The sequence below is a fragment of the Staurois parvus genome, unplaced genomic scaffold (assembly GCF_062004578.1).
Source record: "Staurois parvus isolate SC_StPar_1 unplaced genomic scaffold, SC_StPar_1.0 ptg000198l, whole genome shotgun sequence".
NCBI lineage: Eukaryota > Metazoa > Chordata > Amphibia > Anura > Ranidae > Staurois > Staurois parvus.
The window spans coordinates 9337955-9482133 of NW_028317994.1; the positions used below are offsets into that span (position 1 = coordinate 9337955).

General features: G+C 42.4%; 1 protein-coding gene across 1 annotated transcript; it reads right to left on the reverse strand.

Annotated features, from left to right (window-relative positions):
• Positions 1-8530: 8530 nt before the first annotated feature.
• On the reverse strand, positions 8531-103104 carry LOC149461580 (uncharacterized). The gene is made up of 6 exons (XM_089678096.1): positions 102894-103104; positions 73148-73300; positions 63760-64080; positions 34393-34510; positions 15669-15776; positions 8531-15162 (listed from the first exon to the last, which is right to left on the reverse strand). Exons 1-6 carry the CDS (start codon positions 102955-102957, stop codon positions 15048-15050), a joined length of 879 nt encoding a protein of 292 aa, XP_089534222.1. The 5' UTR covers positions 102958-103104; the 3' UTR covers positions 8531-15047.
• Between the last annotated feature and the right edge of the window lie 41075 nt (positions 103105-144179).

The following is a 144179-nucleotide window of genomic DNA, read 5'->3' on the forward strand; positions in this document are numbered from 1 at the left end:
GTATATATATATATATATATATATATATATATATTATATAATTTATTTACTTACTTACATTGATCTGTGTCAGCTTGGGGAATAGCTGTGCCATTACAAGATCACTATGTTTGTCAGGACAAATTTGAGTTTATCAGGTGTGTAGCATACATGAGAAGTTTGCATAAAAAACTGTGACTGTAATCTTTTGATTTACATATATATGGTTATACTGGTTTGCTATATATCTGTCTAGTGCACTGTTATATTTCCATTCTCTCATGAAGAAGTAGATTTTATCCATGAAATGCACTGAAACAGAGAGGACTCTTTTCCAAGGGCCTCAGTCAATATTGTGTATAAAATTTCTATAAAAAGGTTATTATAGAGATAGAGGCCATTTGTTAAGCAAATAGGTGCATTCTCATGGGAACAGTTATAATTTGTCATTTTTTAAGGTTTGATCTATACAATTTTAGGATCTCATATGGTCCAGACTCTCTTAACATATATGTGGAATTTAATTTATATTGTTTTAAACTATTGTTGTATATATCTGTATGTACCTGTGAACTCCAACTACTAATAAAATAATATTTGAGAATTTCACATTTACAAATGTGGTACTGTACTAGTGTGGCCCTTGTTTAGAATACGTAGATTTAAAATGAATTATAACCCACTTTCTAAATGAAATAGGCTGGGATATTCTATCTTGGAAGAATATTTTATGGGCATGTCCAGGAGAATAAATATTCTAAAGATTAATGTTCTTCAAATAATTATTGTTCTATATCATATGTTACCTATATCATTCCCTCTCTTCTTTCAATCATCAGACAATATTTCCAGATGATTTGTTTGGAATTCCAAACATTCTAGAATCTCTCCTTCTATATTAATTTGAGTAAAAGGAGATGGGAGTTTGGCTGACTTTATAAGATATTATATTGCTACACTACTGGTAAGACTTACAGACTGGACACTGGATGACAAAACATTCTCTAATGCTTCCCCGCTTACAGTTTTCATGTTATGTCAATAGGATTTGCTTCATAAGCGACTCAACTAGAATTATACGCAGGAAATGTTGGTTCTTAGACAACAGGCAGAGGTCATACATGACTCTGTGCACTGCCGTGCTTCATCTCTTATGTTTCAAAAAAGCATACATTTCTTACACTGGACTACAATCATTTACTATACTATAGACTCTGCATACAGGCCAACAAATACCATCTTGATACTACATAGTCAATTACATCTTATGTAGGTGAAAAACACAGGGTGCAGTAAAGAAGGCTTATGATGCCTTTAAGTTTACATGATATGTAAGATGAGATGAAAATAAGATATTAGTAATTAGTGGCAAAACTTCTGCTTCTTACCCAACTTTCTATAAAGATTTTAGAGTATCTATAAAAAATTTACAATATCTAACTAGTCAATTAGGGCACATTTTTGAGAGCTCTTTTTTGTTCCTATATATAGTTAATATATATTATTTACTATATATTAGAGTTAAAATACAGTATAATATAAATGCATATACTTAGGTAAAGGTCGGAAAGAATATGACTCATGGGAATTGATTTACTAAAGGCAAGTAGACTGTGCAGTTACACCAGAGCTTAGTAAATGAGCAGAAGCTCTGCTGATTTCAATCATCTAGTCACCTGCAAGCAAAAATGCTGTTTTTAGAATACCTCACAGTTGACTCACACTTGATTCATATTCAGGGGAACCTGAGTTATGGTAGGAAGACAACAGGTTGGAGATACATTTTTTTTAAAAAAGAATCACTTAGGATTCCAGACTAATAATCTTTTGATGTCTGAGTGAACTTCAATGGAAGAGGAAATGGATATATTTTCTAAAATGGACATAATAAAAAACTACCTCTGTGACTTATCTTCTCTACTGTCTGTATGCCATTCCCCTTCAGCAGAAATGTAATGACTGTAAAACTTCAGATTTTATTTTCTGATTCTAAGGTGTGAAGATGAATTACTTCATAGTACATGCAGCAAGAGAGCTTGTTTTAAAGATATTTTACTGCTTTTTAAAGTTATGTAAAACTTTAACCCCCTTCGTGCCTTAGGGTAAAATAAATCTTAATGCCTAAGCACAATTTTGCAGTTTTGACATGTGTTAACAAAACTGTATATATCACCACAACTACTTTGTGCATCCAGGTGGATTACCCCACTTCTTTTAAGAACAAATTGGGCTTTCATTTGGTGGTAAATGGTAATGGATATCTCCTGATTTTTTTTATTACCACAGGAAAAAACAGGCCCAAAATAGTAAAAAAAAGCAAAAAAAATTTTGTAAAAATTTAGCTGCATATTTCTTGCTACTACCATAACCTACCACCAAAGAAAAACAAAAAATAATTTCTACTGCTTCTGACGAGTGCAGCGATACCACATGTGTGTATGTTAGTTGTTGTCTGTACTCGTTGTACAGCCCAGAAACAATAGTGTGCAATTTGCTTTTTCTTATCCTGCCACTAACTGACACTGATACTAATAACAATATTGGGAAAAAAACTCTGACCTTTGACCCTGACATTGACCTTTGACCCTGGCCTTGACCCAAACACTAACCCTGCACAAATCTAGATCAAACCTTGGTCTAGGTATTTTTGTTTATTTTTAAATTTTTTAATATTATTATTATTTTTATTTATTTATTTTTTACACATACTTGTTTTTTTTTCTCTCTGAAAGGACAGAGAGAGATACAATGTATCTCTCTCCTCCATTCAGAGAGAGAAAACAAGGGGGCAGACTTCACAGTGACTGATCACTTCACAGCCAATCAGAGGCTATCACAGTGATCAGGTGACCTGGAATCGGGAGTTCCGGACTCCGATCTTTAGAATGGGGGCTCTCAGTGTTTGTGCTGGGAGCATGCCATGCGGTGCACTCCCAGCACAAAGACAGGTTAGCGGCCCCTCGAAAAAAGCCAAGTTCTGTGAGGCGTACAGTCAGCGTCCAGGGGTTAAAGCACAATTCTATCCAAAATAACCTGTCAATTAAAAGATAAATAACAAAACAAACCTTTGCTGTGACATTTAACTTCAGTCCAGAGATTTACCCTGCAGTACTTTTTTCTGCTGCTAGATGTCTTCCTATGAGCCTAGGTCATACCTGCCCCAGCCTACTACTGGACAGTGAAAGAGAAGCAGCATAGCAATGAGCTAATTTTTCTGGAATTCTGTCTTCTCTTCCTATCAGCATGTCTCTTGTGAGCTGATAAACCAAATGGTTCCTTGTGGTGCTTCTTACTCTCATATACCAGCCCTTATATAAAGGGATTGTGAAAGACTGATACCCAGTCAAATTCAGGTTCTTACGCTGATTGCATCAAAAAATGCATGGAATTCTTCCCTTGTGATAAGCTGTTATTGGCCAAGGTGGAAGTATGTGCTGTTGGTCATGAAGAGATTCTGTTAAATATTGGCCTCAAATTGATTGTGCAGCTATTTCATCAGCTTAATCTTCAAAGAAGTGCCTCACCCTCATACCCTGTGTCTTCGTTTGGCCAATTTTCTCTTGTGGTCTTGTTAGTGGAGCTTAGTAATCCTTTAAATTACATGTTTGGCAGATGCTTTTAAGCTGTATGTGGTGTTATGAAATAGTACAAACAGCATCAGCTACAATTGTTTCTGGCATCAAATATTTTGGATTGGATTATGGATCATTTCTTGGCTTAGAACAGCAGCAGTACCCCAACATGTTTCATTACAATTTAAAAACTGTTTTTTCAGGTAGTTTTGTTCACAACACCTGATTTTTATTCAGTGGTAATAGGCCTAAATTGGACAGTGGAAGTAGCAGCCACAAAAGATCTAAAAGCTATAGGAAAATGTACACTTAAAAAATAAAGATGAGAACAAGTGCCTCTTCCCCACAATCCTTGCCCGTTGGTTGTGGTGGTCTGCTAGTGGGGGCTTATCAGAATCTGGAAAACAAAGTCGTAACCTAGAAATAAAGAAAACCAAATGTTTGACATGTCCTTAAAAAAAGAAAAATTCAAAAAGGCCCTTGTAAATCCATCATAAATCATGATGGCCACTACCCACTGATTCACCAATAAATAAATAAATAAACCCGATGACTTGAAGAACATGACCTATTCAGATGCTAACACTAGCTGAATGACAGCTCCCTGAGCTGTCACCAGCTATATAAGGGAAGGGACAGGGATAGCGGTGATATCAATGACCAAATATGGCCATGGCTTGTTTAGAAGGGGTGAAGATCCCCCCTAATATCAGTAGTTCCTAGGCAAGCTGCTGGTACAAGCACCCGCAGTTCCCTTAGGAACCAATAACAGTAGGAAGCTGCCATGCTTAAAAGCTGTAGAAATACCACTTCTATAAAAGATGCAGTTTCCATGGTCTAAACCTAGGTTTGAACTGAACTATCAGCTCATCCCAAGGTGAAAGGCCAGGCAATGTGGCAGGAACCGGTAATGGTGGAACATACATTTTTTTTTTTTTGGTTGACAAAGAAAAATTTTGTTGGTAGCATTATTATATTATACAGTATTTATGCATTAGAGGATTCTTGAAATAATTTCTGATTTAGGACTGGTTCATTTTTATGAATGTGAGTCAGTAAGTTTGAGTGGACAGGCAGATTCCTGAGGGCCCTCTCAGGCAGCACACTGTCTGCAGAGCAAGCCTAAGTACCAGCATATACTGTGCAATCTCTGGCCAGTGGTCTAGCCTGGACACCCATTATTTCAGTGGGTGCTCACAGAAAATGTTGGCAACAGCCCTGGACCTCAAGTAGTCTGTAATCATATGGTTGAGTTGTAAGTGATGCCTGCAGCTGGGCCTGTCTCCTGTAGTTGAAAAAACATCCTAAATGCATTGCTGAGGCAACCACTGCCACTGCTGCTACTTCACTCAGGGATCTGAGGATCATGGCACATTGGACATGACAGGGGAAGTTGCAGCACCTCCACTAAGTGGCACATTTTGTGCTCACTTTGGGATAGTAGAATAAGATCTGCTATTTTCCTCCTGTATCAGGACTCAAAAGGATGGCCACTCAACAATGGTCCTAAGAATTTCAGCCATAAATTTGCTGTCACAGAGATTCCCAGTTCTCAGTGTTGCTGAGGACAACAATGTCCTCAACTATCTCACCCTACCCACAAACAACTCCCTGGGTTTGGAAGGGGTAAATCATTCCCCTGAACGTTTGCCTATTTTATCTTCCTCCTTTTCTGCCAACCAGTATCATTAAGGTGGTGTTCCACCTAGTTTTGTGATACAGATTCATGTGTGTGAAACCCACACGGCTGGCGGATCCTGCGGGGATCGTCGGCATGCAACCTATACGGGGTGACACCGGACCCGCTCCAAGAAAAGGTACATTGTAAAGAAAACCGACGATCCCCGCAGGATGGATCGGATCTGCGGATTGAACATAATGGATCGGAGTCTGATCCATTATTGTCACGTACTTGGATAGTGAGCCTGACGTGAAGAGGCCGGCCTCCCTTACAACTCCGGCTCAAGGACCGCTGATGGTGGGACAGCGGTTGCAGAGGCACATTGGGGTATGAGTGCCTGTGATCAGTCCAGTAATAGCTGATGAGTTGTAGGCAGGGAGCAGGGTTCTGATGTAGCCGTGCTGGATGGATGGATACTCAAGAGCAGCGTGCTGAGGACGCAGGGTCAGACAAGCTGGGTTCGATATCGGTCAGGCAGATCAGGCTTAAAGCAGCAGGAGGAAGAGTAGTCAGGTCACAGGCCAGGTCAGCAATGGAGGATCAATCAGACAGGAGCAGAGACAGAAGAAATATCCAAGGCAAGCCAGAGGTCAGGGCAGGAATCTATCAAGTGGAGATCAGGAACAGGCTGGTTCGGTATCAGGAGACAATCACAGTAATCAGGGAACACAAGCAAGGAAAAGACCGTGCGGCAATGTGACAACTACTGCAGCCAGTTTCAATAGCCCTTTTGGCACCAGCATTAGTGACAGGCGCGCGCCCGTATGCGCGAGTGCGCAAGGACTCTGCGAATGCGCATATTTGTGCGCCGTGGAACTTCACCTGCACTATGGGCAGGCCTTTCCTGACAATTATGTTCAATCCACAGATCTGATCCATTCTGCGGGGATCATCGGAGGGGGTGTCACCAAGTGTTACCGCACTGGGTGACACCAACCCTAGGGATGCCACTGGTTAAACTGTATCATTTTTTTCTTTCTAATTGTCACTTTTGCTGTAGCACATCCTAAAGCAAAGAGTGGTGGCATCCTCTTGCACCCATGTCATCATCAACTTTCTCATTGCTGGAGCACACTTGGCAGTAAGCTGCAGCAGCAGGAACATCACTGCTTCCTTTTGCTCCCTGCCTGGTGTCTCCTCCCTCTATGTTACTGACACTTTCTTTCTCATCCGTAATATCAGATATAAGGAAATGTTGTGCATTCTTCTGCAGCAAGTTAATGATGCTGTGCTGAAATAATTCCACTAACTCATCCATGACTGTTTGTGGGGCAATGATGGGATTATCAATAGAAGAAGAGGAAGAAGAACGTGCTTTTACTGAAGTTCCAGACACCTGGCTGCTCTGTGCCTAGGAGGAGGAAGAATTGGAATACGTTGTTGGCTACTCAACTACCTCCTGTGTATGCTCTGGGCTGTATTAGCCACTCTCACATAGAAAATGCATATGGCCTTGCCTCTCACAATCACCACTTTCTCCTACTGCTTCCACATTCAGAACCTCTGCCTTTCCCTTTAGGTTTGCCTAACTTTTTGAATAAAAGTGATTGCTTTGTCACTGGCAGCTATTGCAACAGAGGGAATAAAGATGTAATGTATTGGTGCCTTAAAGATGTAATGATTTGGTGCAGCAAACAAAGGGGTGCATTGCCTGTTTCTGTAACAAGTTCAAGCTGTGGACTCTGAAGTAAAAACAAAAAAGTGAGATAAAATATAATGCCCCCCCCCAAAAAAAAAATTAAATGTGATTTCTTTTTTCTAGCAAAAAAAAAAAGGAACAAAAATGAAAGTAAAAACATAAGAAATCCCTGTTTTTTGGATCCTTACAAACTATCTGACCACAGTTCAAAAAGCTTTGAAATACATTATCGGAAGTTGGATGCTATAGCAGTGAGCAGCTGCATTTAAGTTATTCAAATGCATTCGCAGTTCACGGAAACAGCGCACTAACCTATGCTTGACCTAAACCACATCAATAGCTGTCATATTTTATTCACAAATAAGAAAGTATTGTGGTTAATATTTTGACATACCTTGTGACATCTCATGATTGCTAGATCCATAGATAGATGACAGTCCTTAAGCTATTTTTGAGTCCCACTGGACCCACTGAGAGATAGTTCTATGTAACACATGTAATGTGTTCATTGTCTCTGGGTAATTTCAAACATCCTGCGTATTATGCTTTTTTATTAGTTAGGCTAGAAGAAAATATAATCCCAAAAGTCAGATTTTTCTCAAATGGCCATTTTTTTTCAGTTTAGGCCTCATGCACACAGGGCATTTTTGCAGCCAATTTAGGGGCGTCAGGTGTTTTTTTTTTACTGCTTCCAAATGACCGTCCATGTTATTCTACGTGTCCATGCTCACATAGACTTTTAGAAGCTTTTAGTAGCAGTAGCGTTTACCAGCAGAAAAAGAAACCCAGGGCCAGTGCGACCAGGAGCAGCAGAGTTTTGGTAAAAAAACACTGGATGTGTCTAAACACGTCTAAATGTGTCTAAACGCACCTAAATTCATGTTATTGCTAGGCGCATTTAGCGCTTGAGCATTAACCACTTCAATATCCTTCCTGCCCAGGCCAATTATTTATTCTTTGCTAAATTAACAAAAAAAGACTGAAATTTTGAAAAAAAAAAACATTTCTTTGTTTCTGTTAGCCCAGCTTGTGCATGCGATCACTGTGATCATTCACAGCTAGACACACTTGTATACAATGGATGGCATGAAAGGAAGCCATCCATTGTATACAACTGTCATGTGACCTGCTGTGATTGCTCACAGCAGGTCACATGGTACTGGCAATGGTGCCGGTACACAGATCTGTCATCGGCCGTGTCCGAGGTACACGGCCGGTGACAGATCTTGCCACAGGGCAGCCCCGCGGTCACGTGTAATGCGCACTCCGGGAAAGACAAGCTGTTCGCTCGGCCGTTATTTGACTATAGGCTGGGCGGCAAGTGGTTAATTAATTTCAATGGATAAAATAAATTATAATTATTAATATAATTATTAAATATTTATCTGGCCAATTAAATGATTTAATGCCCAAGCGCTTGATGTTTGTAAATGCACCTAAATGCTTGTAAACGCGTTAGACACTTAGACAAGCATCAGGCATTTTTCTGCCGAAAATGCTACTGCCAAGAAAAGGAGCATTTTTAATGCATCCTGTATGCATGAGGCCTAAAAGTCACACCATTGATGTGTTGATAGTGTATGCACTTAAGGGCCTACCATGTATACAACAATATTTACAGAATACAATGTCAAAAGAAAACATTAGGAACAGAGTACATTAGATTTTATAATGTTTTCCAGTTTTATTTTAATTAATCACAAAACTATAAAGGGTTACATTGTTAACTAAAGTTAGATATTTCACAGCATCTACAGAAGAAAAAGCACACATCAGAAAATGACAAGCAGCTTTTGGTTTAGCATTTCAAAATGTATCAGACCTAACTATGAACATTAGATATCTATACAGTAGATGCACTATTAAAGTAAATGTCTTCAATGAAAAAGTCTTTTGTAAAGCTTTTTTCATCTTTCAATCTTGTCATGGGAAGATTCTGAAGCTATTGGCTACATCCACTCTATTAATGGTCTTAGTCAACTGGCGGTTGTTTCATGTTCTCTGCCCTGAAGTGTGGCTTTGTAAGTGAAAAATGATGTTTCCTGAGAGTATAATTATTTATCTGTTGAATATATTTAAGACTTGATACATAATGATATGTTTACTATAGGTGTCATGCCCTCCAAGCACTTCTGAAGAAGAGATTACTATTGGTCTCGAAACGCATCAAGTGCAAATGAATGCATGATTTATCCTCCTCCATGTACTTATTGTAAAATCATGTTTGATGTTACTGCCATATTTTGTAACTACATGTCTTTTTAACTTTGTATAAATAAAAGAAGGTTCATTAAATTGTTATCTTTTACAATATTATTGGTTTGACTTGTGCCTTTAAAAATCCCACTAAAAAGAGGATGTTTTCATTGTATTGTTATAGGGATGATGGCACTCCTTGTATCACACCCATTCCCTGTCTAAACCTAGTGATGATGTCATCATATCTAAAAAAAATGTAAAGAAAATGAGCAGGTTTTATATAAAATTTCTTGGCATTTTCAGGAAGCAAAATATAAGCAAAATAAACATCAGCTTTTGTAAGTAACCAGCATGGAATGTTTGATACTGTGTAGTAGCTTGTGAGTATTTACATTAGATTAAAATGAAAACTGTGCATGTCTGAATACATTTTAAATGATTCATAAATAAAAATTGTCTTTAAAACGTCTTCTATTTATCTGGTATAAAGGTATATTGCTTTGATTTAATAATTTCACTGTCTTAAAAAGCATAATGCTTTGATGCTGCAAACTCTAAGTCATACCTATTGTAACTTATGTAAGAAATTACTGTTACTGTCAGCAGTTTTGCTGAGCTTTGTAGACTGTTTTAGGAGACTATAGGTGTGAACAGTGTCATTGTGATGTTGTAACAGAAATTGAAAAGGAGAATGCAATATACAGGTCCAATTCTACAGCATAGAGTAACAAGCACTTATTAAAGATAATGTAAACTGAAAGGTTATATACACTGCTCACAAAAATTAAAGGAACACTTTTTAATCAGATTATAACATCAAGTCAATTAAATTCCTGGGATATTGATCTGTTCAGTTAAGTAGCAGAGGGGGTTGTTTCAGCTTCTTTGTTGTTAATGAAATTAACAACAGGTGCACTAGAAGGGCAACAATGAGATGACCCCCAAAACAGGAATGGTTTTACAGGTGGAGGCCACTGACATTTTTCCCTATTCACCTCTTCTGACTGTTTTTCATTAGTTTAGCATTTGGCTAGGGTCAGTTTCACTACTGCTAGCATGAGGCGATACCTGGACCCTACAGAAGTTACACAGGCAGTCCAACTCCTCCAGGATAGCACATCAATACATGCCATTGCCAGAAGGCCAGAAGGTTTTCTGTGTCTCCCAGCACAGTCTCAAGAGCATGGAGCAGATTCCAGAAGACTGGCAGTTACTCTAGGAGAGCTGGATAGGGCTGTAGAAGGTCTTTAACCAATCAGCAGGACCGGTATCTGCTTCTTTGTGCAAGGAGGAACAGGATGAGCACTGCCAGAGCCCTACAAAATGACCACCAGCAGGCCACTGGTGTGAATGTCTCTGACCAAACAATCAGAAACAGACTTCATGAGGGTGGCCTGAGGGCTCGATGTCCTCTAGTAGGCCCTGTGCTCACTGCCTGGCACCATAGAGCTCGATTGGCATTTGTCACTGAACACCAGAATCGGCAGGTCCACCACTGGCGCCCTGTGCTTTAAACAGACGAGAGCAGGTTTACCCTGAGCACATGTGACAGACATGAAAGGGTCTGGAGAAGCCATAGAGAATGTTATGCTGCCTGTATCATCATTTAGCATGACCGTTTGGTGGTGGGTCAGTGATTTTAATGGTTGAACTGGATGAACTTTTGTCTTTTTTCAGCCAGACTAACTATGTAAGTATGTAACTATGGTCTGGGGAGGCATGTCGATGGAGGGAAACACAGACCTCTACAGGCTAGACAATGGGACCCTGACTGCCATTAGTTATTGGGATGAAATCCTTGGACCCATTGTCAGACCCTACGCTGGTGCCGTGGGTCCTGGGTTCCTCCTGGTGCATGGCAATGCCCGGCCTCATGTGACGAGAGTATGCAGGCAGTTCCTGGAGGATGAAGGAATTGATACCATTGAATGGCCCCCACACTCACCTAAATCCAATAGAACACCTCTGGGATATCATGTTTCAGTCCATCCGACGCCACCAGGTTGCACCTCACACTGTCCAGGAGCTCAGTGATGCCCTGGTCCAGATCTGGGAGGAAATACCCCAGGACACCATCCATCGTTTCATTAGGAACATGCCTCGACATTGTCAGTCATGCTTAGCACATGGGGGCCATACAAACTACCATTTTGAGTTGCTACAATGAAATTTCAGTGAAATGGACTAGCCTGCTGCATAATTTTTTCGCTTTGATTTTTGTTTTCATCATGGGGCATCCTTACGTTCCTAACACATTACCCAGTCCATATCAATATAGATATCCAGTAGGAAATCTAATGTGTTTTCAAAGTGTTCCTTTAATTTACTTGAGCAGTATAGTTTGCATAGAACTGTGTCATATTAACAATCCTGAAAAAACAAAAAGCCATCTCTTTCAGTGTTCCCAAACCTACTGCAATGCTTGTTTACTCAGAAAATTTGTCATACCTGTACATTTTTATAGTCTCCAGTTAATATGAGACTTCTTTATGGCATTTTTAATCTTTTTTCAATATATTTAGTGGTGAACTACAGTTAATTTTTTTTATATATTGAGAAAAACTTTGAATCTGTCAGGTTTTTATTGCTACAAACACATTCCACAAAGAAAACATGTTCTACTGCGGATTACCTGGGAGACTGGGGATTGGAGCCTCAGACCAAATGCCTTTGAAATGTAGCAATAATCCTCTGCTATGAGTAGGGCTTTGGCTAAAACGTATTAGCATATTAGCATGTTACTGCTGTATCCTGCTATGTAGTCAATATAGGATTGTTCCAATGGATGTCAATGAATAGCCAGCTTCATTGTATCAGAAGTTTTTATTGTTGCCCATGTGCCTTCCTTACAACACTGAACTTAATAAATCTGGGTGCCATAGTGAAGGACCTGTAAAGCATTGAACCCATGATCTGCTGATGTCATGCCACGGTCCTGCAGGCTGTCTGTGTATCTGTATGACCATACCTCTGATACTGGCAGGCAGTTACACCCTGATAGGGTCAATGAACTACCTAGAGCCACCAACAGCACACTGGTGGTTCATTGAAAAACTACAAGCCTACAGCCACAAAGGCTGTTGGGACTTGTAGTCTTCCCATTCACAGAACACTGTGAATAAATGACGTGGTTGGGTGGGTGAAGTTTGTGACAGCAAGTGGAGGGAGAAGATCCCCCGCTAACTTTCAAAACAAGGACTCGGGGGGGGGGGGGTGTATTTGTAACATGTTACATGTTATACCCTGAATATTGGTGTAACATGTAACATGTTTCAAAAAGTGAACTTACCTTTTAAAATACACCTATCCTACAGAATTTGAGTTTTTCGTTGCTGTATAATAGTTTTTCATTTTCATTTTCTTTTACAATGTCAGTCACAGACAGTGAACCAATCAGGAGAGGGAGGAGGTGGGGCTGAGCCACAGCTCTGAGTGTGAATGGATACGCAGAGCCACAGCTCAGGAGTGTGCCTGCTTGGGTGCCCCATAGCAAGCCGCTTGCTGTGGGGAGACCCAACAGGAGGGAGGGGACAGGTGCGACGGCAGGGGACCCGAGAAGAGGAGGATCCGGGCTGTCCTCTGTAAAACCACAGAGCAGGAGAGTAGGATGTGTTTGTAATTTTTAAAAAAAGAAAAAAGACAAGACTTTAGTATCACTTTAATTAAATAGCATTTTTGGTTTGAGTTTCTCAGATGCAGTGTAGTTCTATTTTAAGACAAACAATTTAACATTTACTGGTGTGCTTACAATGGTTGGCTTTTCTATATAAGCATTTTTAACAAAAGGAAAAAAAAGTTTACTGACAAGTTTTACTTATTGTGACATTCATTTTAGTTTTAGCATTTTGGAAATTAATACATTAGTGTCCATTTTAGCTTTGTTATCTGCAGCTGCTGTTCAATAATCCTTCTTATTAATTTTCAAAGCAGCACAATATTAAAAAACCTGTGTTTATGACATTGATGACACTGTTTTGTAAGTTAACATGCTAATGAAGCCTTTAAAGTAGATCTGAAACTTTTTTTTTTATAGTTTTGGATAGAGTAAGGAAGGATTAGACCCCCTGTCTTCTGCTTGTGAAAGTCTCCTTTCGCTGCAAGGAAATGCATCTCCATGGCTCGAACCAGTCCCTATCTCTCCTACTCTCCTAGCCCTGTTGAGACATCTGTGATGTGCTTAGAATACCTGTATATAGCTTGGATTTGGAGTCTCCAATGGATTTATTTTTGGCAGATGGGTGAAATATATTTCCACATAAACTTGTTTTAATTCATGTGGAAACCTACATCTACAGTAAAATTGTTGATGTTGATAGTGACAATGTGACATTGTCATCTATTAAGTTTGAACTTTTAATTAACTCTTGAATTCTGATCTGAAACCTAGCCATGAAGGAGTGCTATTTCAAAGAAAGGCAAAAAATTGGAAATAGTACTTATGATACACTAGATCAGGGATGTCAAACTGGTGGCCCTCCAGCTGTTTCGAAACTACAAGTCCCATCATGCCTCTGCCTTTGGGAGTCCTGCTTGTAACTGTCAATCTTGCAATGTCTCAAGGGACTTGTAGTTTGGCAACAGCTGGAGGGCCACCAGTTTAACACCCGTGCACTAGATGGTCTCCAGTCAAAGAAATGTTTGATTGTTTGTTTTTTTTCTCTGCTTTGTACTGTATGGACTTTGGGCTAGGTTTCTCTAAGTTTGCAATATAGTTCCAGCATGACTTTGAAGCTTTTAGTACCTCTCATATGATTGAGACTTTGCTCTGTAGGAGAATATTCTATTCAGCTGTGTCCCAATGCTTGCTAAATAAGCCAGCTCAATACTCAACATGAATAAGTGTGAACATATTTGAAGAACTGCATAGTCCAGGTTAATGGAGATTCAAGGTTTCCCTGTGGACTGTGACATAGCTTGTATGGCCTTATAGCACTATTTCTCTACATACTTGTGTTATTCATGCTCACCACCATTCTCTAAGAACGTTTATTACAAGTTCCTTGTGATAATCTCCTAGATTGTAAGCTCTAACGAGCAGGGCCCTCTGTCTCCTCTTGTACCAAATTGTATTATAACTGTAATGTCTACCGTCATTTTGTAAAGCGCTGACAAACTGTTGGTGCTATATAAATCCTGTATTATAATAATAATATGGTAGTGACATAGGCAATGGATATATGCCATATTTTATCTGGGATACTTGAATAGGCTGCTTAAAGAAAGCTTGTTGCTTCACCACTATGAAGCATAGTCTGAGATATAAGCGATTGGGCTTGACAAGTGTAATTATTTTTAACATTTTCCCCCAGAAAATACCTGGTACAATATCTCCTAATGATGAAAGTTGTTTCTTTTTTGTAGGTGGGTTTATTCATTTAGTGATTTGTTTGTGAACACCACCCAACATTTTTCACATTTATTCAAAACCCTTATATTTCTATTTTGAAGCCAGTATGTCTCACCTTTTTTTTTGAGATGCATTAACAGGGGAACTTTATGATGGACCACAATGCCTTCCCTCTTGTATAAACTTTTATTGCTGTCTGTGTCCTTACTAGATAGTTCAACCTCTCTATATATCCATTGTCACTGGAACAAAACATGATGACTAATCCAAAATCTTACAGGTGTAAGCGGAGGAAGAGGTGTCTTAAATATTTCAGTAGGGACATCTATTCTGGTAACAACTGACTAGGAGGGGAATTCTCTTCTCACAATATGCTTCTGGGACAGGAATAAAGAACAATCTCCCCAAAGGGAAATAAACTGACAGGTGTTTTACCCTTCCCTACTCTATCCCCCCCCCAAAAAAAAAATTGTTATACATTCAATTTAACTCGATCATATAGATACAGGAAAAATAATAATACTAAGTGATTGCAGGTGAACATAAATTAACAATATAAAAAAAAAAAAAGAAGTGCAACTAAATGTATTGTTTTTTTGTATGGTTAATCATATACTGCTATATTTATTTTTAAACACTTGTGGATTTATTGTCTGACATCCTGCCTGGCATGTCCCCTCTTTGTTGATGAGCTTCCTGATGCTCGCTGGGTCTGTTGCAGTCCCCTGCATTTTGACTAAGTGATCTACAAAAAAAAAAAATGTATTTACTGTTTCTATCAATAATAAAACGCACTGATATAATTTTAGGCTTTACACAGATTAAGTCAAAAGTGATATTTTATAACATAAAATTAATTTAATGTGTTGGTAAAACCATGAGGCCACAAAGAGAGGCATACATTTAGAGAGCAGCAGATTCCTGCTTGCTTCATTAGGTTATTACATTTTTTCCATGGAAAAAATGGAGAAAAAACATTAAAGAACTGAAACAGCCATAAAGTACAGGGGTCAAAGGACACTGGTGACATTCACCAGTGGAGGAAATGGATAGAGCTTTATTTGATCATTCTCTTTTTTTTTACCTTTTCACCGTTATCTAGAGATTTTAAGAAATAAAATGGCAAGAGGTGGCATACGAGAGTGAGAAAGAGAGAAGGAAACAGAGGTAGAGAAAGAGCCAAGAGAGAGAATTTAGCTTATTAAATCTAAACAACAAAACGTGTTATGTAATATGTTGTTAACTACTTACCCACTAATTGTTCCTTCTACCCCTGTTATTGTATTGTCATTGGATTCCACATTAATTGTTTCACCAGCTTCACTGTCTTGCTCACAGCTCTTGACTATTACAACTCTCCTATAATGAAATTAAGGTCAGTTACATGTTGTAAATTAGCTACTACGCACAAAATATGCAATGTTAACTATGAACATGAATATCAATTTCATGTTTATTTATCATGCCTGTCTCATAACCAATCAGATTCTTGTTTTTGCTACTCAAGCAATGAGATGGTGCATTGTCTGTGTTGGGATTGATGGGGAATTGATCTCCTGACTAATGGTGCCTGTATAGATCTGGCACTGGTGTTGATAGAAGGAGCCAACAGAATGGGACTAGTGGTACATTTCCTCTCATTTTCCAGGTCTGTAGTGGTCTTTCAAATAACCAGCAATGTATGTGGATATTCTTCTTCATATCTCCCATTGATGTAATGGCCATTATAGCCATTATGGGACATCTTTCCACTGACTACTAATGTAATAAGGCATTCTTCCAATGACCATCAAGGGGCATTCTTTCTTGCTATGACCATCAATGTAAGAGTGCATTGCTAAGCTAGCTAACTACCAATACAATAAGGCATTTTTCCTCCTGCTAACCAACAATGAAATAGAGCATTTTATTTCTTGCTACCAGTGTATATCATTCACTACCACCAGTGTACAAGGGAACTCCTTTCACTGATCTCCAAAGTAAGGGGTGGGGGCAATATACTGACCAACAGTGTAATGAGATACTGCACTTAGCATCCGTGTAAAGGGTACTTCTCCACATAAAATGTTAATGTTCAAAAATGTTATTATTCATTTAATTTCATGATTATTACAGAACATCATTTTTGCTGTTTCTGTTACAGAACAGAAGGATGTCCTGGGTGCAATATTAATTCATATTCTACTATTGCTGTTCATCTGGCAAATTACAGAGCTATACAAATAATTTTTTATGCCATGGTGGCCAAATGTGCATTTGGATCTACATTACTAGTTGCACAGATTCAGTAAAACATGCTTTTCTTTTCTATTTCTATAGATTATGTACAGTACCACCCAAAGAGTTGTCAAGTCACTGCCAGGGGTGGACTGACAACTCAGTGGGCCCCCGGCAATAGGGGATCATGGGGCCCATGTGTCCTTGCCCAAACTCAAAAAAGCCTATAAAAAAGGTACCAGGGGCATCTCATGGGCCCCCTACTGACCCCGGGCCCTCGGGCAGTGCCCGAGTTTCCAAATGGTCAGTCCGCCCCTGGTCACTGCTGTTTATGATTAAACACTTGTAGGTGCAAAATGTGTCAAAGCTTTGGCTGACAGTCATTTATTATGTCTTATTTGCCTAAATTTACTGACTGACAGTCAGTTAGTGAGCTGTGTTCTTGGGTCTGAAGAAAGACATTCTGTGGCTTGACAACTCTGTGCGTGGAACATCATCTAGTGGTTAGCCATATATACCTGGGTTCAGTTCGGGGCAGGTTCAGTGAATTTTACTAAAGTTTGGGTGTCAAATCTGAACCCCATTGAAGTCTTTGAAGCCAAATGTTAAAAATCAGTAATAGCCATTTTCTAGGCTAATAGGTAAGGGATTATCAAAAGAATGGTGTGGGGACTGGGCACTGCTCTGTAGAAGGAAAAAAGGTAGATATTTTAAAAATGCTTAAAGTGTTACTAAACCCAGGACCCTGTATTCACTATATCTGGTCACCCAGAGTACACAGAAAATGGAAGTGCAATTATTTTAGTAAATATAACCTGCTAAATACCCTTTCCCCTCAGCAGCTGAGCACTGGTTAAAGCTTGTAGGAGGAGTTTTCATTTTGCTCTAGGATGATGCAGAACCCCTGATCTCTGTCTGGGCAGTGCTGACTGGCCCTGTGCTGATAACATGCACCCTCCCAAGAAAAAAAAATACTCTCTAGCAAGACACACCAAACTGAGCATGTGCAATGTGACTCCACATGATATGTCTTATCAGGACATAAGAGGGAGACACTGGAAGAAGGGGAGGATCAGAAAAGTCAGGATCAAACAGCCATTTTACACAGTGCAGAGGATTATCCCCTTAGGTTCCACAGTGAGAATATCAAGCATGCTTTACTGCAAACACAGACTGATTTTACTGTTGTGGGTTTAGTAACACATTAAAGGAAACATTAAAAATGCTAAATAATTTGAAAGAACATGTTTGAGTAATGCTCTGGCACTGTCTGTGAAGTGGTGCATCTATGAAATGTGTACAACCTACCACAGTAAAACTGACACATACAAGAAAAAAATATGCTTACATTACCTGCAAAATGACAGCTCTCAGTTGCTTCATTCTGTTTGTAAACAGAGCAGTCGGAGATTCCATTTATCTACACCAGACCCTATCCTAGATGAAGGTCTGATATAGATGTTAATGAGGGACTCCCACAGAAAAAAATGGCATGGGGTGCTCCCCAAATTACTGTTTACAATAATTTGCTGTGTTTTAAAGCTTTTGATTCAGAAATATAAAATCATGAAGAGCACTGGGGCTCAGTGATTAGCACTGCTATCTTGCGGCATAGTATGAATAGTTTTAATTTGTGTATACTCTGCAAAAAAACCTATGGAATATCAGGCTATGATCTCTTTAGAATTTGTATAATAATTTTGCTTCTTACGGGTTTTCTATCACAGTTCATGGACACAAGATATTCATAGACATAAGTTGATAGCCACCAGGTTTGACCAGGTTGGATGGTTTCCAAGCTGACCATTAACTTTCTGTTTTGAAAAGGAGTCAAACAGGCCGGGTGGAAAACCCATCCTAGTCACTATTGCTTCCCCTCCCTTTCTCTCTCCATAGAAGATATACCTTGAGAGCTTGCCTTAAAGGCTGGATAATGCTGTGATCTAGAACCCTTTCATGTCTACTGACAGCTTTAAAATTTGCCTAAACTCAACTCTCAGATGTTTACTGGTAAATTTAAAGGTGATATCTAACTTTTGACTAGAATTCCCTTTGAAAGATAATGTTACAATTCCTATACCTAGGCACTCCTGTTCTGTAGCCTCAAAGCTGACAACCTTCAGTGTCAGGTCTAAGGCATGATCTAAAATTGTAACTGCTAGTTACGAGATTTGGGGTGACCTTTGAAGATGTTACTATTGTGCTGCCTGCAGCTACCGTATATGTCCAGCAAGGAGAACAGTAAATGGGGGCCTGCAGACAGGCATCCTACTGCTTCTGCTTCATTCATTGTGTGTATCTGTGCTTTTTAAGCCTGTGCTGATGCTGCATGATGTCATTGACATGAGAAACAAATATACGCAGTGCAAAACAAGGCATGGTAATTCAATATTTGGAAAAAAGCTTAGCCACGGGGAGACCATGGGCAATACAGGTAATTACTCCTTTGCATTTTGTAGGCCCAACTTCCACGGTTTAGGTCCTCTTTTCAACAAATATTTAGCAACTAAGCAGTTACTAGTGATGGGCAGAACACCCCCGTGTTCAGTTCGCGGTCAAACAGTCGAACCTAATGAATGTTCGACCGCCAACTTCGAACTCAGTGCAAGTCTATAGGACTCAAACTTGTATATTCAAAAATGCCCATTTTGAAGGCTTATATGCAAGTTATTGGCCATAAAGGGAAATGAGGACCTAGGTACTGCAATGAGGGACATGAATCAGTGAAATTTGTTTTTCAAAAAGTACCGTCTTTAAAGGGGCAGTCATTTTTTATTGCTTAACCACTTACATGCTGCCTATAGCAGAAATACTACTAAAGGGCAGCACAGGTGCACAAAATCACCAGATCCCGACTGTCAATCACCAGATCCAGGCCAGTGATTACTCACCAGCACACGGTGATCGCCAAGTATCTCTGATGGGGGAGAGACCTGTGTATAAACAACACAGCTCTCTCCCCTGTCAGCTCCTGCACACTGCTTTGTATGGCTCTGCATAGCAGAGCCATACAAAACAGTGTTCTTACAATGAAGCACACACACAGCCCACATAGTGAAACAGCACACAGTTAACCCTTTGATCGCCCCAGATGTTAACCTCTTTCTGCCCAGTGCCATTAGTACAGTGACAGTGCTTTTTACTAGCACTGATCACTGTACTGGTGTCACTGGGGATGTCAGTGACACCAAGTCAGTTCCCCCCAGTGTCAGAATGCCCGCCGCAGTCCCGCTATAAGTCACTGATCACCGCCATTACTAGTAAAAAAAAATTTCAGTATATATACCTCCATTTGTAAAGCTATAACTTTCACTTAAACCAATTAATTTACATGAATTGGGATTTTTTCTTTAGCAAAGACGTAGCAGAATATATTTTGGCCTAAATTTATGATGAAATTTGATTTTTAAAATTTTTTTACTGCACATGTTTAATAGCAAAAAGTCAAAAATATTGTTTTTTCCTCAAAATTGTCGGGCTTTTTTGTTTATAGCGCAAAAAAATAAAAACCCACAGGCAATCAAATACCACCAAAAGAAAGCTCTATTTGTGGGGAAAAAAACTACGTAAATTTTATTTGGGTGCAGCGTTGCATGACCGTGCAATTGTCAGTTAAAGTAACTTAGTGCCCTATCGCAAAAAATGGCCTGGTCAGGAAAGGGGGTAAATCCTCTGGAGGGCAAGTAGTTAAAGTAAAATAAAATTAAAAAATCGATTAAATATCATGTCTGGGGTCCCCTTAAACTACCTGAAAAGTTGCACATCTGTACAATGTATAGAACCTGCTGGATTGACATTTTAAAAAAAAAAAGACATTTAAAAAAACAAACAAACAAACAAATAAAAAACAGCGTGGGGTCCCCCCCAATCCTTACCAAACCCTTTAGATCTGGTAGGAAGGTTAGGAGGTAACCCACAATACATTTTTTTTTAAAGTGCGTGGGGTTCCCCCTAAAAACCATACCAGGCCCTTTAGGCCTTGAAGGACTTTTAAGGAGAACCCCACTCCCAAAAATGGGGGGAAAAAAGCATGTGGTCCCCCTTAAATTCCTAGACCTTTGATCTGAGCACAGGCCTGGCAGGGCAGGAAAGGGGGGGAATGAATGAACGCCTCCCTCCCTGTGGCTTACTAGCCCATGTGCCTTTTCCCCACAAGGGCCTCTTACCCGCAACCCTGACCCAGTGGTTGTGGGGGTTGTGGGGGTCTGTGGACAGGGGAGCTCATTTGCATCAGGGTACCCCTTTAAATAAGGGGGCACCTTGATGCTTCCCCCCCTCTTGTGAATTAGTAAGGGGTATTTGAACCACTACCCATTCACTAAAGGTGAATGGGTAGTTAAATTGAGTAAAAAATAAAGATGCCAGATTTCTGAAAAACTCCTTTATTGAACAAAAAACAAAATAACAGTTTTTGACCAGTCCTTTCTTTTAAAAAAAAGCCCCAAAAAATGGTTCCATCGTTGTGATCCATCGTCAGTCACGGCGTCCAGCGCTGTCACGCCACCGCTGACTTGCGCAAATAAAAAAAAGCTGACGCCTGCTTACCTGTCTGCACCCGCCGAGCACTCGCCCGAATCTGAAATTTGCTGGTCAGTTGTAAACAATTGGGCGGAGCAATGTTCCCTCATGAGTTACACAATGTAAATTAATATTTTCAGCTCCCTAATTACATTATAAACCATAAGCACTAGTAACCGAAACGTGCAGTTTTAAAAATTAATATATATATATTTTGGAAAAAAATACACTTTGATTAAAAAAACAAAAAAAAATACAATATATACTCCAATTTTTTGGGAAAATATGAAAGAGGATGTTACAGCGAATAAATAGAGACTCAACATATCACGCTTTAAAATTGCACACGCTCGTGGAATGGCGTGAAACTGTGGTAATTAAAAATCTCCATGGGTGATGCTTTAAAAATTTCTACAGGTTAGTAGTGTAAAGTTGCAGAGGAGGTCTAGTGCGAGAATTATTGCTCTTGCTGGACATTCATGGCGATACCTCACGTGTGTGGTTTGAACACCGTTTACATATGTGGGCATGGCATACATATGCGTTCATCACTACGTGCGAGCACGGGGGGATGGGGGCACTTTAAACTTTTCTTTTTTATTTATTTAATGTTTTTTTTTTGTTTTTTGCACTGTCCCTTTAAAAAAAATTTAAGCACTTTTATTCTTATCACATGGAATGCATGCATCCCTTGTGATAGAAATAATTAGTGACAGGTCCTCTTTATGGAGAGATGTGGGGTCAATAAGACTCCAAATGACTCCTCTGCAATCTAAAGCATTAGATCAAAAAAAGCATTGATCTAAAAACGAAAAACAAAATGGGCGAAACTGGAAGTGACATCGCTCTGGTCCTCCAAGGGCATAAAGATGAGTGGAGGCCATCTTTCCTTTACTAATCTCTGTGCCCAGCGCCGGGATTGCTGGTTTCTCAGGTAAGGCTGAGAACTACCGAGCGTCAGCCGTTGGCACCAGCGGCAGGCGGACAGCAACTAGGGGCGGCGGCAGTGAGTGAGGGGGGCGGCAGTGGCGGGTGGGTGGTGGTGAGGGCGAGGTTTTTTTGGCACCTGTATCAGTGCTTTTTTTTAATATCGACCGATGGGCGAAAGGGGTGCTTTCAACCGAAACTTTTCGGTTACCGAAATTTCGGTGCATACCTAGTAAACACATCTGTCACCGCTAGCTCGACCCAATTGTGCTGTGATTGGCCAGAGCATTGCACCTGACCTGTAGCCTGGTGCATTGCTTTAGCCAATCACAATGCAGTGTAAGGAGCGGCAGGCAAATACCCTGTCGAACGCCCTTACCGTTTGTGTTATGCAGACCTTCACACTACAAAGTTGCTTAACTATGTTGACTTTTACACATCCAAAACTACTGTATGTGGCCAAATATACTAACTGAATAATTGGCTTACGGTAAGACTGACTGTAGCATATGAGTATTTATACATTTTTGTTTAGTGGGGATCTTAGAGAATACATTTTAAAGCAGTAAAATTAACAATAATTGATTAATAATGGCTGATGCTGAAAAGAGCAATGAGACACATTGGTGCTGTATATACAGTTGTGACCAAAATTATTCAACCCCCAATGCTGTAAAGGGGTTTAGGGACTATAGTGTACATTTGGAATTGTATTCAGAATCAAATCCTACAAGGACGTTGTAACTACCCAAATGCAACTAAAATGACATCAATTGTTTATGTAATACAGTAGTAAATGGTTCTTATGTGGTTTCTTCATTGCCACAATTATTCAACCCCTTAAAGACTACCACTCTGAAGAACAGAGGTTCATACAGGTGCTTTCCATCAGGTATTGAAAACACCTGTGGATGTCACCGAGCAGCAATCAAGCATAATAAGCACCAATTAGGCAGCTTTAAAATGACTGTGATACTCAGCTCCTTCTAGACATTTACTGGTGTGGTTACAAACATGGTGAAGGCAAGAGAATGGTCCAGGAAGACAAGAGAAGAGGTGATTTCTCTTCACAGGAAGGGCAATGGCTATAAGAAGATTGCAAAGATGTTAAACATACCAAGAGACACCTTAGGAAGCATCATTCGCAAATTCAAGGCAAAGGGCACTGTTGAAACGCTACCTGGTCGTGGCAGAAAGAAGATGCTGACTTCGACTGCTGTGCGCTACCTGAAGCGTAGAGTGGAGAGAAGTCCCCGTGTGACTGCTGAGGAACTGAGAAAAGATTTGTCAGATGTGGGTACAGAAGTTTCAGCCCAGACAATAAGACGCACACTGCGTAATGAAGGCCTCCGTGCCAGAACTCCCAGGCGTACCCCCTTGCTGTCTCCAAAGAATAAGAAGAGTCGACTGCAGTATGCCAAAAGCCATGTGGACAAACCACAAAAGTTGTGGGATAGTGTTCTGTGGACTGATGAAACAAAATTAGAACTGTTTGGGCCCATGGATCAACGCTATGTTTGGAGGAGGAAGAACAAGGCCTATGATGAAAAGAACACCTTGCCTACTGTGAAGCATGGTGGAGGGTCAATCATGCTTTGGGGCTGTTTTGCTTCTGCAGGTACAGGGAAGCTTCAGCGTGTGCAAGGTACCATGAATTCTCTTCAGTACCAGGAGATATTGGATGGAAACGTGATGCAGTCCGTCACACACCTGAGGCTTGGGAGACGTTGGACCTTTCAACAGGACAATGATCCCAAGCATACCTCCAAGTCCACTAGAGCATGGTTGCAGAGGAAAGGCTGGAACATTTTGGAGTGGCCATCGCAGTCACCAGACTTAAATCCGATTGAGAACCTCTGGTGGGACTTAAAGAAAGCAGTTGCAGTGCGCAAGCCTAAGAATGTGACTGAACTGGAGGCCTTTGCCCATGAAGAATGGGCGAAGATACCCGTAGATCGCTGCAAGACACTTGTGTCAAGCTATGCTTCACGTTTAAAAGCTGTTATAACTGTAAAAGGATGCTGTACTAAGTACTAAGATTGAATGTCACTTGGGGGTTGAATAAAACTGATAATGCTGTGAGCACAGAAAAGACATTTGTGGTTATTTCATTATAACTGTTATGTTATATTTGTCTGACCTACAAGTGCCTCTTTAATGTAAATGTAAGCAAGATGACTGAATGATCAAAAGCAATGTCAAACTGGCCAAAACACTCAATTTCAGTGGGGGTTGAATAATTTTGGTCACAACTGTACCAGGGGCGGACTGACCATTTAGCCACTCGGGCACTGCCCGAGGGCCTGGGGTCAGTAGGGGGCCCCATGAGATGCCCCTGGTACCTTTCATAGGTTTTTTTTGCATGTGGTTTGAGTGTGGGCGAGGACACAGGAACCCCATGATTTCCTATTGCCCGGGGGCCCCATGAGTTGTCAGTCCACCCCTGCTATATACTGTATATTATTGTCAGTCACAAGCCACAGAATTGTAAGTGTATATGTATTAGTATATTTTTTCTTAAATAATGCAAAGGTTATTATCTTTATAGACTTGTACATTTTTATCTCAGTTCACCAAACCTGGAGTTTTGTACCTATTTTATTTTGCTGCTTGAAAAAAAAAAATATAAACTAGGGACTTCTAATAATTTTAATGTTAAAATTCCACCACACTTTGTAAACAAATTGCCCTTCTGGCTTTGTCATAGACATATATACCCATAGATAACCTGAAGTGTAATACAGCGATGTTCCCCCATGAGTTACACAATGTAAATGAATACTTTCAGCTTCTTAATTACCTTATAAACCATAACAGATGTAAGCACATCTGTCAAATAATCCTTAGTGGGAGTACCCACAGACACCACTGCTCATTAAATAGCAAATGTAATCCATCATATCTAATAAGGTTAAAAGCTTGAGATTAAGGTTACAAGCACTGAACAGAGAAAACCTAAATAGCTAAATACTTGTTAATAGTGTAAAATAAAACATAATACAGCTTAAATAATTCAAGTTATTTGGTACCTTTAAGTGTATGTAAACCCTAACAAAAAAAATTTAATTTTTGCTCCATTTTAGCCAGTGAAATATGTTACTGAAATCAGTGCTATATCATAGTTTTTAATGCAACGTTCTTTACAGCCATAGACAAAATACACAATGTCTGTAATGATAGGACACTCTACTCAGGTGTAATGACTCCCTAAAGTGGAATTTCAATCAAATTCTGACTAAGCTTAAGGCTAGGTTCACACCTATGCAGGCTGCGTTTCAGTCTTTTCTGCATTGCGTTTTGCATTTTTGCACCTTTGTTTTCTATGCCTTTTTGATGCGGTTTTTACATTTTTCTTGTTGCTAGGTAGATTTAAAACGCATAACAAATGCATAAAAAAACGCAGCTAAAACACAATACATGCTTTTCTGCAGCTTTTCCATTGACATCTATAGAACCAAAAACACAACTTTTTGCATTCAAAAAGGTCCCTGACCCTTTCCAAAAAACACACCGGATGAAAATGTGAACATGTCCCATAGGAAATCATGTTAAATGGACTGTACTGCGTTTCTTCAAAACGCTGCAGAAAACACTTAGGTGTGAACCTAGGGTAAGTGCAGATTCACACTTGTGCGTTCCAGATTACAGACTGATTTCAGTGTGGATTGCAATCTACTTGTTCAGCAGTTCAGGACCGGTTTTTGTAACACAGCTGCGGATTGTACTATTCACAGGTTCAGGACTGGTGTGGATGCGGTTTTGCAAGGCTTTTTTGGTGTTGCTGAGGTGGAGAGGAGAGGGAGGGGAGCAAACTGTTTGAAAAGCTGATCTGGAACATAAAATCCTGAACTGAAGACCTATTCACAACTGATGACACTTGCGATTCAGAAGCAGTTCCATTAGAAGTCAATATCCTGTAATCTGCACCTGAACCGGACTGCACTGCTCAGAAATCAGACAGGACTCTTTTTCAATTTGCACTGAATCCACACTGCCAGTGCACTGGCTATATGTGAACAGGCACCATAGAAAGCAATGTTATTTCACGATATACGGATTGGATGCGGTTCAAACTGCATCCAATCTGCATATATGTTAACCTGCACTAAATATACTCCTATCCCCATTCTAAGCATATTCTATATACCCTGTAAAAGGGAGAAGTGATTCATTTGATATTGATAATATAAGAGTTTCTTTTGCTTGCCATTGTTTAACATAGGACTGGCAATTCTGGACTAAATTGACTGCTTTTGGAATTACTATAAGTTGGAAAAGAATTAAAGTAGAATTCCAGTCAAATTCTAACTAAGCCTAAAGCTACTTTTACCCCCATTCTAAGACTATTCTAACTAATCTGTAAAAGAAAAGATGTCTATACATACCTATTCTGAGGTTTCTCTGGCCCAGTCACATGACTGGCTCCCAGTAACAGCTTCAGTGTAGAGGACGGACAGCTGACTGGATAAATGGAATCACATATGGAATTATGTACAGCCCTTATATGTGTGCTGTAATGCCTGTAAGGATGTCTATGTGCCCATGTATGTAGAACTTAGCGGTCAGCGATCTTTGATGGCTCAGTTCTCTGTCTTAGAGATGGCAAGGGACAGATGCAGCATGGGGATGTTGCTGCATCCACCTAGGTGAGTAAAAATGTAAGGCATGACATGTGTCCTTGTGATTGTAATACCTTACTCACTTTTCAATAAGTAAACTGCTTCACTTTGGGTGTTAAAATATTTTAACATTTATCATATTTCTTATATAAAGGTTTTCCCTCACCATATCAGAAATACCTTCAAATTCTCTCTTTCCTTAAAACTGTTCCACGCCATGCTGCTTCCCATTCCTCAACAAAGAGCAACTGAAAGAAGATGGGGCTCTGCTTATTGCTAAAATACCCCTTTCATGGATTGGGAGCTTGCCCACAGGATAATGTTTAAATTTACAACTAATGCAGGCCATAGATAGTTTTGAAAATCGGCCGATTTTTCAGCCGAAAACAAAATCGGCCGATTTTCGGATCGTTAGTGGGCTAAATGGTCGGCCGTTTTTCGGTATTTTGGCAGATTTTTTTTATCAGTAAAGTTGGAAAAAAATCGGCCGATTTTCGCAGCAATGATGGGCAAATCGGCCGATATTTTACCGATAAATAAATCTGCGCATGAGCAGTGACCTGCAAGAGGGAGACAAAAAGAAGAAAAAAGAAGAGGATGAAGAAGAGGAAGAAGAAGAGGATGAAGAAGAGGAAGAAGAAGAAGACGAAGAGGATGAAGAAGAGGTTGAAGAAGAGGATGAAGAAGAAGAGGATGAAGAAGAGGTTGAAGAAGAGGATGAAGAAGAAGAGGATGAAGAAGAAGAGGATGAAGAAGAGGATGAAGAAGAAGAGGATGAAGAAGAAGAAGTAGAAGAGGATGAAGAAGAAGAAGAGGATGAAGAAGAGGATGAAGAAGATGAAGAAGAAGAAGAAGAGGATGAAGAAGAAGAGGATGAAGAAGAAGAAGAAGAGGATGAAGAAGAGGATGAAGAAGAAGAAGTAGAAGAAGAAGAGGATGAAGAAGAAGAAGATGAAGAAGAAGAAGAGGATGAAGAAGCAGAAGTAGAAGAAGAAGAGGATGAAGAAGAAGAAGAGGATGAAGAAGAAGAAGAGGATGAAGAAGAGGATGAAGAAGATGATGAAGAAGAAGAAGAAGAGGATGAAGAAGAAGAAGAGGATAAAGAAGAAGACGATGAAGAAGAAGAAGTAAAAGAAGAAGAGGATGAAGAAGAAGAGGATGAAGAAGAAAAGGAAGATGAAGAAGAGAAAGATGAAGAAGAGGATGAAGAATAAGAGGAAGAAGAATAAGAGGAAGATGAAGAAGAGGATGAAAAAGAAGAAGAAGAAGAGGATGAAGAAGAAGAAGATGAAAAAGAAGAAGAAGAAGAGGGTGAAGAAGAAGAAGAAGAGGATGAAGAGGAAGAGGATGAAGAAGAAGAAGAGGATGAAGAAGAAGAAGAGGATGAAGAAGAGGATGAAGAAGATGAAGAAGACGAAGAAGAAGAGGATGAAGAAGAAGAAGAGGATAAAGAAGAAGACGATGAAGAAGAAGAAGTAGAAGAAGAAGAGGATGAAGAAGAAGAGGATGAAGAAGAAAAGGAAGATGAAGAAGAGAAAGATGAAGAAGAGGATGAAGAATAAGAGGAAGAAGAATAAGAGGAAGATGAAGAAGAGGATGAAAAAGAAGAAGAAGAAGAGGATGAAGAAGAAGAAGATGAAAAAGAAGAAGAAGAAGAGGGTGAAAAAGAAGAAGAAGAGGATGAAGAGGAAGGTGAAGAAGAGGAAGATGAAGAAGATGAAGAAGAAGAAGAAGAAGAAGAGGATGAAGAAGAAGAGGAATTCCAGTCCAGCAAAAAGTGTCCCTGCAGAGAGCTCCGCTATTTCTTCTGACAGTTCCTTGACATTTATAGCGGTAGCAACAATGTATTTATTTGTTTCTGAATAAAAACATCTGTATCCTAAATGGATACAAACAGATACATTGGTGCAGCCGCTATAAATGTCAAGGAACTGTCAGAAGAAATAGCAGAGCTCTCTGCAGGGACACTTTTTGCCGTCTGTAGACGGGATGAAAATCGGCCGATTTTTTTTACCGTTGCTGGTAACGTCGGCCACTTGAACGACCGATTTTTCGTTTTTTTAAAGAAAAATCGGCCGATTTTCGACCCGTCTATGGCCGGCCTAAGGTTAAAGTATAACTAAGGACACCTGTTCCATTCCTCTCTTTCTCTGTTTTTTTTTGGACTTTGTAAGCTAGCAAACTAGAACATGAAATTATCTTAGTTTTGATTTCACATTGTCATGTCTGATTCTACAGGACTGAACCCTCACAAAACTCCAGTAGCAGTACACAAAACTAATGTGACTCCCCCAGATTCTTTTCACAGGTCTGCCAGCCCCTCTAACTAAGAGACAAAGATCAAAGATACTGGTAAGCAGTGTCCCTTGCACAGGAATCCACATCCTCTTCTAAAATGCAGACACTTCAGAGTTTTCAAAATCTAACTTTGCCAAGGATTGTATTGTCAGAGTAAAATGCACAGAATGTAACAGCTCATATCACAACATAGCTTTACTACCTGGGCTAGCCCCATGGACTTTGCAAAGCACACATATCACTAGTGAGCACAGCTGGGAAGAAGGACATACTGCTACAACTACACCAGAGATCACTTCACAATGCACAGAAGTCTGCAAATGAATCATAGGTGGAAGGTCCTGTTCCAAAATCTATCTAGTCATAGTTTACCCAGCAGGCCAAAGGAACAAAGCCATTATTCTTTATGCAGTTCTTGATGAGCAAAGTAATGTAAGATACAAGTAAAGTCTTTAGCCAGATTAATCTTCTTTGACATAGTTGGCATTAAAGGTTCCATCATTCCCTACTCTTAAAGAACTTGTGCAGGAATAGTGGAGACAGAGGGGAGGAGAGCATCTGGCTACCTAGTCAAGTCTATTGATGGACAAACATGCCTGTCTTTACCAACCCTTATTGAAAACAATCAGATCCCTGCTTACAGATCTGAAATTCCTAAACAGATGTAATGGTTCATCACCTACGCTTGAAACACATAGTGCACTTGGTACTAGAACTTGATCCTCAGGTTTAGATAATCCTACTCCTTGAGAGAGATATCTTACGAGTCCATTAAGCAAAAGCTCAAATTAGTGGTCCCTACAGTGCTCCCTATCTGCAGATGTTAGACCTAGGATGGGTTATTATAGGAGATTTATGTGTAGGAAACATGCACAAATCTCTCTCTGTTAACAGCTTGCATATTATATAAACAGATGTCCCTCCCTTTTCCAGCCATGCCACAACCATTTCCTCAGAAATTAATTGCCATACACTACCCACTTGCCTTTTCCCTTCATATGCCCCTCTAGTTACAACCTTGCCTGTGACAGTGACCAAGACCATTTAGTGTACACAGTCTTTCAAAGAACAAACAAGGACAATCAGGTGGCCATGTCTATTGAGGACAAATTCTTCTTGGAAATAATTGAGCAGGGATTAGTCAAAGATGACAAAAACAGCTGGCTCACCCCTTCAGACCACAGAGGTGACACCTTCCTTATAACAGAGAACAAGCACAAAGGTGTTTCTCTTCTCTTCAATGTAAGTTTCAAAGAAAGCCAGAGATAAGAGACCACTTCTTTTCTTTCATGAAGAAAATCTTTGAGAACGGTCATGCAGAAATAGCTCCCGTTCCTAAAGACTCTGAGGAGTGCTGATACCTAACGATATTTGGAGTATACCACCCTAGGAAGCCAGGTCAGATCACAGTAGTATTGACTCTATTGCCAAATTTGAGAATGTCTCCCTAAATTAGATCCTCTTGACAGGTCCAGACCTCAATAACAAACGTCTGGGGATGCTCCTAAGCTTTCACAGAGACTCAGTTGCTTTCATAGCTGACATCGAACAGATGTTCCATTGCTTCCTTGTCAGAGAGAAAGACAGAAACTTCTTGAGATTTCTTCGGTTTAGAGAAAGTTACCCCTCCAAAGAAATCATTGAGTACCGCATGACAGTACACATCTTTGCAACAACCCTTCTCCTACAGATGCTATCTATGGACTCAGACATTCTGCTCTGGAGGGTGAACCTGGGTGAAGTATGGCTCAGATGCTAGACAATTCGTAGAAAACGATTTTTACTTGGATGACTGTTTAAAATCTCTATCTTTCAATGAGTCTGCAATTAGTCTTCTAAAAACAGCACAGCAAATGTTAGCTTGCTTCAATCTCAGGCGTCTCAAGGTTGCTTCCAACAGTAAAGAAGCAATGGAAGCTTTCTCTTCCTAAGATCACTCTAATGATCTAAGAGACTTAGATTTGGGGACAGACTCTTTACCTTTACAGTGTCATCTCAGTCTGTTATAGGGCTTGAAAATGGATTCCTTTACCCTCCAAATAAACACAGATGAAAAGCCTTTCTCTCCCAGAGGTGTCTTGTCCATGAATAATAGCCTGTATGATCAATTAGGATTTGTAGTCCTTGTCTCCAAGTTAATGCACTGCATAAAGACTTAACTTGCGAAACATCTGACTGGGATGCCCCACTGCCCCTTGATAAAAGAAACTCTTGAGCAGAGTGGAGAAATTCTCAGACAACTTTATCTGATCTGTGTGTTTCAATCCCAAATGCTCCTGTACCCTCTACATAAGTACAAAGCCAAAAACCTTGCATATACTCTGATGCTTCTGTCAAAGCAATAGCTGCTGTTGCCTACTTAAAAACTGTAGATGTTGCAGCATAGCAACGCATACAAAATTGGCTCCACACTATGAGTACACCATACCTAGACTGGGACTTTGTGCTTCAGTATTAGCTGTTGAGCTAACCAAACATACTGGACATTGACCTTAAACATGCCATTTTCTACACTGACAGCAAGGTAGTGTTAGGTTAGATCTATAATGAGAGTAGATGATTGTATGTTTATGTCGACAACAGAGTGCTAAGGGTTAGGAGAGCCACCTGTCCAACACAAGAGGATTTAGTATCTACTGTCACAAGTTAGCTTGCAGTTCCTTGCCTGTGGATTCATACCTCCTTGCTGCAGTGTGTTTCCTACCATGTTTCCTTCCACATGTGTGGTTCGGCTGTGCTCACCTTTGGGTGTTGCCTGCTATTCTGTGGGTTTTTATTTCCTTCTCTTCCATCACTTCCTGGCCTGCCTCCTAGTTTGCTTGCCCATGTAAGACTTGCTCAGTGTAGCCCTTATTGCCTGAACAGCTTCAAAGTTCTCTGATCTCCCGTTCGCTTGCTACTTGTGTATCCTGTGCCTGACTACCTGTGTACCAATGCCGGATTCATCCACTGTGTGTGCTTATTTGCTGCCCATCCTGACCTCGGCTCATCTCCTGGATTTCCTGTTGTCTCCTGCTGTTTGTACTCTGCACACAGGAGTGGTCTCCATGTATCTGTGAGCTGCAACCTAGTTCCAGCTTGTTGCAAGTCCATCCCCACCATCAGCGGCCCTGGTGAAGATGAAGTATGGGGCTTAGACTCTGTGCCCTAGAGAAACCCAGGTTGGCAATCTGCAGGGGCTCACTGCTACAGACACTTGACATGTATTAACCATAATCCTGCAGACCATGCTACAAAAGTTGTCACTGTATGTCACCTTAAGGATACAACATGGTTTACAGGACATGCATTCCTGTACAGCACAGAACTGCTCTATTCTGATAGTGGCAAAATTGAGCTAGTAGATTCAGACTCAAATGTTGAAATCCACCCTGAGATCTCCACACTTCAAAAGGTGACAGCCAGATTAAGTCCCACATATTTAACATTCTCAACCTGGAAGGCACTCGTTCAAATTATTACTCACCTCATTTATATAGCCCATTCCTTTAAATGTACCACCCATGCAAATGACTATGACTGTAAAGGCTGGCAGCGCTGTCAAAGGATTAGATCAGCAGTAGAAGTTCAGTGCATCCTAAACAAGAAATCAGCTCCCGATGACAGTGCTCTGATCTGGTCTTGTCATATTCTTCTGAAGACCCAAATAGTGGTATCCATTGATACCAGGCAGGTACAGTTCTACCTTCAGCAGAGAAAACCATTCTGTAATATTAAATTCTGCCACCAAATGGAGCCCAGAATAAATTTACTGTCTTACAGAAACTAGAGACTTTTTGACCTAATAAAATTCTCATTCTCAGAAAAGGAAACAGGTGCGTCCTGGGAGCTCAGACTCCATTTTAAGAACTGAGGGAAAGGAGCCAGCCATAATTCTCTGAAGCACATTTTGTGGACTGAACTCACATCCCCTACAAGCAGCATCGCTGGTGAGCATGGACTTATTGCTGTCCTCAGCCTAATCATTTTATTGTGTTTGTATGTTCCATGCATTGATTATATGTACTTCTTATCTGTTTTTTTAATAGTTCCACCCGCCCTGTTTTGTTAATAAAGCTTCACGATTACATTCAATCAGTAGCGTAGCGTGGGTTGTCAGCACCTGGGGCAAGGCAAGTAATTTGCGCCCCCTAACCTGTGGACATTTAGCACTCCCTGAGTCCCTTCCACTAGTACAAGTGCCAACAGATCTGCTGTATATTTTAACTCTTTTATCTCTCTCTCTCTCTATATATATATATATGAGCAGGGGTGGAGCCACTGGGGGAGGAGCTAAACACAACTGTGTGCTTCTACTGAACTGAAGACGGGTCTGTCTAAGGGTGAGATGGAGCCTATGGGAGGCAGTAAAGTAAAGTAGGTACATGGTTGGCTGGCCCAGCACACTCGGGCCTGCGTGGGACTAATTTCTTCACCCCTCTAAATGTTGCAACCTGGGTGAACACACTGGCTGCCCCCCATCACCACTACCACCACGCTACGCCACTGCATTCAGTCTTGGCTTAATGCAGAATAAGAAGGGTTTAGCTGCATGTCGAGTTACACACAGGGAAACGTGTAGCGAAGACAGAACAATCAGGATCCTGGTTGGATTGAATTTAATTTATTATAAACATATAATCAAAGCACAATATTAGTAGTCATTAAACTGTAATACTTTTATTTAAAATGAATGGAAATTAGCATTCTTCTTGCTGATTACCTCATATGTGAACCTGTGAAAAAACATTTGTGCTCAAATTATAATATTAGTTTTATTTGCTGCTATATTTGTGGAACAATATTTAAAGCACTATTGTTACATTTTTTTTTACATTTTTCTACCCAACATGTAGTACTTTGTTGCACGTAGCTTGGTACACCTTATGTCTAATTATGAAGTGTGACCTGTTCCTCTCCGCACACAAATTTGACAACAGCTTGGAAGGAGACAGATCCATTTCCTAACTGCAGGTTGTCTTTGCTCAGAGCATAATCCCGAGACAAGAGAAATGCAGAGGGAGAGAATATGTGTTAGCATCTTGTGTTTTTGCATTCCTCGTTCCTCCTGCTGAAGCTTGTCTGGGAAAAGTGCCCTGAATTGAGACAAGCTGCAGTTACAATGGATCCATCTCTTTTCAAAATGTTGCCAGATTTACCATGCAGGGATGGGGGCAGGTTGGACTTCATAACTAGACTGAGGAAGCATCTAGCAACGTGAAACAATGTACTATATGTACTTTGTCCCATGGGGGGCTCAACAATGTAAACAAACTTTAAAATTTATTTTTCTTCAAGAAAGTTACATTTTAAAGCTTTATTTATAAAAAATGCCTAATTTTGTGTTGATGAATTATAGGTAAGCTGCACAAGGGATGTGCTAATGGTTACTATCTGTTACAGTATATGAATAATACCTTTGTTTTCTGCATAGTAAGCAATAGACAGCAAGCACTACAGCCTCTATTGCCAGGAAAACACCAACAGAGATAACCCCAATTTTCCATGGTTCAAGTCCCAAACTTCTTTGTTTTCCTGAAAATAAAAATAGGAGAATACAGTTGGAATTGGCATTTTAGCAAAATAATCTGTCATAACATGTACAGGCAAGTAGAGTATGCTACGCATCTGCGAAATTCAAAGAACAATAATGATGTTAATTAGAGATGAGCGAATCGAAGTATCCGAAGTGGAATTCGAGTCGAATATCGGAAAAATTTCGATTCGTGCCGAATCCGAAAAATAGCCTAATTCGGACGCGCAAATCGAAATTTTTCAGAAAATGGCGGCTGACATGTGCGGCGACGGAGCGGGGATGTCTGGGAAGGCGCGCAGACAAGGCGCGCTGACCCATAATGCATTCCTCAACTACATGTGATCGCATCAGCCAATCAGCAGCCAGCCAGCCAGCACTGTGTAATGGTCGAGCTATAAATAGCGGCCATTTTGGAATTCTTCATTTGCCTGCAGTTATTGAACAGAGGCAGACCGCTCTGTACTAGGGACAGAGACAGAGTTAGGGCCACAGAAACGATAATTGGGGACAGAGAAAAGTTACTTAGGGACAGAGAACCATTACTCAGGGACACAGACTTGTTAATGAGGGCCACAGAATCGTTATTTAGGGACAAAGAAACGCTAGTTAGGGCCACAGAATTCATACTCAGGGACAGACAGAATTGTTACTCAGTGCCAGAGAATTGTTACTTAGGGCCACAGAAACGTTATTAGGGCCACAGAATTTTTACTCAGGGACAGACAGAATTGTTACTGAGTGCCAGAGAATTGTTACTCAGGGACAGACAGAATTGTTACTGAGTGCCAGAGAATTGTTACTTAGGGCCACAGAAACTTTAATTAGGGCCACAGAATTTTTACTCAGGGACAGACAGAATTGTTACTGAGTGCCAGAGAATTGTTACTCAGGGACAGACAGAATTGTTACTGAGTGCCAGAGAATTGTTACTTAGGGCCACAGAAACTTTACTTAGGGCCACAGAATTTTTACTCAGGGACAGACAGAATTGTTACTGAGTGCCAGAGAATTGTTACTCAGGGACAGACAGAATTGTTACTGAGTGCCAGAGAATTGTTACTTAGGGCCACAGAAACTTTACTTAGGGCCACAGAATTGTTACTCGCACAGACACAGAATTGTTACTCGCACAGACACAGAATTGTTACTGAAGGCCACAGAACTGTTACTTAGGGCCACAGAATTGTTACTCGCACAGACACAGAATTGTTACTCGCACAGACACAGAACTGTTACTGAGGGCCACAGAACTGTTACTTAGGGCCACAGAATTGTTACTCGCACAGACACAGAATTGTTACTCAGGGCCACAGAACTGTTACTTAGGGACAAAGAAACGCTAGTTAGGGCCACAGAATTCATACTCAGGGACAGACAGAATTGTTACGGAGTGCCAGAGAATTGTTACTCAGGGCCACAGAAACTTTACTTAGGGCCACAGAATTTTTACTCAGGGACAGACAGAATTGTTACTGAGTGCCAGAGAATTGTTACTCAGGGACAGACAGAATTGTTATGGAGTGCCAGAGAATTGTTACTCAGGGCCACAGAAACTTTACTTAGGGCCACAGAATTTTTACTCAGGGACAGACAGAATTGTTACTGAGTGCCAGAGAATTGTTACTCAGGGACAGACAGAATTGTTACTGAGTGCCAGAGAATTGTTACTTAGGGCCACAGAAACTTTACTTAGGGCCACAGAATTGTTACTCGCACAGACACAGAATTGTTACTCGCACAGACACAGAACTGTTACTGAGGGCCACAGAAACTTTACTTAGGGCCACAGAATTGTTACTCGCACAGACACAGAATTGTTACTCGCACAGACACAGAACTGTTACTGAGGGCCACAGAACTGTTACTTAGGGCCACAGAATTGTTACTCGCACAGACACAGAATTGTTACTCAGGGCCACAGAACTGTTACTTAGGGACAAAGAAACGCTAGTTAGGGCCACAGAATTCATACTCAGGGACAGACAGAATTGTTACGGAGTGCCAGAGAATTGTTACTCAGGGCCACAGAAACTTTACTTAGGGCCACAGAATTTTTACTCAGGGACAGACAGAATTGTTACTGAGTGCCAGAGAATTGTTACTCAGGGACAGACAGAATTGTTACTGAGTGCCAGAGAATTGTTACTCAGGGACAGACAGAATTGTTACGGAGTGCCAGAGAATTGTTACTCAGGGACAGACAGAATTGTTACGGAGTGCCAGAGAATTGTTACTTAGGGCCACAGAAACTTTAATTAGGGCCACAGAATTTTTACTCAGGGACAGACAGAATTGTTACTGAGTGCCAGAGAATTGTTACTCAGGGACAGACAGAATTGTTACGGAGTGCCAGAGAATTGTTACTCAGGGCCACAGAAACTTTACTTAGGGCCACAGAATTTTTACTCAGGGACAGACAGAATTGTTACTGAGTGCCAGAGAATTGTTACTCAGGAACAGACAGAATTGTTACTGAGTGCCAGAGAATTGTTACTTAGGGCCACAGAAACTTTACTTAGGGCCACAGAATTGTTACTCGCACAGACACAGAATTGTTACTCGCACAGACACAGAATTGTTACTGAAGGCCACAGAACTGTTACTTAGGGCCACAGAATTGTTACTCGCACAGACACAGAATTGTTACTCGCACAGACACAGAACTGTTACTGAGGGCCACAGAACTGTTACTTAGGGCCACAGAATTGTTACTCGCACAGACACAGAATTGTTACTCAGGGCCACAGAACTGTTACTTAGGGACAAAGAAACGCTAGTTAGGGCCACAGAATTCATACTCAGGGACAGACAGAATTGTTACGGAGTGCCAGAGAATTGTTACTCAGGGCCACAGAAACTTTAATTAGGGCCACAGAATTTTTACTCAGGGACAGACAGAATTGTTACTGAGTGCCAGAGAATTGTTACTCAGGGACAGACAGAATTGTTACGGAGTGCCAGAGAATTGTTACTCAGGGCCACAGAAACTTTACTTAGGGCCACAGAATTTTTACTCAGGGACAGACAGAATTGTTACTGAGTGCCAGAGAATTGTTACTCAGGGCCCCAGAAACTTTACTTAGGGCCACAGAATTTTTACTCAGGGACAGACAGAATTGTTACTGAGTGCCAGAGAATTGTTACTCAGGGACAGACAGAATTGTTACTGAGTGCCAGAGAATTGTTACTTAGGGCCACAGAAACTTTACTTAGGGCCACAGAATTGTTACTCGCACAGACACAGAATTGTTACTCGCACAGACACAGAATTGTTACTGAAGGCCACAGAACTTTTACTTAGGGCCACAGAATTGTTACTCGCACAGACACAGAATTGTTACTCGCACAGACACAGAACTGTTACTGAGGGCCACAGAACTGTTACTTAGGGCCACAGAATTGTTACTCGCACAGACACAGAATTGTTACTCAGGGCCACAGAACTGTTACTTAGGGACAAAGAAACGCTAGTTAGGGCCACAGAATTCATACTCAGGGACAGACAGAATTGTTACGGAGTGCCAGAGAATTGTTACTCAGGGCCACAGAAACTTTAATTAGGGCCACAGAATTTTTACTCAGGGACAGACAGAATTGTTACTGAGTGCCAGAGAATTGTTACTCAGGGACAGACAGAATTGTTACGGAGTGCCAGAGAATTGTTACTCAGGGCCACAGAAACTTTACTTAGGGCCACAGAATTTTTACTCAGGGACAGACAGAATTGTTACTGAGTGCCAGAGAATTGTTACTCAGGGACAGACAGAATTGTTACTGAGTGCCAGAGAATTGTTACTCAGGGCCACAGAAACTTTACTTAGGGCCACAGAATTTTTACTCAGGGACAGACAGAATTGTTACGGAGTGCCAGAGAATTGTTACTCAGGGCCACAGAAACTTTAATTAGGGCCACAGAATTTTTACTCAGGGACAGACAGAATTGTTACTGAGTGCCAGAGAATTGTTACTCAGGGACAGACAGAATTGTTACTGAGTGCCAGAGAATTGTTACTCAGGGCCACAGAAACTTTACTTAGGGCCACAGAATTTTTACTCAGGGACAGACAGAATTGTTACTGAGTGCCAGAGAATTGTTACTCAGGGACAGACAGAATTGTTACTGAGTGCCAGAGAATTGTTACTCAGGGACAGACAGAATTGTTACGGAGTGCCAGAGAATTGTTACTCAGGGCCACAGAAACTTTACTTAGGGCCACAGAATTTTTACTCAGGGACAGACAGAATTGTTACTGAGTGCCAGAGAATTGTTACTCAGTGCCACAGAAACTTTACTTAGGGCCACAGAATTTTTACTCAGGGACAGACAGAATTGTTACTGAGTGCCAGAGAATTGTTACTCAGGGACAGACAGAATTGTTACTGAGTGCCAGAGAATTGTTACTCAGGGCCACAGAAACTTTACTTAGGGCCACAGAATTTTTACTCAGGGACAGACAGAATTGTTACTGAGTGCCAGAGAATTGTTACTCAGGGACACATAATCGTTGAATTAAAGAGTATGTCAGACAACATGCAGAGGAGTGGCAGAGGAGGCAATTTTTTAGGAGCGAGCAGACGTGGCAGCAGAGGAAGGGGTCGAGGCAGCACTATTCGCAGCCAGAGGCCAGTGCTCCCGGTGTCATCCAGCGGTCGTGTCTCCACCGACAACCCTGCCGTCATTGATTGGTTGGCTCGGTCGTCTTCCTCTTCCCAGGTCACCTCTGACACCTACAGCCAACGGTCGGTGGGTACGTCAGACACAACCGTTAGTTGGCATGGCCCGGGAGCAAGCCCACTGAAATCACATGTCCTCTACCTGCCCCTGTCCTTTGCTGTTCCCTCACCAAGCGAAGTATCGCATGCTGTGGGCTCAGCCCCACTGTACAGTGAGGAAGAGCTAACAGAGGGCGGTCAGGAACGGGGGGAGACATCGGCCTTTTCAGCAGCCAGGCGAAGAAGTACTGGCGAGGAGAGTGGCTCTGTAGCCGGTCTAGAGACAGGTCTGTCTCCTGACCCAGACGCAGCCGAGGGGGCTAGTAGTGAGGCGGAGACCGTACCTGATGATGAGGAGGTTGATCGCACTTGGCTGCCTCGTCGTCATCAGGCAATTTCTTCCGCATCATCAGGAGAAGAGGGTGCCAGCTTGGCAGCGAGCGAAACAGTCGGTGGGTTGCCCAGGAGGCAGCAGGGTCGCATCAGTGTCAGTGGAGCCAAACGGCCACGGAGTAGAGCACCAGCTCCACTGCAGCCTACCACCACGGCCAGTAGTGGTGCCGGTGCGCACGGAGGAAGTAGCAGTCAGCCAGTGAGGAGTAGCGGGGGCAAAGTCTCCTACTCGGTGGTGTGGCAATTTTTCGTCAAGCCGCCCGAGGAAGTAAATGTAGCCGTATGTCGACTATGTGGCCAGAAATGCAAGCGTGGCCAGGGGGCCCATGTTGGGACTACAGCGTTGCGTCAGCATATGCAGCGTCACCATTCGTTGGCCTGGGAAAACCGTGATAAAGATACGGCGGTTCTGCCTGCCCCAGCCCCCGCTCCATCACCCGCTCCGTTACTTGCTCCGTCACCCGACGTCGTCAATCACCCTCTATCAGCCAGTCAAGGCTCCAACACCTCTGCTGAGGGGAGTTGTCGCTCGTTGGCATCTTCCGCTCGTTCAGATGCTCCTTCTCCTGCTACTCCTCTTCTCGGATTCCGTCAACAGTCTTTCTTGGAATCCGTTTCCAAGAGACAACAGTTTGCGAGCACGCACCCGACGGTGCAAAAGCTGAACGTCCTCCTGTCCAAGTTGCTGGTGCTGCAGTCCCTCCCTTTCCAACTGGTGGACTCAGCACCTTTCCGAGAAACGATGGCTTGTGCCGCGCCGCGGTGGAGAGTGCCAAGCCGTCATTTCTTTGCCCAAAAGGCAGTGCCAGCCCTGCATTCACATGTAGAAGAGATGGTGGGCCAGTCTTTGAGCATGTCGGTCTCTGCCAAAGTGCACGGCAGCGCCGACGTGTGGAGCTGTAACTACGGTCAGGGACAGTACATGTCATTTACGGCCCACTGGGTGAACGTGGTGCCGGCACAGCCGCACCAGCAACTTGGACAGGTCACGATGCTTTTGCCTCCACGTTTGCACGTCCTTGGTCCAGCAAACATGTCCGCCTCTACCACCTCTTTTTCCGCCGTGTCCTCAGCCGCCACCCCCGTGCCAAGTCCCATTACCCGACCGGCATATCACATGTGCAGGGCGCAACGGTGTCACGCTGTGCTGCACCTGGTATGCCTTGGCGAACGTAGTCACACAGGGGAGGAACTGCTGAGTGTAATGAACAGAGAAATCGACAGATGGCTGTCTCCGCGCAAACTTAAAATCGGAACCATGTTGACCGACAACGGAAAGAACATGGTGTCTGCTCTGCGTCAAGGAAGGTTGTGCCATGCGCCATGCATGGCTCACGTGTTCAATCTGGTTGTCAAGCGGTTCCTAAAATCCACCATCCCACTGCAAGACATCCTTAAAATGTCACGTAAACTGTGCATGCATTTCAGCCATTCCTACACCGCAAAGAACACCCTCGTTGAGCTGCAGCGGCAGAACGGAATTCCACAGCATCGCCTGATCTGCGACGTTGCAACAAGGTGGAATTCAACCCTACACATGTTAGACCGCCTTTACGAGCAGCGAAAGGCCATCACCGATTTCCTTATGTTACAAGCGGATAAAGGTACTCCCCTGTGTAACTTAGATGTCAGCCATTGGCAGCTCATGCGTGACACCTGCCGCTTGCTCAGGCCCTTTGAGGAGGCCACGCTATTCGTGAGTCGGCAGGACTATGGGATGAACGACGTCATTCCTCTGTTGCACGTCCTGGAACAAATGCTGTTAACAATGGCTGGTCAGGGTGCGGTAGACGTGGCGCACAGATCTCAACGCCACATGACCCCTGTGGGGGCAGGACAGGAAGAAGAGGAGGAGGTAGAGGAGGACATTTGTGCTCAGGAATTATTGAGTGAAATGGGTGGTTTTTCCACTCAGCGGACAGGAGTGGAGGAGCAGGAGCATCTGGTAGAGGAGGAGGAGGAGGAGACAGAGGACCCAGACGCACCGTGGCAGTATGCTGTGGAGATGGAGGCAGGGAGTCCCTCGCATTCCTTGGCACAAATGGCCCATAGCATGCTCGGTTGCTTGCGTAGCGACAGCCGAATAATAACCATCAGACAGAGGGATGACTTTTGGCTGTCCACCTTGTTGGACCCTCGCTACCGGTCCAAAATGGTGGCCTTTTTCACACCTGCTGAGAGGGAGGCCAAAATTACGTACTATAAAAACCACCTATGTAGTCAGTTGGTCTCTGCCTTTGTGCGCCAACGTCCATCCTCAGACACTGTGGGCCCTGTGCGCTCGCGTTCCGCTGGCATGGCAGCAGGGGAGGGGTGGGGTGGTAGGAGCAGTGGCAGCTCCACCAGCAGCGGCTGCCTCAGTCTGCAGTCGATGATGAGTAGCTTTCTTCACCAGCGCAGTGAGGAAACTACTAACCAGCCGCAGCAGCAGCAGCAGCATCAGGTGGACCTGGAGCAGGAGCTCAAACAACAGGCTTGGGCCTACTTGGACAGCACCCTGCCAACCGAGGTAGACAATCCCCTTGACTACTGGGCAACGAAACTTGACCTTTGGCCCCAACTAGCTGAATTTGCCCTTGAAAGGCTGTCATGCCCGGCCAGTAGCGTGGCATCGGAGCGCGTGTTTAGTGCGGCAGGAGGTATTGTAACTCCGCGGAGGACACGACTGTCCACCCAAAGTGTGGAGAGACTCACGTTTGTGAAAATGAATCAGGCGTGGATTAGTCTGGATTTCAAACCACCAGTTCCTGACACAACTGACTAAATCCGCCATGAATCATGCCTCAAACATGTGCCACTTTCAGGTCTCCTCACACACTGCTGGTGTGTTGAATTTTTTGACATAGGGTGCTGGCAGATTACGGGCCCCCTATAGCTGCTGCCAGGCCCCTAATCTGCCATAGGCCCCTATATACCGCCTCCTCATGCTGCTGCCAAGTCCAGAGTCTCTCATGGGTCCCTGTACGGCCTCCCATTGCTGCTGTCTCCATCGCCACACTCTGCCATGTGCCACATTCAGGTCTCTTCACACTGCTTGTGTTTTCAATTTTTTGACATAGGGTGCTGGCAGATTACGGGCCTCCCATAGCTGCTGCCAGGCCCCTAATCTGCCATGGGCCCCTATATACCGCCTCCTCATGCTGCTGCCAAGTCCAGAGTCTCTCATGGGTCCCTGTACGGCCTCCCATTGCTGCTGTCTCCATTGCCACACTCTGCCATGTGCCACTTTCAGGTCTCCTCACACACTGCTGTTGTGTTGAATTTTTTGACATAGGGTGCTGGCAGATTACGGGCCTCCCATAGCTGCTGCCAGGCCCCTAATCTGCCATGGGCCCCTATATACCGCCTCCTCATGCTGCTGCCAAGTCCAGAGTCTCTCATGGGTCCCTGTACGGCCTCCCATTGCTGCTGTCTCCATCGCCACACTCTGCCATGTGCCACATTCAGGTCTCTTCACACTGCTTGTGTTTTCAATTTTTTGACATAGGGTGCTGGCAGATTACGGGCCTCCCATAGCTGCTGCCAGGCCCCTAATCTGCCATGGGCCCCTATATACCACCTCCTCATGCTGCTGCCAAGTCCAGAGTCTCTCATGGGTCCCTGTACGGCCTCCCATTGCTGCTGTCTCCATCGCCACACTCTGCCATGTGCCACATTCAGGTCTCTTCACACTGCTTGTGTTTTCAATTTTTTGACATAGGGTGCTGGCAGATTACGGGCCTCCCATAGCTGCTGCCAGGCCCCTAATCTGCCATGGGCCCCTATATACCGCCTCCTCATGCTGCTGCCAAGTCCAGAGTCTCTCATGGGTCCCTGTACGGCCTCCCATTGCTGCTGTCTCCATCGCCACACTCTGCCATGTGCCACATTCAGGTCTCTTCACACTGCTTGTGTTTTCAATTTTTTGAAATAGGGTGCTGGCAGATTACGGGCCTCCCATAGCTGCTGCCAGGCCCCTAATCTGCCATGGGCCCCTATATACCACCTCCTCATGCTGCTGCCAAGTCCAGAGTCTCTCATGGGTCCCTGTACGGCCTCCCATTGCTGCTGTCTCCATCGCCACACTCTGCCATGTGCCACATTCAGGTCTCTTCACACTGCTTGTGTTTTCAATTTTTTGACATAGGGTGCTGGCAGATTACGGGCCTCCCATAGCTGCTGCCAGGCCCCTAATCTGCCATGGGCCCCTATATACCGCCTCCTCATGCTGCTGCCAAGTCCAGAGTCTCTCATGGGTCCCTGTACGGCCTCCCATTGCTGCTGTCTCCATCGCCACACTCTGCCATGTGCCACTTTCAGGTCTCCTCACACACTGCTGTTGTGTTGAATTTTTTGACATAGGGTGCTGGCAGATTACGGGCCTCCCATAGCTGCTGCCAGGCCCCTAATCTGCCATGGGCCCCTATATACCGCCTCCTCATGCTGCTGCCAAGTCCAGAGTCTCTCATGGGTCCCTGTACGGCCTCCCATTGCTGCTGTCTCCATCGCCACACTCTGCCATGTGCCACATTCAGGTCTCTTCACACTGCTTGTGTTTTCAATTTTTTGACATAGGGTCCTGGCAGATTACGGGCCTCCCATAGCTGCTGCCAGGCCCCTAATCTGCCATGGGCCCCTATATACCGCCTCCTCATGCTGCTGCCAAGTCCAGAGTCTCTCATGGGTCCCTGTACGGCCTCCCATTGCTGTTGTCTCCATCGCCACACTCTGCCATGTGCCACATTCAGGTCTCTTCACACTGCTTGTGTTTTCAATTTTTTGACATAGGGTGCTGGCAGATTACGGGCTTCCCATAGCTGCTGCCAGGCCCCTAATCTGCCATGGGCCCCTATATACTGCCTCCTCATGCTGCTGCCAAGTCCAGAGTCTCTCATGGGTCCCTGTACGGCCTCCCATTGCTGCTGTCTCCATCGCCACACTCTGCCATGTGCCACTTTCAGGTCTCCTCACACACTGCTGTTGTGTTGAATTTTTTGACATAGGGTGCTGGCAGATTACGGGCCTCCCATAGCTGCTGCCAGGCCCCTAATCTGCCATGGGCCCCTATATACCGCCTCCTCATGCTGCTGCCAAGTCCAGAGTCTCTCATGGGTCCCTGTACGGCCTCCCATTGCTGCTGTTTCCATCGCCACACTCTGCCATGTGCCACATTCAGGTCTCTTCACACTGCTGGTGTGTTGAATTTTTTGACATAGGGTGCTGGCAGATTACGGGCCTCCCATAGCTGCTGCCAGGCCCCTAATCTGCCATGGGCCCCTATATACCGCCTCCTCATGCTGCTGCCAAGTCCAGAGTCTCTCATGGGTCCCTGTACGGCCTCCCATTGCTGCTGTCTCCATCGCCACACTCTGCCATGTGCCACTTCCAGGTCTCCTCACACACTGCTGTTGTGTTGAATTTTTTGACATAGGGTGCTGGCAGATTACGGGCTTCCCATAGCTGCTGCCAGGCCCCTAATCTGCCATGGGCCCCTATATACCGCCTCCTCATGCTGCTGCCAAGTCCAGAGTCTCTCATGGGTCCCTGTACGGCCTCCCATTGCTGCTGTTTCCATCGCCACACTCTGCCATGTGCCACATTCAGGTCTCTTCACACTGCTGGTGTGTTGAATTTTTTGACATAGGGTGCTGGCAGATTACGGGCCTCCCATAGCTGCTGCCAGGCCCCTAATCTGCCATGGGCCCCTATATACCGCCTCCTCATGCTGCTGCCAAGTCCAGAGTCTCTCATGGGTCCCTGTACGGCCTCCCATTGCTGCTGTCTCCATCGCCACACTCTGCCATGTGCCACATTCAGGTCTCTTCACACTGCTTGTGTTTTCAATTTTTTGACATAGGGTGCTGGCAGATTACGGGCCTCCCATAGCTGCTGCCAGGCCCCTAATCTGCCATGGGCCCCTATATACCGCCTCCTCATGCTGCTGCCAAGTCCAGAGTCTCTCATGGGTCCCTGTACGGCCTCCCATTGCTGCTGTCTCCATCGCCACACTCTGCCATGTGCCACTTTCAGGTCTCCTCACACACTGCTGTTGTGTTGAATTTTTTGACATAGGGTGCTGGCAGATTACGGACCTCCCATAGCTGCTGCCAGGCCCCTAATCTGCCATGGGCCCCTATATACCGCCTCCTCATGCTGCTGCCAAGTCCAGAGTCTCTCATGGGTCCCTGTACGGCCTTCCATTGCTGCTGTCTCCATCGCCACACTCTGCCATGTGCCACTTTCAGGTCTCTTCACACTGCTTGTGTTTTCAATTTTTTGACATAGGGTGCTGGCAGATTACGGGCCTCCCATAGCTGCTGCCAGGCCCCTAATCTGCCATGGGCCCCTATATACCGCCTCCTCATGCTGCTGCCAAGTCCAGAGTCTCTCATGGGTCCCTGTACGGCCTCCCATTGCTGCTGTCTCCATCGCCACACTCTGCCATGTGCCACATTCAGGTCTCTTCACACTGCTTGTGTTTTCAATTTTTTGACATAGGGTGCTGGCAGATTACGGGCCTCCCATAGCTGCTGCCAGGCCCCTAATCTGCCATGGGCCCCTATATACCACCTCCTCATGCTGCTGCCAAGTCCAGAGTCTCTCATGGGTCCCTGTACGGCCTCCCATTGCTGCTGTCTCCATCACCACACTCTGCCATGTGCCACATTCAGGTCTCTTCACACTGCTTGTGTTTTCAATTTTTTGACATAGGGTGCTGGCAGATTACGGGCCTCCCATAGCTGCTGCCAGGCCCCTAATCTGCCATGGGCCCCTATATACCGCCTCCTCATGCTGCTGCCAAGTCCAGAGTCTCTCATGGGTCCCTGTACGGCCTCCCATTGCTGCTGTCTCCATCGCCACACTCTGCCATGTGCCACATTCAGGTCTCTTCACACTGCTTGTGTTTTCAATTTTTTGACATAGGGTGCTGGCAGATTACGGGCCTCCCATAGCTGCTGCCAGGCCCCTAATCTGCCATGGGCCCCTATATACCGCCTCCTCATGCTGCTGCCAAGTCCAGAGTCTCTCATGGGTCCCTGTACGGCCTCCCATTGCTGTTGTCTCCATCGCCACACTCTGCCATGTGCCACATTCAGGTCTCTTCACACTGCTTGTGTTTTCAATTTTTTGACATAGGGTGCTGGCAGATTACGGGCTTCCCATAGCTGCTGCCAGGCCCCTAATCTGCCATGGGCCCCTATATACCGCCTCCTCATGCTGCTGCCAAGTCCAGAGTCTCTCATGGGTCCCTGTATGGCCTCCCATTGCTGCTGTCTCCATCGCCGCACTCTGCCATGTGCCACTTTCAGGTCTCCTCACACACTGCTGTTGTGTTGAATTTTTTGACATAGGGTGCTGGCAGATTACGGGCCTCCCATAGCTGCTGCCAGGCCCCTAATCTGCCATGGGCCCCTATATACCGCCTCCTCATGCTGCTGCCAAGTCCAGAGTCTCTCATGGGTCCCTGTACGGCCTCCCATTGCTGCTGTTTCCATCGCCACACTCTGCCATGTGCCACATTCAGGTCTCTTCACACTGCTGGTGTGTTGAATTTTTTGACATAAGGTGCTGGCAGATTACGGGCCTCCCATAGCTGCTGCCAGGCCCCTAATCTGCCATGGGCCCCTATATACCGCCTCCTCATGCTGCTGCCAAGTCCAGAGTCTCTCATGGGTCCCTGTACGGCCTCCCATTGCTGCTGTCTCCATCGCCACACTCTGCCATGTGCCACTTTCAGGTCTCCTCACACACTGCTGTTGTGTTGAATTTTTTGACATAGGGTGCTGGCAGATTACGGGCTTCCCATAGCTGCTGCCAGGCCCCTAATTTGCCATGGGCCCCTATATACCGCCTCCTCATGCTGCTGCCAAGTCCAGAGTCTCTCATGGGTCCCTGTACGGCCTCCCATTGCTGCTGTTTCCATCGCCACACTCTGCAATGTGCCACATTCAGGTCTCTTCACACTGCTGGTGTGTTGAATTTTTTGACATAGGGTGCTGGCAGATTACGGGCCTCCCATAGCTGCTGCCAGGCCCCTAATCTGCCATGGGCCCCTATATACCGCCTCCTCATGCTGCTGCCAAGTCCAGAGTCTCTCATGGGTCCCTGTACGGCCTCCCATTGCTGCTGTCTCCATCGCCACACTCTGCCATGTGCCACATTCAGGTCTCTTCACACTGCTTGTGTTTTCAATTTTTTGACATAGGGTGCTGGCAGATTATGGGCCTCCCATAGCTGCTGCCAGGCCCCTAATCTGCCATGGGCCCCTATATACCGCCTCCTCATGCTGCTGCCAAGTCCAGAGTCTCTCATGGGTCCCTGTACGGCCTCCCATTGCTGCTGTCTCCATCGCCACACTCTGCCATGTGCCACTTTCAGGTCTCCTCACACACTGCTGTTGTGTTGAATTTTTTGACATAGGGTGCTGGCAGATTACGGGCCTCCCATAGCTGCTGCCAGGCCCCTAATCTGCCATGGGCCCCTATATACCGCCTCCTCATGCTGCTGCCAAGTCCAGAGTCTCTCATGGGTCCCTGTACGGCCTCCCATTGCTGCTGTCTCCATCGCCACACTCTGCCATGTGCCACATTCAGGTCTCTTCACACTGCTTGTGTTTTCAATTTTTTGACATAGGGTGCTGGCAGATTACGGGCCTCCCATAGCTGCTGCCAGGCCCCTAATCTGCCATGGGCCCCTATATACCGCCTCCTCATGCTGCTGCCAAGTCCAGAGTCTCTCATGGGTCCCTGTACGGCCTCCCATTGCTGCTGTCTCCATCGCCACACTCTGCCATGTGCCACATTCAGGTCTCTTCACACTGCTTGTGTTTTCAATTTTTTGACATAGGGTGCTGGCAGATTACGGGCTTCCCATAGCTGCTGCCAGGCCCCTAATCTGCCATGGGCCCCTATATACCGCCTCCTCATGCTGCTGCCAAGTCCAGAGTCTCTCATGGGTCCCTGTACGGCCTCCCATTGCTGCTGTCTCCATCGCCACACTCTGCCATGTGCCACTTTCAGGTCTCCTCACACACTGCTGTTGTGTTGAATTTTTTGACATAGGGTGCTGGCAGATTACGGGCCTCCCATAGCTGCTGCCAGGCCCCTAATCTGCCATGGGCCCCTATATACCGCCTCCTCATGCTGCTGCCAAGTCCAGAGTCTCTCATGGGTCCCTGTACGGCCTCCCATTGCTGCTGTTTCCATCGCCACACTCTGCCATGTGCCACATTCAGGTCTCTTCACACTGCTGGTGTGTTGAATTTTTTGACATAGGGTGCTGGCAGATTACGGGCCTCCCATAGCTGCTGCCAGGCCCCTAATCTGCCATGGGCCCCTATATACCGCCTCCTCATGCTGCTGCCAAGTCCAGAGTCTCTCATGGGTCCCTGTACGGCCTCCCATTGCTGCTGTCTCCATCGCCACACTCTGCCATGTGCCACTTTCAGGTCTCCTCACACACTGCTGTTGTGTTGAATTTTTTGACATAGGGTGCTGGCAGATTACGGGCCTCCCATAGCTACTGCCAGGCCCCTAATCTGCCATGGGCCCCTATATACCGCCTCCTCATGCTGCTGCCAAGTCCAGAGTCTCTCATGGGTCCCTGTACGGCCTCCCATTGCTGCTGCCAGGAGGCAGCAGGGTCGCAGCAGTGTCAGTGGAGGCAAACGGCCACGGAGTAGAGCACCAGCTCCACTGCAGCCTACCACCACGGCCAGTAGTGGTGCCGGTGTGCACGGAGGAAGTAGCAGTCAGCCAGTGAGGAGTAGAGGAGGCAAAGTTTCCTACTCTGCGGTGTGGCAATTTTTCATCAAGCCGCCCGAGGAAGTAAACGTAGCCGTATGTCGACTATGTGGCCAGAAAGTCAAGCGTGGCCAGGGGGCCCATGTTGGGACTACAGCGTTGCGTCAGCATATGCAGCGTCGCCATTCGGTGGCCTGGGAAAACCGTGATAAAGATACGGCGGTTCTGCCTGCCCCTGCCCAGGGTTCCATTTTGTCATAGGGTGCTGGCAGATTACAGGCCTCCCATAGGTGCTGCCAGGCCCCAAATCTGCCATGGACCCCCGTACCGCCTGGTCACGCTGCTGCTGGGCCCACAGTGTGACCTGGGTCCCTGTACCGCCTCCCATTGCTCCCACTCTGCCATGTGCCACTTTCAGGTCTCCTCACACTCCTGCTGGTTTCCATTTTGTCATAGGTTGCTGTATGGCCTCCCATTGCTGCTGCCTCCACCGCCACACTGTGGCTCCAAACACTGGTTTTGGCCCTGTGACTGGCCAAATGAGTGAAGTGTGCGGTGATTCTAAGATCGACGGCACTCATCTGCATGTCATACTGAGTGACAGTATTATTTCTCTTCCCCAGCAGACTCCAAGGGCATTTAAATTAAAGGTACAGTGTTCTGCACTAATATTAAGTCTCTCTGAAGCCTAGAAACACCCTTTTTTAAGTTAAATTCACAGCAAATTTATTCGACTCGAATCGAATATTGTCCACGAATTCGCCGAATCAGTCGAATTGAATTTTTCATTTCTTCACTCATCTCTAATGTTAATGTACTTGTTACAGCTAATCAGAGATCACACTTGAAAAAACAGACTACAAATTAGCATAAAGGAACTACATCCAGTCTGAATACACATACTACTAAAAGCTTGAACTTTCTTATATAGACCAAAGTATAGTGATGCAGCTCATGTTATGAATTCACGTATGAAACCTGATAGCTTGAAAAAAATTATTATACTTTTCACATCATCACCTACTTTACCATAATGTTATTAAAAGCATTAATAATTATGTAATTTGCAAATTACACCTTAGTAAAAACACAGTTAAGTTATTATTATTATTATTCAATGGTGAATGTCAATGTACTCAAAACTGTATTTTAGATATGGTTGAACATTGGCGGGTTTGGATCACCCATTGCTTTTATCTTTTTTGCAAGGGAAAATAAATATCTGACAGGGCAAGTGGGATGACCTCTTAAAGGTTGCAGTGGGAAGATTTGGCTGTCCAATTTTCCATATTGTATTGTTGCTCCTTTTCTATGACCATAAAGTAAGTAGGCCAACATGTCAGATTTCTGTATGTATTAAAATATAAACTCTTCAGGGATATTATGATCTATTTTATACATAAAGTCATGAAATCATATATGCATATTGCTTCTATTATGCATGCAAGTTGTGGTGTTACATTTAATATGCCTATTTCTTTACAAAAACAGTCTTATTCAACAAAGGGTTCTTGTTTCTAAGTTTCTTAACATATACAATCAATAATATTTCTGCTTGTAGGCAGGTGCAGTCTATTTTCTCCATTGCAGGGGCCACTGGGAAGTGATCTGGTTAGATGTTGCTGTCCCATGTGTCTCTGGTTGCCATATTGGGTCAGGCAGAGTCTATTTAAGACCCGGCTCATGTGCTTGGCATGCATTTTGTAAGTGGACAGAGTAGGCACGGGTTACCCATCTGTCAGGAAATGTTAATAGCAGTAGGGAAAGGTTCTGGATGAGCAGGGATAGGACAGGGACACGCTTTACCTTCAAGGAATACTTCCACTTGGATACAGACTCACCAGGCCACATTCCACCCTCTGAGACAGATACTGTCAGTGCATCAGAAACTGCCCTGCTTTACATTGCCAAACAGAACTGTGGGTGTTCCCAGTTGGGTGTATTTCCGTTGGGCTGTTTGTGACTTTGGGCCATTACCTCAATACAAGTTAGGTTATTTGCAACTGGACTCAGTGTGATTACTGCTGCTGCACCATTCTGCACCCATCAACATGCTTTTCTAACGTCAGACCAGTGCAAGACTGCTACTGTTACTGCAATCCAACAATAGCACTTAGGGATATTGTCAGGGACCCCAGGCTTTACCGCAGCGCGCGAGTCTGCGCATGCGCGGTATGCCGGGGCGCACTAGCATGCGGGCACTAGGACCTGGGCGCCTGTGACGGCAACAGCGGTCATGAAGGCGCACTCGCGATCGCGGACGTGTGCCTGGCACCAATGAGAGCGCAGGGCGCCCTATTTAAACATGCTCTGACTATGCTCAAATTGCCGTATGGTCTTTTCCTGTTATCCTGTGTTCCTGAGAGATTGCCTTGTTGCTGACCCTGCCTGACCCTGATCCGTTGACTGTCTCTTGCTCTGATCCCTGGCTTGTCTGACCATTCTCCTGTCTTATCCTGTACGTTTGACCTCCTGTTGCTGAACCTGGCCTGTGACCCGTTTATCCTTCTGCCTGCCACTTTGTACCATTCTGCCTCCACCGTTACCGACCTGGCCTGTCTGACTTCGTTCCCTCCACCTCTTCACATCAGGCTCTCACCTGCTACGTACCACCGGCAAGTGCCTCTACCACAGCTGGTTGCACCCAGGGGCCACAACCTGGTTTTGGCCTGCTCCAAGTCCATCCCCACCATCAGGGGCTCTGGTGAACAAGCAGGTTGGAGCTTAGATTCCACGTCCCGGGGGAATCCCGTTCTGTGGAGTGCTAGAGGATACCTCCGGTCGGTCCCTAACGGAACCATACGGCCATGGCTGAGCTTGGAAGAGGACCCTCTCTCTGGGAAGAGATGTGTCAAGACCTGGCGGCGCTCACTCAAGCCGTTAAAATGCTAGAGGAAGGATATAAGCATCTGGAGGGACGTGTCCAGACCCTAGCCGCACCTGCTATCATAGCATCAGACCCGGTTAGTTCGCCTCCTGCTAGGGACCCCGCAGGACCTTCCACGGGAGCAGTGTCCACCACTAGGCCCCCCCGACTCTGTTGTGTGTGAACACGGATACTGACCTTAACAGTAATGGTGTGAACCTCCTGCGCTCAGAATACCTTCAAAAAATTAATTAATTAAGAAATCCCGAGAAGCTGCTCACATTAAATCATATACCAATGATCTTCAGCATAAACATGTGGAACCAATGTAGCGCTACTCACTTAAATTAAAATAAACATGTGAACCAAAATACCTAGTGGATAAATATCAAATAAGAAATAAGTGTCCACTAGTGTGAAATCATGCACATAAAACATATATGTGATTAAACCTAAATTACTAAAGTGAACATAATCATATCAACTAAAAAATATTATGTGCTCATTGCAAATGAATATATATATATATATATATATATACACACACACACATCAACAATGTGCATTAACACATATATATAAACCCCATAAAGTGAAAACAATCCAAATGTGCATATATGTGAACTCAATACATGCACCTACACACAAAAAACATATATTTCCGTGTATATAAAGTCCAAATTAAAAATGATCACACTCAGGTGAACACAAAACACTCGTGCTGATATTTGTGTATAGAAGTGAGTTGATAGTTGAGATCATCCGAACACCGGCTGAATCAGCCTCTCACCTTAAGGATTCGACCCTTGCGAGTCAAAGCGTTTGTTAGGATCCCTCTCACAGATCCTCCAGGTAAGTATCACTCCAAACAACTGCTCACATTGTATATGAATCTCCCCCCAGGGATCCGCACTTCAATACTGACTCCTTTCTCCAAGTAAGGTTAAATGCTGCGCCAATCACTCATATGGAACATAAAACACAAGCTTCCATTGTGTAATATGTTTATTACCAAGTGTCACAAACAATAGAAAGCGCACTTACATTAAAAATAGTAACAGTTCAGGGCTCCAATCCCACGCTTGTGTTCATTACTCACATTTCTTTACGACCAATAATACATTTTTACAGGAGACCATGGCAAAGGCCCAGGAGGATAGTAAGAAAATGTTTGATAAAAGAAGAAGAGGGGAATTGGTTGTACACCCAGGAGACCAAGTTTGGTTGGCAACGACCAATCTGAAACTGGCATGCCCATCAAGGAAATTGGCACCCAAATTTGTGGGCCCTTTCCGAGTAGAACGTAATATCAATGAAGTTGCATATAAGCTGGCACTTCCCGAATCTTTAAAAATACACCCTTTTTTCATGTGTCTCTGTTGAAACCCGCAGTACCAGATCCTTTTTCAGATCGTAGATCTAGACCTCCAGAGGCCATAGACATTGATGGAGAAGAGGAATTTGAGGTAGAAGCGATTATTGACTGCAGGAGGAGGGGTTGTCAAACGCAATACCTCATCAAGTGGAAAGGCTATGGGCCAGAGGAGAATTCGTGGGAACCTGCTCAAAATGTCCATGCTCCTAGATTGATTCAGGAATTCCTTCACAACCAACCTCAATGGAGAAATCGGTTGGGCATCTGGAGGCTGCCCATGGGGGGGCAACGTCAGGGACCCCAGGCTTTACTGCGGCGCGCGAGTCTGCGCATGCGCGCTATGCCGGGGCGCACTAGCGTGTGGGCACTAGGACCTGGGCACCCGCAACGGCAATGGCGGTCGCGCATGTGCACTCACGATCGCGCGCCTGGCACCAATGAGAGCGCAGGGCGCCCTATTTAAACATGCTCTGACTATGCTCAAATTGCCGTATGGTCTTTTCCTGTTATCCTGTGTTCCTGAGAGATTTCCTTGTTGCCGACCCTGCCTGACCCTGATCCGTTGACTGTCTCCTGCTCTGATCCCTGGCTTGTCTGACCATTCTCCTGTCTTATCCTGTACGTTTGACCTACTGTTGCTGAACCTTGCCTGTGACCCGTTTATCCTTCTGCCTGCCGCTTTGTACCGTTCTGCCTCCACCATTACCGACCTGGCCTGTCTGACTTCGCTCTCACTCCACCTCTTCACATCAGGCTCTCACCTGCTACGTACCACCGATAAGTGCCTCTAACACAGCTGGTTGCACCCAGGGCCCGTGACCTGGTTTCGGCCTGCTCCAAGTCCATCCCCACCATCAGGGGCTCTGGTGAACAAGCAGGTTGGAGCTTAGATTCCGTGCCCCAGGGGAATCCCGTTCTGTGGAGCGCTAGAGGATATCGCCGGTCGGTCCCTAACAGATATGCACCATTTTCTGAAAAATGTCTCTAGTGTCTTAAAGCATACTTACTAACTTATTCAATACATTTTACAGTTTGTTACAAATACACACAGATGTAGGTGACAGATGTAGATCTAATGGTGGACTGTCCCACTGTGTCCTTACATCTGGATCAGGAGTATAGACCCAGCAATGGTAATGATCAGGGCTGCTGATAGAAACCACGGGGCCCCATGCAGCAAACCTGAAAGGGCCCCTTCAAAAAAACAAAACAAAACACAGTTATCTATGCTTCAGTTATGAACACAGTGAGTGATCAGTACTGATCACTCATTGTGTTCATTCAGAAAAGGAAGGGCTGGTTAATGTGACATAATTATCGGCCCCTTCCCCCACTCCCCATCCTGAAGGATCCTATTGTGTGCTTTCAGCTGGCGGTGGGAAGGAGAGGAGGAAAGCTGGCACTGTGGATACCGAGACAGCTGGGTGAATCAGATGTGCACAGGGAAGGTGATTGGCATGGTGAGTGTGTGTGTGGGGGGCGGGGGGCAATTACTGGAACCTGGAGAGGAGAAGAATACAGCTTTCAGATGCAGCAGAGAGAGCCATACAGGGGATCAGTTTCAGTAATTGCCCCTCACCTTGTTGAACACCCTCCCTGTCCACATCCAATTCACCCAACTACCTGGGCCCCCCTGCTGGCCTTGGCCCCGTACAAGAGGACTGGTGGTACCCCCTTATCCACAGCCCTTTGTCATGATGATGTCTGAACCATAGACTAGGTGGAGGGTAGGAGAGAAGATGCTGCAGGGACTGATCTAGCATTGGGGAGGAGCAGATGATCAGGGAAGTAAATCTGCTTTTCTGGATCCCCATGACATATGAGCTACTAATCCCTAAAGTGCAAGCACAGTGTCACTTCAAGGGATAATGTTATGGTTTCCCAGAGTTGTGCCTAAAATGTCACTTCAATGCCTGTTTCTTTCCAGTCTTTGATTTAATTTTTGCTCCTTTCAACATGATAGGGGTAGTATCAACAGTGCTGAATTTCTTCCATTTGGAAACTTGAGACCTAAGGGTCATGTGATACTAGTAACTTTATAGCAAAGAATTGTGGTTTATTTATCTGTTCTTTAGCTCGAAACATAGCAGTGGATTTGCTAAAGGCAACTATACTGTTAAATTTGCAAGTGTAGTTGCTCCAAAACTTGAAATGAAGCTTCACTTTGTAAAGAATACCAAATCACACATAAGGAATATAAAAAAGTAATTTTTGCTTGCACAGGACTGGATGATGGAAGTCAGCAGAGCTTCCCCTCATTTACTAATCTCTGGAGAAACTGCAATTGAAGAGTGCAACTTCATTTGCAATGTGCACATTCTATTTGTCTTTAGTAAATCTATCCCAGTGTTTGGCTATGCAGATACAAACTTCTGGTGTTTCATGATCATCAGCAGCTGCATTGGATAACATGATTAGCTACTGTAGCTGATGAATCTTTAGCTAGCTTAAACAATGTAAAATGTCAGCCACTTGGTGAATGAGCTCCAACTTGTTTATGAAAATGTAACACAGACATTGCATTGGCCAAAATGTAATTTTTCCTTAATATAAAAGCTAAGGGGAGTGATTAGCTCCTATAACATCACAACAGCAGGACGCACAAGCTGTAGAAACTACAAAATTGCTTATGTGACATGACCCTAACTGGTCCTAACTGGGAAATGATGAACATACAATTCTTTTTTCACTTTTCCATCCTATGAGCCTCAACAAATGTCGCTAGTGTTCACATAGTCTACATAATAATTATACATACATTTACATATAATGTAAGGACAGGCTTAACTGGTATCTGCAGTGGTGAACCATAAGTGAGACAGGGACACCCAGGAACAAACCAAACTAGTCCGTCTTGCCCTTTTATTCAGCAAAGCAAACAAACTCAATTTCAATGCAATAGATTCATAGAACAAACAGTTCTGCTTGTCTGATCCACTAAACTCAGGTCAGTTCCTGATTAACAGAGTGGACCCTAATGGGTTCTCCAAAGCAATTAGGCAGCAAGTTTTAGTGTTCTGTTGTCACTCAGCCATTCTACCCAGTAGCAGGCTCCCATAGCAGAGAGAGTGACAGAGAGAACCTTGAGTCCAAGTAAGACTTCTCTAAAAAAAAAAAAAAGTTAGCTAAATAAGTGGGTTTTTGTTTCAGGAGGTGATATTTTGGGAGTTGCATTTTTAGGGGGGGGGGGGGCTATTTTGGTTTTTATTATATGTTGATAAGGTCTTTTTATAAGGTCAAGCTGCATTTTTTAAATCTTTTTGCCTTTCCCTTTAAAAAGTGGACTTTTGTTTCAGGAGGTTTTCTTGATTTTTATTCTATGTTGATAAGGTTGATAGGGAATCTGTCATTAAGTGATGGTAAAAATCAGCCCACTTGATGAAGATTACATTGCTAGATATCGTGATTGATGTGGATAGCATTGCTGGACATCCTGACTGACGTGGATTTACTTTGAAGGACATTTAAAGAATATGTAAACCCAACATTTCCTATTCTTGATATGTTCCTGGTGTACCATGTACTTGTGTAGCACTACCCCCTCTAGGGTTGCTTAGTAATTTTTGGGTTCCCTGTCAATCTGGACTTCTTTCTGAAAGGCCATCCTCTGCTGACATCACCGCACTCTTGTGACCTGAATGTCACCACTGCAGAATGGACTCACACACGTTAGTGTAAATCAATATGAAGTTTATATTGAGTTTGAACGTAGCTCGATCATAAAAACACAAAATAGCATTGGCATATGCCGCAATATAATCACTCTTGTCAACTGTAAGTAAAAGTAACAGCATCCACAGAAAAGTACCAATAACTGTTAGCAGGCCGCCTTGCAGAAATAATCCACTGCCTTCAATATTAGGTGACTGTTGAATCTCCAGCGAGCAAGAACAACTATCAATAAACAGGTAAGCTCACTGTGGGTCATCAGAACCTAATAGCAAGGATTAGATTTGAAAAATGGAGAGAGCTCTCCACTATATTCAACCAATGTCCCTTTAAGAACAATATGGAGTCTTCTGCCTGCTAGTTGGGGCCCAATTGGTGTGAAGAAGATCTAAGGTGTAGATGATAATTAATAAGTACTTCTCCTCTTATTGGTGGTGAACTGATGTAAGGTCCCCTTTAAGGTACTTTACAAGGATGGATTTGAAGTAATAAAGTGTAACAGTTGGCATAAGTGTCTGAAAGCAAGAACAACTCTCTCTCTGAGTGACAAGAGCACAGGCAACAGTAGTAGAAATCATGTTCAACTGGGAAGGGTGAATTGCTGTTTCAGTCGGCACTGATGTATTTTGGCCTGCAGTTGTGTGCCCTTCGATCAGCTTGGATGATGAGACTGAAATGCAAATGTATTCCAAGAATGGTGGCTGAGAAAACTAGGCTGCAAACTGGGGTAACTACAGTATGTGCAATGTCCGCGACAATGTGCAGGTAGATAGCAGATGTGATAAAATTGTCAAGGTTCTCTCAGTTAGTGGGTGTATGGGACTCTCTCACCCGATTAATGGTGTCTAACAGGTCTTAGCAGTCTGTCTTTTCCTGCAGATGGGGGCCCTCGTGGACTCTCCAGTCCTGATCCGGCATCATGGCTGGTTTCCTGCTTTCAGATTGGCTCACTGGGCAGTGTGGCAAGACTGACAATCAGCATACTCTTTCTGCTTCTCCTCCCTCTCTGACTCTGGCTCTGCGGCCTGGTCCAACATTCCAGCCATCAAATAAAACAAAACAGTGTAGCGCTAAATAAATAATATAATATATTATATTGTGAAAAAATATTGTAAAATATATATAAATATTGTAAAATATATCACTGTCAGCTACCCTAGACTCCCTGGCACCCCTAACCCCGTGTAACATCAGACCCCGACCGCTTCAACCCTGGCAGAACGACCATACAAAATGTCTCAAACGATGCAGTCGCACGCTGGAGCGATCATGGCGCAAAACCAGATCCCCTAGAGCATTCTCCCTCTACAAATCCGCCTTCCTCACCTACACCTCCTCCCTCCACGCCGCCAAACAAGCCTATTTCGTAACCCTCATCAACACCTCTCCACCTGTCTTCACCACTTTCAAATCCCTGCTCTCTCCCCCCCACCTCCACTCAGCACCTCACTCACCGCCCACGAGATTGCCAATCATTTCCAAAACAAGATTGACGCAATCCGTAAGGATATTGCTTCAATCCTTCCTTATATTGCACAGCCAACAATATTCTCCATGTGCTCTGACATGGAGAAGATTCCATGTTGGCCCTATGGTGGCCGTGTGTTCAGGATGGAGACCGCTTATCTGTTGGACCTTCTGGAAGCAGATCTAAAATGGCCGAAAGGAGGAAAGTGTTCCCTGGACAGGAAGTGACACTTTCCTCCTTTCAGCCATTTTAGATCTGCTTCCAGAAGGTCCAACATATAAGCGGTCTCCATCCTCAACACACTACCACCATAAGGCCAGCATGGGATCTTCTCCATGTCAGAGCACACGGAGAATATTGTTGGCTGTGCAATATAAGGAAGGATTGAAGCGCTTATTACTGTGAAGTGGACCTGGGAGGTATCCTGGTACTATTCAGATACTCAATACTCTGAGCGAGCTGACCCTGTAGGGTCGATGTAAGGAGGTGAGTGGGCATTTTGGCCATTAACCACTTGAGCTCCAGAGGATTTACCCCCCTTAATGACCAGGCCTCTTTTTGCTACTCGGCGCTGCACTAATCCAACTGATAATTGCGCGGTCATGCAATGCTGCACCCAAACAAAATTTACGCCCTTTTTTTCACACAAATAGAGCTTTCTTTCGGTGGTATTTGACCATCTGTGCGCTTTTTATTTTTCACGCTATAAACAAAAAAAGGCCAAAACGTTTGAAGAAAAACAATATTTTTTACTTTCAGCTATAAAAAATATATAGTAAACTCAAAGTTGGTTATAAATTTAGGCCAAAATGTATTCTGCTACATGTTTTTGGTAAAAAAAATCCCAATGAGTGTATATTGATTGCTTTGTGTGGAAGTTATAGCGTCTACAAACTATGGTATAAATACTGCAATTTACGGCATTTTTCTGCTATACAGCGCTGAGCTAGTTTAACGGACAATTGCGCGGTCATGCAATTTGGTACATAAATGAAATTTACATCCTTTTTTCCCCACAAATTGAGCTTTCTTTTGGTGGTATTTGATTGCCTGTGCGGTTTTTATTTTTTGCGCTATAAAAAATAAGGCTGACAATTTTGAGGAAAAAAAAAACAATATTTTGGACTTTTTGCTATGAAACATGTCCAGTAAAAAAAAATGCAAAAATCAAATTTAGTCATAAATTTCTGCCAAAATGAATTCTGCGACATGTCTTTGCTAAAAAAAAAAAAACAATATGTGTAAATTAATTGGTTTACATGAAAGTTATAACGTTTACAAATGGCGGGAAAGATACTGGGATTTTTTTTTTTTTTTATACTAATAATGGCGGCGATCAGCAAATTATGGCGGCGATTGGTGACTTATGGCAGCGACCAGCGAGTTATGGCAGGACTGCGGGACTGCGGCGGACATTCTGACATTGGGGGGTACTGATTTGGGGTCACTGACATCCCCAAAAACACTAATAGAGTAATCAGTGCAAAAAAAAAAACACTGACACTGTACTAATGGCACTGGGGAGGAAGGGGTTAACTTTATTTTGCAGGGAAAGGGTTATCAGTGTGAGGGGAATGTTTTTACTAGGGGGTGGGGGTGTGTGCTGCACGGGACACCGCTGATTGAGAGAGAGAAACTCTTCTTTCTCTATCAGCTCGTCCTCCAGCTGTCAGGGAAGTGTCAGACAGCACAGCTACTGCAGCTGTGCTGTCTGTCACTGTTTGCCACCGAGTGCTGGGAAACAGCCGGTAAGGACCAGCTGTGACCCGGCGACTGACATCCGCGGCGTTGATCGGCGGGACAGATAGGGCGGCGGCGTGCCTCACGCGCGCCCCCTATCTGTTTACAATTTATTCATTTGTGTGGATTCATATATCATTATATTGGTTTTATTGTGTTGTTTGTACAGTATGTTAGTCACGAGTCTTAGATAGGACACTGGACACATTTGCACTTATTTATTCCCATAGGGAATTCACGTGTTGCACTTATAATATACCCTTTATATGCACTGGGGGGCCTTATTTATATTTTTTCAATATTTTTTCACAATATAATATATTATATTATTTATTTAGCGCTACACTGTTTTGTTTTATCTAGTCACTTCACTCATAAGGTAAGAGGTTAGTGTCGGCAGCTTGAGTGTTAGGGCCCCATTTTTAGCGCAGGAGGATCTTCCTTTACTTTTATTCCAGCCATCAAGCCATCAGCATACTTCCTCCTCTCTCGATCTCCCTCCTCCCACTTCCTGATCAGTCTCCCGGGCTTTTAGTTATATATGCCCCCACCCACCCACAAGCCCCTCTGGGAAATGTAGTATCCTGGGGCACTGTTCTTCAGTAAAGTCCTGCAATTCAGCATTCAAGTTCCACATGGCTATCATTTAACACGTGGCTGCCACTGACATTTACAGCAGGTTGTTAGACATGTATGAAAAAGTATCCTGCTTTCTTTGTGTGAAATCCATGGTGTTCCTGCCAGTCCTTCTGCTTTACTATTAAAACTGACTACACTAGGCATGAGAGCATATCAGCCTGACACACCCCCTCCCCTTCCCTCGCAGCCATTCACTGGGAAAGTCAATGTCCTGCTGTTTCTCCTCCCCTACCTATCTAGGCAGTTGCGAACAGAGGGTATGTGGTAACATATAAAAAAGGGATCTATAACGGTTTATACACACATATATATATATATATATATATATATATATATATATATATATAGTTATACTGTGTATAATGTTAATGTATATATATATATATATATATATATATATACATATACATATACACACAAACATTTTTCTTGTCATTTCTATTTTAAACTGAATGGGTTGTTTTACAAGGTGAGGGTTCACATATAATTTAATAAATGTATTTTTTATTGTGTTTATGTTTTGATTCAGTAATAGGAATTTTTCAAGGTGTGTGTGAGATTATGTAAGTGGTTACTTTGTGCGCATACTAAGTTGAAAACCTTAGGAAAGTGCTTATTTTGATAGAAATGCACTTGTAGTTGAAGCTAAATAGGATATACATCCTGATGTTTATGAAAGTGGGTTTGTATATATAAAAACCTTTACATCTTACAGCAGATGATACTTTAATCATGTAACTATCGATGCAGTTCACCAAGTGAATTGCCTTGTGTGCATGGAGTACAATTTACAATCATCTTTATTAGTATATGGAGCTACAGTTGTCTTTTGGGATATTCACCTGGTGAAGCATACTTATTTAAATATAGGAAATGCTTACAGCGGATGCAAGAGGCTCCTTGTATGTTGAGGAAGGAGAAATCTTATTTATATTCATAAGGCTTGAGTATTCATACATATGCTTGTAATATTTCCATGGAACTCTATTCCTAATAAAACTGTGCTAATTTCATAATTGCAGTTTCAGTATAATAGTATAATAAATGGCTATGCTTTCTGCAGCAGAGTTGCCCAGCATAATTATTTCAGTGAATTTGCAAGATTATTTATAATAATTTTTTTGTGTAGACATATATATTGGTGTAAGGGAGTCACAGTCATTATCATACATGCCAATAATAGGGAATATTAGTGATGTGAAAATAAGTACAAAATATTACATGTATATAGGGATTTTCTGTCCTCTGCTGTCTGTATTTGTAACTAGCCATTTTTTGTTATTTACCATAGAGTTCGTTACGGACGGGTACTTCCTATCCCTGCTAGCTAGGTCAGAAACCCTGTAATATATATATAAAGGTTTGGGGGGGGGGGCAGAACTCCAGGAAATAGACACAGAACTGAGCCACCTGACCTTACCCACACAGAAGCTGCTTTTGCTGTTGCATTTCACCCAGATCAGAAGCAGAGACTATCAGACAAGTATTCCTGCTAAAATAGTTTAACTGCAGCTACACATAGCTTCTTGAGTGTGTATCTGAATCCTTTGGATGGATGTATCCCTGTAATTATCTCACTTGCACAGTGCCAGATATTTAGATCTGTACTACTGTATATGTGTAGTGGTCACCTTCCAGTATGTATTAGTAGGTAAACCTGTTTTTTGCAATATAGTTTATATGAAGATCCAAGTATTTTAATTAACCCTATACTTTCTGGTCTGGGATTCTATAGCTAGTTTTAGCTCAGGACTCAATAACCAGCATAGGCTAAAGCCAGGTTAGACATCCAATGAGCACGTCATATATATGCACAATTCCACCCATACTCTTGCTTGGCCCTTTTCGATAATACCTGTTTGGGTTTACATTTATATTGGATGCATTAATAATATTTTCTTATATATAAAGCTTGTATTATGTCCGTACTGGTGTGCATCTATATACTTATGGTTAATGTTATATGCTGGTCACAGTAATTTGATTAGTCTTTGATTACTGGTTAATCTTCCAGGAAGGGAATGCCCTCTCTTCACAGAGTCCCTGTTCTGGGTGGAGGCACTGCCAACTTTATTGTCAAACAATGTCTTCCACTTAGCACACTTAGAGAAGGTTCTGGTTCTCTTATTTATCTACAGGTTTAGCACACTGTCTTGTTTGGGGTCAGCCATTTGTCATACCCCCGCCCCCTCCTCCAAAAGAGGGCTACACTAGGATATAGCTTCAAATGACAATTAGGTAGCATTTTAGGAGTCAGTCATAACAAAATCAAGATACTTCCTAAGAGTTTACAAACTGGTGTTAAAGCCAAATTTCTAATAGTCTTATGGAAGAACGTTGTGTGCCATTGCAGACTAGACAGTTAATCTTGTTTGTAGAACATCATCTAAGCAGAATTCTTTTATCTAGTTAAATCTGTGATGCTACCAACTCCTGTATTTACCGCCTAATTATTAACTTAATTTCTTAATTCACAGGCTCATGCTTTCATATGCACTAGATTAAGTCACTAATGTATGTGATGCTTTATAATTGTTTAATATACAAGTAGAAAAATGTAATGAAATTAAATAGCTAAGTTTTGTTAATCCTGTATATTTATTATTTGTGATGTGTATGAAGTTCATAGCTTAAATGATTTTACAGGAACATTTCTGCCTTACCTCCAAGTTCTTCTGATGTTTCTTCTAATAATGCATCAGCCTCGATTTCCTCATTAGGCGTTACTTGTGACTCAGTTACAGATGGTTCTGGTGTGGTTGTTGGTAGATCCTGAACGCTGTTTTCCACTTCTGGTGCTATAGTTCCTTCACTTAGGTTGGAAATTTGGTCGTTTTCAGTAAAAATGTCATCAATGCTATTAGATTCTTTACTGGCATCAGAAATGTCTGAATGAGAACTTTCGGGCAGCTGAGGCACTGTTGAAGTCTCAGGATGATGTGAGACAGGAGACAAATTACTCTTTGGCAGCTCCGGGCTGAGGCCTAAGACAAAGTAGCACATCTTGGTTAATTAACACATTTTAGCACTTAAGTGCTTAATATTTTCTACAGATAAGTGTTTTGTCTCAAATCAGTGTAAGTCTACAATTGGAAGCATGGTTCGAGTTGCTTTATAAAACTTTAAAGGACCACTAAACAACGTATTAGTAATTAATGTTACCAGTAATTTAAAAAAAATGCTTTAATAGTTATTTCTTGTATATTGTATATCATACATTATTACATGTTACCAGGCAGACTAAAGCAATGTCAGCAGTTATTAGTGAACAAAGGAAAAATAATCAAACATGATCATTACTTTGAAATAGTCTTAGCATAATTGACCTTATTTACCAAAGACTGCTACTTCTTTAATCTAATTCTTAAATTCAGTAATAACCAATTAGATTTTGACTTTCATTAGTCTGAAAATTGCTATTGGTACAAGTCTTCACTGAATGAGGCTGAGTATGTTCATACAAAGCTGGTGAATAGAACATGAATTATTAGAACACTTGAAAACTATTCAGTGATTTTTAGTGAAAATGTGGTAAATAACTGAATTGTTAGTCCTTTCCATATAGAACTACAAATGTAAGAAAGGGGTATGCACAACGGGTCATTTTAGTAAAACAAAATAAATAAATAAATAAATAAAAAATGAATAGATACATTAACTAATTAATACACATTAAATAACAGTTAAAATGTTAAAAATAAAACATGATAGTATTACATTTGATTATTGTAAAAAGGAGAAACAATGTGCAATACAGTTTTTACGGGAAAATGTTCTGTTAATGTAATATTTTTCTGAAAAAAATATTTTAATTAAAATGAACTTAAAATATCTAATTACTCCAATTTGTGCAGGGGATACCCACATACAGACAGCTAAATATATATGAGAATGTTTTAGCTAAATCTTTATGAAAAAGTTCACTTCCAAGTTTATAAATGTTGAACATTTTCATCTTACAGTACAAAACAGTGGATATCTAATAGGAATAAAACAGATAATCACAGATCAAATAATTAAAGAAATGGAAAATGGTGAATAAATGGAAAAATAGCAAAGTAATTGATGATTATTTTATTTGCATTTCACAAAAATACATATGAAGTGCATGAAACTGGCACTGTCTTTACCAAGCAGGAAATTCCAAGTGAGAGAATTCCAGCTCTATGTTATCAAAGAGTGGACCAGAAGCTTTGGAAATCCAGGTTGATGGCTGACTTTAGTAATAGTGAAATGTGGTATGCAATAACAACCGCAAGTTTCTGTCATTATGTGTATATGAGAGCACCTTGGTATTCCAGACTCCTGATATGCAACCACCTGGAGGTGCAGAACAAATGACAGCCCAATAACATTTACTGTATAGACCCACTGGTATACACTTAGGCTCTTTGAGTGGTGGCTAAATAAAAATGATCATGCCGGGGCGCACATGCCAGGATGGTGCATGTTGGGTTTGATCCAATAAATTGCGGTTCGTTAGTTAAGTGGCACCTCTGATCTTACTCATCTGAACATCTCCTCTCCCTTCACAGGAAAACTTGCATTTATATTACTGCTGCTTCCCATCCACCTTAAACTGAATATAGGCTGACTGCTCTCAATGTCTTTCTGGTAAACTTGCATTTATGTTACTGCTGCTTCCAATTCTTCTGTAGCCCTGTTCGCATTATTGTGTTGTTTATTTTGTCTTTAAGTCTCTTAAATAAATTATGACTGATCTTAATCAAGATACAACCCTGCCCTCTTGGTCCTCTTGCAGTTTGATTGTGGTGTGAAAAAGTTGCTTTGATAGCTGCATGCCTTATATTAACTTCTGATAGATTTTTTGCAAATTCCACACTCACCCACCACAGTATAAATCTAAATCACCTATATGGGGGAGACACATGCTGGGGGGGGGGCACATGTCAGGGTGGTGCATTTTGGGGTTCTTCCAATAAGGGGGGTTTGTTAATTAAGTGGCACTTCAGCGATTGCAGGAAGGAAAACTCTACAGCAAGCTACTTTGCAAAACACCAGACTGCAGGGGACCTTGTTTCCACATTAAGCTCTCCTTCCTCTCTGTAACATGTGCTCTCTACCTCTCCTTTTCACAGCTGTGTCCTCTCTCCTTAAACTCTGTTTCCTGCACCCCTTTTCTCCACCCCACAATCTTTATATATTATAATCACCAAAACCTTGCTTCCCTCTCCCATGATGGTCTTCTCTGGACTCACTCTAGACCCAGTGGACGCAAGGTGGAGTGGAATCCCCCTATCCCCACAGAGCACCTGTGATTCACTCTCCTCCCTCTCTGTCCCTCTCATCATTTGAAGCTCACAGTATATGTCTATTTTCTCCTATTTCTTTCAGAATTGCTGTGATCTACCACCCTCTGGACCAGTCTTCTCTCTTCTCTTCTGAAATTCCCACAATCATTCTCAGTGACTTCAACATCCCCGTTAATACTGACACTCCTGCTACTTCTAAACGTCTTAGTCTAACCTCCTCATTTGACCTGAAGCAATGGGTACATGCTTCTACTCTGATAGCAACACCCTTGACCTTGTATTCTCCTACCTATGCACGCCATCCAACCTCTCAAACAATACTTTTCCTCTCTCTGGTCACCACCTTTTTAGTTTCTCTTTCCCTGTCTTCCACCACCTCTTCCTCCAACCACCTAACAATTACCCATAGAGACCTTCACCACTTTAACCATTCTCTTCTCTACTCTGCTACTGTCCACCTCTATGACAAAATCTCACCCCTTTCCTGCCCCAATTTAGCCACTTCTGTCTACAATAAATACCTGTCCTCCACCCTGGATGAGCTCGTCCCTCTCACTACACACAGAATCAGGTCCTGTCCCCCAAAACCCCCCAAAAAACACAGCCATGCTCTTGAGCGTCTGTGGCATAAGATTAAGTCTTACAAAGACTTCAACCAATATAAAACTGCCCTCCAAAAATACAATTCTTGCCAATTTGACCTATTTTATCACTCTCATTAACACTTTCACATCCAGTCCCCATCAACTCCTCTCTACCTTTAACTTTCTACTTTGTCCTCCACTGCCTCCACCCAATAACTCACGCACTACCTAGGATATGGCCAATCACTTCAAAAATAAGATTGATACAGTTCGTAATGAAATCACTCTGCAGATAACTTCCCCACTTAACACTTCATGTTCAGAGGCACTTTAAACAATTCCCTTATTCAACCCTGCTACTATATACAGCTTTTTTCCACTTGTCCCCTGGACCCTGTTCCCTCTCAAATACCTCGGCCACCCTCTGGCTCTATCCTTCAATCTCTCCCTCTCTTCTGGCACCTTCCCCAACACTCTAAAGCATGCACTAGTCACCCACATACTTAAAAAGTCTTCCTTGGACCCCACCAATCTTAACAACCTATGCCCCATCTCCTTGCTCCCCTTTTCCTCCAAACTCCTTAAACGCCTGGTCTACAACCAATTGAGTGACCACCTCATTAAGAATAACCTTCTTGATCCCCTTCAGTTTGGATTTTACCCTCAACACTCCATAGAAACTGCTCTCCTAAACTCACAAACAATCAACTAATAGTTAAAACCAATGGACACTATTCTTGTCCATTATCTCATACTTCTTGGACCTCTCTGCTGCCTTTGACAAAGTGGACCACCCCCTCCTCCTCAAATAACATTACTCCCTTGGTCTCTGTGACTGTGCTATTCATTTGTTCTCATCCTACCTATCCCACCGCACCTTCAGTGTTACTTAAAATTCTACTTCCTCCTCTCCACTTTCTTTCTCCCTTGGGGGTCCCCCAAGATTCTGCTCTTGGCCTCTCCTATGGCTTTCGATATATTTTCAAAGCTGACAACACCCAAATCTATCTCTCTACCCCTCAGTTCACAACATCACTCTCCTCACGCATAACTAATTTACTGATCAAAATATCAGTCTGGATGTCACACCACTTCCTCAAATTCGATCTATCCAAAACTGAGCACTTAGTATTCCCTTCCCCATGTGCCCCTTGCCCTGATTTCTCTGTCAAGTTTAATGGCACAACTATCAACCTGTCCCGCATTACAGGATGTTAGATGCAATCCTGGACTCTGAACATTCCTTTCAACCCCACATCAAATCACTTTCCAAAGCTTCCTGTCTCAACCTCTGCAACATCTCCTTAATAAGCCCCTTCCTAACCAATGACAGCACAAAGCTCTTAATTCACTCCCTGGTTATCTCTCGCCTTGACTACTGCAACTAGCTCCTCATTGGTTTACCTTTACATAAGCTAACCCCCCACTCCAGTCCATCATGAATGCTGCTGCCAAGCTCATCCACTTTACCAACCATTCAGTGTCTGCCACCCCTCTCTGCCAATCCCTGCATTGGCTGCCACTGATTCAATTAACTAAATTCAAAATACTAACAACAACTTACAAAACTATCCACAACTTGACCCCCAGCTACATCACTAACCTAGTCTCAAAATACCAACCGCTCCTCCCAAGAGCGCCTTCTCTCTAGTTCCCTTGTCACCTCCTCCCATGCTTGCCACCAGGACTTTTCCCAAGCCTCTTCCATCCTATGGAATTCCCTACCCCAGCTTGTCCAACTATCTCCTACTCTGTCTACTTTTATGCAATCCCTGAAAAGTCTATCCTGCCTCCACCTAACAACTGTACATTTATTTTCTTTATTGGCTCATCCCCCACAGTTATTAACTTTTACATCACTTGACCCTCCTCTTTTAGATTGTAAGCTCTAATGGGCAGGGCCTTCTGACTCCCCCGGTACTGAATTGTATTGTAACTGTACTGTTTACCCTCACATTATAAAGCAATGCGCTGTTGGCGCTGTTGGCACTATTTAAATCCTGTATAATAATATTCAGAGACTTGCATGCCATAGTTGTTACTTCCATATGCCTGAATGTACATGATAAAATTTCATGCTGAGGTTCCTAGGACACAAGGAAGTAGAGCACCCTATTTAAAACACTGCAACTAGCTACCATGTTCTCTGGCATTGACCCATATAATGAGTGTGTCTTCAAGCTATTTGAAAGCTCATACCATTAACCAGAGGTGCCAACTACAGTATGTAAACCTCTGTTTATAGTAGCTGAGACCAACTATTTAACAAATAATGCTTCCACTTTTATGTGTAGCAGTTTACTAATTCCAGTTGCCTTGGATGATAAAGTTTCAATGTAAAACAATGTAGGGAGTTGATTAGACTATAGAACCGTCTCCTGAAAAATAAAGTGGAAAGATGCCAGGTTAAGTCTAGGGCTATCCAGTTTATTGTCACAACATATTATACTGTAGCTTGATACAAATTTTTTTTAGACTGCATTCTCCCCTTTTTAGCTATTTTTTTATATACACACCACACTTTTCATCTAGTCAGCTCAACTATTCCAAGGTTTTTGTGGCATACATTTGCAAATACATGTGAAGTTACACTGCCACTTTAAAGAGGAGCTCCAGTCCCCCCCCCCCAAAAAAAACAAATAAAATAAAGTCAGCAGCTACAAATACTGTAGTATACTGTACTGATGACTTTTAATATGAGGACATTTACCTGTCCAGGGATCCAGCAATGTTCCCACCTGAGCCACTTCTTCAAGCGGCTTCAGGTGCAGGCGTCGGCATCTTATGTAAGGGAAACTGACAGTGAAGCCTTCCGGCTTTACAGCCGGTTTCCTACTGCACATGCACAAGCTGTGCCACACTATGTGAATGGCCCAGAAGTCTTATGGGACCAATCAACAACTTTTTGTCAGCAAAAGCAGTTAGCATTAGACTGATAAAAGTGAAAAGGACTGACTATTGGCTGGAAATAGGTAGACATATAATATCCACATACAATGTTTCAATATATATATATTTTTTCCCCATAATTGTTATATTTTAGTCATGAACACAATAAGGAAAACCTATACAAACATACTATGCATTCAGTTTACCTATTACACTTTAAAATCTACTACCTTTTGAGTAGTCTCAAAAGCACCAACTAACATGATCATTAACCGTTTAATCAATTTTTAACGTGTACTATGAATATTTGAACTAATAGTTTTGAACTGAACATAAACCACAAAAGCTAACTTTTGTCCTAATGCACAATTAGTCACTAGATTTAAAGCATGTAGACTCCACAGCTAACATATTCCCAGTAAGTCAAGCATAAAGAAACTATGTAATTAATAGTACTCCAAGAGGAAAATAGAGCAATTAAGTCACTGCAGTCTGTGTAATGCTATGCCTTTCTTATAACAGACAAACCCATGCAGTGCTTAAAATGCGTAAAACCGTGTAACAAATTAAAGTACTACAAATCAAACTATTTAGTTTCACATTTAGGGCTTGAATTTGTAGAAAGATGTAGTACTTTAATTACATTGCACAAATGAATTGGAGCTGATAATGAAAAGGCTTTATTTACATGATAGAGAAATTAAAGAATAAAATACAAAAGCAAACCATCTGTCTAATTTTAAATTATATTGGCAAAAATGTTGCTAATAGTTGTCTTCCAAAGCTTTTAAAGTAAGAATACAATTTTTAGGTTATAAAGGTTCTTGTATTCCTAACATTTATTAGAGATCGCTACTAGCAATGACAGAAATGCATGAAATGTCATTCAATATATACAGTAGAGTAATTTTAGAGAATTAATATTATTAGAAAAACTGATGTATGGTCAAATTGTACCCTTTGAATCATCCATCCAAGGGTCAGTCTCCATCCTGAGCACAATGCAGACAGTTTAGACCAGGGGTGGGCAAACATTTTGACTTGAGGGCCGCAATGGGTTCATATATTGGACCCGGGGGCCGGACCAAGAGTAGATGAATGATGTGTATGTGTGAATTAATATAAATTAAATTAAAATTTGTAACATTAAATGTTTAGATTAATTTAAGGTAGAAAAGCATAAAAAGAGTTATTTTACAAAACTTTTATGCCCCCCACTAGCTGCTGGCCAGCCCAGCCACTACCATGCCATCCATAGTAAGTATAGTAATATTCCCCCATAGTAAGCATAGTAATTAATCCCCCATATAGTAATTCATCCCCCATAGTAATTCATCCCCCATAGTAATTCATCCCCCATATAGTAATTCATCCCCCCTATAGTAATTCATTCCCCATATTAATTCATCCCTCATATAGTATTTCATCCCCCGTAGTACTATTCCCCCTCAAGTAGTAAGCTAAGTCCCCCCTGTGTCAATTTACTTACCTTTGCTCTGCGCGTTGCTCTCGCCGTGTTCCCGCGCCGTTCCGGTCTTCAGGGCGGACTGTGAGAGGAGCCTAGCTCCCCTCACGTTCGTCACGCTGCCCCGCCTACACACATCCTGACAGCCAATGTTTGCCTGCCCTGGCTGTTTTTTTTTTTTATCACGCTCCGCGGGCCGGATTAAAAGGTCCGCCAGGCCGTATACGGCCCGCGGGCCGTAGTTTGCCCATTGCTGGTTTAGACCTTGATTTCCCAACCTGGAACTAAGCCCACCCCTAATATAGCTGTATCATGGGTGTTGATACATTTTGATTGTTTGTCTATTCATAACTGGGTTCTGTTCTCTTTGGAGGGTTATGCCTTTTCCTAATATAGGACATTATGAAATACAGTTATAACATTTTGGTAGTGTCCTTTTTGTATATTCCTGATTCTTTTATGATAAAGATAAAATATAATATTATTTTTTGTAATACTGGGCTTTCTGACTTTCTGTCAGTTCTTTACTTTGCATACTGGAATCCTATATAAAAGGAACTGACACCTTTTCAGAAGAGCTTTCAAAGTGATACTTTATGAATTCTTTGAAACTGTGTTAGTTCTTTTCTTTGTAACTTAAAGCTCTAATCTTCCATTTACTTGGTATGTCCCACTTTATTTACTTTCTTGGACAGATGTCAGTTTATTATGCTGGCTGGTCAGGATGGTCACCACTTCCCTGTTCCCCAAAAACATAACTGAAGGTATTATGGGTAACTGTAGACTAGGTGAATTGCCAGTGTTGCAATAAAAACTACAAGACTGCTGCCCACAAGCATGAAAAAGTATTGAGAAGCTTTTTGGCTTAAAAAAGCACTAAGAGCCTGTATCTTCTCTTTTCTAATGATGCAAAATCAATACACCATCATAAATGTCTGAAGGACAGTAAACTGGCCCTTCCATTTAGAAAAATTGGAGACTCCTGCTCTAGACTAACTCACATTACAGGCCAATTACAGAGCATTACAGAACTAAAGTTGTGTGAACATCAGAAATGTCACCAGCATGAGTCCTGTCTCTTCTACTGCAGAATAAACACCCATACCCCTATGCAAGGTAAGTAGTTGGGCAGTGGAATTGTACTTAAAAACCTTTTGTGTGCAGCTCCCCACCCCCATTGGTTCCTGTTGATGTCAGTCACAACCAACAAGCTAATAAGGAGAGAGGGGGGTCGGGGTCCTGTGTCTTATGAATGTAGAGAGCAGGAGGTCAGGGAAGAGCACACAGAGATGCCCCCAGGGGGAGTGACTTTCCCTGGGGGCACTGCTCGAGGAGGAGGAGCCAGGAGTGCAGGAGGAGACCCAAAAAGAAGAGGATCAGGGCTGTTCTGTGCAAAGTCACTGCACAGAGCAGGCAAGTATAGACATGTTTGTTATTTTAGAAAAAAAAAAAGCTTTAGTGTCACTTTAACATCAATATATCTGTATGAGTTGTCAAGGAGTGTGTCCCACCATCACCAGCAGGTGCATTTCAGGATCCCCAGATTACAAGCAAGAGGGAGTGTGGTATGTCTTGGGCTTAATTTTTGTATACATCTCTTAATTTTCAGTTTTGATTGGCATGTACCTTCAATGGGGTAAAATTGTTACCAGCCCAATTTTTAAAGTAAACAGGCTATACGTTTTAAAGTGAGAAAAGTCAATAAAAACTTTGATAGGTGTCCCATTTTAGCAATGTTAAACCAAATCTCTACACTCCAGACAAACACTACTGTGAATTAGCATTGACATATTTTTTTTTTAGCTGTCATAGATAAAAAAAGATTTCATCATTACTGTACCTGAATTTTGTGTTGTTTGCACTTCAGGCTGCACCATTTGAGGATTTGTTTCAGTGGTCTCTACTCTTTCTGTCAAAACAGAGGTGGTTTTCAAGACAGGGAAAGAAGCAGACGGTGATGTTGATAGGACAGAGGGTTGAATGGGCACATCTCCTGTGAATAGATTAAATGCATTTTCACATTGTTTTTTTTATTTGTTATTCATATTTAAAACAGGTTTCATTCTTGAAACACGCAAAAAACATTGCTGATCATGAGTTATCTTGCAGTAAAATTGCTACTTACCTGCTTCATCTGTGACTGTTCTTTATATCTCTTTTCAGAATAGTGTCATATATCATTTGGTCAGTAGGTACCTGAACAGCATACTATAAGTACATTTATCATCCATTTAACATATTGTTTTAAAAATTGTAACCACACTTCCGGTTCTGGCGCTGCATGAGCTAGGGATGGCATCCTGCGGCTCCGGAAACCCATATAATTACAGCCTCCTGCACCCGGCCCTGATCCCGCTGCATGAGCCCAGAGGGGCAGCTCTCCCCCTCCTGCAGCCAAGATGGCCGCCGGCCATGCTGCAAACAACAGCAGCAGTTCAAATCACAGCAGCAGCAGCTCAAATCACAGGACGGCCAGCATGGACACAGAGCCAGACCCAGGAGCAGGTAGGAGAGAAGCACAGCCACCCCACACTCCCCCAGTAGGGCATGCTGAAACTAGTAGTCCCACACACCAGTATGAAAAGATTGCACAGGCTGTTGCTTCTCTGTAACTACCTACCATTACTCAGGCAGTGGACAGAGCAGTAAAACAGGGCATAGAGCAGCTCAGAAGAGACCTGGGGGAAAACGCCAAACGTATAACCGAAGTTGAACATCGCCTTTCTGACCTAGAGGATGAGTTTCAAGCTATGCATGTGGGTGCTACACAATCCAAACGCGTGCAACAGAATATATTGGATAAGCAAGATGACTTAGAAAACCGCTCATGCAGGAACACATTGCGTGTCGTAGGCTTCCCAGAATCTTACAACTCAGGCTCATTGTCTGATATCTGTTCTAAATGCATTCCTGCAGCATTGGGCATTACGACACCTTGCCAGGTCAAAAGGGCACATTGCTTAGGCGCACCCTCAAATGATAGACGCATGCCGTGCTCAACAATCGTCAAATATCTCAACTACACTGACCGGGTAGCTATACTCAATTCATTTCGCAATTCACGCTCCCTACAGCTAGACGGCCATAAGCTATTACTGTTTGCTGACTACTCGCAAGAAGTCTCCCGCAAAAGAAAAGCGTTCCAATAAATCTGTGCTACACTATTTCAAAAAGGGGTCAAATTCACCCTCGCATATGCTGCTACACTTCACTTCACCACGCTTGCAGGAGAATCCAAATCATTCACAAACCCAGAGGAAGCCCTTCTGTACTTTCAAAACAATCTATCTGAGGTCATGGGCCCTCAACAACCATGGCATTCACCACGAGACCCCGGCCCGCGACACCAGCGTAGTCCATGAAAAGAACCACCAAAGCGCCAACGTGTCAACTTCACATCGGCAAAGCAAAGACCACCCTGATGGCCTACGCCCACCTGATTCGCATATCTACTTACTGTTATTTAATGCCTCATGTTAAAGCATTTTATTGTCTTATAATGTTCTTAACCAGCTGCGATGTTCAGATATTTCTCAGGTTCTCTGGTTCTCTTTCTTTCTCTTTCAAATTGATGTATGTGTAATGCCTTACTATATTCTTTGGCTGCTGCGCTGCTGTTGATACTAGGGTGACCTCATTGGTGGTCCATGCTACTATTGGGGGCCCTTCCTTCTTTCCTTGTACCTGGCTATGCAGCCCCTCGGTGCAGGATCTACACCCTATCATTTCTGGTAACGCAGGCCAGATAGGAGATAACATGCGGAATAATGTGAAGTTCATGTTTATTGTTTATTTTATTTTTACATAAGACCCCTGTCGGGTCACCCCGATATGTGTATTTCTCCCCCCCTCCCCTTTCTCTCTTTTCTCTATTCTCCTCTTACCCGGAGACCCCACAACGCCCTACTCTCTTACAATACAGTGAGAGAACATGGACCACAGTGCTGAGTTCACGGAACTGTTACCACATAGGGAAGCTTCTAATTCTTTTCTGAACACCCTCATACTCACATTTCCATGATTCGTGTAGTATCATGGAATGTTAAGGGTTTGAGATCGGCCCATAAATGTATGGCCATCCTTCGCCATCTCAAACGTCTGAAAACAGAGATTGCGTTTCTCCAAGAAACTCACTTAAATCAAACGGACTTTACGCGCATGAAAAAACTATGGGTTGGACAGGTGCTGGGATCGCCCTCACCCAGTGGCAAAGCGGGAGTAATTATCCTCATACATAAACGTCTTAGCCCTGACATTTTAACGCTAGCTACAGATGAGGAGGGATGTTATGTCGCTGCACACATTAAAATAGACTCCTCTCCTCTAATATTGGTTAACATATATGCCCCGAACTCCTCACCCAAGCCATTCTTCCAGGATCTGTCCTCGAAATTATCGAATTTTATGCACCTTCCATTGGTGTTGGGAGGAGACTTTAACCAATGTATGAACCCACAGGAAGATAAATTAAAACCTTCTATCCCAAATTACCCATTTCTCTCAAACCCCCCCCCCCAACACACATGCTATTGATCAACTTCACAGAGGCATTACAGCTCACGAACGTATGGCGTCTGACTCATCCAGAAGGAAAAGAATTTACTTTCTTCTCCACTGTCCACCATACTCCAGAATTGATTACTTCTTTGTCAACTCCATTTTATTACAAAACATTAAGGATTCTAATATACACGACATAGCGATCTCTGACCACTCCCCGATCTCTATATCCATACAACACGCACAGCATAACCAACACTCACGTACATGGCGTTTCCCTTCCTTCCTGGCGAATAATCAGGACTTACTCCAGGTATTAAATACTACCTGGACTGAATAGTGCGAAACAAACGCAGAGCACCAAGCAAACCCCAATCTCTTTTGGGAGACAGGCAAGGTGGAATTATAGCATTTACTTCCACCTACAAGAAAAACCTCCGAAATTATACAGTAGCAAGCCTTCGTCAAAGACAGACACAGAAAGACTTGGCAAGTCTCAACTCTCACAAAAATAGGAAAGCATGGTCAGAGACCAAACAACACTTTGATACATGGGCAGCAGCTCAAGAGGCCACACACCAATCCCGGGCAAGCTGTTAGCACGGTTGTGTAACAAACCGTTCACACCTACCCTCTTTTCATCTTTGAGGGATACACAGGGAACATTAAAAAGCGACCCTTTAGACATTATTTCCATTTTAGAAAATTTCTACCAAACCCTATATAGCTCGGATCCTATAGACACTGCTAAGGCCACCTGCTTCCTGGACCTTATTTCGTTGCCACGGTTAGACCCAACCGCACTGCAAGCTCTGGATGCTCCCATTACTCAGTCGGATATATCCCTAGCCATTAAATTACTCACGATCGGTAAAGCCCCTGGGCCTGATAGCTATACAGCCGAATTTTACAAACTCACGGCTAAAACCCTTTCCCCTACCTTACAATCGGTGTTCCAATCCATCCAGGGGGGAGGGGACTACCTTCCCTCTGGATTTCAAGCCCACATTAAACTGATTGCCAAAAAAGACAAAGACCCGACGGACCCTGGATCATATCGGCCAATATCCCTACTGAACCTCGACGCAAAATTTCTGTCAAAAATTATCTCCTCTCGCCTAGCAACTATACTACCTATTCTTATTCATCCTTTCCAAGCAGGTTTTGTGCAGGGTCGTTCGGCGGCTTCGAATATTCGTAAGGTGATTTCTGTCCTTAATCAAGCCTCTAACGGCACACCCCTAGATGCAGCAATCATCTCATTAGATGCCGAAAAGGCATTTGACAATGTCAACTTCGAATGGCTTTTCTTAGCACTACGGAAGTTTGGATTTGAGGTCCCTTTTATGCACCTGATCCAAGCCATGTATTCATCCCCAACAGCCCAAGTCTTAGCAGCAGGCCACATATCTAACCCTATTCAGCTTCACAAGGGCACTAGACAGGGATGCCCTCTATCCCCTTTACTTTTTAACTTAGCCCTGGAACCATTAGCACGCTTCCTATTATTCCATTCTGACCTTCATGGCATCACAATTGGGCAGCAGGAGTTGAGACTTGCTTTATTTGCAGATGACATTCTAATTTTTACCTCGCACCCATCCCTCGACCTAATATACTGTACATTCAACATATTTTCTCATCCTTCCACCTTTGCTCAGGGCTCCGTATAAATTTCTCTGAAAGCGAGGTGCTTCCACTATTTCATTCTCGCCTCCCGGTGTGGACGCAAAACTCGATCTTTAAAATTGCTACCAAATATATCACTTACCTAGGCATAAAGATAGGGAAATTAGCTTCATCTCTATATGCACTAAATTATACGCCCACAGTTGCTAAAATTATTGGGGAACTGGAATTGTGGAAGGATCTACCACTCTCACTCCTGGGCAGCTCACACCTTTTTAATATGGCGAGTTTTCCGAAACTTCTCTGTCCGCTCCAGACCATACCTCTTCTCCTTAAACACAGGGAAATAATGAGGCTAAATCGGGTGATTTCAAAATTTTTATGAAAAGGCTAATGTCCCCGTATAGCACTTGCTAAATTATTCCTAACACGAAGTGAGGGAGGCTCCGGTCTCCCAGACATGCGAGCCTATAATCTTTCATGTCTGCTCCGTATATGTCTAACCTGGCTCACCCAATCTTCCAAATATTGCAATCACCACATTGAATCTGCAATAGCACATCCCTACGATCTCTTGGCCTTAATACATTCCAATGTTAACTCTCTTCCACCCCACCTGAAATATAATTTGCTCATCCACGATACCCTTATTACATGGAGGGAAGTCAGGCATAAACTGGGGGTCTCTCCGTGGCTCTCTCGCTTTCTTCCTATTCACCATAACCCTTCCTTTTCTCCCCCGCAATCCTATGATGCTTATGAAACTTGGCTAATTCGAGAATTAATTTTGGTACAACACTTATATGACACCTCTATGGTTTCCCCAAAACCTCTCAACAGTGTTCTACAAACCTACGGACTACCAGCACATCACTTTTTTTATATGCTTCAAGTAAGGAAATTTGTCAACTCCATTGCACCTATTAAATCTAGTAGATTTCAGACGACGTTCATTGATGTCTTGGTGAATTCTCAAAAGTATAAAATATCAAACATATGCAGACCTCTGAATCTTCTGTACGCCAAACCTTTTGAGATATTTAATGCTGTGAAATCCTGGGTCAAAGATTTCGATAATGCATTTACAGCTGACCAATTACTATCAGGCTTCAACTCCACATGTGCCTTCAACCACAATGAATTCTGGCGTGAACAACAACTTAAGATTCTTCACCATGCCTACATGCCCTGTCTCTACTCAAAAAATGACCCGGCTCTGTCTACTTGCCCTCTATGTGGAAGTCAAAAACCTTCACTACAACACAGTCTATGGTCTATTGCCATACTGACACCATCCACTGCCCTACTGACCATGTCCACTGCATCTCTGACAAAGTCCACTATCATGCTGACACTGTCTCTACTGGTTGACACCATTCACTGTCCTACTGACACAAGTTGTGGAACTACCAGGGTTGCAAAGGTCGCAGTTGCATACAGGCCCTGGCATTCCACTAGCATGAGGGAAGCTGAAGAACATATGAAAGGGTCCTGCTGCAGGACCATAACAAAGGGTCCTGTTGTGGGACCGTAATAAAGGGCCCTGCGAAGGGAGTAAAGGGCCTCGGGATCAGTAGAAAGTGGGGTCAGGGGGGCCCTTCATATTTTGTTGCACCAGGTCCCTGAAGGTTCTAATTATGCATCTGTAACACGCTCTAGTATACATTGTTGGTTAAGTGTACATAAAAGCTTCCTAGGAGTCTGGGTTTAGTGAGAGATTTTATTTCAGGTCAGGGTGGAGGGCTCTACAGATCAGACCTCTGAGAAATAATTGTGTGTAGTGTGGCACTGCTAATAAGTGCATAAATAACAAAAAACAATAAAAAAAGTAAATAATATATAAAAACCACTAAAGTGAAGCAAAAGTGAATGTATCAGCAAACACCCGGCTGACCATCAAACCTGTGTGTCAATCAATCCTCTTTAAACTCAGAAATATATTTTAAAATATAGTCAATGAGCACCAAATTACAACTGTATAGAAAACACTAAATAGACACAATTAAAGAATAAAAAATAAATATTATACATTCAGCTGACCATCAAACCCAGGCAAATAGTGTAAAATCAAATCAAATAATAACATAAGTAGTACTGATGTTCAAAGGAAATATCCCTCTACTGGTAAAGCCCCGAATCTACGTGCATGAAAAAAATACAATGAACACCTAGCTGACAATCAAACACATTCAGGATAAAAAATAAACATAGTGCAAACATGAGTAGATGGTGCAAAACTGAAAAATAGTAGTTCATCTAATGAATGACTAGCAATTTTCAGTCCCCAAATGAAATGACTCTTCAAAACAATCTTTCGACCACGGCGCTCATCGACCACCAGGCGTGCCTGCTCACCTCCTTTTTTTGACCTATATGTTATACAGGTCAAAAACAGCACTGTGTATGATATTCACGGTCACTCTAACTGTTCCTGCAGCATACGCTAGAGAGAGTCAAAAGAGTAGCTTCCAGAGGATCAATTCAACCGTTTGTGTCAGAGTTGCTCATAGGATAAAAAGCAGAGAACTTCCCATAGTACAAACTTGTTTTAATGAAGTAAAATAGACAATTAAAATCACACTCACAAGGATTGCGGGCTCACAAAGTCTATATACAGCATGTAAACACAAAGAGGTAAAATGGCGGCTTTCAGTGGCGCACCTGACATAATGTCACCACACTTTCCTCCAATGCATTATGGCTGACGTGACTTCATCAGGGATCTTGCTTCTCAGGTCAGTCTTCTGGCACCTCCCCCTGCTTGGATAAGCTTCTAGAAGTCAGTATGCAGAGGCAAGAAGGAGTTCATCTGCATATTTATGGGAGTCTGACCAATCCCATGCAGGATGGCAGTTTGGCAGACTGGCCCATAAATATGACAGAGTCTGGCTTGCAGGGTGGAAGATGGATGGTTGAGGTGCTGCTATGTAGCCTGTGAGGGGGCCCCAGAGAAGGGGGGTTCTGCCTCCAGGCTGGAGGTTGAAGGAAGGAGGAAAGCAGAAAGAGGAAGCTACACTGTCCTGCAGTCCACCGGGCAAGGACAGCCTGCATAGCCTGGGAAAAGAACCAGCCCAGCGGAAGGCCTGAAAGCAGTTCTATCCAAAGCTGAAGGACAAAGATAGTGTGAGTGCCTTTGCACCCCCAGGGTCTATAGGGGAGAAGTCTGGTAGATGCAAGTTCCTGGCAAGTCTTCATGGGACAGTTTATTGCTTACCCAATCCCTTGCCTTTGAATCAGATACCATGTCCAGGTGGGCTGGTATTTTTTTTTATTAAAGGGACCAAGAGCTCCTACTAGTTGGTAACTTTGCTAAAACTCCACTCGGGGGGTGGGGACCAGACTTCTGGGAGGGATTACTTTGCTAAAGATGGTTTCTCTCTGTCTGGATACAAGTCATAAAATGCGTGTTACCTAACTGTGCAGGAAATAAGGGGGACCCAAAGCCAGTGGCACTCAAGTGGGTAGCACTACACCTCTGACCTGCAACTACTTGTTAACAGCCTTTGGCTTGTTCACAGACTATGCTTCTGTTTGATCCTTACCTGTTATATCTGCTACTGGACCCCATTATACTCACCAGCTGGTGGGGCAATCCTGACGACCAAGACCTGGTACTAACACGCAGAAAAACCCATCTCCACCATTAGGAGCTCCTGTGAATACCGGTTGGTGCTTGTCTACTTATCCAGCTGGTCAGTGGGATCCTCTCTACTGTTATATTTATATTTATGGTCTCAGAGCTGACCCCTGACTATGACACACAAGTGGAAATACTGAACAGTGATTTTATGAGTTTGCTGATGTTGCTGTATATTCTTGCATGCTCAGAACTTGGAACTCTGGGTTCAAATCTGTCAGCATTTGTGAAAAGAATAAAATGGCTACCTTATATGGATTCTCTATGAAGAAATTAAAATAACCTCTTCAACGGGAGATTAATTCCAAGTGTACCATTAACTGTTTCAGAGCAGACACTGTCAACTCTAAGACATCAAGCTTCACAGAAACCAACTGATCGGCAATTTTTAGAAATAAGGCAAAAATCTTTGCAGTTTATGGCCGCCTCTGAGTAAGCTGATAATTTTTCAGGTAAAAATCTTGGACCTCTTAGTCCACCTTTTCATAAAAAGAGTCAAGTGTGCCCCAGCTTAAAATATACTAATCTATTTATTATTATCATGCCACGTTGATTCTGCCTGGTCAACCATTGTATTTAGAAACCGTTTTTTAAAGGTACAATTTTATATATGCACCTTTGTTAATTATAAAATAGACAGGTAAGATATATTTAATTTATTTTAAGAAGCAACCTTGTGCCCACTCTGAATGAAGTCTGGTGACTCAGATGTGAAGAATAAACAGCAATCAGTGATAAAGGTAATCCATATAACATAAAAGTTATGGGAGTTGTAATTCTCCAATAAATATATGAAGTGTATAGAAGTCATGCTGGGACACATAGTCCACTGTCAACCACTGATGGAAGATTTGAAAGGGCATATGGGATACGGTCAGGGGCGGACTGACCATTTGGAAACTTGGGCACTGCCTGAGGGCCCAGGGTCAGCGGGGGCCCCATGAGATGCCCCTGGTACCTTTTTCATAGGCTTTTTTGAGTTTGAGCAAGGACACAGGGGCCCCATGATCCCCTATTGCCCGGGGCCCCATGAGTTGTCAGTCTGCCCCTGGAAACAGTCATGAATTGGTCAGTGGAGGACTGGATGCTGGTGGTATTCAGTAAAGGCAACTAGTTCATAGCAAGATACAGGAGGATAAAAGTAGAGACAGTACAAGAGGTTGCTATCTATGGCTGGACATTACTACCTAGCTTGCTGGAATAATCAGTAGGCAGCTTCACCTAATTAATTAGCCAGAGCTAAGTGGTAATTTTATTGTAATGATTGTTTTTAGTATGGTACTATGCCTATAATGGTCCACTGTGCATCGCAGCATGGATGAATGTACTTTCATTACCTATTGTTACAAGGTAAGTGCCAGTAAGTACAAATATATATTAAATAGTGACAGGGGAAAATTGCTGCTGAACGGCGGATGACTCATTTGAATTAGGAGTAGTGACAGACAGATAAGGTGATAAGGATTCTGTACTGATGAACAGTAAATAATACATGTAGATAAGAATTAGTGACAGACAGCATCAATTGAAAATAAGTACCACAGCATGGTGAGTGATAAATGTCTTTGCAGTAGTGACAGGGACATTTTCTTATCAAGCAGCAAATTACATATACTGTATGTATATGGATAGATAGACACAAGTAATAAGGCCATTGTGCTGTTGAGCAATGTATATTCCATATGTATAGAAAAAGGTGACAAACACCAATGATAGATACATTCCTGAGTAATTGATATTACTAATGTATAGCCATCAATGATCAGTGATGGGTACATTTTGTTGCTAATAAATGGATGTTACTTATGTATACAGTCAGGTCCATAAATATTGGGACATCGACACAATTCTAACATTTTTGGCTCTATACACCACCACAATGGATTTGAAATGAAACGAACAAGATGTGCTTTAACTGCAGACTGTCAGCTTTAATTTGAGGGTATTTACATCCAAATCATGTGAACGATGTAGGAAATACAACAGTTTGCATATGTGCCTCCCACTTGTTAAGGGACCAGAAGTAATGGGACAATTGGCTTCCCAGCTGGTCCATGGCCAGGTGCGTGTTATTCCCTCATTATCCCAATTACAATGAGCAGATAAAAGGTCCAGAGTTCATTTCAAGTGTGCCATTTGCATTTGGAATCTGTTGCTGTGAACTCTCAAGATGAGATCCAAAGAGCTGTCACTATCAGTGAAGCAAGCCATCATTAGGCTGAAAAAACAAAACAAACCCATCAGAGAGATAGAAAAAACATTAGGCGTGGCCAAAACAACTGTTTGGAACATTCTTAAAAAGAAGGAACGCATCGGTGAGCTCAGCAACACCAAAAGACCCGGAAGACGGCGGAAAACAACTGTGGTGGATGACCGAAGAATTCTTTCCCTGGTGAAGAAAACACCCTTCACAACAGTTGGCCAGATCAAGAACACTCTCCAGGAGGTAGGTGTATGTGTGTCAAAGTCAACAATCAAGAGAAGACTTCACCAGAGTGAATACAGAGGGTTCACCACAAGATGTAAACCATTGGTGAGCCTCAAAAACAGGAAGGCCAGATTAGAGTTTGCCAAACGACATCTAAAAAAGCCTTCACAGTTTTGGAACAACATCCTATGGACAGATGAGACCAAGATCAACTTGTACCAGAGTGATGGGAAGAGAAGAGTATGGAGAAGGAAAGGAACTGCTCATGATCCTACGCATACCACCTCATCAGTGAAGCATGGTGGTGGTAGTGTCATGGCGTGGGCATGTATGGCTGCCAATGGAACTGGTTCTCTTGTATTTATTGATGATGTGACTGCTGACAGAAGCAGCCGGATGAATTCTGAAGTGTTTCGGGCAATATTATCTGCTCATATTCAGCCAAATGCTTCACAACTCATTGGACGCCGCTTCACAGTGCAGATGGACAATGACCCAAAGCATACTGCAAAAGCAACCAAAGAGTTTTTTAAGGGAAAGAAATGGAATGTTATGCAATGGCCAAGTCAGTCACCTGACCTGAATCTGATTGAGCATGCATTTCACTTGCTGAAGACAAAACTGAAGGGAAAATGCCCCAAGAACAAGCAGGAACTGAAGACAGTTGCAGTAGAGGCCTGGCAGAGCATCACAAGGGATGAAACCTAGCGTCTGGTGATGTCTATGCGTTCCAGACTTCAGGCTGTAATTGACTGCAAAGGATTTGCAACCGAGTATTAAAAAGTGAAAGTTTGATTTATGATTATTATTCTGTCCCATTACTTTTGGTCCCTTATCAAGTGGGAGGTACATATGCAAACTGTTGTAATTCCTACACCGTTCACCTGATTTGGATGTAAATACCCTCAAATTAAAGCTGACAGTCTGCAGTTAAAGCACATCTTGTTCGTTTAATTTCAAATCCATTGTGGTGGTGTATAGAGCCAAAAATGTTAGAATTGTGTCAATGTCCCAATATTTATGGACCTGACTGTAGGTAGTGTTGGCAGCAGTGACAGGTACATTGTGCTACAGAACAATGGATGTTACTTATGTATAGGCAATGTTGGCAGTAGTGACAGGTACACTGTGCTGCAGAACAATGGATGTTACTCATGTATAAGCAATGTTGGCAGTAGTGACAGGTACACTGTGCTGCAGAACAATGGATGTTACTCATGTATAAGCAATGTTGGCAGTAGTGACAGGTACATTGTGCTGCATAACAACGGATGTTACTCATGTATAGGCATTGTTGGCAGTAGTGACAGGTACACTGTGCTGCAGAACAATGGATGTTACTAATGTATAGACAATGTTGGCAGTAGTGACAGGTACACTGTGCTGCAGAACAATGGATGTTACTAATGTATAGACAATGTTGGCAGTAGTGACAGGTACACTGTGCTGCAGAACAATGGATGTTACTAATGTATAGACAATGTTGGCAGTAGTGACAGGTACACTGTGCTGCAGAACAATGGATGTTACTAATGTATAGACAATGTTGGCAGTAGTGACAGGTACACTGTGCTGCAGAACAATGGATGTTACTTATGTATAGGCAATGTTGGCAGTAGTGACAAGTACTGTGCTGTAGAACAATGGATATTACTTATGTCTAGGCAATGTTGGCAGTAGTGACAGGTACACTGTGCTACAAAACAATGGATGTTACTTATGTATATGCAATGTTGGCAGTAGTGACAGGTACTGTGCTGTAGAACAATGGATATTACTTATGTATAGGCAATGTTGGCAGTAGTGACAGGTACACTGTGCTGCAGAACAATGGATGTTACTCATGTATAGGCAATGTTGGCAGTAGTGACAGGTACACTGTGCTACAGAACAATGGACGTTACTTATGTATAGGCAATGTTGGCAGTAGTGACAGGAACACTGTGCTACAAAACAATGGATGTTACTTATGTATATGCAATGTTGGCAGTAGTGACAGGTACACTGTGCTGTAGAACAATGGATATCACTTATGTATAGGCAATGTTGGCAGTAGTGACAGGTACACTGTGCTGCAGAACAATGGATGTTACTTATGTATAGGCAATGTTGGCAGTAGTGACAGGTACTGTGCTGCAGAACAATGGATGTTACTTCTGTGTTGGCAGTAGTGACAGGTACACTTTGCTGCAGAACAATGAATGCTACTTATGTATAGGCAATGTTGGCAGTAGTGACGGGTACACTGTGCTGCAGAACAATGGATGTTACTCATGTATAAGCATTGATGGCAGTAGTGACAGGTATACTGTGCTGCAGAACAAAGGATGTTACTCATGTATAGGCAATGTTGGCAGTAGTGACAGGTACACTGTGCTGCAGAACAATAAATGTTACTTCTGTATAGGCAATGTTGGCAGTAGTGACAGGTACTGTGCTGTAGAAAAATGGATATTACTTATGTATAGGCAATGTTGGCAGCGGTGACAGGTACTGTGCTACAGAACAATGCATGTTACTTATGTATAGGCAATGTTGGCAGTAGTGACAAGTACTGTGCTGTAGAACAATGGATATTACTTATGTATAGGCAATGTTGGCAGTAGTGACAGGTACACTGTGCTGCAGAACAATGGATGTTACTTATGTATAGGCAATGTTGGCAGTAGTGACAGGTACTGTGCTGTAGAACAATGGATATTACTTATGTATAGGCAATGGTGGCAGTAGTGACAGGTACTGTGCTGTAGAACAATGGATATTACTTATGTATAGGCAATGTTGGCAGCGGTGACAGGTACATTGTTCTACAGAACAATGCATGTTACTTATGTATAGGCAATGTTGGCAGTAGTGACAGGTACACTGTGCTCCAGAACAATGGATGTTACTTATGTATAGGCAATGTTGGCAGTAGTGACGGGTACACTGTGCTGCAGAACAATGGATGTTACTCATGTATAAGCATTGATGGCAGTAGTGACAGGTACACTGTGCTGCAGAACAAAGGATGTTACTCATGTATAGGCAATGTTGGCAGTAGTGACAGGTACACTGTGCTGCAGAACAATAAATGTTACTTCTGTATAGGCAATGTTGGCAGTAGTGACAGGTACACTGTGCTGCAGAACAATACTCATGTATAGGCAATGTTGGCAGTAGTGACAGGTACACTGTGCTGCAGAACAATGGATGTTACTTATGTATATGCAATGTTGGCAGTAGTGACAGGTACACTGTGCTGCAGAACAATGGATGTTACTTATGTATATGCAATGTTGGCAGTAGTGACAGATACACTGTGCTGCAGAACAATGGATGTTACTGATGTATATGCAATGTTGGCAGTAGTGACAGGTACACTGTGCTGCAGAACAATGGATATTACTTATGTATGGACATGTTCTTTCTTTTCCAAGAAGACAACAATGTTTGTAGTGACAGGTACACTGTGCTGCAGAACTATGGTTGTTAGTTACCAATGTATAGGAAGTGTTGATAGCAGTGACAGGTACATTATGCTGTTGATAAATGATTGTTACCAATGTATAGGTGGTGTTGGCAGCAATGACGGGCACATTGTGCTGCTGAGCAATGGAAGTTACAGTACATATGCATAGTGATGGCAGCAGTGTCAGGAACATCATGCTACTTAGCAGTGGGTGTTACTTGTGTACTGTATAGGCAGTGTTGGCAGCAGTGATAGGTACACTGTTCTATTGAGCAGTGACCTTTACAAATGTATAGAATGGGGTTTATTTACTAAAACTGGAGAGTGCAAAATCTGCTGCAAAACCAATCAGCTTCCATGTTTTTGTGTAAAAGCTTAATTGAACAAGCTGAAGTTAGAAGCTGATTGGCTACCATGAACAGCTGCACCAGATTCTGAGTCCTCCGGATTTAGTAAATCTCCCCCAATCTGTTATATGGTGAGTGGTGACAGAGAGTAACAACAGGGCATGATGTTCTTGAGCATGCAAAAGCAAGCAATGAAAATCACCCGTGTAGTCCTAGTATTTGTAGCCAGAAGCCAAACGTTATCAGTTCCTTCACATTCCTTCCAAATCAATAACCAGTGATTTTATTCTGGATGCACTAAAGTAAACATGTCTGAGAAGCCTTTGATAGAAGCTGCATTAATTTGATTTGCAAACTGCATACTAGTTTGGAAGTGGTGAAGCACCTGTAGGTGAGCTCATGAAACCAGTTAGAATCCAGGCTGCTCACATTGGCAGCTTCCATTTAAGTCCCCTCACATAGGTATCTATAACTGCACCATAGATATACATTAAAACCCCTAAAACAGATACAATTGTACTTTATTTATTTGCTTACTGAAATACTTGTTTGTCATTACAAATATTAAATGAGGAGGGGACATCATGCCATTAAAAAACAAAAAAAGTAAGAATTCAAACACTGCGTAGGTTATGTTTTACATTTACATTAATTTTATTTTTCTACGTAGGTACATTATTTTTAACGTTTAGTAAATGACTCCTAGCGAAAATATATGAGAAGCATGTGAGGTGAGTCAGAGGTGACAATCTGACTCAGCTCCATCTCAGCTGTTCAGTGATCTGATGATAAGCATGTCATGTGGTATGAATTCCTTTGTGCAGGTCTTGTTGCTGCTTTTAATGCTCTGGCCCATGGTCTCATAAGACTCCTTGTGATGAGAAAACCTACTATCTGACATACAAAGGCAAGCAGTGAGCAGGTGGAGGACAATGAGAACGGAGTACACCAGGCTTGGATTTGTGGAACAGCAATAAAAGCTGATGCCTAACGGCCCATTTACACCTCTTATTTTAATTTGTTGAGGTTTTTTTATGTGTGGTAATTAGAGATGAGCGAATTATTCAAAAATTCGATTCGGCTGATTCGGCGAATTCGCGGAATAAATTTGATTCGAGTCGAATATATTCGCTGCGAATTTAACATATAAAAAGGGTGTTTCTAGGCTTCAGAGAGCCTTTATATTAGTGCAGAACACTGTACCTTTAATTTAAATGCCCTTGGAGTCTGCTGGGGAAGAGAAATAATACTGTCAGTCAGTATGACATGCAGATGAGTGCCGTCGATCTTAGAATCACCGCACACTTCACTCATTTGGGCAGTCACGGGGCCAAAACCAGAGTGTGGAGCCACAGTGTGGCGGTGGAGGCAGCAGCAATGGGAGGCCATACAGCACCCTATAAAAAAATGGAACCCACCAGCAGTGTGAGGAGACCTGAAAGTGGCACATGGCAGAGTGTGGCGATGGAGACAGCAGCAATGGGAGGCCGTACAGGGACCCATGACACACTCTGGACCTGGCAGCAGCATGAGGAGGCGGTACAGGGGCCCATGACAGATTACGGGCCTGGCAGCAGCATGAGGAGTCGGTACGGGGGCCCATGGCAGATTACGGGCCTGGCAGCAGCAATGGGAGGCCCGTAATCTGCCAGCACCCTATGACAAAATGGAACCCACCAGCAGTGTGAGGAGACCTGAAAGTGGCACATGGCAGAGTGTGGCGATGGAGACAGCAGCAATGGGAGGCCGTACAGGGACCCATGACACACTCTGGACCTGGCAGCAGCAAGAGGAGGCGGTGCAGGGGCCCATGGCAGAGTGGCGAAGCGTAAGCAGCTTAAATTGAAGGCCATACAGAGGCCTATGTTAAAAATAATAACATGTTTGGGGCATGATTCATGGCGGATTTAGTCAGTTGTGTCAGGAACTGGTGGTTTGAAATCCAGACTAATCCACGCCTGATTCATTTTCACAAACGTGAGTCTCTCCACACTTTGGGTGGACAGTCGTGTCCTCCGCGGAGTTACAATACCTCCTGCCGCACTAAACACGCGCTCCGATGCCACGCTACTGGCCGGGCATGACAGCCTTTCAAGGGCAAATTCAACTAGTTGGGGCCAAAGGTCAAGTTTCGTTGCCCAGTAGTCAAGGGGATTGTCTACCTCGGTTGGCAGGGTGCTGTCCAAGTAGGCCCAAGCCTGTTGTTTGAGGTCCTGCTCCAGGTCCACCTGATGCTGCTGCTGCTGCGGCTGGTTAGTAGTTTCCTCACTGCGCTGGTGAAGAAAGCTACTCATCATCGACTGCAGACTGAGGCAGCCGCTGCTGGTGGAGCTGCCACTGCTCCTACCACCCCACCCCTCCCCTGCTGCCATGGCAGCGGAACGCGAGCGCACAGGGCCCACAGTGTCTGAGGATGGACGTTGGCGCAGAAAGACAGAGACCAACTGACTACATAGGTGGTTTTTATAGTACGTTATTTTGGCCTCCCTCTCAGCAGGTGTGAAAAAGGCCACCATTTTTGAACGGTAGCGAGGGTCCAACAAGGTGGACAGCCAAAAGTCATCCCTCTGTCTGATGGTTATTATTCGGCTGTCGCTATGCAAGCAACCGAGCATGCTATGGGCCATTTGTGCCAAGGAATGCGAGGGACTCCCTGCCTCCCTCTCCACAGCATACTGCCACGGTGCGTCTGGGTCCTCTGTCTCCTCCTCCTCCTCTACCAGATGCTCCTGCTCCTCCACTCCTGTCCGCTGAGTGGAAAAACCACCCATTTCACTCAATAATTCCTGAGCACCAATGTCCTCCTCTACCTCCTCCTCTTCTTCCTGTCCTGCCCCCACAGGGGTCATGTGGCGTTGAGATCTGTGCGCCACGTCTACCGCACCCTGACCAGCCATTGTTAACAGCATTTGTTCCAGGACGTGCAACAGAGGAATGATGTCGTTCATCCCATAGTCCTGCCGACTCACGAATAGCGTGGCCTCCTCAAAGGGCCTGAGCAAGCGGCAGGTGTCACGCATGAGCTGCCAATGGCTGACATCTAAGTTACACAGGGGAGTACCTTTATCCGCTTGTAACATCAGGAAATCGGTGATGGCCTTTCGCTGTTCGTAAAGGCGGTCTAACATATGTAGGGTTGAATTCCACCTTGTTGCAACGTCACAGCATGAGGAGTCGGTACGGGGGCCCATGGCAGATTACGGGCCTGGCAGCAGCAATGGGAGGCCCGTAATCTGCCAGCACCCTATGACAAAATGGAACCCACCAGCAGTGTGAGGAGACCTGAAAGTGGCACATGGCAGAGTGTGGCGATGGAGACAGCAGCAATGGGAGGCCGTACAGGGACCCATGACACACTCTGGACCTGGCAGCAGCATGAGGAGGCGGTACAGGGGCCCATGACAGATTACGGGCCTGGCAGCCGCATGAGGAGTCGGTAAGGGGGCCCATGGCAGATTACGGGCCTGGCAGCAGCAATGGGAGGCCCGTAATCTGCCAGCACCCTATGACAAAATGGAACCCACCAGCAGTGTGAGGAGACCTGAAAGTGGCACATGGCAGAGTGTGGCGATGGAGACAGCAGCAATGGGAGGCCGTACAGGGACCCATGACACACTCTGGACCTGGCAGCAGCATGAGGAGGCGGTACAGGGGCCCATGACAGATTACGGGCCTGGAAGCCGCATGAGGAGTCGGTAAGGGGGCCCATGGCAGATTACGGGCCTGGCAGCAGCAATGGGAGGCCCGTAATCTGCCAGCACCCTATGACAAAATGGAACCCACCAGCAGTGTGAGGAGACCTGAAAGTGGCACATGGCAGAGTGTGGCGATGGAGACAGCAGCAATGGGAGGCCGTACAGGGACCCATGACACACTCTGGACCTGGCAGCAGCATGAGGAGGCGGTACAGGGGCCCATGACAGATTACGGGCCTGGCAGCCGCATGAGGAGTCGGTAAGGGGGCCCATGGCAGATTACGGGCCTGGCAGCAGCAATGGGAGGCCCGTAATCTGCCAGCACCCTATGACAAAATGGAACCCACCAGCAGTGTGAGGAGACCTGAAAGTGGCACATGGCAGAGTGTGGCGATGGAGACAGCAGCAATGGGAGGCCGTACAGGGGCCCATGACACACTCTGGACCTGGCAGCAGCATGAGGAGGCGGTACAGGGGCCCATGACAGATTACGGGCCTGGCAGCAGCATGAGGAGTCGGTACGGGGGCCCATGGCAGATTACGGGCCTGGCAGATGACGACGAGGCTGCCAAGTGCGATCAGCCTCATCATCATCAATTAGGGTCTCCGCCTCACTACTAGCCCCCTCGGCTGCGTGTGGGTCAGGAGACAGACCTGTCTCTAGACCGGCTACCAAGCCACTCTCCTCGCCACTACTTCTTCGCCTGGCTGCTGAAGAGGCGGATGTCTCCCCCCGTTCCTGACCGCCCTCTGTTTGCTCTTCCTCACTGTACAGTGGGGCTGAGCCCACAGCATGCGATACTTCGCTTGGTGAGGGAACACCAAAGGACAGGGGCAGGTAGAGGACACGTGATTTCAGTGGGCTTGCTCCCGGGCCATGCCAACTAACGGTTGTGTCTGACGTACCCACCGACCGTTGGCTGTAGGTGTCAGAGGTGACCTGGGAAGAGGAAGACGACCGAGCCAACCAATCGATGACGGCAGGGTTGTCGGTGGAGACACGACCGCTGGATGACACCGGGAGCACTGGCCTCTGGCTGCGACTAGTGCTGCCTCGACCCCTTCTTCTGCTGCCACGTCTGCTCGCTCCTGAAACATTGCCTCCTCTGCCACTCCTCTGCGTGTTGTCTGACATACTCTTTAATTCAACGATTCTGTGTCCCTGAGTAACGATTCTGTGTCCCTGAGTAACAATTCTGTGTCCCTGAGTAACGATTCTGTGTCCCTCAGTAACGATTCTGTGTCCCTGAGTAACGATTCTGTGTCCCTGAGTAACGATTCTGTGTCCCTTAGTAACGATTCTGTGTCCCTGAGTAACGATTCTGTGTCCCTCAGTAACGATTCTGTGTCCCTGAGTAACAATTCTGTGTCCCTCAGTAACGATTCTGTGTCCCTCAGTAACAATTCTGTGTCCCTGAGTAACAATTCTGTGTCCCTGAGTAACGATTCTGTGTCCCTGAGTAACGATTCTGTGTCCCTCAGTAACAATTCTGTGTCCCTGAGTAACAATTCTGTGTCCCTGAGTAACGATTCTGTGTCCCTTAGTAACGATTCTGTGTCCCTCAGTAACGATTCTGTGTCCCTGAGTAACAATTCTGTGTCCCTGAGTAACAATTCTGTGTCTGTCCCTGAGTAACAATTCTGTGTCCCTGAGTAACGATTCTGTGTCCCTGAGTAACGATTCTGTGTCCCTCAGTAACGATTCTGTGTCCCTCAGTAACAATTCTGTGTCCCTGAGTAACGATTCTGTGTCCCTCAGTAACGATTCTGTGTCCCTCAGTAACAATTCTGTGTCCCTGAGTAACAATTCTGTGTCCCTCAGTAACGATTCTGTGTCCCTGAGTAACAATTCTGTGTCCCTGAGTAACAATTCTGTGTCCCTGAGTAACAATTCTGTGTCTGTCCCTGAGTAACAATTCTGTGTCCCTGAGTAACAATTCTGTGTCCCTGAGTAACGATTCTGTGTCCCTCAGTAACGATTCTGTGTCCCTGAGTAACAATTCTGTGTCCCTGAGTAACAAATCTGTGTCTGTCCCTGAGTAACAATTCTGTGTCCCTGAGTAACAATTCTGTGTCTGTCCCTGAGTAACAATTCTGTGTCCCTCAGTAACGATTCTGTGTCCTTCAGTAACGATTCTGTGTCCCTGAGTAACGATTCTGTGTCCCTGAGTAACAATTCTGTGTCCCTGAGTAACGATTCTGTGTCCCTGAGTAACAATTCTGTGTCCCTGAGTAACAATTCTGTGTCCCTGAGTAACAATTCTGTGTCTGTCCCTGAGTAACAATTCTGTGTCCCTGAGTAACGATTCTGTGTCCCTGTGTAACGATTCTGTGTCCCTCAGTAACGATTCTGTGTCCCTCAGTAACAATTCTGTGTCCCTGAGTAACGATTCTGTGTCCCTGAGTAACAATTCTGTGTCCCTGAGTAACAATTCTGTGTCCCTGAGTAACGATTCTGTGTCCCTCAGTAACAATTCTGTGTCCCTGAGTAACAATTCTGTGTCCCTGAGTAACAATTCTGTGTCTGTCCCTGAGTAACAATTCTGTGTCCCTGAGTAACAATTCTGTGTCCCTGAGTAACGATTCTGTTTCCCTGAGTAACAATTCTGTGTCCCTGAGTAACAATTCTGTGTCTTTCCCTGAGTAACAATTCTGTGTCCCTGAGTAACAATTCTTTGTCCCTGAGTAACAATTCTGTGTCCCTCAGTAACAATTCTGTGTCCCTCAGTAACGATTCTGTGTCCCTCAGTAACAATTCTGTGTCCCTGAGTAACAATTCTGTGTCCCTGAGTAACAATTCTGTGTCTGTCCCTGAGTAACAATTCTGTGTCCCTGAGTAACAATTCTGTGTCCCTGAGTAACAATTCTGTGTCTGTCCCTGAGTAACAATTCTGTGTCCCTGAGTAACAATTCTGTGTCCCTGAGTAAGGATTCTGTGTCCCTGAGTAACAATTCTGTGTCCCTGAGTAACGATTCTGTGTCCCTCAGTAACAATTCTGTGTCCCTGAGTAACAATTCTGTGTCTGTCCCTGAGTAACGATTGTGTCCCTGAGTAACAATTCTGTGTCCCTGAGTAACAATTCTGTGTCCCTGAGTAACGATTCTGTGTCCCTAAGTAACGATTCTGTGTCCCTAAGTAACGATTCTGTGGCCCTAAAGTCTCTGTGGCCCTAACTCTGTCCCTAATACACAGAGGTCTGTCTCTCTTGAATTACCGGAGGCTAATGGAGAATTCTAAGATGGCCGCAATTTATAGCTCCACCATTACACAGTGCTGGCTGGCTGGCTGCTGATTGGCTAATGCGATCACATGTCATGAATGAATGCATTATGGGTCAGCGTGCCTTGTCTGCGCGCCTTCCCAGAGATCCCCGCTCCGTCGCCACACATGTCGCCGCCATTTTTGGGAAAATTTGATTCGTGCATCCGAAGTTTGCTAATTTTCGGATTCGGCGCGAATAGAATTTTTCCTGATCTTCGAAACGAATTCCACTTCGCCATGTTCGATTCGCTCATCTCTAGTGGTAATATTAACCTTTGTTGAAAATGCACTTGCTAAAACATTTTTCGAAAATACAGAAAGCATAATTTTTCTGACCTTTTCGAGTCCCTGAACTTTAACCTCCTTGAATCCAAGTGTTTTATTTTTGGCTTCAGAGATGTTTTGATTCCGTATTTTTTGTAGGTTACTCTAAGGTATTATACCTAAATTTGCCTTCAGGACAGATAGGACTTTAATCTGGTTGTAGACTTCGATACACATATTTTTATGCCCTAGGCTTTAAAAAGGAAGAAATGTTAAAATAAATAAAAATAAATACTTTTAAAAATATTTTTTCCCACTACAACTTTTTATTTCAATATATTTATTAAGAATTTTCTACAAAGACAAATAAAGCATTTTTGTCAGTATTCCAATTCTAGAAATAAGGAAAATGCCATATTGAGCTAACATAATCAGGCTATAAACTCTTTTTTATGAACAGTATATATCCTTCACCATCAACATCATATAAAACTATTTTCTACATCAGTACAGGATACAGCAGGATATAGCGGCTGGTGGAAAGAACAATGGCAGGCAAAGGGAAATCAGGAATCCAGCACAACTGAAAGTGTATTTTGGATGTCATAGATAATTCAGGCAGTTTAGCCCTTCTTTGGCAGTGAAACAGGTATTAATTATTTTCCTTGCAGCCAGGGCTTTTTGTTTTGCTTTCTAAAATAGCTTTACATCTGTAATTATTGTCAGTACTGAAGATTAAACAGATTTCTTGCTTTCTCCCTTTAGGCCCCTTTCACATGGGCAATCCAGTAAGATCCGGCTCTCAATGATCAGATTGTCTATACATCCTTATTGACCATTTACACCCAGCTGCCTCCAATCCAGCAGTTGAGCGTAAATGGACGGGTGTCTGTGCCCGCCCTACATAAACTGAGCGGATCTGAATCATTCTCCGCTCTGCCCTGCTCAGCAAGGGATCAGCGGACAGATCCAATGCTGAATAAAGTGGATCCGCACCATGTGAAAGGGGCCTTAAGCTGCAAAGACAAAGGGCAGCTTTGGGTGTATATATAGGCGCTGATTTACTTAAATTCGGAGGAGCCATACGCAGTGACGTCACGCCACCGAGACCACATGGAGGTCCGGAAGCCATTTTGGAATCGCATATGGTCAATGTATTTACTTTGTTACCTGCATTACCTGAATAAATTATACTTTGGAATACTACACTATGGGCATCCCTCTTTTTGGCTCTTTATGAGCTGACACCAATACAGAGCCCATTCTGGAGGATGGCTTGAGGTGCTGCAGACTACCCAGGGGAAGGGGATATCTCTCTCTGACCAGACCAGGCTGTTTACATCCTTAAGGGGACCTCCGGCTGACAACTATACAAATGCATACTATGATTACACATCTGGTGAGTGCGTAATCTTAACATGTTCACGGCACATCACCTTGATAATCGTTTAACATACGGAGCACTTACCTGAGATCTTTTGGATGGATCATCACGATTAGCACTTTATGGACATTCCCATGAATATTTATTGGAATTAGACATTTAGCACTACTAAGTGCTCACGATTGTCACTTTATGAGCACTTTGATATGGATACTATTTAGTAGCACTATATTTGCACTTTGTCACTTTATTTACCAGCTTCTAACTTAAGCTCATTCAATTAAGCATTGACAAATAAAATTGGAAGCTGACTGGTTTCTGTGCTGAAATTTTGCACTCTCCAATTTTAGTAAACCAACCCCACAGTGTGATACAAATGATCCCCCTGTCCTGTTTGGTGGGCAGTACCAGCAACCAAATGCAACCCTTTCAACTGATTGGACCTGTGCAGAAATCACTCAATTACATCCAGTTGCAATGTGGTTGTGTGAGTTTAAAACAGGTGGTGAAGAGGTGACATAATGGCATGGTTTTACTAAAACTGGTGCACACAGAATCTGGTGCAGGTGTGTATAGTTTTTATTGGCAAAGATTAACTGCTTGCCCTCTAGAGGATTTACCCCCCTTCCTGACCAGGCCATTTTTTGCGATACGGCACTGCATTACTTTAACTGACAATTACGTGGTCATGCAATGCTGCACCCAAATGAAATTTATGTCCTTTTTTCACACAAATGTAGCTTTCTTTCGGTGATATCTGATTGCCTCTGTGGTTTTTATTTTTTGCGCTAGAAACAAAAAAAGACCAACAATTTTGAAAAAAAGCAATATTTGTGACTTTTTTCTATTAAACACATCCAGTAAAAAAATTAAAAAAATCTAATTTCGTCATAAGGTTAGGCCAAAATGTATGCTGCTACATGTCTTTGCTAAAAAAAAAAAACAATACATGTAAATTAATTGGTTTACGTGAAAGTTATAGTGTCTACAAATGGCGGTATTGATACTGGAATTTTTTTTTTATACTAGTAATAGCGGAGATCAGTGATTTGCCCATCATTACCGCAAAAATCGGCCGATCAGCAAAATCGGCCGATCAGCAAAATCGACCGATTTTTTTCAAACTTTACCGATAAAAAAAATCTGCCAAAATACCGATAAACGGCTGACCTATTAACCCACTAACGATCCGAAAATCGGCCGATTTTATTTTCGGCCGACAAATCGGCCGATTTTCGACCCTCTATGGCCTGCATTAGTCAGTTCCCCCCCCCAGTGTCAGAATGCTGGCCACAGTCCCTCTATAAGTCACTGATCTCCGCTATTGCTAGTATAAAAAAAAAAAATTCCAGTATCAATACCGCCATTTGTAGACACTATAACTTTCACGTAAACCAATTAATTTACATGTATTTTTTTACTGGATGTGTTTAATAGAAAAAAGTCACAAATATTGCTTTTTTTCAAAATTGTTGGTCTTTTTTTGTTTCTAGCGCAAAAAATAAAAACCACAGAGGCAATCAGATATCACCGAAAGAAAGCTACATTTGTGTGAAAAAAGGACATAAATTTCATTTGGGTGCAGCATTGCATGACCACGCAATTGTCAGTTAAAGTAATGCAGTGCCGTATCGGAAAAAATGGCCTGGTCAGGAAGGGGGGTAAATCCTCTAGAGGGCAAGCAGTTAATCTTTGCCAATAAAAACTATACACAGCTGCACCAGATTCTGTGTGCACCAGTTTTAGTAAAACCATGCCATTATGTCACCTCTTCACCACCTGTTTTAAACTCACACAACCACATTGCAACTGGATGTAATTGAGTGATTTCTGCACAGGTCCAATCAGTTGAAAGGGTTGCATTTGGTTGCTGGTACTGCCCACCAAACAGGACAGGGGGATCATTTGTATCACACTGTGGGGTTGGTTTACTAAAATTGGAGAGTGCAAAATTTCAGCACAGAAACCAGTCAGCTTCCAATTTTATTTGTCAATGCTTAATTGAATGAGCTTAAGTTAGAAGCTGGTAAATAAAGTGACAAAGTGCAAATATAGTGCTACTAAATAGTATCCATATCAAAGTGCTAATAAAGTGACAATCGTGAGCACTTAGTAGTGCTAAATGTCTAATTCCAATAAATAATCATGGGAATGTCCATAAAGTGCTAATCGTGATGATCCATCCAAAAGATCTCAGGTAAGTGCTCCGTATGTTAAACGATTATCAAGGTGATGTGCCGTGAACATGTTAAGATTACGCATCTTTTTACGATAAAAAATCTGCGCATGAGCAGTGACCTGCAAGAGGAAGACAAAAAGAAGAAGAAGGAGAGGATGAAGCATGGCACTGGGCAGGAAGGGGTTAACATCTGGGGGGATCAAAGGGTTAACTGTGTGCTGGATGTTTGTTTTACAGTGTAAGCATGCTGGTTTGTACGGCTCTGCTATCAGAGCCATACAAAGCAGTGTGCTGGTGCTGACAGGGGAGAGATCTGTATTGTTTACCTACAGAACTCTTCCCTGTCAGTGATACTCGACGATCGCCGGGTACCGGCGGGGAATCTCCAGCCGGAACCCAGTGATCGCCAGCTGAAGACGCCAATGGTGGTCAGGAAGCGGTTAATTGAACAAACTGAAGTTAGAAGCTGATAGCTTACCATGCAGAGCTGCACCCCATTCTGCATGCACCAATTTTATTAAATCTCAGGCCTCATCACTGTGTGTCAATCATCCTCTGAAGAGTGATCTACTAATAAATTTGATAATACAAATGTAACTAAGCCTGTAGGTAGTTTGATGCCCAAATAGCAAAAGGGGGTTTTGCAAATACATGATTTCAATGCTTACATTTATAGTTTTAACTGAACACTGTTGTTTTATATTGTTCAGAACTATTTGCAACTTCATAAGTACGGGGTAAAATACACATCAGATATTGAACAGACTCTGGTGAATTTTGGTGAAATTGATAGGCCAGAGTTTGCCTAACAATGATAAATATGTCCCTTGAACATTAATATGCACACAACGCACTTTACAGATAGTAAGCAGTTTAGTGGTGGCTTAAACCAGCATTAATCTTTTTTAATAACAAAATATAATTAAACCGATTTTCAATTAATGTGAAAAAGCAATAACAATGTGTAATATTTATCATGCTAATAGCTTGGAGAGTGTTTGTGCGTGCTGTGTTATTGTTATTATTTAACTATGACAGTTTGTTTATAAAGATCTGACTTTCTGTAGCACTATAGTTAAGGGGGTTGTAGATCTCATTTCAGTACACTTGCTAGGGACAATGGATTTCTCAAGCAAGGGATTTATTGATATAATTTACCAATTTCATTATTCTGTTAAAACACTACTTTAAAATGAGGTGCTTTGTTTAAAGTGAATCCCTGAAGTTCTAACGTGCCAGATTCTAATATTTTGCTTATTCTTAAAAAGGAAATGTATGGGAAAATACTGTATGTCCAATTGTGTGTCTAAGCTCTTTTTCTCCCTCTCACTGCATTTTTAATATTTGAGTATCCAATGCATATTACCGTCTGGCAGTTTAAAGCAGTAGTTAAAAAAATGATGCTTTAGAAATGTGAATGAATTATGCAGTTTTATATATATATATATATATATATATATTTATATATATCTATATATAAAAGACATGTTCAGAATAATGAAAAGTTCCCATAGAACTTTCTTGGTGAGAAACAGGAAATTCCAACATAGCAGTTTTTGAAAATTGTTTTTTCTATATAAAGTATTGCAACATATATCAGTTCATAAATGTGGAATGTTTAACCACTTGTCTACTAGGTACTTATACCCCCTTCCTTACCAGGCCAATTTTCAGCTTTCAGCTCTATCACACTTTGAATGACAATTGTGCAGTCATGCAACACTGTACCCATATGAAATTTGTATAATTTTTTTCACACAAAAAGAGCTTTCTTTTGGTGGTATTTACTCACTGCTGGGTGTTTTATTCTCTGCACTATAAACAAAAAAAGAGCAAAACATTAAAAAAAAAAGTTTTTCTTTGTTTCTATTATAAATTTTTGCAAACAGGTTATTTTTCTCCTTCACTGATGTGTGTTGATAAGGCTGCATGATAGGCAGCACTGATGGTCATTGATGGGCACTGATAGGCGGCACTGATGAGGTGGCACAGATAGGCAGCACTGATGAGCTGGTACTGATGAGGCGGCACTGATGATGCTGCACTGATATGCAACAATTATGGGCACTGATGGGCTTTGGGCATTGATAGGCAGCACTGATGGGCACTGATTGGTGGCACTGACTGACGGCACTGACTGGTGGCACTGCTGGGCACTGACTGGTGGCAGTGCTGGGCACTGATGGGTGGCACTGCTGGGCACTAGTGTGTGGCACTGCTGGGCACTGATGTGCACAGGTGGGTGGCACTGCTGGGCACTTGTGGGCGGCACTGCTGGGCACAGGTGGGTGGCACTGGTGGGTGGCACTGTTGGGCACTGATCATCAGGGAACTGATCATCAGGGAACTAATCATCAGGGTACTGATAATCAGTGCCGATCTGTCCTCTGACAATTGCCGGTTCTCGGCAGTACTTTCCTCACGCTGTGACAGGGTGAGGAAAGTGCATTTACCAGTGACCTGCTGTGTCTGTAATTAATGTAATTGGCCTTTTAGCACATCATGTGATCAGCTGTGTTCATAGGACACTGTGATCACAGAGATCACCGGGTGCATGCCCCCGGGGGCACGCAGAGGGGGTGTTCTGGGACGACATCATATGACGCCCTCCCAGGAGTGGAGTCCATCATTCGGCTATAGCACGGTTGGCAAGTGGTTAAGAAATGTCTTACTTTTACATTTAAGTCATTCTTGAAAAAGACTACCTAAAATATTTTAAAAACAAAACTTTGTTTCATTTTTTATATAGAAAGGGGAATAATTAAAACTCCTGTAAGGTTTGCTTTTGCCATCTGTGTCAACTGGGAGATTTCCCTTTATTTCTTGTCCTGTACACACAACAGGAAGTGAGAAGATATATGAAATATGAATGAAAATGTCCTCTTTGATAATTGTCATCAGAACAAGTGTACACATTTAAAGATTTCCCCTCCATTGCTACTCTGGTGACAGCTCAAATTTGGGAATTTCCATTTTATTCGGTCTGGGGCACAACAGTCACCAGGACAAATAGAGAGGGTGAATCTCGCTAAGGACATTTTCAGACTTTGGTGCCCGCTGAAGAACAATCTATGTTTTTTATAACGCCTCCTCACTGCCTGATTTTACCCTATAATGCTGCACTATTGAGCCTCAATCGTGTGCATTGCATATGGCCCCGATAAACTCAATGGGCGAGTACCCTATATCAAACTCTGGAACTCTGAGTTAACAATACTGCAGCCGCAAAGCATTGTGGCCATAGCATCTGTACAGCCTTATCTGCCTGTATTGGGACAGTTCATTTTGGCAGCCGGGGGCAGTGCACCTGTGTCTCATCCACCCGTTTTTACCTACCCACGGCTGCCCATCTGGTGTGGTCCTGATAAACTCAATGGGCGAGTTTGACAGTATCAAACTCTGTAATTCTGACTTGACAATACTGCAGCTGCAAAGCATGGTGGCCACAGCATCTGTACAGTCTTATCTGCCTGTATTGGGACAGTTCATTTCAGCAGCTGGGGGGCAGTGAACCTATGTCTCAGCCACCCGTTTTTACCTACCCATGGCTGCTCATCTGGTGTGGCCCCGATAAACTCAATGGGCAAGTTTGACAGGCAGCACCCTATATCAAACTCTGCAACTCTGAGTTAACAATACTGCAATAATTTCAGCAGCTGGGGGTCAGTGAACCTGTGGTTTAGCCAACTGTTTTTACCTACCCATGCCTGCCCATCTGAAAAAGCACTGATTGGGACACAAAGAGAAAAAATAAACCTGAAAGGCTCTTAACCCTTCCCCACACTGTCCAAAATGTAAAAAAGAAAGTTTTGGCTTTAGATTAAATTATAATGCTACATTATGCCTGTGATTAACTTGTACACAATGCTTACATACAAAAGTCAGATTGTTTTTCAAGAACAAGTTGATGACTGTAGGCTCAAAATGGTTTAGCTATAATGCGTGGGTTATTTGCCATTATTATAGTCCTTTTCAGCCATGAGACAACAATTGTTGTTATGGAAAATAATAGTCATTATAGCTTAGTGAATTGAGCCTAGTGTCTTTACATTGAATAGTGTTATATACCTAAATAGCCAGTTTATGTAAGTGCTGGGGATCTGAGCCAGGGAGGCAGTCTGGTGCAAAGCAGGAACTGCCCTGCTGAACCAACGTGGGAAGGAGGAGGACCGGAAGAGGATAGCAGGAATGTCGTCCTATTCAAAGTGAATAGGCTTCCTTAAGGCAATACATAATAATGTGTGACACTATGGGGTTGAATGCAGCTGTACATGGTGGCCAATCAGCTTCTAACTCTAGCTTGTTCAGTTAAGCTTTTCCAATAAAACCTGGAAGCTGATTGGTTTCTATGCACAGCTACGCCAGATTATGCACTCTCCAGTTTTAGTAAATCAACCCCAATGCATATTATTATATGTGCATTAACGCAATGCACAGGAACAGAGAAGTGTGAATAGGCTGTTAATATATTATTATAATAATAGATACATTCTGTTTTCGTTGATACTGTACAGTACTTTGTAACTGCGTTATTAAACAGACCTATTTGCACAAAAATACCCTTTTACTATTAAATCATATAAATATTGCAAGCACTAAAAGCTCAGTACTCCCCTCACAGGAATAAAAACAAATCATTTAATCAAATGTTTTTACATATATTTGAAATATAATTCAAACCAACTGAAGTTTGCCAAAACTGTAGAATGAACACATAATATTCCACAAAAATAACATATTTGAGAATAATAACAGCTAAAACAGAATAATGTTCCTTGCATTTGAAGGTCAGAAAGGGGAATGCACTTACCTTTCGTTTTACAGACAATACATAGGACCAAGGTAATAATATGTTCAAATCCCAGAGTTTTCATTATATGACTGGAGGTATCCTTTCTTGTCTTAAGATTGTTAAAGATAATACAGTTAAAACTAAGGGAAACAATTCTGTGGTTGGTATTTAGCTGGGAGAGTGCTATGAAATTTGACTCTGCTTCATGTGGGATCCTGTAGACCCATTACTGTCCTCCACAGAAAGTCACAGGTTGCTTCCAAATACCAATAGCCACAGTATTTTACATCACCAAAGAGAATGATGGCATCTAGCAAACACCCTTAAATTCTATTCATGGTAATTGCTCTTCAATTTAACCCAGTGTGATAACATTTCAAGAATGTAAACTGAGTATGTATGCTACTTTGATAAAAAATGGAAGCAGATAAGTTAGATTAGGTGCCTATATAGGAACATTGCTGTATTGTAGGTTTAAAAGAACACTATATCAGTAGAGAAATTATGAAAATATTTATGAAACTAATTATGAAAAATATCCTTCAATCATGGACTAGTGACATAAAAACATATTTTCTAGAGATTACACTCTCCTTAATGTTCCCAGCACTCTGGTTCAAATTGAATGAACCCATCTGCACCTCATACCATCATCACAAGGTATCTGACTTCCGATCCTATGAGAAAATCTCTGACACTTAGGGAAATTAGGGTTTAAAATGCAGGGCCCAAAAGTCTGGATAATAACAATCGTTCAAGTTTAAGAAACAAATATTAATGTCAAATAGTATGTCTAATGAATATATTTTTGAAGCTGTATTTTATGCAAACTATTAAAACCTATTCCAACTATACACATATATGTTGACATTTAATTTTTTTAGGTAGGTTTAAGAGGTAAATGGATCAAAACATTATTAATAATAATAATAATAAAAAAATAGTTACATCTAATATACAGTAGATTAGTCCAAATTTGTGAATCAATCACCCTGCATTGCTCAGTTCAGTGTATATACTTTACATTAGAGAGGCAGACATTGCAAGGTGGCAGGATGTCAGAGAACCAAATGATGATGGAAATTGATATATGCATATTGAGTAGTATTTGAGGCTTTGAATTTGATATAGGTATACTCTGAGATGTTCATGAATGTGAAGATCATTATAGATTTTCTCTGGCAATAATTGGCACAGTATATGTATAGGAAAGACAAATGTTATTCATTCTAAATATCAAGAGGTCTGAATGAAAGACATAATTTAAAAGCTAAACGAGGGCATGTATGAGGTCCCAGTATGATCATTCTCCATACCACTCAAACAACATAGACAGGAAACACCGGACTGGACCTTTCATATGTGTCCTATTTGGACATAGCTATAGGTAACAAAATCTTTTGCAGTTTAGGTTATTGACATCTACAAAAAATAAGTCCCTAGAAACCCTATGATGTGTGTCGGAAGGTATACTTATTTACTGATTCGTATTTACTGTGTCATTGAAAAAATTAAAGCTGCATGAGTCTATAGAGTAAAACTTGCCAAATTATGCAGTTTTTTTTACTGTCACTTACACAGTAAATCATACATGTTTGTCTTACCCCTCCTAAATGAGTAAACTGCATAATTGTCAATACCTATACATGGTGAACAAAGACATCTTGGCTTGTTTTGTCTGTAAAGTGATCCAGATTTTCATTTCTAGTCATCTATTTTAAACTGACAGCTGAAAGAAGATGAGCTTTTAGGAGATAAACTGTAATGTGAACCTGAAGTCTATGGTTTACGTACGTTAAGCTGTTATTTGGTACATTACATTACTACAGTATTTTTGCTATATAGTGTTTAATGTAAAGTTTTTGTTTCTTTGAGTTGATTCATTTTGAAAGCTTTTGTAAACAAATTAAGACAGGTTCATTGGAATTTTCTTTCAAGATCAAATCAATATTATTTTAATCTGTAGTTGCTGGGCTCTTACCCATAGGTTGGTGCCTACTCTGCCAGTTTGCTAGTCTGCCTCTGCCTAGAAAAACTGCATTGCCTATTATCCATCTATTCCTTATTCATAATATAATGAGCTTAATAAAAATGCAAAGTGCCATACTTGTCCATTATCATTCCTCTTTTGATAATTGTTTGTAAATGTCAGTGGTAGTAAAGTGTATCCCCACTGCCCATATTCAATAAAATATTTCATATTTATCAATTCACCTATATTCCCATTCCTCTGCCTCCTTAATCATCTGAACACTATGCATCTTCCACAACAAGGGAACCAGACACTTCCTAGCCTTCAAAAAGTGGAGTAAAAGGGAACTCTTGTATTTACCCATAGAAGTGGAGGTAGCATGAAACAGGACTTCCAGGGGAACATCTAGAACTGGTAGCTGTCTTTTGTTTTTAATTATTATTATTATTATATATTTTATTAAATCTTAAAACATAACATTATTGCAGATATTGCAATAATACATTTCCAATATCAAAATATTTTTTTACAAATATTAAACATTTTTAATATTCTCTTCTCTCCCTTCCTCCTCCCATCTCCCCCCCTAGGTCACCCAGGTCTTCTAGTAACCTCTATCATCCATCCACCACTTCCTACCCCTCCTCTCAAGTGTATTCAATAAAGCAAATGGGAAACTTCGCTCTTACCCCTCATATTCCTTTCAATTCTGCATAACTATTAGTTTTATAACTTATCAAACTCTCCCAGGTTTTTCTGAATTTTTTTATTTTATCCTCTCCAATATGGTAAAGTTCCTTCATCCTGTATATGTATTTCACTCTGTTAATCCAATCTTTTATTTTGGGAATTTCTTTGCTCTGCCAGAATCTCGGAATCAGACCTTTGGCTGCATTTATTAAATGAAATATTACCATGTTCTTGTATTGCTTTACTGTAAAGTCCACATTATGAAATACACAGGCCCAAGGGTTGTTTGGTATTATAGTTTCCATTATCTCCTGAACTTGTTGCATTATTCCTTGCCAAAACTCTTGGATTTTTGGGCAATCCTACCATATATGTGCCACGGTTCCCTCAATCCTGTACCCCCTCCAACATAAAGGTGAACTCTGTGGTCGTTGCTTTTTCAAGAAAGGGGTAAGCTTTACTCCTAAATAGTGCTGAAATCTTCTCAGTGCTCTAGTAATACTGAGTAAAAAATAAAAAGATAAAAAATAAGATAAAAGTGATAGTGTCACTCCAAACGATAAATAAATCAAATAGGTAACAGGTGACAGTGCCACTTCAACTTCATTCAATGTCCAATTTTCCTTATTCGCATTCTTCTATTTGAACTAGTCATGTTCTTATTAAAAAGGAAACAAAGGAAATTGAGAACTTTAGATAAACAAATAGGTGAGATAAAAGAGAAAATTCTACCATTTAAAGAGACAGTAGAGATGCAAAACCTAACTAATCGACTCAATAAAGATCTGGAAAGGGTGGATCAAGAGGTGAAGTACAGAAAAACCAAAAAGTATCAGAGAGATCTAAATGATATGAAAAGAAACCAAGTATTTAAATGGCAATCAGAGGAAAATGAGATTGAACTAGCATCGGCTAACACAACCCCAGTCAAAGAAAAAGTGGTAAACAAAAGCGATCCCACACCTACTTATAAGAATCAGGATAGAGATTCAAATCAAGTGCGTTATAACACTCAGAATTATAGAACACCAAAAAACGGATACAAGCCTAAGCAAAATGGAAACGGTGGTTATAGGGGACCCAACAATAAGAAAGGCCCACCATACAATAATAGACCTTATTATCCTAATAATAGGCCTTATTATCCACCAGGGCCTAACCCCAACAACTATCAGCCCAGACCGTATGTACCTAGACCCTATGGACCAAGATATGAGGGCCCGGATACATATGGACAATGGGACTATCCAAGATTTGAATTTAGGAGTCCCATATACACCTATAATAGGTATGAGCCATTAAGGCAGGAGCCTAGACAAGGGGATTTTTTAGAGAGACACCCAGAAGAGAGGAGCCCAGAGAGAGAAAAGAGGAAAAGCCCAGGAAAAGGAGGGGATGCAGGGCAGGATATAAAAAACAAAAGAAAAAGAGAACAATAGGAGAAGGAGTGTTCAACATCAGTGGCGCCACATTAACGAAAGAGGAACTCATGGCATTAGATAGAGGTTTGAAGTATGCCCCCCCTGCATCCATGAATAAATTTAAAGTATATATTGATGCTCAAAAATTCATTAGGAGACTAAATGTGAAAAAGTATTTTTTGGGATTACCGGGGGCAAAGAATTGTCTAAACAGTGCCCCGAGTAGCAGTTTTATCCATACTGATCTTAGAAATAAATCAGTTTTTAATCCACAGATGAATAATAACAGTCATATTGAAGTTTTTAAAAAACTAGTTAATCAAGATTTAGAGAAACTGAGTGTACCCATAGTTAAGAAGAACATAGGAGTGGAAATTGGGATCAAGAGGCTGTCTAAACGGGAGGATATTGTCGTGAGACCAGCAGATAAAGGGGGTGGAATAGTGGTGCTGTCAAAAGACTACTATGTTAAAGAACTCTCCACTCAGCTTAATGACATATCCACTTACCAGGTTCTAATGAAAGATCCGACAATAGCATATAAAAAGGAATTAGTATCATTGGTAAAGAAAGGAGTAGATAAGAAGATCCTAAATAAGAAAGAGTCCAAATATCTAGTACCGGATCTATGTAGGATACCAATTATCTACACTGTCCCGAAAATACACAAAAATATGGAGAACCCACCGGGCAGACCCATTGTAAATGGGATAGAATCAGTATTAGCAAGGATGGGGGAATACATTGATGAATTCCTACAGCCAGTGGTTAAGAGTACTAAAGCATATCTGAGGGACACCAAGCATTTGCTACATATTTTAGATACATATAAAGGTACTAATGGGACATATATAGCTAGTGCTGATGTCACATCACTCTATACCATTATAGGGCATGATGATGCCATGAAAGCAGTGGATTGGGGACTCAGAGAATATAGTGGTTTGACATGGACCCAAAGGAAATATCTATTAGAATGTCTGGATTTTTCCCTTGATCACAACTATTTCTGGTATAGTGGTACATATTACAAACAAATAAGGGGTGTGGCTATGGGGGCACGATACGCACCAAGTGTGGCAAATATTTTCATGTCATGTTGGGAAGAAATGGAAGTATTTAATAACCGTCCAGAAGAGTTGAAAGTTTACAAAAGGTTCATCGATGACGTTATATTAATATGGGAAGGAGAGGAAAAATCATTAGTGAGGTTTTTGGATAAACTTAATGTGAATAATAAAAATATCAAGTTTACATGGGAACACAGTAAGGACCAGATCAACTTCCTGGATATTAATATAGCAATAGTAGAAGGCAAATTCATCACGAAAACATTCTTTAAAAACGTTGATAGAAATGGATATATTCCAATTGGAAGTTGCCATTATCCGCCCTGGCTGTACAATATTCCAAAAGGGCAGATGGTAAGAATCAGGAGAAATTGTACAAAATATGAGGATTACCTGGAACAAGCAGAAGGACTGGCAACTAGATTTATAGAAAAGGGTTACTCAGAAAGTATGATAACACAAAAAATTAAAGAGGTAGGTAATATGGACAGAGATTTACTCCTGGGAGAGAAAAAGAGAGAAGCAACCCAGGAGGATAATATACCTATTATTATGGACTTTAATGTCCATCACAAAAAAATTGAGTCGATATTCAATAAACATTGGAATATCCTGAAGTTGGACCCTATGTTAACAACAATACTACCAGAACATCCCAGGTTTATCTATCGAAAAGCCTCTACTATTAAATCCAGAGTGGTTAAAAGTGTATTGGACCCCCCACAAATGAATAAAGTAACCTTTCTGAATGAAGAAGGTTTTTACCCATGTAAAAAGTGTGTAGGATGTAGGACCACGAAAAGTGGTAGACGGAAAAAGTTTTTAGTTAATACTACTGGACAGGAACACAATATTAAAGACTTCATCACGTGTAAAACTATGGGAGTGGTATACTGCTTACAGTGCGAGTGCGGTTACCAATATATTGGGAGGACTAAAAGACCGCTTTGGAAGAGGATAGGGGAACATGTTAGAAATATTATAAAGGGATTCCCAAAGCATAATGTCTCAAAACATTTCTCTAAGTGTCATAATAAGGACCCCACCAAAATGCAGTTTTGGGGTATAGAGAAATATAGAAAGCACTGGAGAGGCAGTAACAAGATTAAACAACTTAGCCAAGCGGAGTCACGCTGGATACATGACATGAGAACGCTAGTCCCAAGAGGCCTAAATGTAGAGTTTGATCTTAATTCCTTTATTAATGATTATTAAACTAATTAGATTGTCGAGTTTTTAAGCTATGACTGTTACTGATTTTTTATTGTAAATTATGGGGTTACTGCATACTCAGGTAGTCCGTATGTACTTTTGATTAGTTGTGTAGTGATAGGAGTATACTGTGCATATTTATTTTTATGTCTATTTTAAGGTTTTATTATATTTTGCACCAGTATGTACTCACATCTTATTTCACTTATCTAGGATATGTAGAGAGAGTTGTTCTTTACTAATTCTACCGTTTTTATGCATTTTTTATGACTTTTTAGTTTTTAGTAGAGGAGTTACCCTTTAATATAGAGCTGGGCATTGTATAGGATAGAGAGACCAGGGTGCATTATGGGTCTCCCATTTAGTTTAATGGGTGTCTCTTTAATTCTTTATATATATATATTTTTGTATATATATAATTTTATTATATACTCCTTATGGATTTTTAATTATGTAATATTATTAAAGTTAGTTGTATTAGATATGCGATATAGGGGCTAGTCTGTAGTAGATAGCCTTTATATGTGTTAGTTTGCGATCCTATGATTTACAAGAGGATTTATTGTACTAGCAGAGGATTACTAGGCATGTCTCTGCTAAATAGTCTCCAAGAAAATGGCGGCCGCAATTAGAACGGGATTAAAGGGCGGGATAGTTGGCTCCACCGCACTATATAAAAGGAGGCAGCGTCTCCATAGCGATACCCAGAAGAAGTCACGAGGTACGTGACGTAACGCGTAGGCAAAACATAGACGCTACTTCCGGTATCCGGAGTGTCGCACTTCCGGTGTGGGACGCCATTTTCCTGGTTATCAGGAAGTCATTACTAAGAGGTTGCAGTTTTACCCTGAGAGGAATACATTGGGACTGTGCAAATAGAATGTAAGTCACCTGTTACTACTATTTATTAATAAACCCTATTTGATTGGAAAATACTACACAATGGAGGATCTGTTTTTCTACTCACTGTCTTTGTGAGAGAGAGCTTACAGACAACCGGTGGTGAGGAATCTGGGAGGCATAGCAGTGAAGGAGTGGAGGAGACCTGATAGGAGGAATATCAGGAAGGTGCCATTACCAGGAATCCTGAGGATCCAGGGTGATCCTAAAGGCTTGTGGGCCCCTTGGGGTCGCAGGAAGGAGGTGAGCAGGCATTTCAGCCAAAGTGGATAAGAGTGTGTTGGTTCACGTGTGGCACTACCTATACACACTATGCATGGTTATCAAGAACACTTTAAATAGAAGAATGCGAATAAGGAAAATTGGACATTGAATGAAGTTGAAGTGGCACTGTCACCTGTTACCTATTTGATTTATTTATCGTTTGGAGTGACACTATCACTTTTATCTTATTTTTTATCTTTTTATTTTTTACTCAGTATTACTAGAGCACTGAGAAGATTTCAGCACTTGTCACATTTAATATATACTGTATACTGCATATTCTGATATTGTTGGGTTTGTCCGTTTCTAGTGCTATTAGTGGCATAAGAGCACTGTGGAGATTACAGCACTGGTCACATTTGATTTAATATTTTTTATTTTTTTATTTTTTATGGTTTTTATGACATTTCTTAGAGCGCTACACTAATGTATACAGATTTTTACACTGATTAGGTTATTGGTTGGAGTGTCAGCAGCTTACTTATTAGGAGGGGGAACTATCCATAGAAGCGCAGGAGGATCTATAATCATTAACTTTTTAGCACCTTACCTAAACCTCAAGCAGCTAGTATGGATGTTTTTGGATTTTTAGAGAACAGATCCATCAATTTAGAAGAAGTATTTAGTCAACCCAATGGGGGACCAATGGGAGACCTGGAAACACAATATCGGAAATTAGGCCACATAATGGAGAAAAAAGTGTCCCTTTGGTGGGACATAGTTACACATGAAAAGTATATAAAAGATCGATTAGTGCCCAGAAGAATTAGATGGGACATACCCATCTGTGATGGATTAACAGATGGAGAGTCAGTTGATGAGTGGTTTAATTTCTTTCACGAAAAGGGTCTTGAACTAGTCATGTTCTTATTAAAAAGGAAACAAAGGAAATTGAGAACTTTAGATAAACAAATAGGTGAGATAAAAGAGAAAATTCTACCATTTAAAGAGACAGTAGAGATGCAAAACCTAACTAATCGACTCAATAAAGATCTGGAAAGGGTGGATCAAGAGGTGAAGTACAGAAAAACCAAAAAGTATCAGAGAGATCTAAATGATATGAAAAGAAACCAAGTATTTAAATGGCAATCAGAGGAAAATGAGATTGAACTAGCATCGGCTAACACAACCCCAGTCAAAGAAAAAGTGGTAAACAAAAGCGATCCCACACCTACTTATAAGAATCAGGATAGAGATTCAAATCAAGTGCGTTATAACACTCAGAATTATAGAACACCAAAAAACGGATACAAGCCTAAGCAAAATGGAAACGGTGGTTATAGGGGACCCAACAATAAGAAAGGCCCACCATACAATAATAGACCTTATTATCCTAATAATAGGCCTTATTATCCACCAGGGCCTAACCCCAACAACTATCAGCCCAGACCGTATGTACCTAGACCCTATGGACCAAGATATGAGGGCCCGGATACATATGGACAATGGGACTATCCAAGATTTGAATTTAGGAGTCCCATATACACCTATAATAGGTATGAGCCATTAAGGCAGGAGCCTAGACAAGGGGATTTTTTAGAGAGACACCCAGAAGAGAGGAGCCCAGAGAGAGAAAAGAGGAAAAGCCCAGGAAAAGGAGGGGATGCAGGGCAGGATATAAAAAACAAAAGAAAAAGAGAACAATAGGAGAAGGAGTGTTCAACATCAGTGGCGCCACATTAACGAAAGAGGAACTCATGGCATTAGATAGAGGTTTGAAGTATGCCCCCCCTGCATCCATGAATAAATTTAAAGTATATATTGATGCTCAAAAATTCATTAGGAGACTAAATGTGAAAAAGTATTTTTTGGGATTACCGGGGGCAAAGAATTGTCTAAACAGTGCCCCGAGTAGCAGTTTTATCCATACTGATCTTAGAAATAAATCAGTTTTTAATCCACAGATGAATAATAACAGTCATATTGAAGTTTTTAAAAAACTAGTTAATCAAGATTTAGAGAAACTGAGTGTACCCATAGTTAAGAAGAACATAGGAGTGGAAATTGGGATCAAGAGGCTGTCTAAACGGGAGGATATTGTCGTGAGACCAGCAGATAAAGGGGGTGGAATAGTGGTGCTGTCAAAAGACTACTATGTTAAAGAACTCTCCACTCAGCTTAATGACATATCCACTTACCAGGTTCTAATGAAAGATCCGACAATAGCATATAAAAAGGAATTAGTATCATTGGTAAAGAAAGGAGTAGATAAGAAGATCCTAAATAAGAAAGAGTCCAAATATCTAGTACCGGATCTATGTAGGATACCAATTATCTACACTGTCCCGAAAATACACAAAAATATGGAGAACCCACCGGGCAGACCCATTGTAAATGGGATAGAATCAGTATTAGCAAGGATGGGGGAATACATTGATGAATTCCTACAGCCAGTGGTTAAGAGTACTAAAGCATATCTGAGGGACACCAAGCATTTGCTACATATTTTAGATACATATAAAGGTACTAATGGGACATATATAGCTAGTGCTGATGTCACATCACTCTATACCATTATAGGGCATGATGATGCCATGAAAGCAGTGGATTGGGGACTCAGAGAATATAGTGGTTTGACATGGACCCAAAGGAAATATCTATTAGAATGTCTGGATTTTTCCCTTGATCACAACTATTTCTGGTATAGTGGTACATATTACAAACAAATAAGGGGTGTGGCTATGGGGGCACGATACGCACCAAGTGTGGCAAATATTTTCATGTCATGTTGGGAAGAAATGGAAGTATTTAATAACCGTCCAGAAGAGTTGAAAGTTTACAAAAGGTTCATCGATGACGTTATATTAATATGGGAAGGAGAGGAAAAATCATTAGTGAGGTTTTTGGATAAACTTAATGTGAATAATAAAAATATCAAGTTTACATGGGAACACAGTAAGGACCAGATCAACTTCCTGGATATTAATATAGCAATAGTAGAAGGCAAATTCATCACGAAAACATTCTTTAAAAACGTTGATAGAAATGGATATATTCCAATTGGAAGTTGCCATTATCCGCCCTGGCTGTACAATATTCCAAAAGGGCAGATGGTAAGAATCAGGAGAAATTGTACAAAATATGAGGATTACCTGGAACAAGCAGAAGGACTGGCAACTAGATTTATAGAAAAGGGTTACTCAGAAAGTATGATAACACAAAAAATTAAAGAGGTAGGTAATATGGACAGAGATTTACTCCTGGGAGAGAAAAAGAGAGAAGCAACCCAGGAGGATAATATACCTATTATTATGGACTTTAATGTCCATCACAAAAAAATTGAGTCGATATTCAATAAACATTGGAATATCCTGAAGTTGGACCCTATGTTAACAACAATACTACCAGAACATCCCAGGTTTATCTATCGAAAAGCCTCTACTATTAAATCCAGAGTGGTTAAAAGTGTATTGGACCCCCCACAAATGAATAAAGTAACCTTTCTGAATGAAGAAGGTTTTTACCCATGTAAAAAGTGTGTAGGATGTAGGACCACGAAAAGTGGTAGACGGAAAAAGTTTTTAGTTAATACTACTGGACAGGAACACAATATTAAAGACTTCATCACGTGTAAAACTATGGGAGTGGTATACTGCTTACAGTGCGAGTGCGGTTACCAATATATTGGGAGGACTAAAAGACCGCTTTGGAAGAGGATAGGGGAACATGTTAGAAATATTATAAAGGGATTCCCAAAGCATAATGTCTCAAAACATTTCTCTAAGTGTCATAATAAGGACCCCACCAAAATGCAGTTTTGGGGTATAGAGAAATATAGAAAGCACTGGAGAGGCAGTAACAAGATTAAACAACTTAGCCAAGCGGAGTCACGCTGGATACATGACATGAGAACGCTAGTCCCAAGAGGCCTAAATGTAGAGTTTGATCTTAATTCCTTTATTAATGATTATTAAACTAATTAGATTGTCGAGTTTTTAAGCTATGACTGTTACTGATTTTTTATTGTAAATTATGGGGTTACTGCATACTCAGGTAGTCCGTATGTACTTTTGATTAGTTGTGTAGTGATAGGAGTATACTGTGCATATTTATTTTTATGTCTATTTTAAGGTTTTATTATATTTTGCACCAGTATGTACTCACATCTTATTTCACTTATCTAGGATATGTAGAGAGAGTTGTTCTTTACTAATTCTACCGTTTTTATGCATTTTTTATGACTTTTTAGTTTTTAGTAGAGGAGTTACCCTTTAATATAGAGCTGGGCATTGTATAGGATAGAGAGACCAGGGTGCATTATGGGTCTCCCATTTAGTTTAATGGGTGTCTCTTTAATTCTTTATATATATATATTTTTGTATATATATAATTTTATTATATACTCCTTATGGATTTTTAATTATGTAATATTATTAAAGTTAGTTGTATTAGATATGCGATATAGGGGCTAGTCTGTAGTAGATAGCCTTTATATGTGTTAGTTTGCGATCCTATGATTTACAAGAGGATTTATTGTACTAGCAGAGGATTACTAGGCATGTCTCTGCTAAATAGTCTCCAAGAAAATGGCGGCCGCAATTAGAACGGGATTAAAGGGCGGGATAGTTGGCTCCACCGCACTATATAAAAGGAGGCAGCGTCTCCATAGCGATACCCAGAAGAAGTCACGAGGTACGTGACGTAACGCGTAGGCAAAACATAGACGCTACTTCCGGTATCCGGAGTGTCGCACTTCCGGTGTGGGACGCCATTTTCCTGGTTATCAGGAAGTCATTACTAAGAGGTTGCAGTTTTACCCTGAGAGGAATACATTGGGACTGTGCAAATAGAATGTAAGTCACCTGTTACTACTATTTATTAATAAACCCTATTTGATTGGAAAATACTACACAATGGAGGATCTGTTTTTCTACTCACTGTCTTTGTGAGAGAGAGCTTACAGACAACCGGTGGTGAGGAATCTGGGAGGCATAGCAGTGAAGGAGTGGAGGAGACCTGATAGGAGGAATATCAGGAAGGTGCCATTACCAGGAATCCTGAGGATCCAGGGTGATCCTAAAGGCTTGTGGGCCCCTTGGGGTCGCAGGAAGGAGGTGAGCAGGCATTTCAGCCAAAGTGGATAAGAGTGTGTTGGTTCACGTGTGGCACTACCTATACACACTATGCATGGTTATCAAGAACACTTTAAATAGAAGAATGCGAATAAGGAAAATTGGACATTGAATGAAGTTGAAGTGGCACTGTCACCTGTTACCTATTTGATTTATTTATCGTTTGGAGTGACACTATCACTTTTATCTTATTTTTTATCTTTTTATTTTTTACTCAGTATTACTAGAGCACTGAGAAGATTTCAGCACTTGTCACATTTAATATATACTGTATACTGCATATTCTGATATTGTTGGGTTTGTCCGTTTCTAGTGCTATTAGTGGCATAAGAGCACTGTGGAGATTACAGCACTGGTCACATTTGATTTAATATTTTTTATTTTTTTATTTTTTATGGTTTTTATGACATTTCTTAGAGCGCTACACTAATGTATACAGATTTTTACACTGATTAGGTTATTGGTTGGAGTGTCAGCAGCTTACTTATTAGGAGGGGGAACTATCCATAGAAGCGCAGGAGGATCTATAATCATTTACTCCTAAATAACTTAATTTGCTTTCTTTTCATACAAAGGGTAGGCTTTTTGTAAGCTCTGTTTTTCTGACTTTGAATCTAATATTTAATATCTCTGATTTTGAGGGATTAATTTTCAAGTTTGATAATTTACCATAGTATTTTAAAATTTTCATTAGGTTAGGTAATGTTACTCTAGGGTTGTCAACATAAAATAGCATATCATCTGCATAAGCCGCAACGTTATGCTCCACGTTCCCTATCAAGATTCCTTTTATATCTATACTCTTTTGGACAGTTGCTAAAAGTGGTTTCAGAGAAATAACAAAAAGCAGTGGAGAAGGAGGGCAAAAGAAGCAATGATCTTAATTCATTATCTCTTCCCTCTCTTCCTGGCACAAATCCCACTTGATCTATATGTATCCAACCCGACATCAGCTCCTTCATCCTATTTGCTTAAACCTTTGCATAACGTTTCATATCTATATTTAAATGTGATATTGGTCTATAGCTAGCAGTTTGGGATGGGTCTTTCCCCTCTTTCGGTATAATTGTAATGTATGCCTGCAGCAATTCTTTCTTCATATCCATCCTCTCTCCTAATGCGTTCATATAAAAGCACAATTTGGGCACAAGCTGTTTTCTCAGCGTATAACCATCTGGTCCTGAGCTCTTTCCTGTTACTGTACTTCTCAGTGCAGCATTAATTTCTTACTGTGAGATTGACTTTTCTACGGCTAACAACCTCTCCTCCTCTAACCTGGGCAGTCCAGCCTCTTTTACATAAAGCTGTCGGAACATGGCGTCGACCAGACGCTAAGAACAGGAGATCCCGATGCCCATGGAGAGCAATAATTGAGAAAACCCCTCTTACTGGTCTATTCCCAGCTGACTCCCTTGCATGGTGTATTGCAGACTGAGGGGAGAAGATTGTCACCCCGGCAGATAAGCAGAGTCCCACGAGGAGGACAGAGCAGATGAGACTGTGGACTCTAGTCCCGGCCAAGTACGGGAGAGCAGTGGCTACTGAAACAGCACGCTGAAAGCTACAGCTGGATGAGCACAGAACGCCCTCAGTCTCACTACCCACAGAAGGTGACCCCTCCACACTACTTGGGACCAGAGACCCCTGGTGAGTGAGATACCTGTGCTTGTAATGGGAGAACAGAAATGCTGAGTAAGATCTGAGGCCTCCCCTTGTGGGATATGGAGGGGTATGAAGGGTGTGTGCCCGCGAATTGCGGTAAGCCTTATTCCTCGCCTTGTGATTATATCAACAGAGTGCCAGCGCTGGGATGGATGCTAAAGTATCACAAGAGGCTCCAAGGGGGTTCCTGAGCACAGTAAAAGGAAAGAAAATGAACAAAGAAAAGTGAGGGGTCACCTAGCAGGTACTGAAGAAAAGGAATGAAAAGTGTAAAAAGGAAAGGAAGGAGTGAAAAGTTGAATTTTTTTCCCCCTCTGGTAGGAGACACTGGTTCGGAAAGGCGTTGATGACCCGAGTCTTAACCTGAGAAGGATCAAAGGTGGAATACAGCCACAACTGATTCCTGGGCTAGACTATGGGCCATGGGGTAGAGGGAGGGGGAAAGGAGTAGGGAGGGGAGGCGGGATGGGTGGAGGGAGGGAGGGGGAAGGTAAAGGTCACCCAGAAGAAATTTTTAGTCTGTCTCAATTTGAATACATCCATCCCCTTTCTGAGTTCTCATATAGCTGGAGAATAAATGAGGAGAAGAGATGAATGAGTGTAATTTTATAACATACAATGTGAAAGGTTTGATACCCCGACTAAAAGATATAAGATTCTTAGGGAAATCCACCAATATGTTGTGTTCTTACAGGAAACATATTTATCCCAAGATACAAAGGTTGTTATTCTCTACATATTATCCTACATGGTTTTATGCGGACTCACCTATTGAACAAGCAAAAGGGGGTGGCAATTGGGATAGCAAAAAATTTTAGATTTATTGTGGAAGATAGAATAGTAGACCCAGGAGGTCGGTTTCTGTTTCTGAGATGGAAATTGGAGTGGAATGTACACTAGCGAACATCTACTGACCTAATAAAAATCTGTGGGCTTATCTGGAGGGCATTTCGAGAAGCCTTATGGATTTTGAAAAGGGTCAGTTGATCGTGGCTGTAGATTTTAATTTTTGTATGGATTCAGGGTCAGATACATCTTTACAGGCACGGAGGGATGGAGGTAGTAGTTTAAAATTGATTAAAAAAAAGGCTTTATCAGTGTCAATTGATGGACACATGGCGAATCAAACATCCAAGGGATAAGGACTACACCTTCTTCTCTCCAGCGCATGGGATGTATTCAAGGTTGGATTATATAATGATAGAACATAGATATCTGGAATCCTTGGTAAAATCTAATATTGAAATAATGTCATTGTCAGATCATGCACCTGTTACAATGAGATTAAAAAGACTAGGGAAAGAGAGAGAGCAATACTTTATGCTTAACAAGACTGAAGAGATATCTGTGGCGACAATATGGGAAGCACCTAAGGCTTATATTAGGTTCATTCTGATCTCAATAGGAGCTGAAAAAAAGAAAGAAAGAGAGAAGAAAATAAAACTGTTAATTAAGGAATTATATGATCTAGAAGAACTACATAAAAAGAAAATGGATGCGGAGATACAAATGAAGATAATTTTGAAAAGAGAGGAATTGAAGGATATTATGGAACAGGAACTAGAAGAGATTTTAATAGGGTGGATAAAGAAAGATATCAGTGGGGGAATAAACCAGGAAAATATTTAATGAGAAGGGTAAAAGAAAAGAAATCAAGGAACTATATAAAGAAAGTTAAAGATGAAAATGGAGAAATGGTATATTCAACCACCGATATCGCTAAAATGTTTCAAATACTATAGTAAACTATATGATATAAAACTCAGCAACCTGAAAGAATCAGAGGGAGAAAGAAAAAAAAAGACTGGTAGCTGTCTTATCATTTCTATATGCTTCCCTACCACTACTCAGAAGGGCCTGATGATGGGTTAGTCTCACAAAAAGTGTATAACAATGCTACATCCTCACTAACAGTCAGTAGATAGTTTTGCTGGCACTCCAACACATTAACAATTAACAAGTTTCTTGCATTTTTAACTATAGAGAACAGGTGTGGATCAATGTAAGGCTCTTGTGAACTAAAGACCCAATAATAGACCCAAATCAAAATTTTAAGACCTTCAATCTTCCAGGGCTGAGTTGCTGGCATTTCTGAAATTTAAAAGTACAAAAAATGGCCTCTGCCCTAGTCTGTAACTGGCCTTCACAGCAAGGAGCACATGGAAGGGTGACGCATGTCAAAAGATAAAAGATAAAAATAGTTTGCAGGCTGTTTGGCAAGTTGAGCTTGGAATTTTTTTTTTCCCTACAATGTGCTCCTTGCTGTGAAGGCCAGTTATAGACTGGGGCAGTGGCCATTTTTTGTACTGTTGAATTGCTGGTGAGGGGGCGTGCTGGACACCTTATCTGCCATTGTGCTACATGCTGGGTGTCCAGTGCACTCCTGTACTTGTACCTTTAAGAAGGGGTGGGCTCCCTCAGGTCCACCTGCATTTGGTCTGCACATTAAATACATGTGCCTCTACTATGGGGGCTCTCAAAATTTGTAGAGTTAGGAACTACCGAATATTGAGGTGCTGTGACGAGGCTCTGTAGCTTATGCATGTATTTGCAAATGTGTGCTAACTAAACCCCTGTTTTTAACGCATACTGTTAGACAGGTCCATTTGTTTTGTTTGCAGGCTGGTTGGCAAGTTGAGCTTGGAATTTTTCTCTTTTGTTGTTTGACATGCATCACCCTTCCATGTGCTCCTTGCTGTGAAGGCCAGTTATAGACTGGGGCAGTGGACATTTTTGTACTGCTGAATTGTTGGTGAGGGGGTGCGCTGGACACCTTAGCTGCCATTGTGCTACATGCTGGGTGTCCAGTGCACTCCTGTACTTGTACCTTTAAGGAGGGGTGGGCTCCCTCAGGTCCATCTGCCTTTGGTCTACCCATTAAATACATGTGCCCCTACTATAGGGTCTTTCAAAAGTTGTAGAATTAGGAACTACCGAATATTGGGGTGCAGTGATGAGGCTCTGTAGCTCATGCATGTATTTGCAAATGTGTGCTAACTAAACCCTAGTTTTTCTGTTTCAATATTTTTATTAAGAAAGTTTTGTTTTAAGAATACAACAAGCTCAAAATACGCCCACGCAGGGGCAGAGCAGAATAGCACATAAACAGATACATCCTACTGACTTGTATTAGCCAAAAACGGAATGTCCAATGACGTCAAGGACGGCAAAAAACCAAACCAAATAATAGCAGCAGCAATCCATCATATTACCGGAGAAAGAAAAAAAAAAAGGTTAGAAGGAAGGAAAAAAAAGTATAAAAACATAGAGAGAAAAAAAAATAAGAAAAAAAGAGTCAGAAAGAAAACATAGAGGAAAGGAAAACTAGAAGAATCACCGATCCAGGGCTAGCACAGGTCACGACTATAAGAGGCCATAACTAGTAGAAGGCAGGGATGGCAAAGAATAATGTATCCAAGGATCTCAAACCTTAAGGAATCTCGGATGAGAATCTTGAAGAATGCTAGACATCTGTTCATTGATCAACATAGCATTCATCCGGGTCTTCACCCCCTGGAAGACAACTAAAGGGGTTCTCCAAGCTTGGGTGTCAGGGCAGGGCTGTGGAACGGGCAGGTAGGCCTAGTGGCAGGGTAACGCACTGACTGACGACAACCACCCCCAACAGACCGAAGTCCCTCAGGGCGCGGAGTCTAAGTCCCAGGCTGCCCTTCACCAGGGCCCCTGATGGTGGGGATGGACTTGATGCAGCCAGGAACCAGGTCGCGGCCCCAAAAACACCCTGGCTGCGGTAATGGCCGCCGCCAATGGCGTAGCTGGTGGGAATGACAATAGCGTAGTCAGGCAGACCGGGTCGACAACAACGGGACAAAACGGTACAGAACATTAGACGAGAATCACAGGTCACGGGCCGGGTTCAGCAACGGAAGGTCAGATCAAAGGAAAACACAGAGAATGGTCTAGTCACAAGCCGAGTCAGATTCCAGAAGAGTCACGAGAGTATACACAGAGCTGTAGAGACACAAAGACACAAGTGCAAAGAGCATGTGCGGATCACAGGCTTATATGTGCTCAGCCACACCCCTCTGGGGGATGGACCTCAGAGACCTGAAGGCATAAAAGACTCCCACCATGCTCTGCAGAAACCCAAGATGGATGCCAGCACATGAAGCCGCACAATTTCTGGGAAAAGGTAGGACCTTGACATTGAGCTATAGCATGTTCGGCCAAAATAAATAGGTAGGATGCCAATTTCTTCTGAGACCTAGACAGACCCAAAATAGGGCAATGCAGGAAGGCCACCCTTGCATCCCTACGGACCGTAATATGAAATGGCGTTTGCAGCAAACCAAAAACCCTAGACCAGAAGCCTATCAATCATGGGCACGACCAACAAATGTGCAAGATGTTCCCATGTAGACCACAGTTCCGGAAACATCTATCTCCGCCAGTTGGATTAAAGTGAGCAGTCCGAGCCGGGACTCAGTACCACTTTGTAGGCTGTCTCAAGAGTGACTGTATTGAATGAACAATTCGCCACCATCCACCAGGCCCTATGCCAATCCACCGCCTGGTGGAAATAAAAGATTATGCGTAATCAGAAACAGAGGTAGAAACGATGATATCAAATTACCCGAATATTTAACAGAATCCCAGGTTTGTAAACTGTGAAGCATGATAGGGCTCATGATAGGGTGCAACTTAGGCAGCAGCCAAAGCAATGTAGTTAAGGAAAGCAGAGCACAGTTGGGTAATTCCAAGAGTACCCATAATGGGATATCTGTCGTGGCATGACGCATAGACAACTAGGAAATCTGAGCCGCCAAGTAGTATCTAGAAACATGTGGAACTCCCAAACCTCCCTGTAATCTATGAGTATACAGAGTGGCTCTAGGCACTCTGGGACATTTATGAGCCCAAATAAAACGGAGAATCCGGCTTTGCAGTACACGAAGAAAAGACACAGGGACCTGAATAGGGAGAGTGTGGAAAAAGTACAGGATCTTCGGCAAGATAGTCATCTTGACAGCATGTATCCGGCCAATCCATGATAAAGAAGGAAACTGCCAAGAATGAAACAGGGAAGTAACAGAGCGCAATAAGGGACAATAATTAGCCAAAAATAGGGCAGAGTAGGAGGAATTAAGTGTAACGCCAAGATAAGCCAGGGAATGGGATGCCCAACGATAGGGAAATTGTGTCTGCAACCGTTCAACCAGGTTGGCTGGGAGTGTAGTATTCAATGCCGTGATTTTAGACAAATTGATGCAAATGCCAGATATAGTCGAAAAATGGTCCAATTTGACCTGGAGTTTGGGGAGAGTGATGAGAGGATTGGTTAAAACCAAAAGAGCATCATCCGCATAAAAGTTAGCCTTGTATTGAGTGCAAGCATAGGGGACACCAGAGATATCCGGGTGATTTTGAATGGCTGCAGATAGAGGTTCGAGAGTGAGTACAAAAAGAGCAGGTGATAATGGGCATCCCTGTCTCATGCCCCTGAAAATAGGGAAAGATGAGGGAAAAAACCCTGCATATTTAACAGAGGCCGAGGGTGACGAATATAAAGCTGAGATCCAAGCCAGAAATGCATCACCAAACCCCCATCTAGACAGCGTATATGTCAAATACTCCCAAGGAAGGGAATCAAACGCTTTATAAATGTCCAGGGATAAAAGAAACCCCGGTATCCTGCGGCGATGTAAAATATGAATGAAATGGATAACTTTACGGATGTTATCAGCAGCTTGTTGCCCCGGAACGAAGCCAACCTGATCTCGATGGATAAGTGAGAGTAGATACTTAATAATTCGGGTGCTCAGAACCTTTTCCAGAATCTTCACATCCACATTTAGCAGCGAGATCGGTCTGAAAGCTTACGGTTCAAAGGCATCTTCAGACTTTTTAGGGACTGCTTAGGGATCATAGTAATATGCGCCTGAAGAGACTCCAAAGAAAGCCTGGAACCCTGCTTCAAAGAATTGAAAAAGGCCGTCAAGTGAGGAACCAAAACGGTGGCAAATTTTTTATAGTAGAGCCCAGAAAACCCGTCTGGGCCTGGAGCCTTGGAGGCCTTCAAAGATTTGATGGCTTGGTAGAGTTCAGATTCGGAGATATCCGCATTCAAGGCATCTCAGGCTGCAACGGATAAAGAGTGTAGGTACAGCTCAGCGAAAAAAACTATCAACATGTTCCACGACAAAAGTGTTCGGTTTTTGGTAAAGAGAGGACAAAAAATCTGCAAATCTATGTGTAATCTTCACAGGGTCCAAGGTAAGGCCACATTTGGAGTTGAAAAGGTTTATGGAGTTTCTTGGCCAACATTGGCCCCGGTTTATTGGCACATGTATAAAACCTATGTCCGGCCCAACATAAGGCCTTCTCAGCTCATGTAGTGGAAAGAAGATCAAGTTCAGCAGCCACCACATTTCGAGCTTTCCTATTGGCCGTAGTCGGGCAGGCATTCCAAGTAGCGTTTACCACGGCCAATCTCGAGGTCAATTCCAACATCAATTCCTCTTTTCTCTGGCCCGTTTCCTGAATGAGGCAATCTGAATCAAGTGACCCCTAATGGTGGCATTGTGAGCCTCCCACAGGGATACAGAACCTACATTGTCCGTAAAATAGGATTGAATGTGCGAAAAAACCTGGGAGCAAGAAGCCTGTGTGGTGAGCAGGGATTCATTGAGTCTCCACAGAAAAGAGGGCCGAGCCATACCAGAAAGACACAGTGAAAAAACCAATGGGTCATGATCGACCAGGGTGAGGTCGAAATTACAATCTTTTGAATTAAAGATAAATGTTGGAAGGAAATTAAACCGTGATCTATTCTACAAAAGCTCAGGTGTGGGGCCGAACAAAAAGTGTATTCCCGCGACGTAGGATGCATTTCCAGCCAGACATCTACCAAACCATAAGCTTGCAGCATATCACGCAATTTAGATTCTTGAGAAAGGTCATGGCTAGGGGTCCCTCCCATTGGGTAACGGCGATTGACAGAGGAATTAAGAGCAACATTGGAATCACCCAGCAATAAGAGAATACCACGTTGATGCTGCAAAATCTCCTTCAACAAGTGAGAACAAAATTTGTGTTTAAATCTATTTAGCGCGTAATAACCCACCAGGGTCACCTCCTGGTCCCAAAGGCCACCCCGGAGGAGCAAATACCTGTCGGTGGGATCAGCTATTTCCAGGTTGCAAGTAAACATCAGATGGTGTCTAAAAGCAATCACCACGCCCGTATGCTTCTCAAGGGCTGAAGCAGAGAAAAATGTTGGATAATGTTGAGAGAGGTAGAGTGGCGCGGAGGATTGAGAAAACCTTGTCTCCTGCAGAGAGACTATGTCCACGTCTTGGGACTTAAGGTGATGGAACACTTTAGAACGCTTGGTCGGAGAATTAAAACCATGGCTATTTTGACCGTCTGACCGGAAGTGACGTTACTGATGTGTGACGCATTGGCGCCATACACATAGTCCTGCAGGGGACGCGGATACACACACCTGTGCTGAGTGTCCATCAGGCTGCATGAGTGTCAGGTTGGAAGCGGAGCCCGCTTGCCTCAGGTCCTGATGGTAGCAGCTGCCTCCGGGACTACGGGCGTGAATCCATCTATGAGTGAGATTTTCGCAAGGTAATCTATCTTTGACACGGGTGGTGAGTGGAAGATAGACAATATTACGAAGGAAGCACAGTGTATTGCCGTTACTGTCTTCATACTCCTAGTGACAACTACATTGACTTTCTCTGTGTCACTTATTCATTACAGGATGGGGACATCATGTTCCATTTCTGAAAGCTGCACAGCACCCTATCTTTATTACACGACATGGATATCTCTATATTCTGCACCACAGATTCATAATAAGGGAGGTATATAGTCCGCAGGTTGGCGGTGAAGAATCCCTATATTACATTGGCAGGGCCCTGCCACTTCAACTACAGATGGCGGATGCTATATGGAGATATTACCATGGTCACTAAGTCTATTTCATTTCATTAGTTTGGACATGACTGTCTCTACTTTAGATCTTACCACTCATTTTTCTCAACAGTGCCCATTTCTGAATTTTAACTCATTTCTGTGTATTACAGTCAGTAGATTTGCATTATACTGCCTTAGTCTCTCTATAATCATTTTCCTGAACTGTATGTTTAGGTAAAATTCCGGGTTCCTGAATCCAATTAATACTGGCACCTATACTTTTGAGATATGTATAGTATTACATTTATGATGTTTAGCCTTATGGTATAATTTTTTGAATACATCCCCTGCATGGTGGTGTAACCTGTGTGTCAGTGCTGCTCATTTACTAGACCTAGTGTCATTACATTTACAGCACTTTATATATATGACCGGTCATGACGTCTGTTTTTAATAATTGTTTTAGATCATACTTTGTTGTATTGTCCCATCTTGTGGTGATGGCTAACTGAGGTATTTACCTAAATGTCCATCTATGCCATTTTTGTAATAAAGCATAATTTTTGAGGAATTTTTGAGTATCGCTTTCTGTTCATAATGTAACCGTTTTTTTTGTGAATCTCTTTTCACATTCCCCTTTCTTTGATGGTTGGCAAGTTGAGCTGGGAATTTTACTCTTTTGTGGCCTTTCTGAAATTTGTTTAAAAACCCCCGAAAGGGACAACTAATAATCCTGGGACCCTGTAGAAGTCCCTAGGTTCTATTTTTTTTTGCAACTTCTGTTTTCACAATTATCTAATTACAAATAAGGTTTCATGTCTGCAGCCCTGCTCTTAGATTTCTCCATCAGAAGCTGTACAGTATGGTCAGTGTCCTCTCCCTTCTCCTCTAAAAAACTCATGAGTGCCCCAAGCTCTGAGATTTCTGCTTTAAATTCTATTAATCCTTTGTTATATGTGGTCACTACCTGGTCCAGGAATAGTCCAAAGTCTGCTTTAGTGAAGAGGCAATCTATGTGTAATTTTAGGTCCCTAGCCTTGTATCCAAGCTTGACCACCTGGTGACTGAAAGAGCTCTGAGGTGACTCACAGTGACAGTGTAAGCCATGTACCGGGGTGAGCTCCCCAGGATACAAGTCACAAACAAGGAAAGCAACCCCAACACCAGCTTTTGACACAACATAATTGTACTTAGATGTGGCAAATAAACACAACCACAAATGCTGAGAACATACAATAAATTTACATACACCCAGCCCAAAGGCTGAGAACCTTGTTCTGCACAGCACGGCGCCTCCTGATGGATGAAGGTAGAAGGTGTAGTAATTTACCTACTGGCGGGCACAACTAAGCTGCCAAACCTTACCCGTTATTACCCTAAAAGAGCAGGAATCAGTGTATGGGTGTACGGTATGGGCTAGCCTGCGGTGCAGCACAACAGCTTACAATCTTACACAAATCTACAGTATTCCCCCTCCCATAACTGGTCCTGTAGCACGTGCCTGAGTATTCTTTCTGAGCAAAACGCCAGTCTGGCTTGAGTTTGTGGGATGTTATCAACTCTCCAATGTGAAATGTCACTTTAAGTTATGGAGTCCTTCCAATGATCAGTAATAACACTTGTGGCCTGACACAAACAGAGACCCTAACTAACTAACTATAGGCCTGGACTCAGTCTCTAGGCGCCAACACTGAAATGAGGTGCGTGCACGATCTTACCGACCCGGGTCTGCTTTGCATCCGCTGGTGACTATGAACAGAACAAATGTCTCTCCAACAAGTATGCAGTATCGCAGTGTATGTTGCTTTGTTCCTCTGCTCTCATCAGCATTCCTGGCAGCAATCTTTCTTTCTCTGAACAGGATCAGGGTCTTGGACACGATCACTTAGCTGCAGCTCTGGTTACTGAGGAATGTTCTCACACCTGGATGCCATCAGATTCTCTGCTCACACGGCTCCTGCATTCACCATCCTCCAAAACATGGCTGCTGTCTCTCCCCTTCCTGTTCTCTAAACTCTGTGTGAAAAACCCCACCTCTTCATGAATATAGAAATATCTATGCAGTCTGAGGCTGTGTTAGGAAAACAGTGGCATCTTGTGGCTAAACCGCAGAATGTCAGAAAGCCCCAGAACATGTAATTTACTCCACACAATAATTTACTGCACACAAACAGTGTTCAATGAGAGCTGTTTCCCCATCTCACAACAGGATGGTAAGTGATGATGTCAGTGCCAAGAATCCATCTGTTGAATCCATATCTGCAATGCGTACATCATCTGCCATGTTGGAGCTGGAAGACTGATGTTGCTTCATAAAGGAATTCCTTAATCCCTCCATGACAGGATTTACTGGACCCTGCAGAAATGTTCAGGGATCCCCCTTTTTTTTTTTTTTTTTTTGCATCAACAGTGCAGTCATTGCAATGCTAAAGCATCTGGTATTCTGGATGTTTGGAGAATGAGTAGTGGGATTTGAAGTGATCAAGGTCTCTCCATTCTCATGGCCAAACCATGAGAACAGAACTATATCCTCATCTCCTGTTCCGGTGATAACTAAAATTGTGTGTACCCTTGGTGGGACTCAGTTTGTCCACTCACTAGAGGCTGCCCGCGGAAATCTATAAGGGAGTGAATGTAAGATTAGTCACCTTGCAGAAAAAGAAAGAGCAACAGGGACCTGTCTTTATTGTAGGGAATTTCTACACAGAAGCACACACAGAACAACAAAGCACATTGTTGTTTCAAGTACAGATCTCACCCCCCCCCCCAAAAAAAAACCAACACAATATATATTGTAAAGCAGTGAATGTGGCACAAAACTTTATTTGCAGGTCTATATTCTGGTGCAGCTTTCTCAACCTTTTCAACACAGTGGAACCCTTCAAATAATTTTCTGGCCTCAGGGAACCCCTGCTAAAAATGACTATATCTACAACTCATGATACATCAGTGTGATGGTCAGTGGGAAAAATGTTCCTTAGACGTGTGGTCATTTGGAAGAAGTACCCCCTACAGATAGCTAAAAAGATCAATGGTGTCATTGGGATCCTATCTGACAGGCAAAAATTGCTCATTGCTTGGGCTCTATGGAACCCTGGTTGAGAAACCCTGTTCTGGTGCATCTGTTTTAAATTCCAGTCAGTGTTTTGTGAATTTCTCATAGACTGCTTCATAAATATGCCCCATGAATCTAGAAAACATATGTCTATTGTAATTAAATAATACTTTCACTTCAGCTCAAAGACTTACAAAAATGTATTTTTTGTAGATGGCAACAAGCCGTATACTTTGACATATTATTGGGATAAACTTTGCCTTTGTCTAAAACGGTTCTGGTACAATCAAAAAGTGTCTTTCATTCAAGCAAAACCTAAATTAATTTCCAGGCCTTTGATGCTTTCATCCTTTGAGGTGTCATGCAATTCCAGGTATTTAACAAAAGGACACATGTCTACCCTATATGCCCAGCTGACGGACTTGAATTATAAGCTTCCCTATTTACTTTACTGGGAAAAAGATCTGCATATTTCACTTGACCTAACCAGATGGCTGGACCAGGCCAATGAGATATCTAAAATCTCTATTAATACCATCCTGGTAGAGTCTAACTACAAAACTCTATTACGGTGGTACCTAGTTCCAACAAGAATAGTCAAAATGCACCTGATGGCATCCCCCCACTTGTTTTAGAAGTTGTGGCCAGTTAGGCACTATGTATCTAGTGGCAATGCCCCAAGGTATCTAGATTTCGGATCAGGATATATCCGGTTGGTCATGGACACAAATATTGTTACATCCCTGGAATTGGTGTTGTTTCAAAAACTGCCTCCTGATGTCCCAAAATGTGTCAAACGGCTAGTTCTGTATATAATCCTAGCAGCTAGGATATCTATAGCAAAGCATTGGAAACAACTGTGGTGTCGATGGATTATGTTAAACACAAAATTACTTGGATTATGGTGAGTGATAAACTTACTTGCACCCTCCAAAATAATGATGCTAATTAAGACATGGGAGATGTGAATGTTGGTGTACTCTTGAGGCACGGGGGAGGCCCTCTTTGCTTTTCTTACTCTGTCTACCTTCTTTTCTTTCCTGTTTCTTTTCTTCTTTGCTTGCTTTTGCAGGATTCTACTTGTACAACTTCGGCTGGTAGAGTTTTCCTTATGTCTTTTTATGCTTAATATTTTTATCTAGGATTTTGTCCTGGTTTATTTTGCCCACTGCTCTGACTAATATTACCTACATTGCCCATCCTACAGTACTTTAGTATGCTTTTCTTAAATCCCTGAGTAGGTTGGGTTCTTTGTCTAGAGTCATGACTGGGTCCTTAGTTTACACCTGGTGCCGAGGTGGGCTGGACAAATTTCCCTATGTTGTAGTTTTTGTAAGCATATTTGATGGATGGTATATATGCCAGTTTTATTTGAGTAGTTTATGTTCTCTTTTGTATTTGTACCTGAAAAGTTTAAACTCAATAAACAGATTGAAATAAACAAAATAGATAAAATGGGTATTAAATTACATATTTTTTTTACCTAAAGTTATTTATAATGATATTTTTCCAACCATAACATTTGATTTAATTAATTTTACTACATTTTTAACTTAAAAAAATTATTTTAAAACACATCTAATTTTTGGTTTAAACTGTAAAAACAAAAAGTGCAATATTTGTTCAAAATGCAGTACTAAACCTTTGTGTTGAATCTGGTATAATTGTAAAATGCTTTGTTAATCTTATTTACTACTGTATATTATCTTTCCTGTTGAAAGGCTGGACATTACAATTTTACACTAAACATATTATACGCTATAATTAACATATCATTTGTAGCTAACTTCAATATATAAGCTCTGTTTTGAAAAGATTAATAGTCCTTGACATTGCCGTGTGAATGGTAATTCATGCACAAAGCATGTGACAGCTTTTCATGTGAAGAAAAAAAAATAAGGGAGGAGGGAAATGACCAAACTTTAGAATTTTATGATAAATATCTACGTGCTCCATTTCTTTATAAAAATTATGTGTGATTAAATATTTAGGACTTCTGAACACCTAATAACACAAAAATGCATTAGTATACTACAGTAATGTATTCTGCACTTTAATAATCTAGAGTATTTTTAGATTTATAACATTTAGAATTTCAACATTTTTAAACCTGAACTCTAAGCAGCTATAAAAGCTATGATTTCTGTATCCTTTTATATATTTTTAAAATGTATTTTTACAAACAAGGATTATATCTTAGCTAACACTAGCCCTCCACTTACACTGTGAACATGCAGTATTCTTAGCAGCATCTTATATCACTCATTGGCCATTATTTAATCACTGGAGTCTCTGGAGAGTGCCTCCTTTTTTTCTGATGTCTTTTTATTTTAATTCACCACATTAGTCATCATCACCTCACAATGTGTGACATGAATGTTCATTAATTTTTTTCTCGCCTGTTGGTGCATACACCCCAAAAAGAACTATCACAATATCGTCCCACACTCCACAGACATGCTGGTAGGTTAATTGGCTCCTGTCTAAATTGGCCTTAGTATGTGTATATATGAATGTGAGTTAGGGACCTTAGATTGTGGGCTCCTTGAGGGTTAGGGACTGATGTGAATGTACAATATACTGTATATGTGTAAAAAGTTGATGGAGCTATATAAGTACCTGTAATAATAATAATAATAATATTAATATATATTTATTACACAACATCTCCTAAACTCATCCATCTTTTATTCTCAGTTTTTCTTCCATCCATCCATCTAGGCATCCCCATTTCATCTCATCTCTTATTCCATTCCTCCCTTTATCCATCCCTACCTGTGTGAAAGAAACTTACAAACAGTGCAGTGCAAATAGGACCATATAAAATGACTATAATAAGTAAACTGACTTGCAATCTCCAGTAAAGAGTCTCTGAAATATGACTGTTAGATAGTTTTATATATTCAGCTTTTGGGATACAGTGACCCTCTAACTCACATGTTGCTTACAGTTTACAAGTTAGAATTAGCACTTAATTAATTATAGCACTTAACTATTGATATTTATAAATATAAGACATTTAGTGGGCCACAGCAACGGCCAATTTTCGAACGACCATCAAATTTGAGTGATCAGGCATTTTGGAAATATCTTTAAAAAATACACGAATTTCTTTTCCAGCTGTGAGCTGGAAAGAAAAGAAAATTCTTGACCACGAAAACTCTTTTCTGTAGCAGCAGGAGGTGAAATGAAAGGCTTGGTTGTTTGAAAAATTAATGGTGGCACCATCGGATTACAAAACGCACAAAATGTCCGATTTTCTACAGAAAATTAATTTGACCCATATATATAGCTTGCAATAAGCTCCCATATGAAGTGAAAGATGTGCTGACAAAGTTCTGCAAAAATGTCACACATTGTCAGTGTTCTGAATGGTGCAGGAATTATAAAATCAAAGGAAGCTATTTTAAATACATTGAAAAATAAGCTACCATTACATATATATACTGAGTAGACACTCTGGGGTTGATTTACTATAGGCAAATACTGTAGGCTGTTCACTTTGAAAGATAAATTGCCCTTTGGAAGGGAATTTGGCCCAAAGCCTAGTGAATGTGGTGAAGTTTCACTTTGTAAAAGTACTCAATCACATTCAAGGAAAATGTGACAACAGAGCCAGATTTTTAAAGCACTCTGAATGCCAGGCAAATCAAATCTAACTAAATAAAATGGTTAGCTTACAATCCTATACACACAGGTGAGTTTGCATTGCTCTGCTCTGTTTTGCTCCCCACTTCACTTTCAACCTGGCTTGCCACATCTCAAAGCCCCCATAAAAGTCTATGGCCTCCTTTAGACTTGCCTTGAAAGAGGTGAGGAGGTGTTGTATTGCTTTCTTACTGCCTGTTTTAACCCCTAGTTACCAACCATGATGCAACTGTGCACGGTTGCACAGTGGTTGCTGCACAGCCGCATTCACTTGAATGCATGACAGGTGGTATAACTCCTGCCATAGCTGTGAAGCAAAGCATCATCACACCTATAGTATTTGTACACCCCAGGCAACTGACTCAGCAGCAACCAGGGGAGTGATTAAAAAACTTGGCTCAACCACAGGATGTTATTGCACCTCATTTGCAAGTGTAATTGAGGCCAAAGATAGTACTCCCTAACTACACCTTCAGCTGTTGAGGTTATTCAGTGTTAGCTGTGCTTTGTGTTCACATCCAGGCTGTGGTGTTCAGCATGGAGCAGCAGGAAGGTGAGTAGGGACTGGAGCAGGGTATCAGTAGATATCCCCCATGGTGTACAGTGTGGGAGTGATACAGCAGGAAGGTGAGTAGGGACTGGAGCAGGGTATCAGCAGATATCACCCATGGTGTACAGTGCGGGAGTGATACAGCAGGAAGGTGATCAGAGACTGGAGCAGGGTATCAGCAGATATCACCCATGGTGTACAGTGCGGGAGTGATACAGCAGGAAGGTGAATAGGGACTGGAGCAGGGTATCAGTAGATATCACCCATGGTGTACAGTGTGGGAGTGATACAGCAGGAAAATGATCAGAGACTGGAGCAGGGTATCAGTAGACATCACCCATGGTGTACAGTGCGGGAGTGATACAGCAGGAAGGTGATCAGAGACTGGAGCAGGGTATCAGTAGATATCACCCATGGTGTACAGTGTGGGAGTGATACAGCAGGAAGGTGATCAGAGACTGGAGCAGGGTATCAGCAGATATCACCCATGGTGTACAGTGCGGGAGTGATACAGCAGGAAGGTGATCAGAGACTGGAGCAGGGTATCAGCAGATATCACCCATGGCGTACAGTGCGGGAGTGATACAGCAGGAAGGTGAATAGGGACTGGAGCAGGGTATCAGTAGATATCACCCATGGTGTACAGTGTGGGAGTGATACAGCAGGAAGGTGATCAGAGACTGGAGCAGGGTATCAGCAGATATCACCCATGGAGCACATCATGGGAATGATACAGCAGGAAGGTGAGTGTGGACCGGGGAGAGGACAGAATGGGAAATTGAACATCAGAGAATCAACAGAGCAGGAGATGAGCAGAATGGGGGATCTGATGGAGATTAGCAGAGTGGAGTTTCAGCAGAATGGAAGAATGTAATAATGAGTGTGTGTTTGTGTGTGGAGGGGTACAATTGAGCGGGAGGGTAGAATGTACTACTTAGCATGGAGGTACTATTGAGCGAGACGAAGGTGGGATGTGCTACTGAATGAGAGGGAGGGTATTTGGGAATGTACTATTGGGGGGTGGGATGCACTACTGAGAAGGGGAGGTACTACTGAACAGAAGGGGGTTGGGGGGTAAGGGGAATGTACTACAGAGTGGAGTAGGGAGCAGGGGCGGACTGACCATTCGAGCACTCGGGCACTGCCCGAGGGCCCGGGGTCAGTAGGGGGCCCCATGAAATGCCCCTGATACCTTTTTATAGGCTTTTTTTTAGTATGAGCAAGGACACAGGGGCCCCATGACCCCCTTTTGCCCGGGGGCCCCATGAGTTGTCAGTCCACCCCTGGTAGGGAGCAGGGGTTTGTAATGTACTACTGAGCAGGGAACACTACTTCACAGGGAGAGAGCTGTGGGAGAGGCACTGCTCTAATGCACATCATGGGATTGAGATTGGGCTCAGGTAAGTATTGGGGGGGGGCTAAGGGGGGAGCTGCACACTGAAGGATTATTACCTTTATGCATACAGTGCATGATGGTAAACAACCTTCAGCCATTAGAACAACTTTAAGCTTTGGCAATAAAACCTGGAAGCCAGGCAACACGCATTTACCAGACAGCAGAAACAGGCCATGAGCTTGGTTTTTAGGATTTATTTGGGAATTCAACTTGCATAGGGTAAAGGATTATAGGTTGCCCAATTTGATTGAAGGTGAACAAAATGAGGACAGTTTCCTTCTCTAGCACACTGACAAATGACAGATATTTGTCAACACTCTTTAGGAAAGTAATCCTATCCTAGGAATACGGTGTCCCCTGAGTGGATTTTGACTACAGTGACAACTTGTAGGAGCACTTGGTCCTCTTAGTGAACAAAATACTTGCCCACCTGGCTATGGTATCTGATCCCAGGACAAGAGATTGGGTAAGCTATAAACTGTCTACTGAAGACTTACCAAGAATTTGCATCCAGCAGACTTCTCCCTTATAGGCAGAGGTACTCACAGTGTCTTTGTCCTGCAGCTGTGGATATAACTACTTTCAGGCCTTCCACTGGGCTGGTTCTTTTCCAGACTTTGCAGGCTGTTCTCTCCCCAGTGGACTGAAGGGCAGTGGAGCTCCCTCTTTCAGCTTCCTCATTCCTCCAAGCTCCAGCCTGGTGGCAGAACCCTCTTTTCTCTGTGGATGCCTACCAAACACAGAAGTGCTTCACTCCTCCATCTTCCACCCGAATCCCTCCTTGCTGGCCAGGCTCTCTCATATGTATAGGCCAGTCTGCCACACTGCCAGGCCTCCTGCCTGGAATTTTGGCAGACTCCCATTAAAATGTAGATCAGTCCCTCCTCACCTCCGCCTACTGATTTCTAGAAGCTTCTCCAAGCTTCTAGAGCAGGAGGAGGTACCAGAGGACTGACCTGTAGAGCCCTCAAGCTTAACCTTAAATAACCCTCTGCCTAAACCCAGGCTTCTAGAAAGCCTCTAACTACACTCAATGAACTCTATCTACACTAGAGGGTTTCTTAGGAGAAAGTTTCATGGCTGACTGTATTCATTTCTTGAAAAATTCAATGTGACTTGTCACAATAGCAAGCCTTAGGATAAGGTTTAGGACAAGGCCATAGGACGAGTGAGCTCCCTCTCATTAACATACATTGGAGAAGCCCAGATTTTGTTAGGACAGACATTGTTCTAATCTAGTTTACAACCAAAAATGTGAGTCAAGAGCCAGAGTGGGCAGCCAGCCAAGGTAGCAGTCAAACTGGGAGATCAGAAGAGAAGAGACAGGAAACTTAACGACACATTAATAGTTTATAGTGAATCAAATGTCAGGTGGTGACCCTTCATTCAGAAGGTTGATAGGCTATTCACTTTGCAAGGGAATTTTCCCTTTAGCTTAGAAAATTAGATGAAACTCTGTTGAATTTCATCATCCATGATTTTTAAGGCAGAAAGGTTATTCGCTTTGGAAAGGCTATTCACTTTGCAAGAGAATTTTACATTAGCTTAGTAAATGAGGTGAGGCACTAATGACTTCCTTCATCCAATCATGTGCAAGAAGTTGTACTGTTTTGTTTTTTAAAATTATTTTTAGATTTTTTTCTTGCACAATATTGGGTACTCTTTGCAAAGTGAATTTTCACAACTTTCACTAAGCTAGGGGATATTGGCCCAATTATCTAGATTTGATAGCCAGTAAAAGGAGAGGTCATGTAAGAACAAGACAAAACTAACAAGACAACATTCAGAAAAATAAGAGACACACCTAGCATTCAGCCATCAGTTGGGAAAGAATTATGGTTAGAACAATTTCTTCTGCCTATAAAATCACCATTTCTGTAGAACTGAATGACAGTGGTGAGTTGCATATTAAAGGTTTGCCAATTTTCAATTGTCCCACAACTGAGCCCTAACTAGAACTTTCAGGGCTCCAGTGCAAACTACATGAAGGCCCCCCCCAACCCTGTGGCTCTTCCTTCCAAGCCCGGGGCCCTTTCCACTGATCCCAGTGCCCTTTACTCCCATGACATGTGAGTAATGTGGATTACTGTGGCTCCTTGTTAGCGTCACTTGCTGCAGCAGGTGTCCTCCGTCTTTGCTGTGAAGTGCACGGAGGAGGGAAAGGAGGAGTTTGGTCTACACATTAAACATCAGCCCGAGACCCAGACACCATGTCCACTCAGGTCAGCCGCCTAGCCAGGGATTGGGGCTTCCACACACTGCCACTGCTAGACCTGCCCCTGCCGCCCAAGCAGTAGCAGCAGCCTGGCAATTCCAAGCCTACAATAAAGCACAAGCATGGCACCCTCTTCCTGTCACAGACATATGGAAAGGAGAAAAGTGCTCAGTTTTTAAAACACAGGTCAGCCCCCTTCCTGCTGGGCCCCCACCACAGTGGTGCAATGCGACCTTTGCAACCCTGGTAGTACCTCCACTGTCCCAGGACTTCCCGTTCATCAACTGATGCCATATAAGCTCAAGCCTGAGGCAGAAAAAGCTGGAAACACACAAGAGAAAAGGAAACTGTAAAAACTCTAAGGTAGAACAGTAGACAACTAGAAAATACAAAGAGGTTAAAAAATAAAAACCAAGCTAGGCTAACATAACACTGTAAATACTAAGTGCAGAATGATACATAAAGCAGAAGACATTGGGCTCTGGGTATGCATAGGAAGACAAGTAGAAACGGGGCTTCCCAGACACAGGACTGATAAGCAAGACACATGATGCCTCAGACATACAGATAGGATAAAAAATATCGGAAAGGAAAATCCAAGTTCTTTTATCAGTTTGTAAATCAGTCTGTAAGTATTAAGGGGGTCCAAAGTATGTTAGATTTATAAATTAATTTAAATATAAAAATAAATTATTTAAATATATGTGAAATCAACTACAACATTCAACTTTTTATTCAAAAGTTTTTGTTATACTTTTATAAATAAAAACAACAATGTGTTCTTCTTTCCAGCAGCAAATTCATGATATGCAAGCTACTAAAGGATGCTTGTTAATTGCTTTAGTCATGCTTTAATCATGTGAAGCAGGGGTTAACAATCCAGAATTCCTCTAGGTATTAATGAAACTTATTGCTTGTGACTACTGACTTCCAGTCATGAGACTTAGCGTGTCACGAAAGAATAACTGAACTCTTTAAAAAAATGCAAGACAGAGCTCACATTTGATAGAAATGTGATACAAAGTTACATATGAACAAAAATTGCATATACTACTCTCTTCTATCAGTTTTTTTTAATAAATAAGGAAATACACGGGACTATAATATTTAGCTGCCAACTAGACTGACCTATGGCTAGAATGCTTTTTCATGCACTGGAAAAAGAATAATAATAATATTAATATTATTATTACAATTTCATTGTGTAAAGTGATTGTAAACTCAATTTTTTTTAATAACAAGTGGGCTTAGGCCTGTTGCACATGGGAGTAAAAATGCTGAGTTTACTGATCTGAAATGAGATACATTGTTGTCTATGAGGCATTGCACACAGCTGAGGAAAGATCAGTAATACAGTATTGAGTACAGAGCAGTAAAAAAATAATATAGAAAATTTTACATTTGAGTGCAGTCATTTACTCATGTGTTTACTCACTCTGGCCCTTGCACACGGGTGTCATAAGTATATATGAGAATATTACAACACTGACAATGAAGAAGAATTTTACTTGTCTATACTTATCTATATGTTTACACACCTTTACTCGCCTATACTCAACATTACTCAGGTGTTTATGCAGTTTTTGGCCCCTTTCCAACAGGCGTCACAAGTTCCTGTGTAAATTATGATGCCTGTCTGCAAGGGGCCTTATACTTACCTGCTCTGTGCAATGAAATTTCACAGTGAAGATGGAGAGTAGTGCTCATTTACATACCTTGCTCATATGAAAGTATAGGCCCTTTTTGCCACATTCCCACAACTTCATGGGTTCTTGGACATGCCTAGGAAAGATAGGTTCCTTAGCTTACCTGCCTCAGCAGTTCAAAGAGGTCACACTTGATGAGACAGAGGTAGCTGAGCAAGTGATCTGCAGCCAGGTGTGTGGCCCTCCACTTTGAGAACAAGGCCTTTGTCCTTGGGGCGTGAATCCCTCCAGCTGTTCATCTCTATTACCAGAGCTACCCTGGACCTCAATGTGAGAAATACTGTTTAGGAGGACAATTTCAAGTAGCTGTTTGCATTCTAAATGATTTTACAGAGGTAGTGATTTTCAGGCAGACTTTTACCTTTTAGAGTCTTAGAGAGACTATGCAATGCAGCCACATGTTACCCTGATAAAGCCACAGATGGACTGCTTTGAAGAATCCAAATTTGTGCAGGTTTCATAATCTATTTTGTATTATTCTTCATGGTATGCTCTTCTGAACTCATTATTCATTATTACCTTTTTACCTGTGTAGTAAACTGCACATTATAGTTACTCCCTGTCTGATCATTCAGCCAATTATCTATTCTGTTAAACTATAGCCTCCCATTAAAGAACATGTGTCCTTAAAGTGATAGTAAACAGAGAAGTGTTAATTTTCATAATTTATTCACATAAATCATGTATACAGTATCATGCCACTGTATTTTTTTTTTCAAAAGTAAGATCCTTGGGAGGGGCTTCTATTACAGTATGAGTCTGGCAGCACAGCCCTAATTGGCAGTGGTGTATTTAGATTTTCTGCTAGGCAAGATAGAGCGAGAGAGTTCAATAAGTGTGTGTATGTTTATATGATTCTCTCTCTCTCCCTCTTCCCTCTCTTTCTCCCTCTCTCTCTTCCCTCTCTCTCCCACCCTCTCCCTCTCTCCCTCCCCCTTTCTCCCTCCCCTCTCTCCCTCTCTTTTTCACCCCCTCTCTCCCCCTCTCCCCTCTCTCTCCCCCATCTCTCTCTCTTTCCCTCCCTCCCCCTCCCTCTCTTCTCCTCTCCCCTCCCTTTTCCCCTCCTCTCCCCCCCCTCACTCCCTCAACAATCTCTCCCTCCTCTCCCCCCCTCTCCCCCTCTCTCTCTCCCCTCATCTCTCCCTCTCTCCTCTTCCTCTCCCCCTCTTCCCCTCCTCCCCTCTCTCTCTCTCCCCCTCTCTCCCTCTCTCTCCCCTCTCCCCTCACCCACAACAATTCTCTCCCTCTCTACACAAACCCTCACTTCCCTCACACAAAACGACTCACAACTCCCCCACCCACCCCACAAGCTAAAACACCTCCCACCACAACCCCCACAACACCCCACCAAACACACCCATACACAACCCCACCACTACATAAAACAACCATTCCCACCCCCCACCCTCTTCTATCCCACTCTCCCTCCTCCCCACACAAACCTCCACTTCTTCACCCCTACTCCCTCTCCCACTCTCCCCCTCCTCTCCCTCTCTCTCTCCCTCCCCCCTCTCTCCTCCCCCCCTATCTCTCCCCCTTTCTTTCTCCCTCCCTCTCCCTCTCTCCCCCTCTCTTCCCCCCTCCCTCTCTCTCTTTCTCCCTAGCTCTCTCTTTCCTCCTCCCTCCCTCTCTTTCTTTCTCCCTCCCCCTCTCTCTCCTCCCTCCTCTCTCTTTCCCCTCCCTCTCTCTTTCTCCCGCCCCTCACTCTCCCCCCTCTCTTTCTCCCTATCTCTCTCTTCCTCTCTGCCTCTCCCTCCCCCTCTTCCCCCCCCTCTCTCTTTCCCCTCCCCCCTCAATCTTTATCCCTATCTCTCCCTCCCTCTCTCTCACCCCCTTCTCTCCCCTCTCTCTTTCTCCCTCTCTCTCTTTCTCCCTCCCTCTCTTTTTCTACCTCTCTCTCCCTCTCTTTCTCCCTCTCTCCCCCACTACCACCCTCTCTTTCTCCCTCTCTCCCCCCTCTCCCCTCCCTCTTTCTCCCTCTCTTTCTCCCCCCTCTCTCCCTCTCTCTCCCCCTCCCTCTCCCCCCATCTCTATCTTTCTCTCCCTCTCTCTCTTTCTCCCCCCTCTCTCTTTCCCCTCTCTCTTTCTCCCTGTCTCTCTTTCTCCGTAGCTCTCTCTTTCCCCCTCCCTCCCTCTCTCCTCCCTCCTCTCTATCTCGTTCTCCCTCCCCCTCTCTCTCCCCCCTCCTCTCTCTCTCTTTCTCCCCCCCTCTCTCTTCCCCCTCTCTTTCTCCCTATTTCTTTCTTCCTTTCTCCCTCTCTCCCCCCGCTCTCTCTTCCCCCCCCCCTCAATCTTTCTCCCTCTCTCTCTTTCTCTCCCCCCTCTCTTTCTCCCTCTCTCTTTCTCCCTCCCTCTCTTTTTCTCCCTCTCTCTCCTTCTCTTCTCCCTCTCTCTCCCCCCACTACCACCCTCTCTTTATCCCTCTCTCTTTCTCCTCCTCCCTCTCCCTATCTCTTTCTCCTTCTCTCTCTCTTTCTCCCCCTCTCTCCCTCCCCCACTCTCTCACTCCCTCCCCCCTCCCCCCCCCTCTTTCTCCCTCTCTCACTTTCTCTCTCCCTCTCCTCCTTCTCTCTTTCTCTTTCCCCTCCCCCTCTCCCTCTCTTTCTCCCTATCTCTTTCCCCCTCTCTCCCCTTCTTCCCCCCCCCTCTTTCTCCCTCTCTCTCACTCTCTCCAACTCCTCTCTCTTCCTCTCTCCCTCTTTCTCTCTCATCCCTCTCTCTTCTCTCTCCAATCCCTCTCTCAGATCATATAGGACTGCACACACACAGTATGATTAATACCCCCCCTCCTCCAAGGGCTGCTGATCTCCAGGCAGCAGGAAGGGCGGCGGAGGGGGGGGGTGTTAATCATACTGTGTGTGCAGTCCAATACTATCGATCAGTGTCTCATGTGCTGGATGGATGACAGGAGGGAGGTCCCACAGAACAAAACATAGCTCACCTCCTCCTGGCTCTTTCATCTCCTCAACTTCTCCTCTACCTGCTCCAGGCATTCTCCTGGTCCTGGCTGATCAGCTGTTGGAGGGAGAGATACATGAACATCGCTCTGCAACTGCTCTCCCCCACCACACCGATCCTCCTGCTGTCCGGGACACCTACAGGAGTACCAGTGGCACCCCTCTGATGGTGGCTCTGCATGGCTCTGTCTGCTGCTGCTTAACAGGTCCCTTCTTCCATGGGGCAGTGCCGCCCCCCAAAAAATTGCTGCCCTAGGCAAACAGCTTCTTTGCCGCATGGTAGATACTCCCTTGCTATTTGCTGCTGTGTCAGTCACATGACTAAATAAAAGTTTCAAAAGAGAAATCCAAATTAAATTATAGATATTTGAGGGCAGCACAGTGGCTAAGTGGGTAGCACTTCTGCCTAGCAGCAATGGGGTAGTTGGTTCCAATCCCAACCATGGCACTATCTGCCTGGAGTTTGAATGTTCTCCCTGTGCCTGCGTGGGCTTCCTCCAGGTACTCTGGTTTCCTCCTACACCCCAAAGACATGCTGGTAGGTTAATTGTCTCCTGTCTAAATTGGCCCTAGTAGGTGTATGTATGAATGTGAGTTAGGGACCTTAGATTGTAAGTTCGTTGAGGGTTAGGGACTGATGTGAATGTTCAATATATACTGTATACATAAAGTGCTGCATAAATTGACAGCACTATATAAGTACCTGTAATAAATGAAATATCAAAAAACTGTTTTACAGCTCCCTAAAAATCTTTATGGAATATCAAACATTTATTTTTTGTGCATTAATATGGTGTAGATAGCATCAAAGATCATTGATGCTAGCTTTTATTTTGTTCAGACAGCATCTGCATCCAAGACACAATTACATTTGATATATTTAATACTGATTTATATTAAAATTCAGCTTTTTTGTGATTTTTTTTTAGTGAATGTAATCACTCAGCATAATATATTCCATCCCCATAATGTTTAGCAAGAAGTCATGGAGGAAGAGGGAGGGAGGAGAGTGTCATTTATCACTGTGTATACGTGCACATGTGTATACTCATGTGGGCTGCACAGATAAGAAAATGGAAATGAAGAGCTTAGAAGGGAGCTGAAATATGAGCATGCTCAGTAGAGGACACCAGCTGGTCTGCACAATCTCAGCCTGCAATGAAGACACAGAAATTAAGGATGATTTGGTTTAGTTTTCCCTTATTAGGCTTGTGTATTAGATGTATGCATGCAAGTGTGTGCGCGCCCGCACGTAGTTTATATACCGTACATAGATATACAGACACCAAGTATAAATTTATCACAGGAATTTATGCAAGGGAAACTTCATTTGTAGTATCGAAGAGTAGCAACTAAAAGGTTAAAGCATTAATCCTAGCCTTTTGCTATTATGATATGATTTGCATGTTTCTCTAAATAATTTTGTTATCCTGAAAATTGAATTAGTTAGCAATTATACTGATGAGACATTTTTGCAGAAGGGAATCCTGACCTCCAATATTAGATGTAAATTCTTCATTTTGACACAGTGTCAGATTTAACCTACACTATTGCAATATAATGGACTATATTGTAATTTGTTTTTCTTGGGTGGAAAATGAAATACGTAGGACTCAAACATACATAACTTATGTTGAGATGCTGTTGCTGATGTCTCCATCTGAGCATGCTAATTCTCTGGCTGCAGTACTGATCCAGTTGTTTCAGTACTTTTTAGTGAACCCAAACTTCATCCATCGATCCAAAAATCATGAAAGTCAGACACATCTATAATACATCAAGTCATGCAATGGTAGGCTACAGGTTTTGTTTACATTTTACTTTGGAGAACACTTTTATTATGTTATGTTTTGTCTGTAATAGCTACTAATATCTAAATGGAGGTTATCAGAACTCTCCATAATCATAAGCAAGATGTGTTAAGGGTTGTATAATATTGGCTGAAGTGTAGTGGGACTCACAGGCAAGTACTTACTTTGAACATATAATAATACATGAAAAATATAATAAATCAACAGCATGTATCTTTGCATAGATAAGAAAATAAGCTCTGGTAATGCAGAATTAAATACAGTATGTTCATTTATTACAGTAATGGTGTGAACCTCCTGCGCTCCCAAGTGATTCAACTGTATACAAAAACACACCAGGAGAAGCTGTTAACATTAAATCATATACCAGTGATTGTGCTAAATAAATACAATAAAGAATGTAGTGCTACTCCTTAACCACTTCCCGACCGGCCGTTGTATATAAACGGCCTCCCCGCACCCTGCTTGTGCGCGCTCCCTGGGAGCGCGCAGCACCGCGATCCGGTGCCCGCTGTGTCCTCCGGACACAGTGAAACACCGATCGTCGGACGGGACCTCTGTACGAGGTCCCGATCATGTGATCACTGATTGGCCAATCAGTGATCACATGCAAAGTAGTAAGCAAGATGTCACTTGTGACATCATTGCTTACTATGTGTGAAATCTGTGAATGATCACAGAGGTCACATGGTACAAGGCTATTCACAAAAGCCTTGTACCATGTGACAAGTTGTGACCAATCACAGCTCACTCTGTATTTCTCAATGAGTGCAGGAATGCACACAGAGAGAAAGAGAAATGATTGCTTTTACATCCTATATGGGTGTAAAAGCAATCAGTGTAAAAAAAAAAAAAAAAAATCTTTATCACCCCTCACAAGTAGTACAGTGTCACCATGGTGACACTGTACTGCTAGGGTGACAGTATTTTTAAAAAAAATAAATAAATAAAAAATAATAATATAAAAAAATAAAATAAAAATGTAAAAAAAAATGTTAAAAATTATAATTTTTGCTTATAAACTAATTTGGATTTTTTTTTTTTACTAAAAAGATAATGGAATAAATTTTGGCTAAGATTTATGATGAAATATTATTTATTTGCAAAATTTTATAAAAAAAACACTTTTTTAAAAAATTTTTGGACATTTCATTTACATAGCAAAAAAAATACAAAGCCCAGTGGTGAATAAATACCACCAAAATAAAGCTTTATCTATCTAAAAAAAATGGTAAAAAATTCATTTGGGTACAGTGTTGCATGACCGCGCAATTGTCATTCAAAGTGTGATAGCGCTAAAAGCTGAAAATTGCCCTGGTCAGGAAGGGGGTAAAAGTGTCCGGTCTGGAAGTGGTTAAGGTACATACACACATAAATAAATAATAAATTAATAGGTGATGTGTGATCTCAAAATTGCATCAAATTAAATAAAAATAAATGTGAAAATGATATCAATTATTATTAATTTGTGCCCATGATTCATTAAATCTACAAAATAAATTCAGATAACTCAGAGCATGTGAAAAACACATTTACATATATTCATATATATACATAATACTGTGAATATAAAATCACACGTGCCTCTCGTGTAGTGAAAACACCCCAATATAGCGATACATAAAACAGTGCTCTCAAAATCCAATAAATGCTGATAGTGACCAAAGAAAAACATGTGCTTCCAATGACTACTGTTGGTGACCATAAATTAGCAGGATGCGCTGAATTCGAGATTGATGCTGCAACTCACCTGGAGAGGAGCCATTGGTAGAATATTAAGTTTTGAGAGATTTGGGTGCGACAAGGAGCAACATTT

What these genes read in the sequence shown, in the direction of transcription:
- LOC149461580 (XM_089678096.1), bottom strand. Translation starts at nt 102,957, where the DNA reads ATGAAAACTCTGGGATTTGAACATATTATTACCTTGGTCCTATGTATT. An exon ending in AACATCAGAAGAACTTGGAG is followed by an intron (nt 34,511 to 63,759) that starts GTAAGGCAGAAA and finishes TTTTATTTTCAG; the next exon opens with GAAAACAAAGAAGTTTGGGA. An exon ending in GTAGAAGGAACAATTAGTGG is followed by an intron (nt 15,163 to 15,668) that starts GTAAGTAGTTAA and finishes TTTTTTTTGTAG; the next exon opens with ATCACTTAGTCAAAATGCAG.